Source organism: Bombina bombina, chromosome 5 (genome assembly GCF_027579735.1).
Source record: "Bombina bombina isolate aBomBom1 chromosome 5, aBomBom1.pri, whole genome shotgun sequence".
Classification (NCBI taxonomy): Eukaryota; Metazoa; Chordata; class Amphibia; order Anura; family Bombinatoridae; genus Bombina; species Bombina bombina.
In genome coordinates, this window is record NC_069503.1 from 194215275 (window position 1) to 194359453 (window position 144179).

General features: G+C 39.1%; 1 protein-coding gene across 1 annotated transcript; it reads left to right on the forward strand.

Annotated features, from left to right (window-relative positions):
• The first annotated feature begins 18470 nt into the window (after positions 1 to 18470).
• NOM1 (nucleolar protein with MIF4G domain 1) lies at positions 18471 to 114544 on the forward strand. Its single transcript, XM_053713823.1, has 11 exons — positions 18471 to 19423; positions 32757 to 32881; positions 41890 to 42085; positions 42653 to 42976; positions 45274 to 45384; positions 47761 to 47925; positions 49490 to 49611; positions 73197 to 73329; positions 77741 to 77872; positions 98709 to 98818; positions 112102 to 114544. The coding sequence occupies exons 1-11, from the start codon at positions 18569 to 18571 to the stop codon at positions 112277 to 112279; spliced, it is 2451 nt and encodes an 816-aa protein (XP_053569798.1). The 5' UTR covers positions 18471 to 18568; the 3' UTR covers positions 112280 to 114544.
• Positions 114545 to 144179: the final 29635 nt, after the last annotated feature.

Consider the following 144179-nt stretch of genomic DNA (forward strand, 5'->3'; position numbering starts at 1 on the left):
TGCCGTAAGTCACTGGCGACTCCAGAAATTTGTACTTACACAGATTTCTGGACATTGCTAGTTTGTCCGACTTACGGCACTTTAGCATCTGACGGCGCCGTATATGTGATAGCTCGAGTTGCGAGCTGAAAGTACAGGCGGCGCAGGTTTCCACGCTTGCGCCGAAACCTGTGCCGTATATCGGATCGCGCCCCAGATCTCCGCAGCTCACCTTTGGAGAGGGTGAGGCGCACCTGTGCACCCGTATTTATCATAAAAAAGTTGTTTTTTTTCTTTGCGTCTCTCCTTAGGAGAGCTGAGGAGAACTAAAGATAAATTTCTCTAGTAGGATTAGTATCTCCTCCTTATTTATCACTGAAAAATAAGCACCTATTCTCCATGTAAGTCATACATAAACCAATAGAAATATTTATACAGCGGGGCGCGGAGCCGGCTGCTGCCATGAGAGCAGCGTAATTCCGGAGCTCCGTGTTGGTAACCTTAAAAATACTTTAAATCCCACTAAAATTTGTCTCAACTTACACCAATTATGATCACACTCAGTACTGACAAGCTAAGGATATCTGCTGTAGATATATAACTTACAACACCATGCGGCAAAGAGAGAAAGAAGCCATCTGAGATTGTAATGTGCTGCTCTTAGTCGGAGAAGGTGAATCTCCAGCGCTAATCACCCGGCACCTACCAGCTATTCCAAAGCGATCAAAACGGAGCCAGAAGCCGTCAGCCCACACCAAGTAGCCCCAGCAACAACAGGTCTCTCTACACAGCACGGCGGTAATAAGCAGTAAACACTGGACGGCCCGTTCAGGAGACACCACGCCCACTATCACCGCTATCACGGCTATCACGGCCATGGCACCCGAACTAAACAAAGGTACGATCAGTAAAATCCCCCTGCTTCCACAGAGACAGTTCCGGTTACTTACATAGAAAAATTCAAAGTGGAGAGGGGTTGCTTTTCGCCGAAGCCTTCAGACCTTAGACCGTGGCTGGAGCATAGTGTCTTCCCGGAAGTGCGCTGGCCACCATTGTGACACATACAATCTGCCATGCCACATCTGTTAAAGCTCATCAGCAATATGACACCGCACATAGAGCTAATTAGGCAACCTTAGGCATCATAAGCTAGAACGGCTATCAGAGTTATGCAAATACAGGAAGTGATACCCTAATAATAGATAAAAAGCAGAGTAAATAACTGGTTTATAACCCCACCGCATAAAAGGAAGCCGTGGCCAAACAAATAAAAAACTTTGAGCGCCACCATTGAAAGCACTACAAATCCATAATCTGAACATAGTGAAAGCTACAAGGGAGAAGGTGTCAAGGCATAGATGCAAACATAGTACTTTCTACCATATCCCACCTATAAAGCACTGGGCACTAGAACAGAGACCCACTAATAAACCCTGCATCAGTGTAGGAATTTCCATCAGGCACCAAATACCAATGATAGCGCGCTACGGATATCATCCAGTGTGAGTTTACAGTAACAATTCTGCAGAGAACTAGCGCAGCCTATAACGAAGAAAATAGGAAGGTGCATGTTGAAACCTAAATTGGCACAGCTTTCCTTGGCAGATCCCCACAATAAAAATCCACGTACTGCCATTGTGAAAGCCTAATTGATTAACTACCTACATAAGAAGCATTACAGGACATCAGTGACTGAGGACTTTAGGGATACATCCAAAAAAGACTTCTCCCAATATATTTCTTCTTTGAATTGAAAGACATGGCGTCCAGAAGGCTAAAACAAGATAAACCTCTAAAAATGTCTGCTGTTAAAACGGCTTACATATCCTCCTACATGCAAACAACAGATACAACGGAGGCGAGAGACAAGAGACTTTCTGTAGACCGCCAAGTCTCAAATCTACCTAATTCACAAGAGGAGGACACTAATCTTACTGCAACTATTCTTCAAGGTCTTCCATCCAAGCAGGACATTGCGGACATCGTGCGCACATGCATTAGAGAAGAATTGGCAAACATGAAGCAAGACATTCATACAATAGGACTCCAAGTGGATTCCATGGAGACTAATCAAGATGAGATAAAAGAGGACATCCAATCCCTTACAGACCAGGTTGCCTCTCATCAAGAAATCATCTCCTCACTCCAGGAAAAATTAGAAGACCTGGAAAACAGGAGCCGCCGTAAAAATATGCGGATCAGAGGGGTACCAGAGAGTGTTCTACCTCGAGACTACCCAGTTTATCTCCAATCATTATTCCAACAAATAAAAGAATCAGCCTGCACCTCTGACATTCAATGGGTGCGAGCCCACAGATCTCTTAGGCCAAAGCCTCTAGACACGGCACCTCCAAGAGACATCATAATTCGTTTTAAGAATTTTCTTGAAAAGGAAATGCTCCTAAACCAATCAAGGAAGCTGCAGCCAATTAGATTCCGTGGCAATGTTCTCCAATTCTACCAGGACTTGGCCTCGCAAACATTGCAGCGAAGAAAAGAGTTCAACCCATTAACAACACTTCTCCGCAATAAAAAAATCCCGTACAGATGGGGCTTTCCCACCCAGGTCTGGGTGCTTAGAAACAACACCCGACTAACATGCAAATCGCCTGAAGATACTGACTCTTTTTGCAGATTGTTGGGGATAGATCCCCCATCAGATTCCACCATCCTGAACCAACCCAGGCCTCCGACGTCAAGCAATGCCAGAGACTCACTCACACCTGAAAAGTCAACTGCCGGCAGACAAGGCAGATATCTCACTCAGTCCCAATCTCCTCGCACCAACCCGATATCACCTCTTGCCTCACAGCAAAGCCAAGACACGTATAAGGACTCAACCCACTGAACTGGCGAGAGAGACTTCATTTCATACTGGGACTCTGTTAAGTATATAAGAAAAAAAAAAAAGGGGGGGGGGGGGGAAAGAAGAAAAAAAAAAAAAAAAAAGGGAAGGAAAAAGAAGTCATTGTATCTTACTTGTCATGCAAAGTTTTGTGATGTTAGTAAAATCTGTTAATCCCAAAAAGTATAACTGTGTATCCTATTAACAACCATACATGTATATACTTGGAGACGATATCTTTCCCCCCCATAATAATAAGCGAATTGACTGGCATTCTAAAGCATAAGATTTATGTTATGGATGGAGCACACTTTGGTACGCTCACTTGAGCATAGATTAGAGCTCATACGCTCCGCTAAGCGAAATACCCACTTTATATTTAAGTTACAAATAACTTCACCATCTTTAACCCATGGGATTAATAATTATATATATACTGTAAGGGTTAACCAACTGTATTCCCCTCCACTTGTGCTCTCAGAAATGACCTACATTAGGCAGAGAGCCATTTGTAAGTTCTATTTGGTTAATGTGTTTAGTTTGTTTAATATGTTTTTCTTCCAGAAAAAATGGTTATATTGTTACACACTGTTTGTTTATCTTGTTACAATTTCAAAACCTGTCACATTGACTACAACCATCCACATTACTCTCGAGCCTTATACCAACACACGCCATAGCATTCAATCACATCTCGAACATTTACAGCTCTATAATGCCGTCACTGACCCGTGACCCACCTCCACAACTGACTCTCCTGACTCAAAACGTAAAGGGATTTAATTCACCACAAAAAAGATCCAAAGCCCTGTCAGATCTAACAAAACACCACATAGATATACTCTTCCTCCAAGAAACACACTTTAAATCACGCAACATTCCCAAATACTTCGGAAAACACTTCACCACTCATTTCCATAGCACCGGTCCGAACAAAAAGAATGGAGTGAGCATCTTAATACACAAGTCCACCCCATTTACCATTATCAAAAGAGTAGCAGACAGAGAAGGCCGATTTCTAGGTTTGATGGGCCTGCTGTATGGCAGACCCATAACACTCATAAACATATATGCTCCTAACACTCACCAACTCCCCTTTTTCCGCACTATGTTCACGAGAATATTAGACCTAGCCAAAGGCCCAATCTTCCTATCTGGTGACTTCAATGTGTGACGTTACAGCCCACCATTGACAGTACTAATGCAAACATACAAATCCCTAAAAAACTTTCCAGAGCCATCTGGCAAGGAATGAGAGATATGAATCTTTATGATGCCTGGAGATTCATGCACCGAGAGAGAAGAGATTACACCTTTTTTTCCCACCCTAACAAATCCTATAGTAGGTTAGATTACATCATTACAGATCAGAGCGGCCTCACCCACATAAAAAGGTGCGACATAATACCCACTTTCTGGTCAGATCATTCATCTGTCCAACTTAAATTCACTTGGCCCAATACCCCCCTTAATCCATACCAATGGAAAATGGATGATGGTCTTCTCGACCATCCAGACCAAATCCCTAAATTAACCAGATCTATCGAAGAGTATTTTGCCATAAATTTAAGCTCGATTGACAATAATTTCACTATTTGGGAAGCACATAAGTGTGTACTTCGTGGGGAGCTAATCAAAATGAAAGCCCACTACACTCAGACCAATCGTAAAAAATACCAAGACTTAACAACAAAATATGCTCAGCTTGAGTATAGACACAAGCAATCCCCAACAGACACTAGTATTCTAACGGAAATCCAAACAACACGAGAAGAACTAGACAACTTCTTAGACATAGAGTACCACTCCCAACGTAAAAGAACCAACAGCATGTTTTACTTCGAAAATAATAGGGCTGGTAAACTTTTAGCTAGAGCGTTAAAGAAAAAACGATTCAAATCACATATTTATGAGTTACAAAACCCCAAGGGGAAACCACTTCAAACCACTCCAGACATCTTGAAGTCCTTTCACGAATACTACACCTCACTATATAACAATAGATCATTCAGCAAAACTTATAGAGTATATAACAAAATATCCAATGCCAGTGCTGATAGAAGATCAAAAAGACCAACTTAATAAATCAATATCCCCCCAAGAAGTTCAAACAGCCATTAAGACCCTAAAAATTGGGAAAAGCCCAGGGCCAGAAGGCTTTACAGCCAAATACTATAAAACTTTTTTGGCTGCACTAACGCCTCACCTCACCGCGATGTTCAATGAAGTAACAGGTGACAATCCCTTCCCATCTTCAATGCTAGAAGCCCAAGTGGTTGTGCTCCCGAAGCCAGGCAAACCCCCAGACACACCTGCAAACTTCCGCCCCATTTCTCTTTTAAACTTTGATGTAAAACTTTTTGCAAAAATTATAGCCACCAGAATTAATCTAATCTTACCCTCTATCATACACATCAACCAAGCAGGCTTCACTCCCTCGAGAGAAGCTAGGGATAACACTACTAAAATAATAGACCTTATGGAATTCGCAACAACCCAAAAAATCCCATCGATATTCTTGTCAATGGACGCTGAAAAGGCCTTTGACAGGCTAAATTGGTCTTTCCTGAAACAAACTATGCACGTATTTGGTTTCCCCCAAGAGATCATAGGAAAAATATTTACCCTTTATAATAATCCACAAGCCAAAATCAAATTGAATGACTCTATTTCTTCCCCTTTCAAAATAAATAACGGAACAAGACAGGGCTGCCCACTCTCACCCCTCCTATTCATAATGGCAATGGAGGTGCTTGCTTCCCAGGTGAGAAACAACACTAATATCCAAGGGTTTCAGATTGGTTCCGTTATATATAAGATAACTCTATATGCAGATGATATTTTCTTAACATTAACAGACCCCGAGAATCATTACCCCCCCTGATGCAAACTCTACAACTTTATGGTACATATTCCAATTTTAAAATTAACATCACGAAATCTGAACTGCTGGCCACACACTTACATTCAGATATAATAGACAGAATCCAACAACGCCACCATTTCCGCATACAGCCCAAGGCCATCAAATACCTAGGAGTATACATCTCACCATCTGCGGACACTATAATCTCCTCAAACTATAAAACTCTCACCGCGACAATCCATAATACCCTTAACGCCTGGAACCTTAAGCCTCTTTCCTGGTTAGGGAAAATTAACGCAATCAAAATGATCATCCTACCTAAAATTCTATATATTCTGCAAACCCTCCCAATCCCGCTCCCAGAACATCTAATATTCTCCTTACAAAAGCAAATCAATTGTTTCATATGGTCACGCAAACGACCTCGCATTGCCACCTCCACTTTATATCGCCCAAAGGAGTTGGGTGGGGCGGGAGCCCCCAATATATCACGTTACAGACAGGCAGTATTCCTCACACGAATTGTCGACTGGTGTAAACATAACATGAACAAAGAGTGGATCCAATTAGAGCAAACACTCTCTGATAAGCACTATCTATGCGGGAATTGCTGGATTCCCAGCGCCCACCGTAAACTATTACATACAACTCCAAGCCTGGTGAATGAAACATTTAGACAAGGGGATAAAATACTCAAGAAATACCCCAAGATCTCCACAACATACTCCCCTTTAACACCAGTTAGCAAAAATACACCGCTCTCCTTCTTAATAAAAACACCTAACACAGCCCACTCTACCTCCTTTTTGCAAAGCTCAATCCCACATCACCTTTTATATAAAGATAAAGGCATCCAACCACAACAGGCAGTCTGTGACACTCTTGGGATACACTTTCAAAATTGGTACACCTATACACAGCTGAAACATTACCTATCCACACACCCTTTTAAACGCCAATTGAATAGACGCCTCTACCAATTCGAAACAGTATGCTCCCAACCCCACCCACAGAGGGGAATCCTATCCTTAGCATATAAAATGTTATCGCAGGTGTCCCATGCGGCACCTCCTACATATATAGCTAAATGGGAAGCAGATCATGAAAACAGCCTAGACCCGCAAGACTGGACCATTATTTTCCAACAAATGACAAAAGCCTCATCATCCATTTCGATGCTGGAGATGAATATAAAATTATTGAGCAGATGGTACTATACACCTGTTCGACTACATCATTTATTTCCCAACACGGCTACCATGTGCTGGAGAGAGTGTGGAGAACCGGCAACTTTTGCACACATCTGGTGGACCTGCCCAGTAGTAATATCCTATTGGCACGCCCTTAAACCAGAAATTGAAAAGATATTGGGAGCACCACTCCCGTTTACACCTTGGGTTTTTCTATTTAACAAATTTCCTAAAATCGCAAGCAAATTAAAACGAACACTTCTCACCATCACGATTAATACAGCAAAGAGGTTAATACCACTTAACTGGAAAAAAACAGCCTTACCATCCCTTGCAGTGTGGAAAACAAGAGTTACACATTATCTCCAACTAGAAAAATACCATTATACTCACACCAAGCGAATAGATGAATTTCATAACATAATATTCCTATGGGAGGAATACATAAATAATTAGCAACAATCCATTCCCTTACAGCCCCTCAATTACTGACCAAACAAAAAATACTCTCAGCTCCGATCTCCTAAAATCTAAGGCCTAGATTTAGAGTTCGGCGGTAGCCGTCAAAACCAGCGTTAGAGGCTCCTAACGCTGGTTTTGGCCGCCCGCTGGTATTTGGAGTCAGTGATTAAAGGGTCTAACGCTCACTTTACAGCCGCGACTTTTCCATACCGCAGATCCCCCTACGCCATTTGCGTAGCCTATCTTTTCAATGGGATCTTCCTAACGCCGGTATTTAGAGTCGTTTCTGCAGTGAGCGTTAGAGCTCTAACGACAAGATTCCAGCCGCCTGAAAATAGCAGGAGTTAAGAGCTTTCTGGCTAACGCCGGTTTATAAAGCTCTTAACTACTGTACCCTAAAGTACACTAACACCCATAAACTACCTATGTACCCCTAAACCGAGGTCCCCCCACATCGCCGCCACTCGATTAAAATTTTTAACCCCTAATCTGCCGACCGCCACCTACATTATAGCTATGTACCCCTAATCTGCTGCCCCTAACACCGCCGACCCCTGTATTATATCTATTAACCCCTAACTTGCCCCCCACAACGTCGCCGCAAGCTACTTAAAATAATTAACCCCTAATCTTCCGACCGCAAATCGCCGCCACCTACGTTATCCCTATGTACCCCTAATCTGCTACCCCTAACATCGCCGACCCCTATGTTATATTTATTAACCCCTAATCTGCCCCCCTCAACGTCGCCGACACCTACCTACACTTATTAACCCCTAATCTGCCGAGCGGACCTGAGCGCTACTATAATAAAGTTATTAACCCCTAATCCGCCTCACTAACCCTATCATAAATAGTATTAACCCCTAATCTGCCCTCCCTAACATCGCCGACACCTACCTTCAATTATTAACCCCTAATCTGCCGACCGGAGCTCACCGCTATTCTAATAAATGTATTAACCCCTAAAGCTAAGTCTAACCCTAACACTAACACCCCCCTAAGTTAAATATAATTTTTATCTAACGAAATAAATTAACTCTTATTAAATAAATAATTCCTATTTAAAGCTAAATACTTACCTGTAAAATAAATCCTAATATAGCTACAATATAAATTATAATTATATTATAGCTATTTTAGGATTAATATTTATTTTACAGGCAACTTTGTAATTATTTTAACCAGGTACAATAGCTATTAAATAGTTAAGAACTATTTAATAGTTACCTAGTTAAAATAATAACAAATTTACCTGTAAAATAAATCCTAACCTAAGATATAATTAAACCTAACACTACCCTATCAATAAAATAATTAAATAAACTACCTACAATTACCTACAATTAACCTAACACTACACTATCAATAAATTAATTAAACACAATTGCTACAAATAAATACAATTAAATAAACTATCTAAAGTACAAAAAATAAAAAAGAACTAAGTTACAGAAAATAATAAAATATTTACAAACATAAGAAAAATATTACAACAATTTTAAACTAATTACACCTACTCTAAGCCCCCTAATAAAATAACAAAGCCCCCCAAAATAAAAAATTCCCTACCCTATTCTAAAATACAAATATTACAAGCTCTTTTACCTTACCAGCCCTGAACAGGGCCCTTTGCGGGGCATGCCCCAAGAATTTCAGCTCTTTTGCCTGTAAAAAAAAACATACAATACCCCCCCCCAACATTACAACCCACCACCCACATACCCCTAATCTAACCCAAACCCCCCTTAAATAAACCTAACACTACCCCCCTGATGATCTTCCTACCTTGTCTTCACCATGCCAGGTTCACCGATCCGTCCTGGCTCCAAGATCTTCATCCAACCCAAGCGGGGGCTAGACATCCACTGAAGAAGTCCAGAAGAGGGTCCAAAGTCTTCCTCCTATCCGGCAAGAAGAGGACATCCGGACCGGCAAACATCTTCTCCAAGCGGCATCTTCTATCTTCTTCCATCCGATGACGACCGGCTCCATCTTGAAGACCTCCAGCGCGGATCCATCCTCTTCTTCCGACGACTAGACGACGAATGACGGTTCCTTTAAGGGACGTCATCCAAGATGGCGTCCCTCGAATTCCGATTGGCTGATAGGATTCTATCAGCCAATCGGAATTAAGGTAGGAATTTTCTGATTGGCTGATGGAATCAGCCAATCAGAATATAGTTCAATCCGATTGGCTGATCCAATCAGCCAATCAGATTGAGCTCGCATTCTATTGGCTGATCGGAACAGCCAATAGAATGCGAGCTCAATCTGATTGGCTGATTGGATCAGCCAATCGGATTGAACTATATTCTGATTGGCTGATTCCATCAGCCAATCAGAAAATTCCTACCTTAATTCCGATTGGCTGATAGAATCCTATCAGCCAATCGGAATTCGAGGGACGCCATCTTGGATGACGTCCCTTAAAGGAACCGTCATTCGTCGTCTAGTCGTCGGAAGAAGAGGATGGATCCGCGCTGGAGGTCTTCAAGATGGAGCCGGTCGTCATCGGATGGAAGAAGATAGAAGATGCCGCTTGGAGAAGATGTTTGCCGGTCCGGATGTCCTCTTCTTGCCGGATAGGAGGAAGACTTTGGACCCTCTTCTGGACTTCTTCAGTGGATGTCTAGCCCCCGCTTGGGTTGGATGAAGATCTTGGAGCCAGGACGGATCGGTGAACCTGGCATGGTGAAGACAAGGTAGGAAGATCATCAGGGGGGTAGTGTTAGGTTTATTTAAGGGGGGTTTGGGTTAGATTAGGGGTATGTGGGTGGTGGGTTGTAATGTTGGGGGGGGGGGTATTGTATGTTTTTTTTTACAGGCAAAAGAGCTGAAATTCTTGGGGCATGCCCCGCAAAGGGCCCTGTTCAGGGCTGGTAAGGTAAAAGAGCTTGTAATATTTGTATTTTAGAATAGGGTAGGGAATTTTTTTATTTTGGGGGGCTTTGTTATTTTATTAGGGGGCTTAGAGTAGGTGTAATTAGTTTAAAATTGTTGTAATATTTTTCTTATGTTTGTAAATATTTTATTATTTTCTGTAACTTAGTTCTTTTTTATTTTTTGTACTTTAGATAGTTTATTTAATTGTATTTATTTGTAGCAATTGTGTTTAATTAATTTATTGATAGTGTAGTGTTAGGTTAATTGTAGGTAATTGTAGGTAGTTTATTTAATTATTTTATTGATAGGGTAGTGTTAGGTTTAATTATATCTTAGGTTAGGATTTATTTTACAGGTAAATTTGTTATTATTTTAACTAGGTAACTATTAAATAGTTCTTAACTATTTAATAGCTATTGTACCTGGTTAAAATAATTACAAAGTTGCCTGTAAAATAAATATTAATCCTAAAATAGCTATAATATAATTATAATTTATATTGTAGCTATATTAGGATTTATTTTACAGGTAAGTATTTAGCTTTAAATAGGAATTATTTATTTAATAAGAGTTAATTTATTTCGTTAGATAAAAATTATATTTAACTTAGGGGGGTGTTAGTGTTAGGGTTAGACTTAGCTTTAGGGGTTAATACATTTATTAGAATAGCGGTGAGCTCCGGTCGGCAGATTAGGGGTTAATAATGAAGGTAGGTGTCGGCGATGTTAGGGAGGGCAGATTAGGGGTTAATACTATTTATGATAGGGTTAGTGAGGCGGATTAGGGGTTAATAACTTTATTATAGTAGCGCTCAGGTCCGCTCGGCAGATTAGGGGTTAATAAGTGTAGGCAGGTGTCGGCGACGTTGTGGGGGGCAGATTAGGGGTTAATAAATATAACATAGGGGTCGGCGATGTTAGGGCAGCAGATTAGGGGTACATAGGGATAACGTAGGTGGCGGCGGTTTACGGAGCGGCAGATTAGGGGTTAAAAGTGTAATGCAGGGGTCAGCGATAGCGGGGGCGGCAGATTAGGGGTTAATAAGTGTAAGGTTAGGGGTGTTTAGACTCGGGGTACATGTTAGAGTGTTAGGTGCAGACGTAGGAAGTGTTTCCCCATAGGAAACAATGGGGCTGCGTTAAGAGCTGAACGCTGCTTTTTTGCAGGTGTTAGGTTTTTTTTCAGCTCAGACTGCCCCATTGTTTCCTATGGGAGAATCGTGCACGAGCACGTTTTTGATGCCGGCCGCGTCCGTAAGCAACTCTGGTATCGAGAGTTGCATTTGCGGTAAATATGCTCTACGCTCCTTTTTTGGAGCCTAACGCAACATTTGTTTGAACTCTCGATACCAGAGTTAAATTTATGGTGCGGCCAGAAAAAAACCCGCGGAGCGTTAACAGCCCTTTTACCGCCGAACTCCAAATCTAGGCCTAAATTTCCTGAGCAGCTACGAAAGGTAGTTAATCCATAATAATCAGGAGTCAGTCACTCTTACTAATTCATCACTTATAGACGATTCATATATATAGACGGCAACTGTTTTGGTATTTATCATCCAAACCAATAGCAATAGCTAACCTCGAGTCTTCCTGATATAAGAATAGTGACATATTTGTAACAATGTTCTATCTACTGTAATAACTATTGTTGATTTGAAATTTTTCTTTTTATGTTAACCTATGTATACCTTGGAAAAATCTCAATAAAAGCATTAAAATTTAAAAAAAAAAAAAAAAAAAAAAAAAAAAGAAATATTTATACAGCCCCCTAGTAGCTTTGTTAACGCCCCTCTTCAACAAACTGTCATGTAAAAAAATAGATCTACATTTTCATTGTTTTGTGCTTCTATTTTAGCGCTTCTTATATATCTTATTTTTATGCCCCAATAGATATCATATTTGTGCTTTGTTATATATTATTTAGGCACTCCATTATATATTTTCTTTATCACCCCAAAATAAATTATTATTGCGCTCCAATAAACATTATTATTGCGCTTTGTTATGGATAATTTTTGCACCTTGTAGAGCCCCTTTTATTTGTAACATTGCTTCTATAACTGGTAGAGAATAGATTTCTAATGCTGTTCTCCTCTGTAGCTATGGAGAACTTTAATGCAGGAACTTGCGCCGAAACCTGTGCCGTATATCGGATCGCGCCCCAGATCTCCGCAGCTCACCTTTGGAGAGGGTGAGGCGCACCTGTGCACCCGTATTTATCATAAAAAAGTTGTTTTTTTTCTTTGCGTCTCTCCTTAGGAGAGCTGAGGAGAACTAAAGATAAATTTCTCTAGTAGGATTAGTATCTCCTCCTTATTTATCACTGAAAATAAGCACCTATTCTCCATGTAAGTCATACATAAACCAATAGAAATATTTATACAGCCCCCTAGTAGCTTTGTTAACGCCCCTCTTCAACAAACTGTCATGTAAAAAAATAGATCTACATTTTCATTGTTTTGTGCTTCTATTTTAGCGCTTCTTATATATCTTATTTTTATGCCCCAATAGATATCATATTTTTGCTTTGTTATATATTATTTAGGCACTCCATTATATATTTTCTTTATCACCCCAAAATAAATTATTATTGCGCTCCAATAAACATTATTATTGCGCTTTGTTATGGATCATTTTTGCCCCTTGTAGAGCCCCTTTTATTTGTAACATTGCTTCTATAACTGGTAGAGAATAGATTTCTAATGCTGTTCTCCTCTGTAGCTATGGAGAACTTTAATGCAGGAACTTGCAGGAGAACTTTCAGTCCTCTACAGTAGAATATCAATGATACATTTGTAACTAGGAGAATTAATGAGGAGAACTATATAAAATACGACCAAGGGCTCGATTTATGAAGCCCTTCGCCTGCCTATGACTGCAGGTTCTCACAAGAGAACCTGTAGCCAGTATTTATCAAGCAGCGGTCATCAGACCACTGCTTCCCTAACCTCTTCGCCACCTCTTAGGTGGAGAAATTCAATCTCCCTGAACGGGGAAGATTGACAGCTCCTGTCTATGTGTGATTGGCTGTGTGCAGGCAGGGGGGCAGGATTGCATGCGAGCACAAAATACTGCTTACGTGCTGTCATGAGATGGAGGACACAGCATAGAAGGTACAACGCTATTTTATTGCAGAGCATAGAAGTATATAGCTTGTACAACACATCTAACTTGGTAACTGCGACATAGACAATAACTGCCCTAAACCACGCCCCCATCCGGTGACATCACTTCCCACTCTCATCACATCTTCCCCCTTTTCAAAGGACAAAGCATACATTTTTTTTCTTTTTGAATACATCAAATAACAAGGTATGCAAGAAGCATACAGAAATAGTTTTGTTTAGTATACAACAAATAACAAGTTAAAGAGAATATATATATAAACAACATGAAATACAATCCTGACTTGAACATCGGGGTAGACTACCATAGTCCACAGTGACCATGGGATTATTCTGCCCATACTTCCGGTCACTGCTCTAACTAGTGCTAATCCCGATATTGGGCTGGAAGTTTCACCACCCTTCCACTTGATGTCATTTTACATGAACTGTCCTCTGATACAGAAGAAGGTGATTGAGAGTCTGCTGGAAGCAAAGAAGTATCCCCACTGTGATCTTGCTGAGGGGAAGGCAACCCTCTTAAAACAGGGGATCCCACCGGCAGTGGTACTGAGGCATCCAGTCCCAAACTCTCAGGTACTGACTGAAGATATTTTCGATTTTGACGTGTTTCTGTCCCTCCATCAGTAAGGACTACATAAGACCTTGGTCCTGGAGAATGTCCAATTACCGTAGCAGGCGTCTTCCATTTCTTCTCATCATCCAGTTTAACTCTGACACTTTGCCCCACATTCAGCTCCTGCAAGGGCCTCACAGAGTGTTTCCTGTTGTAGAAGAATCAATAGCCCCTTTTCGCCTCTTCATCCCTCCTAAGGACCTCGTCCCGAGGAACAGAGCCAGTTGGCTGGAAAACACCCACAGAGGGTAAAGTGGTGTGAATCTGACGTCCTAGCATCAGCTGTGCCGGGCTAAAACCCGTGGCTTGAATGGGAGTCGCCCTATAGGGCAAGAGGGCTAGGTAGGCTCAGATTGCTTCAAAATGAACTTTGTTGTTTGAACTGCCCTTTCAGCCATTCCATTGGCCTGCGGGTAATGTGGACTCGACGTAGAATGGACAAAATCATATTCACTGCTGAAAGAACTGAACTCCGTGGAAGCAAACTGCATTCCGTTATCACTCACTAAGTCCATTGGTGTGCCCCACCGGGCGAACAAGCTCTTGAGACGAGTGATAACGGCTTGACTCATTCAAGGGTGCAATCTCCAAATACCTGGAATAGTAGTCAATCACGACTAGGTACTTTTTCCAGTGCAGTTCGCACAAATCAGCAGCTATCTTCTGCCACGGGCCTGCAGGCAGCGGAGTAGAAATCAAGGGCTCCCTTCTCTGAATAGGCCGGCGTTCCCGGCAAAAGGCACATTTTGACACATGGATTGCGATGTCGGAACTGATCCCAGGCCACCATACTGCCGTAGCTGCCCTTTCTCTGCACTTTGTAATGCTCAAGTGGCCATCATGAATCCTGTTTAACATCTCCTGCCGCATGCTAACAGGAATAACAATGCAGTCCTGGAACAGCCCCAACCCATCCAGCTCCGTGAGCTGCGACCTTTCTGACTGGTAAGAACTTAAAGACATCCAGGCTGCCCGGCTCTCGGGCCAACCTTTTTTTATGTACTTAATAACTTCTTGAAGGTCAGTATCTAAATATGTCTCCTTTCTTATTTGCTCTAGCTTCCCTGACAAAATGGATTTGGATGCCAAATCTACATACACTTTCACATCTGATTCTGTTGAAGATTCTTCAGCAGCATCCAGCGGGAGCCTGGAAAGTGTATCTGCCACTACCAGTTGTTTCCCTGGCACATGCACTGCCTGAACATTGAACCTAAGCAGTCTTATCAGAAGTCTCTGGCATCTTAGGGGTGTTTTGTCAATATCATAGGAGTTGATTAGAGGAACTAGCGGTTTATGATCAGTCTCCAGACCAAATTTCTCTAAACCCACTAGGTAACGCTGGAAGCTCTCACAGGCCCAAACTGCAGCCAGGCACTCTTTCTCAATTTGGGCGTATTTCGACTCAGCAGCCATCAGTGTACGGGAACAGTAGGCGATGGGCTGAAGTTTGTTCTCATTCAACTGCAGGAGGGCGGCCCCTAACCCATAACTGCTCGCATCACCACAACCACAGTCTTTTTAGACCTGCACAAAAGATTCTTCCTGTGAAGGTCCCCAGACCCAGGCAACATCTTTCTTTAACAACTCTGTGATAGGGTGTAGTATTGTGGATAAATCTGTAAGGAACCTGCCCACATAATTAATAAGGCCCAATATTTGTCTCAGCTCATGTACATCAGAAGGACTTTTCATCTGTTCAATAGCAAGGATTTTATCAGGGTCCGCCTTGATGCCATCCCCATTAATAATATGCCCAAAATAACATAACATTTAGCATTCCTAAAATTGCATTTCTCCTTATTTAATTTCAGCCAGGACTCTCTAAAGGTCTGCAGCACACAGCTCAATCGCTGATCATGTTCTTCCAATGTAGACCCATACATCAAAATGTCGTCCATGACGACTGCCGTGCCCTTGTGGTCCCTTAGGAGAGAACTCATCTCTCTTTGAAAGATTTCAGGAGCAGAGGATATCCCGAAGGGGAGTCAGCAGAAGCAAAACTGACCTACCGGTCTAATGAAGGTAGTCAGTTTGTGGCACTTTGGATCTAGAGGTATCTGCCAGAAGCCGCTGGAAGCATCCAGTATAGAGAAGAACTTCGCCCTAGCCAATTTCGGAGCTATGTCTTCAAGTGTCGGCAGCACATATCTCTCTCTCTTTACCACCTCATTCAGCCTTTTCAAGTCTACGCAGATGCGTACCTTCCCGTTTTTCTTCGCAACAGGCACAATGGGGGCACACCAGTCAGTTGCTTCAACAACCTCTTCAATAACTCCCATATTCTTCATACGCAGAAGCTCCTTCTACACTTGAGGCATGAGCGGGAACGGAATTCTATGAGGAGTGGTAATGCACAGATTCTCCCACACGCTAAGCACGTTTGTGAAAACAGGCCCTCTCATGAATCACATTTCTTTTGGGCACAAAGTGAGCAGTGAGTTTGTTCATAACTATTTCAAAGTCAAATTCTTCCCCTTCTTGGAAAGTAAAGGCATTGAACACTGGCTCCACATATTTCCCCATAGAGTATAAAAGAGAATTAACTTGTACTTCACCACTCTCCTTGTCCAGCTTGGAAGCATTCCTGAAGCGTTGAAACCGCTGACGCCGTGTGGGCCAAGCTGCAGGCTGAGAGAAATCAAAAGGCTCAGGTGGGGTAAACTTCGACATTGTCATTAATCAGGAAACAGAAGCGCAGGCAAGTACTTCTGACACCATGTCATGAGATGCAGGACACAGCATAGAAGGTACAACGCTATTTTATTGCAGAGCATAGAAGTATACAGCTTGTACAACACATCTAACTTGGTAACTGCGACATAGACAATAACGGCCCTAAACCACGCCCCCATCCGGTGACGTCACTTCCCACTCTCATCACACGTGCAATCTTACATTCTGGCAGTGGATTGCTGGCCGGCAGAGGCGAGCTGGGGCAGACAGAGGCGGATATGTACACCCCTGTCCACCCCAGATTGATAAATCGAGCCCTAAAAGGATCTAATTTAAACCTTTTTTTTGGAGAACATGTCATAGCATACACTTACACATGAAGATACACACACACTACATAGTATACACTTATACATGCAGATACATACACTTCATAGCTTACATTTATACATGCAGACACACACACTACATAGCATACACTTATACATGCAGATACACACACACTTATACATACATATACACACACACACTACACAGCTTACACTTATACATACATATACACACACACTACACAGCTTACACTTATACACGCAGATACACACACATACACACTTATAGATACAGATAGACACACACACTACATCATATATGACTATCTGTAACTCATGATATGGGGTCCTGGGGTTGGCAAGCACATTAGCCGGCAGTCTGAGGCTGCCACTGTTCGTTACCCTGGTGTTAGCACTGCTCATCGTATAAAATTGAAGGCATGCTAGTATTATGACCAGGGGTTAGATGTCATCACAACCAGAGGTAGGTTAGATAGGTCACCATTACCTGAGATCAGAGGGTATACAGCCTTCCTACTCTTGCTTAACCCACACCATTAATTTTCCACAAAGAATCTAACAGGTAAGGTATATAACCCTGGGAGAGAAAATCCAGCTGCTGAGTATGTGCCCAATACATTTTTTTTTTTTTTTTTTAATTTTAATGCATCGGGCATTTTAGCAACCCGGGACAGCGGGACAGACCCCTAAAATCTGGACTGTCCCGCGAAAATCGGAACAGTTTGGGGGTGTGCATGTTCTCCAAGGAGAATGGGAACAGAGTAGGAGAATTTTACAGTCAAACTTCCCCAATTTTAGGTGCATTTTTAATGATTAATAATAGGGGCATTATTATTTCTCATGAGAACTTTTTTTTTCAAAATATTTTTATTGAAAAATGTACAGGCTGTATGTGGTCTACATTGTAGCACAAAGACATTCTAATGTACACTTCTATCATAAATACATTATCTTTAACAAACAAAAAGAAGTGGTCAACAATTTTTTTGCACCTCTCATGAGAACTTTTATGAGAAAATATAGGAGAATATGAATGATAAATTGAGCCCAGTAGCATCCTACTTGCAATACCTACATGTCTGAAGTGAGTCAATGCTTTACTTATAGTTTACTTTTTGCATTGGAAAATCTGTTCGCCTCCAGTAGTGCATTGCTGCTCCGAGCCAACTGAACCTACCTAGGTATGTATTTTTGTGAACACATGATAACAAGAAAATAAGGTAAATTTAATAATAGCAGTAAGTTGAAACGTCTCATAAGTGCGTGCTCTCTCTATCAGAAAAATGAAAGTTTATTATTGATTTTTTATGTTATTTCACACTAGTATATTTACAATCTCGCATATCGACTTATCCTGTGTAGTAGATAAAGAAACCCAGTAGATGGCGCTATGTTCTAACCGCTTTACATAGTCAATCCTTGACTCTCCACGCACAGGAAATGTCTTTATTTATTTTTTATCCAACATGGCGGCGCCCTGTGACAGCGTGGGTTTTGTTGTTGCAGATTACTTAATCTAATGCTTTATTTTATGTGCTGATACAGTTAACGTATTTATTCATTAGAATATAGATATGAAGCGCAAAGGACAGGGTCGGGGGGATCCCAAGCGGATGAAGAAGCTGAAGCTGTCAGTGCAGGAGTTTGTAGAGAAAGCAGAAAGCAGCGGGGTCCAAGATACCAGAGGAGAAGGAATCCCAGGGGGAAGAGTTAAGAACCGTAGGGAATTGAGGAAGGAGAAGCGCAAAGCCAAGAAAATTCGTAGGAAGCAGTACTATGAACGGCGCCATCTGGGCACTCCTGGTGTACAGGCTGAGGCTATGCAGAGCAGCGAGGAGCACAGTGAAAAGAAACAGGAGAAAAATGAAGGGAAGAAGCAGGAGAAAAAAGAACAGAAGAAACCATCTGCACCACGAGTAGAGCCAAGCAAGAAAAAGGCAATCAAGGAGGAGGCGAGAAAGAAAGCTCTTATAGAAGCAAATGAAAAAGAAGAGAAGGAGATAAAGCGGCTAGAAAAGAGTCTGAGGATGAATAAAAGGAAGAATAAGAGCTCATTGCCACAGTCTTTTGCACAAGATGGGCTGGATTATATCTTGGGGGTACTTGAACCAGGGGGCTCAGCATCTGGGTTGTATGAGGAGGATGAAGAAGAGGATGCTGCACAGAGGCTTCACAAGCTGTCAGAGAAGGTGTCAAAGGCACTGGAGGATGAACAAAGTGACACGGAGGACGAAGAAATGTCTGAGGGTGATGGGTCAGTAGATCAGGGGTTAGAAGAGGATGAGAAGGACTGTGACATACACGAGGAGTCAGCAGATGAATCTGATGCGGAAGCTGCAATGGGAGAGGAAGTAGAAGATTCTGCAGAGGACCAGGTTGATTCTGATGGATCAGAGAGTATTAATAAAGAGTCTTCAACCAATAACACAGTAAGTTGACTTAATTGAATTCTTCCCGTGTCTGGCCATAGTAGACTATAATGTAGTGGAATGTAAACATTTGTATACATGCAAGCACATAGTATTTCAAGTTTTCATCGTTGCCAAATGCTGAAACAAAGTCACACTGTCACAAGTAAAGGCAAACAGTATTAGGTAAAATATCTTATATGGACAGTCCACTCCAGAATTTCTATTGTTTAAAAAGATTGAGCAAAAATGGTATCTATAAGGCACACATGAACTAGCACTGTCTAGCTGTAAAAAACTGTCAAAATGTACTGATATAAAAGGGGACCTTCAAGGGCTTAGAAATTAGCATATGAGCCTACACAGGCTTAGCTTTCAACAAAGATTTAGAGTTCGGCGGTAAAAGGGCTGTTAACGCTCCGCGGGCTTTTTTCTGGCCGCACCATAAATTTAACTCTGGTATCGAGAGTTAAAACAAATGCTGCGTTAGGCTCCAAAAAAGGAGCGTAGGGCATTTTTACCGCAAATGCAACTCTCGATACCAGAGTTGCTTACGGACGCGGCCGGCATCAAAAACGTGCTCGTGCACGATTCCCCCATAGGAAACAATGGGACTGTTTGAGCTGAAAAAAAACCTAACACCTGCAAAAAAGCAGCGTTCAGCTTCTAACGCAGCCCCATTGTTTCCTATGGGGAAACACTTCCTACGTCTGCACCTAACACTCTAACATGTACCCCGAGTCTAAGCACCCCTAACCTTACACTTATTAACCCCTAATCTGCCACTCCCGCTATCGCTGACCCCTGCATATTATTATTAACCCCTAATCTTCCGCTCCGTAAACCGCCGCAACCTACGTTATCCCTATGTACCCCTAATCTGCTGCCCTAACATCGCCGACCCCTATGTTATATTTATTAACCCCTAATCTGCCCCCCACAACGTCGCCGACACCTACCTACACTTATTAACCCCTAATCTGCCGAGCGGACCTGAGCGCTACTATAATAAAGTTATTAACCCCGAATCCGCCTCACTAACCCTATCATAAATAGTATTAACCCCTAATCTGCCCTCCCTAACATCGCCGACACCTACCTTCAATTATTAACCCCTAATCTGACGACCGGAGCTCACCGCTATTCTAATAAATGTATTAACCCCTAAAGCTAAGTCTAACCCTAACACTAACACCCCCCTAACTTAAATATAATTTTAATCTAACGAAATAAATTAACTCTTATTAAATAAATTAATCCTATTTAAAGCTAAATACTTACCTGTAAAATAAACCCTAATATAGCTACAATATAAATTATAATTATATTATAGCTATTTTAGGATTAATATTTATTTTACAGGTAACTTTGTATTTATTTTAACTAGGTACAATAGCTATTAAATAGTTAAGAACTATTTAATAGTTACCTAGTTAAAATAATAACAAATTTACCTGTAAAATAAATCCTAACCTAGGATATAATTAAACCTAACACTACCCTATCAATAAAATAATTAAATAAACTACCTACAATTACCTACAATTAACCTAACACTACACTATCAATAAATTAAATAAACACAATTGCTACAAATAAATACAATTAAATAAACTAGCTAAAGTACAAAAAATAAAAAAGAACTAAGTTACAGAAAATAAAAAAATATTTACAAACATAAGAAAAATATTACAACAATTTTAAACTAATTACACCTACTCTAAGCCCCCTAATAAAATAACAAAGCCCCCCAAAATAATACATTCCCTACCCTATTCTAAATTAAAAAAGTTACAAGCTCTTTTACCTTACCAGCCCTGAACAGGGCCCTTTGCGGGGCATGCCCCAAGAAGTTCAGCTCTTTTGCCTGTAAAAAAAAACATACAATACCCCCCCCCCCAACATTACAACCCACCACCCACATACCCCTAATCTAACCCAAACCCCCCTTAAATAAACCTAACACTAATCCCCTGAAGATCTTCCTACCTTGTCTTCACCATCCAGGTATCACCGATCCGTCCTGGTTCCAAGATCTTCATCCAACCCAAGCGGGGGTTGGCGATCCATAATCCGGTGCTGAAGAGGTCCAGAAGAGGCTCCAAAGTCTTCATCCTATCCGGGAAGAAGAGGCGATCCGGACCGGCAACCATCTTGATCCAAGCGGCATCTTCTATCTTCATCCGATGACGACCGGCTCCATCCTGAAGACCTCCACCGCGGACCCATCTTCTTCCGGCGACGTCCAACTGCAGAATGACGGTTCCTTTAAGGGACGTCATCCAAGATGGCGTCCCTCGAATTCCGATTGGCTGATAGGATTCTATCAGCCAATCGGAATTAAGGTAGGAATATTCTGATTGGCTGATGGAATCAGCCAATCAGAATCAAGTTCAATCCGATTGGCTGATCCAATCAGCCAATCAGATTGAGCTCGCATTCTATTGGCTGTTCCGATCAGCCAATAGAATGCGAGCTCAATCTGATTGGCTGATTGGATCAGCCAATCGGATTGAACTTGATTCTGATTGGCTGATTCCATCAGCCAATCAGAATATTCCTACCTTAATTCCGATTGGCTGATAGAATCCTATCAGCCAATCGGAATTCGAGGGACGCCATCTTGGATGACGTCCCTTAAAGGAACCGTCATTCTGCAGTTGGACGTCGCCGGAAGAAGATGGGTCCGCGGTGGAGGTCTTCAGGATGGAGCCGGTCGTCATCGGATGAAGATAGAAGATGCCGCTTGGATCAAGATGGTTGCCGGTCCGGATCGCCTCTTCTTCCCGGATAGGATGAAGACTTTGGAGCCTCTTCTGGACCTCTTCAGCACCGGATTATGGATCGCCAACCCCCGCTTGGGTTGGATGAAGATCTTGGAACCAGGACGGATCGGTGATACCTGGATGGTGAAGACAAGGTAGGAAGATCTTCAGGGGATTAGTGTTAGGTTTATTTAAGGGGGGTTTGGGTTAGATTAGGGGTATGTGGGTGGTGGGTTGTAATGTTGGGGGGGGGGGGTATTGTATGTTTTTTTTTACAGGCAAAAGAGCTGAACTTCTTGGGGCATGCCCCGCAAAGGGCCCTGTTCAGGGCTGGTAAGGTAAAAGAGCTTGTAACTTTTTTAATTTAGAATAGGGTAGGGAATTTATTATTTTGGGGGGCTTTGTTATTTTATTAGGGGGCTTAGAGTAGGTGTAATTAGTTTAAAATTGTTGTAATATTTTTCTTATGTTTGTAAATATTTTTTTATTTTCTGTAACTTAGTTCTTTTTTATTTTTTGTACTTTAGCTAGTTTATTTAATTGTATTTATTTGTAGCAATTGTGTTTATTTAATTTATTGATAGTGTAGTGTTAGGTTAATTGTAGGTAATTGTAGGTAGTTTATTTAATTATTTTATTGATAGGGTAGTGTTAGGTTTAATTATATCCTAGGTTAGGATTTATTTTACAGGTAAATTTGTTATTATTTTAACTAGGTAACTATTAAATAGTTCTTAACTATTTAATAGCTATTGTACCTAGTTAAAATAAATACAAAGTTACCTGTAAAATAAATATTAATCCTAAAATAGCTATAATATAATTATAATTTATATTGTAGCTATATTAGGGTTTATTTTACAGGTAAGTATTTAGCTTTAAATAGGATTAATTTATTTAATAAGAGTTAATTTATTTCGTTAGATTAAAATTATATTTAAGTTAGGGGGGTGTTAGTGTTAGGGTTAGACTTAGCTTTAGGGGTTAATACATTTATTAGAATAGCGGTGAGCTCCGGTCGTCAGATTAGGGGTTAATAATTGAAGGTAGGTGTCGGCGATGTTAGGGAGGGCAGATTAGGGGTTAATACTATTTATGATAGGGTTAGTGAGGCGGATTCGGGGTTAATAACTTTATTATAGTAGCGCTCAGGTCCGCTCGGCAGATTAGGGGTTAATAAGTGTAGGTAGGTGTCAGCGACGTTGAGGGGGGCAGATTAGGGGTTAATAAATATAATATAGGGGTCGGCGGTGTTAGGGGCAGCAGATTAGGGGTACATAGGGATAACGTAGGTGGCGGCGCTTTGCGGTCGGAAGATTAGGGGTTAATTATTGTAAGTAGCTGGCGGCGATGTTGTGGGGGGCAGATTAGGGGTTAATAAATGTAATATAGGGGTCGGCGGGGTTAGGGGCAGCAGATTAGGGGTACATAAGTATAACGTAGGTGGCGGTCGGAAGATTAGGGGTTAAAATTTTTAATCGAGTGGCGGCGATGTGGGGGGAGCTCGGTTTAGGGGTACATAGGTAGTTTATGGGTGTTAGTGTACTTTAGGGTACAGTAGTTAAGAGCTTTATAAACCGGCGTTAGCCAGAAAGCTCTTAACTCCTGCTTTTTTCAGGCGGCTGGAATCTTGTCGTTAGAGCTCTAACGCTCACTGCAGAAACGACTCTAAATACCGGCGTTAGAAAGATCCCATTGAAAAGATAGGATACGCAAATGGCGTAGGGGGATCTGCGGTATGGAAAAGTCGCGGCTGCAAAGTGAGCGTTAGACCCTTTAATCACTGACTCCAAATACCAGCGGGCGGCCAAAACCAGCGTTAGGAGCCTCTAACGCTGGTTTTGACGGCTACCGCCGAACTCTAAATCTAGGCCCAAGAGAGCAAAGCAAATGTGATGATAAAGTAAAATGGAAAGTTTAACTGCATGCCCTATCTGAATCTTGAAAGTTTAATTTTGACTAGACATGAAAGGGACATGAAACACTTTTTTCTTTCATATATCAGATAGAGCATATCATTTTAACAACTTTACAATTTCCTTCTATTATCTAATTTTTGTTATCTTGGTATCCTTTTTTGAAAAGGATACTTAGGTAGGTTTAGGAGCTGCTGATTGTTGCACATGTATGACTCATGTTATTGGCCCACCCAATACATTCAGCTAGCTCTGTGTAGTGCACTGGTGCTTCTTCAGCAAAAGATACCAAGATAATTGAGCAAATTAGATGATAAAAGTAAATTGGAAAAGTTTAAAATTGTATTCTGTCTATATCATGATTTTTTTGTTTTCATGTCTCTGTAATACAAAACACATTTGTAAAAGCATTTAAATATTGCATAGCTCTGCAATGTGCTAACTTAGGCCGCGTTCGGCAAGCACCTCAAGCGGACCCAGCGCTCGCTTGGTGCGTTCGGGGAACGCTTCCAAGTGAGGTGCTGGGTGTTCGCTGAATGCTCAGATGACGTCACTCCCAGCTTTTTCAACGTGCAGGTAACGCTGGGAGTGAGACGAGCAAGTATCTGAGCGTTTTCTTATTGGGTTGATATCTGTCTAACTGGTTAAAAAGACAATAAACAAACCGCAAATAAAAGTTCCTGCCCTAAATGAGGGGTTGACAGCTTTGTCTTCTTCTTTCTGTGGACAGTTTCACAGTCTTTTATGTGCACTGCTCCACTAAAGAAGTGCAGTCCCGTGGTGCCAGTGGCGTTTCGAATGCACAGAGGCAGAAAAATGCATATACATCTGCATTTTTCATTTGGCAACCTCACCCATGTGACATAGAAGGACGGGGAAAGCTTGAAAAAAATGAAAAACGATAGTTTTTAGTGATTTAAAAGATGCAACTTACACAGGTACAGCTCTACATACTTAATTTTATATTGTGAATGAATTTATGATGCTATCCTGTATTGTTGACTGGTCCTTTAAAGGGACATTTCTATTTTGTAATTATAGAATAACATAGCCAATTCTTAATGTTTTTAAAACAAATTAAAGGGACAGTCAAGTCCCAAAAAAACTTTCATGATTCAAATAGGGGATGTAATTTTAAACAACTTTCCAATTTACTTTTATCACCAATTTTGCTTTGTTCTATTGATATTCTTATTTGAAAGCTAAACCTAGGAGGTTCATATGCTAATTCCTTGAAGGCCACCTCTAATCTAAATGCATTTTAATAGTTTTTCACCACTAGAGGGCGTTAGTTCATGCATTTCATATAGATAACATTGAGCTCATGCACGTGAATTTACCGAGGAGTGAGCACTGATTGGCTAAAATGCAAGTCTGTCAAAAAAACTGAAATATGGGGGCAGTCTGCAGAGGCTTAGATACAAGGTAATTACAGAGGTAAAACATGTATTATTATTATAACTGTGTTGGTTATGCAAAACTAGGGAATGGGTAATTAAGTGATTATCTATCTTTTAAAACAACACAAATTCTGGTGTTGACTGTCCCTTTAAAATCCTTTTTACTGCAATTATTTTTCAATAGCCAAACTCCAACCACCATTTGCCTTATTTTGAGGAGCCAATCTGTGCTTTAGTCAGCAGACAACAAGGCTAGTCACTCGCTGTCTTAAAGTGCATTGTTTTTCAGTTGTTACCTGATAAATCCAGTTATGGATGTATTTCAGTTTTGGCTAGAAGCATTTTTGTACTATACATGTATAAGCAAAAATACTTCTAGTAAAAGAGAGAGCTGTTTTAAAAGTGTATTTAATATTGGCTACAATTTTAGCCGGTTGGTCAATAAAATATATAAACATGATTCTAAACATGATTTTCAGGTGCATATGGATACTGCTTTGTGGGGCCATTTTTTTTAGTTTAATTTTTCTGAAATTCAGATTCTTGGTAATATCTCTAGCACTAGTCACACAACATGAGAAGTTAACATTTTTGAGGTCCCCATAACATGTCTAATTATGCATGGTAGAAAAGAAAAGTTTGTCAACAGAAATATTCTAAGGTGCGCCTCTACAACCCAATATGAGGGATAAACGGTTGTAAAGTCAGGAAAGGACTTTTTATATACTTATATTGCAATACTCATATATAGTATACGTTTATTACAAAGTATCACTGAGGGGCTTATGATCCTATTAGGTACTATCAGAAACAACTGATAATAAAGCAACCTTTTGTATCTTATAGATAAAGAACACCTTGTGGATATGGATAATCATAGAATCACTACAAACAATTTAATTTAAGACGTTTCTTATAAATAAAAAAAATGTGGATAACCATATAATCACTAAAAAGGAATTTATTTTATGATGCTAAATAAATAGCAGATAATTAATAACATAAAAACTAATGCAATATTAAAATTCGGTATTTGAGTACTACTAAACCGAGCACATATATTTGATTAATAAAACATAAATTGGACACATCCGATAACCACTTTGGTTAAACACATAAATAAAATGTCTCTGGCCAGAGATGAACACCAACTTAAAAAGTGATGTCCAAATATAAATGTGCCTAGGGCTTAGATGTTGAAACGACACTAAACACTGTCAATGCAAAGTTATAATCTGAAGTACTTCAGGCAGTTACCGGTAAAAAATCACTTCCTTGTTTCTGTCTCAGCTAACACTGCTTATGGCAACTTGTTTGGGCTTGGATCCTACAGCATTAACTTTGGCGTCTTTATGCCGTGCTGGTTATTGGCGTGGTTCTGCTTGAAAAAGGCTTCAGTGTTCAGCCGAAACGCGTAGCAGCATTGGAGTTACAAAACAAGAGAAAATACGTCTGACAGCTAGGAGCTATATGTTCAACCGCTGAGAGCACTGGAGCAAGAAAGAATCCGTAGTGAGCAAGTTACTCTGAAATACTAGCGAGCCACGTCAATAACGGATGCTTAAGATGCTTCTTTTTGCAAAAGAAATAGCTGGATTTGCACTTTGAAACCACAACCCATCAAAATAGGCTAAGCTTGCTGACAGATCAGATCTCGTTATCTTATCACTCAAATGCTTCCCTTTCTTAACGCTGTCTCTATACAGGGAGTGCAGTATTATTAGGCAAGTTGTATTTTTGAGGATTAATTTTATTATTGAACAACAACCATGTTCTCAATGAACCCAAAAAACTCATTAATATCAAAGCTGAATAGTTTTGGAAGTAGTTTTTAGTTTGTTTTTAGTTATAGCTATTTTAGGGGGATATCTATGTGTGCAGGTGACTATTACTGTGCATAATTATTAGGCAACTTAACAAAAAACAAATATATACCCATTTCAATTATTTATTTTTACCAGTGAAACCAATATAACATCTCAACATTCACAAATATACATTTCTGACATTCAAAAACAAAACAAAAACAAATCAGTGACCAATATAGCCACCTTTCTTTGCAAGGACACTCAAAAGCCTGCCATCCATGGATTCTGTCAGTGTTTTGATCTGTTCGCCATCAACATTGCGTGCAGCAGCAACCATAGCCTCCCAGACAATGTTCAGAGAGGTGTACTGTTTTCCCTCCTTGTAAATCTCACATTTGATGATGGACCACAGGTTCTCAATGGGGTTCAGATCAGGTGAACAAGGAGGCCATGTCATTAGAATTTCTTCTTTTATACCCTTTCTTGCCAGCCACGATGTGGAGTACTTGGACGCGTGTGAGGGAGCATTGTCCTGCATGAAAATCATGTTTTTCTTGAAGGAGGCAGACTTCTTCCTGTACCACTGCTTGAAGAAGGTGTCTTCCAGAAACTGGCAGTAGGACTGGGAGTTGAGCTTGACTCCATCCTCAACCCGAAAAGGCCCCACAAGCTCATCTTTGATGATACCAGCCCAAACCAGTACTCCACCTCCACCTTGCTGGCGTCTGAGTCGGACTGGAGCTCTCTGCCCTTTACCAATCCAGCCACGGGCCCATCCATCTGGCCCATCAAGACTCACTCTCATTTCATCAGTCCATAAAACCTTAGAAAAATCAGTCTTGAGATATTTCTTGGCCCAGTCTTGACGTTTCAGCTTGTGTGTCTTGTTCAGTGGTGGTCGTCTTTCAGCCTTTCTTACCTTGGCCATGTCTCTGAGTATTGCACACCAGTGATGTTGCAGCTCTGAAATATGGCCAAACTGGTGGCAAGTGGCATCTTGGCAGCTGCACGCTTGACTTTTCTCAGTTCATGGGCAGTTATTTTGCGCCTTGGTTTTTCCACACGCTTCTTGCGACCCTGTTGACTATTTTGAATGAAATGCTTGATTGTTCGATGATCACGCTTCAGAAGCTTTGCAATTTTAAGAGTGCTGCATCCCTCTGCAAGATATCTCACTATTTTTGACTTTTCTGAGCCTGTCAAGACCTTCTTTTGACCCATTTTGCCAAAGGAAAGGAAGTTGCCTAATAATTATGCACACCTGATATAGGGTGTTGATGTCATTAGACCACACCCCTTCTCATAACAGAGATGCACATCACCTAATATGCTTAATTGGTAGTAGGCTTTCGAGCCTATACAGCTTGGAGTAAGACAACATGCATGAAGAGGATGATGTGGTTAAAATACTCATTTGCCTAATAATTCTGCACTCCCTGTACAATACTTAGAAAGAACAGTTGAAAATTAACATTTTAGAGCTTTATCTCTTCCACCTCCCACTGTGAGTGCGATTACTTCTGCTGACTGTGTTAAAATAGTTTCTCAATAGCCTATACCTAGGTATAGAAACTTTCAGTATAGGTAGGGATACTGCAGGAAAAATTAGCTATTTCAAATGCCAATATAAAGGCTAAGAAACTATTGTAAACAATTTAATACACTCTAGCAGGTAAAATGGATCATTGGGAATAAATTAAAGGAGAGAAAGTTTTTTGGTAAACTGTCCCTTTAACCCTTGTATATTGTACACAGTGATTGTGTAGCTCATTTATATCTGCGCTTATTGGTCTCTGCAGAGGGGATAGGAGGCTGTTAAAAGGGTTGTATCCCTGGACTGCAAGACAATGCAAATTTTGCTAACAAACTGAATGTTTAGTTACTTTTAAAACGTGTGTTTGGTAACCATTTTACATTGTAGTGTTTTAACTGCTGATAAATATCATGCAATTACCTGTACATATTAAAGAAATTGCTTATCACTTTACGTGCCGGTGCTATACAAATAGATTATATTATTAATAGTGCCAGAGTGGGGATCTTAATAGTTTTTACAAATCCAGAATTAAAACGCTAAATACCTTACCCGACAGCATTTATACCAAATACGTTCCTTAGTCATAAAATTAGTTGTTTTTTTTTAATTTAAAGTGAATGTCAATTTTGATGCTAAAGTGCCCGGTTTTTAAAAATTCGATTAAAAACAGGGGCACTTTAATTCATCAAAATTTACATTTCACTCCTGTTGAGAAAAAAACTTACATTTTAAACTTCACAGCAGCTCCAGCTTCCTCCGGTTGTTGCAAGCCATTTCTGATGTCAGAAATGATGGATAGGTCATCCTCCAATCACGGCTTCCCCCCCGAGGGAATCAGTGTCTGATTCAACGCTGTGATTGGAGGAAGCCGGATTCCTCATTTTAGACCCAGGAAGAGGCTTTGCGACGGGTGGAGGAAGCTGGAGCAGCTGTGAAGTTTAAAAGGTAAGTATTTTTTTCTCAACAGGAGTGAAATGTAAATTTTGATGAATTAAAGTGCCCCTGTTTTTAATCGAATTTTTAAAAACCGGGCACTTTAGCATCAAAATTGACATTCACTTTAAAGGGACACTAAATCCAATTTTTTTTCTTTAATGATTCAGATAGAGCATGCCATTTTAAGCAACTTTCTAATTTACTCCTTTTATCAATTTTTCTTCGTTCTCGTACCATCTTTATTTAAAAAGCGGGAATGTAAAGCTGAAAGGGACATGAAATTTAAATTTTTTTTTCTTCCATTATTCATACAGAACATTGATTTTAAACAACTTTCCAATTTACTTCTGTTATCTAAATTGCTTCTTTCTTGTGGTATCCTTAGTTGAAAAGCATATCTAGGTAGGCTCACGAGTAGCCATGCATTACTGGGAGCTAGCTGCTGATTGGTGGCTGCACAAAAATGCCTGTTTTCATTGGTTCACCAGATGTCTTCAGATAGCTTGCAGTAGTGCATAGCTGCTCCATCAAAAAAAGATACCAAGAGAATGAAGCAATTCGGATAAAAGTAGTACATTGGAAAGTTGTTTAAAATCACATGCTCTATTTGAATCATGTAAAATAAGAAAAATGTTGGGTTTCATGTCCCTTTAAGAGCCGGCCCATTTTTGGTTGAGAACCTGGGTTATGATTGCTTATTGGTTTGCCTAATGTAGCCACCAATAAGCAAGCGCCATCCAGGGTGCTGAACCTAAAATGGGCTGGCTCCTAAGCTTCAAATTCCTGCTTTTAAAATAAAGATAGCAAGAGAACGAAGAAAATTTGATGGCAAGAGTAAATTAGAAAGTTTCTTAAAATTGCATGTTCTATCTGAATCATTAACCCTTTAAATGTGCTAACGACGGCTGTGAGCCGTCACTAGCACTCACCCACCTTGAGGGCAATATGGGGGCTCCCACCCCGGCAATCTGGCCTGAATAGTGAGAGGCATCCCGTGTTTTATATATACATATGTGTGTGTATGTAGAAAAGTGTGATTTATAAAGGGACATATATAAACAGTCCCAACAGAGCGCACTCTCGCCTATGTGTCGACTACCAGGGTGCAAGCACGCTCATCAACAAATCCATAATTAGCATGCACTATGAAAAAAGTGTTTTATTGGCACAAAAAAGAACCGTGACATTTCGGGGATCTCAACCCTTCATAAGACTGTTTTACTTATTTTATTATTTTTATATATATAACACACACACATATTCATTACAAACACATACATTTATATGGTAACCCAATAAAAGTTGGATTTATGTTTCACAGTTGTGATGTGTCTTTGGGACTCTAAACAAGTGCTCCCGGGTCCTGGGTTTGTCAAGCCCTGCAATAATACATTCCACAGAACTTTCGAATGAGCTTTGTTGCTTGTTTTTCCTGATTTCTTTTTCCACTGCCTTAGGGCGGATGAGGATTCTAACCCTGACCCTACAAAATGCTGCACAGTGTTTAAACAATGCACACGCACATTTTATATCTGTTTTTACTTGGTCACAACAGAGGAGAGAACATGCTGTGTCCCTGAAATGCAAAATAATGGAATATCCCTTTTAATATAATGCCCTTTGATTAACAACATTACACATCTTATACTGCAGTCTCAAGATGTTTACTTTGTGTTTATAAAAAATCAGAACAAAACTTTGCCATATAATTTCTTTAATTATTTAGTCCCATTTTCCTGTGTTCTGAAAATTGTGGATTTTCCAATTCCTGTTAAAAGTGGAAGTGCAGAACCAAACCTAACACTGCTATAATCCTCACTGTCATTGGTTGTACACTCTAGTGACCCGTTTATAACTGTCCCTGATTGGCCTCAGCAAAGAAGGAAACATAGGTTACAACATGGTGGTGCCCATTTCCTTATGGAAACTAAAATTTTACTTTTTCAATAGACAACTAATATAATTTTAAAAAGCACATCCGGAAATTATTCCCAGGCTAACCTTTACTTTTTATATTCCATAGTAGTAGCTAGCATGTACTGCCATTTTACATGTTTTTAAAACATTTATTTTGTATGTATATATATATATGTGTGTGTGTGCTGTGGGTAAAGCCCGATGTACTGTATTTCCCCCACCTACACTATTTCTTTTGCCTCCGACTGGAGGGTTCAAGGAAGGCGCCCTGCCGATCCTCTGGCATCCACCCCAAGTGAACCTTGGGGAAAGAGCCCCCCTTGGACCCCCCAGGCAGAGGCAAAAAAGATAGTGAAGATCGGGGGAATTACAGTGCATACTATATATGTTTGATGCGGTGTCTCCGCACTCTGAGGAGATTTATGATCATACATCAGGCATTACCCACAGCCGATTGGGTAATCATAGGATTACCCAATTTCTGACTTTACCCAATATATATATATATATATATACGTGTCCTTTTTCTACGCTCCCTAGAGAGGCCAAAAAGCTATTTCTGTAACCTAGGTTTTCAAAATGCTGCAAATCAAATAGCTGGTTTAGGCAATTTGGTTACAGAATTTGCTTTTTGGCCATTCTAGGGAGCACAACTTTTTACACAAAAGAAAGAGGTGTTTAACATCCCTCTTAAACCCTATGTTGTTCACAGTGAAATAAAATGTAGCACATTCCATTATTTATGACTAATTTCTCTGTAATTTACATCTCAACAAAAAAATAATTGTGTAATTTACAATATACTGCACAGTGATTGCAGTGGCAAATCTAAATGAGCTCTTGCACAACAAAGGAGATACGCTAAACATCACTTGAGACTTTTCAAGAGGTGTGTTCCTGAAATACAAAAAATGCAGTCTGTGAACAAAATTTGTTTTAAATTTGTTTAAAATATTTATTTTATATGCAGTTATTTTGCAATGAAGTGATTAATTACTGATGCATATATAAAAAAAGGCAAAATTTATTTTTTAATTATTAAGGCATTCATGTGCATGCTTGTTATTCCTCTCAGAAAGATCAGGATTCAGGCAGCAAGTATATCCCACCTCAGCTGAGGCAAACTAATGAAGTTCTGGATGCTAAAAAGAGGGAAGAACTGGAAAGAGTGAAAAAGAACGTGAAAGGTTTAATAAACAGGTACAGTATCAGTAGCCAGGTGGGGACAGTGTAATACTCTGCAATATTATAGCATGTTCTGTTATTCATAAATGTTGCTTCAAGTGATGGTAAATTTAAACGATTTGTTAAAGCTAAACCAAATGAATGTTTTAAATTAATTAGACCTTTATTAAATTAGTTTATTAGTTTACAGTATTTGATTAGTTTATTTGTTTGCTTACATTACCCTTTTCTGTCCACCCACCACAATTGTAACTTTTTTTTAAGAGGCAACGTTTTCTACCAAATACCCAATAGCTGTGCTAGCCATACGACACTCAGAAAAAAAAAAGAAAAAAAGAAAAAAGCTTTGGAATTTGTGAGTTCTGTATGGCTAGCATTTCTATTGGATATTTGGTAGAAAACGTCGCCTCTTGAAAAAAAAATTACGTTTGCATTAGGTGGACAGAAAAGGATAATGTAAGCAAACAATTAAACTAATCAAATTAGGTAACAGCATATATTACATTACAATCATGAATGAAGGCCCATAAAATACATTCTTTCGGTATAGCTTTAGCAAATCGTTTACATTTGCCATCACATTAAGCTATCCAAAGCACAAAATAATTTAACATAAAGTGATTGTAAAGTTTAACAAATTAAAGCCCAGTATAAAAATACTCTTAAAAACAGGGACACTTTAATTCATTAAACTTTGCAATGACGCTTTAAAAAAAATAAATAAAAAAATCATTACCTTTTTGTTACTGAAAACAGACCATGCGTACCCCATGAGCTGTACCCCAATGGGGGCACGCAACGATTGGAGGAAGCCGGATTTGTCATTAAATACAGAAGAGGATGTGGGTGGAGTATCGCCCAGTCTGTTTACAGTAAATAAAAGGTAAGTATTAAAAAAAAGCGTAATTGTAAAGTTTAATGAATTAAAGTGCCCCTGTTTTTAAGAGTATTTCTCTTGTAAGGTGTATCCAGTCCACGGATCATCCATTACTTGTGGGATATTCTCCTTCCCAACAGGAAGTTGCAAGAGGACACCCACCGCAGAGCTGTCCATATTGCTCCTCCCCTAACTGCCATATCCATTCATTCTCTTGCAACTCTCGACAAGCATGGAAGTAGTAAGAGAGAAGTGGTGTAACGTAAATATCTTTTTTGGTGTGAATCCAAGGGTTACTCATGGAGTAGAGTCAGGATTCCCAGGATATTATCTTTTCTCCAAGAAGGATTGGAAAATGGATTGTCAGCTAGTTCCTTAAAGGGACAGATTTCTGCTCTGTCTATTCTTTTGCACAAGCGTGTGGCGGATAGTCCAGACGTTCAGGCATTTTGTCAGGCTTTAGTTAGAATCAAGCCTGTGTTTAAACCTGTTGCTCCGCCATGGAGTTTAAATTTGGTTCTTAAAGTTCTTCAGGGGGTTCCGTTTGAACCTCTTCATTCCATAGATATCAAACTTTTATCTTGGAAAGTTCTGTTTTTGGTAGCTATTTCCTCGGCTCATAGAGTTTCCGAGTTATCTGCCTTACAATGTGATTCCCCTTATCTGATTTTCCATGCAGATAAGGTAGTTGCAGATAAGGTAGTTTTGCGTACCAAACCTGGGTTTTTACCTAAGGTGGTATCTAATAAGAATATCAATCAGGAGATTGTTGTTCCGTCATTGTGTCCTAATCCTTCTTCGAAGAAGGAACGTCTATTACACAATCTTGACGTGGTTCGTGCTTTAAAGTATTATTTACAAGCTACTAAAGATTTTCGTCAAACAATCTGCTTTGTTTGTTGTCTACTCTGGACAGAGGAGAGGCCAAAAGGCTTCGGCAACTTCTCTTTCTTTTTGGCTAAGGAGTATAATACGCTTAGCTTATGAGACTGCTGGCCAGCAGCCTCCTGAAAGGATTACAGCTCATTCTACTAGAGCTGTGGCTTCCACATGGGCCTTTAAAAATGAGGCTTCTGTTGAACAGATTTGCAAGGCGGCGACTTGGTCTTCGCTTCATACCTTTTCAAAATTCTATAAATTTGATACGTTTGCTTCTTCGGAGGCTATTTTTGGGAGAAAGGTTTTACAGGCAGTGGTACCTTCCGTTTAAGTACCTGCCTTGTCCCTCCCTTCATCCGTGTACTTTAGCTTTGGTATTGGTATCCCACAAGTAATGGATGATCCGTGGACTGGATACACCTTACAAGAGAAAACATAATTTTTGCTTACCTGATAAATTTATTTCTCTTGTGGTGTATCCAGTCCACAGCCCGCCCTGTCAATTTATGGCAGGTATTTTTTAACTTTAAACTACAGTCACCACTGCACCCTATGGTTTCTCCTTTCTCTTGCTTGTCCTCGGTCGAATGACTGGATATGGCAGTTAGGGGAGGAGCTATATGGACAGCTCTGCTGTGGGTGTCCTCTTGCAACTTCCTGTTGGGAAGGAGAATATCCCACAAGTAATGGATGATCCGTGGACTGGATACACCACAAGAGAAATAAATTTATCAGGTAAGCATAAATTATGTTTTTTAGATACTGGGCTTTAACTCGTTAAACTTTACAATCACTTTAATAGTAATTTGTGCAATAAAAAAGGGATCATTTTATCTTAATATTGGCTTCAATGTTAGCTGGGTTGTCCATAAAATGAGCCGTGCGGTGTGCTCATTAAAGGTCTATAATAGTCAAAAAATGACGTTTTAATTCCTTATTTCCTCCCTGCACTACTGTGCTCATTAAAGGGCTATAATCGTCAAAAAATGACATGTTTTAATTCCTTATTTCCTCCCTGCACTACTGTGTGTTTAGCCCCTGGATGACTCAGATGTGTAACTAGTGCTGTTGATTAGATCCGAAGCAGTCTCTGCTTGGGACCAGCAGTGCTCTGCGGGTCTGAGTGGCACTTCTGTATGTGTAACACTTTTGTGGAGGTTAAACACTCAGTAATGCAGCGCCAGTAGTCTTAAAATGACTTGCTTTAATGAATTAGTGTCATTTTTTGACGATTATGGCCCTTTAAATAGGTCCTGTGAAGAACACTGTGTATAACTGTGTGCACCTGAGTGATGGGCAAGTGCACGCTCTATGCAAGTGCGTCCTGTTCTGCCGGTTCTGCACTCTCTTCTTGGCTCCGGTCCTAGAGTGTATCAAGTACTTTATAGTTCATATTTTTAATTGACAGGATGAAACTCTGTGAAATCTAAATCACTCAACCTCAAGTGCTGCTTCTAATTAATTTACACATTTGTTTTGTCCTGCAGGAACTGGTCATTCAGTGATATATAGAGTTTACCCTTTGTCAGGGAAAATATCTATTCATTTTTATGACTGCTGCTGGGTAATAAAATTACTGATGCTTTGATCAAAGCTATATCCTTGTGGCGTATGACGGGCTTATGTTTTTAATATTTTTAGACTTGTCTGATATGCTATTATATAGCAAGATAACCTAAATGTTTTCTAATAACAAGGTGTTTACAGTCCCTTTAAGGTTATACCTTTATTTGGTTTTAATGTTATTTTCTAAAACAGGACTTAAAGGGACACTGAACCCAAATATTTTCTTTTGTGATTCAGATAGAGCATGCAACTTTCTAATTTACTCCTATTACCATTTTTTCTTTATTCTCTTGGCATCTTTATTTGAAAAGCAAGAATGTAAGTTTATATACTGGCCCATTTTTTGTGAACAACCTGGGTTTTTCTTGCTGATTGATGGATACATTCATCCACCAATAAGCAAGTGCTATCCAGTGTCTGAACCAAAAATTGTCTGGCTCCTTAGCTTAGATGCCTTCTTTTTCAAATAAAAATAGCAAGAGAATGAAGAAAAATTAATAATAGGAGTAAATTAGAAAGTTGCTTAAAATTGCATGCTCTATCTTAATCACGAAAGAAAACAATTGGGTTCAGTGTCCCTTTAAAAATAGAAACATTGTACATCCCTCTGGAATCAGGTAAAAACCCTTTGTGCTAACCTTGGGCTTTCTACCCCACTCACTCCTACCATTGCCCTCCTACATATCTTCCCGAAGAGTGTCCCAACTCACGTATCTAAACTGGCCATCTTTGTCCTAGCGGCCACGAAACTGGCGATTGCAAGGGCCTGGAAACAAACCCAACCCCCAGATATTACAGCAGTCATATCTATAATGCAGATATACGCCAAAATGGAACAAAGTTTCTACTCTAACATGGACAAGGAGGAGCTTTATTGGCGGATTTGGGAGCCTTGGTTTACCTATCAAGGAGATCACAGTTAAATTCTTAGCTGCATTAAAGTTTATGACCCATTCCATTATTATAATTAAACTCCCACACCAAATTAGGGATATGCTAATTGGCTGATGATACTTGCTTTCCTATGTCCCCTACTAATCAACTGATTGCCCACCCTTCTCCTCTCCTATCATATTTCTTAATTTCTATTTCCCCTCTTTTCCCTCCCTCCTTTCCATAGAGGGCCGCCCCCGCCTGGAGATGCGCACTGTGAATGCTAGTTGAAGTGTACAGGACTTTATGAAGTTCCTAGAAAACTGAGTTAATGGATAATACTGCAGTATTAGTTTGCCCCTGTGTTTACAGTCTGTTCACACTATTTAAAAATGAGGTTTATAATTTTATTCATGATAATTAAAAATGAGGTTCATGCGGTTGATATTGTATTTCATGCTTGATATGCTTGATTTATGTGATTTGTATTTCCATCAATAGCTATATTTACTTTATCATCACAACAATGTAATGTTTACATATATGTGCATTTTTTAGTCACCTGCGTTGTGACACTGGTTGTATTTCTTAATCCTCAATAAAAACATTTAAATAAAAAAAAATAAAAAAAAAAAAAAAAATAGAAACATTGATTTTGACAACAGGTAGGGACCAGAAGGTCCATCGAGTCTGCCCATATTTGTGCCTGCAGTGTAAAGTGAATTCATAGGATAACCTTTATGTGTATCCAATCATTCTAGAATTTTCTTACAGTAATTTGACTGCGCCATCTCAACTGGAAGTCCATTCCATGAATCCACCACCCTTTCTGTAAAGAAATGCTCATGCTTATTTTTCTTGTTTGACAAGCACATATCAAATTAAAAGGGGACAGTGAACATTTGATTTTGAAAGGCAGCATTGCATTTACTTACTCTGTATAGCCTTTCAATCATCCTCTCACATTTCATATACTTACTATTGTAATTTACCCCTGACGTTGCCATGTAATCCTCTGTACCAGTCACCCCATAGCATTACCTAAAACCAATCAGAAGCCGTATCTCCTGTACTATTTACTTAAACCAGGGCACCCTCCTGATCCTTCCTTTATAATGTGATGATTGGTCGCACAAGCAACCTATCCTCACACTCTCAGGAAAGCTCTAGTAAAAAGGGACAGTATGCACCAATTTTTATATAACTGCATGTAATAGACACTACTATAAAGAATAATATGCACAGATACTGATCTAAAAATCCAGTATCAAACCTTTTAAAAATGTACTTAGCAGCTCCCAGTTTAGCACTGCTGATAAGGTTAGGCTGGGACACGCAGTGAAAGGGGCTGGGGAAACATGAATAGCAGACACTACCCCCTTTACTGCATATGAAAAGACAGGTTATGCAAACAGGAGCCACAGGAATATGTAGACATCGGTATACATCTACAACTTTGGGGCTTGGTTAGGAGTCTGAAAATCAGCACAATGTTATTAAAAATACAAGCAATACTATACATTTTTACAAAAACACTCCCAGATGGGCTATATAAATGGATCATCTACAAAACATTCATGCAAAAAAAAATCTAGTGTCCCTTTGAAGTTGGTACAGTTTCATGACAACTTTATGGCAAATTATACATTAATAAGTAGTGAGATACTGATTGATACTGCCTTTAAGAGATTAGAGTTTTCTATCCCTTTATGAACCACTATACATTTTTTTTATGAGCCATACAAGGATTTTTTATATTTTTAGACAACAATAAATCAAGAATAGTGGTTAAGGGGGGTTTGTTCCCAACACAAAAGTAGTTCTTCCTTATTATCTATAGACTAGTCCTAAAGCCCGTGTACACGGGCCATTTTTTGCAGTACAGCGGTCCCACTCCTTGCTCTCTCCCCCTCTCTTTTGCTCTCTCTCCCCTCTCTTTTGCTCTCTCTCTCCCCCCCTCTCTTTTACTCTCTCTCTCTCCCCCTCTCTTTTGCTCTCTCTCTCCCCCCTCTCTTTTGCTCTCTCTCTCCCCCCTCTCTTTTGCTCTCTCTCCCCCCTCTCTTTTGCTCTCTCTCCCTCCCCCTCTCTTTTGCTCTCTCTCTCTCCCCCTCTCTTTTGCTCTCTCTCTCTCCCCCTCTCTTTTGCTCTCTCTCTCTCTCTCTCTCTCTCTCTCCTCCTCTCTTTTGCTCTCTCTCTCTCTCCCCCTCTCTTTTGCTCTCTCTCTCCCCCTCTCTTTTGCTCTCTCTCTCCCCCTCTCTTTTGCTCTCTCATCCCCCTCTCTTTTGCTCTCTCATCCCCCTCTCTTTTGCTCTCTCATCCCCCTCTCTTTTGCTCTCTCATCCCCCTCTCTTTTGCTCTCTCATCCCCCTCTCTTTTGCTCTCTCTCATCCCCCTCTCTTTTGCTCTCTCTCATCCCCCTCTCTTTTGCTCTCTCTCATCCCCCTCTCTTTTGCTCTCTCTCATCCCCCTCTCTTTTGCTCTCTCTCATCCCCCTCTCTTTTGCTCTCGCTCATCCCCCTCTCTTTTGCTCTCTCTCTTCCCCCTCTCTTTTGCTCTCTCTCTTCCCCCTCTCTTTTGCTCTCTCTCTTCCCCCTCTCTTTTGCTCTCTCTCTTCCCCCTCTCTTTTGCTCTCTCTCTTCCCCCTCTCTTTTGCTCTCTCTCTTCCCCCTCTCTTTTGCTCTCTCTCTTCCCCCTCTCTTTTGCTCTCTCTCCCCCCCTCTCTCCCCCCCTCTCTTTTGCTCTCTCTCCCCCCCTCTCTTTTGCTCTCTCTCCCCCCCTCTCTCCCCCCCCCTCTCTTTTGCTCTCTCTCCCCCCCCTCTCTTTTGCTCGCTCTCCCCCCCTTTCTTTCGCTCTCTCTTCCCCCTCTCTCCCTCTCTTTTGCTGTCTCTCTCCCTCTCTTTTGCGCTCACTCCCCCCTCTCTTTTGCGCTCTCTCCCCCTCTCTTTTGCGCTCTCTCCCCCTCTCTTTTGCGCTCTCTCCCCCCTCTCTTTTGCGCTCTCTCCCCCCTCTCTTTTGCTCTCTCTCATCCCCCTCTCTTTTGCTCTCTCTCATCCCCCTCTCTTTTGCTCTCTCTCATCCCCCTCTCTTTTGCTCTCTCTCATCCCCCTCTCTTTTGCTCTCTCTCATCCCCCTCTCTTTTGCTCTCGCTCATCCCCCTCTCTTTTGCTCTCTCTCTTCCCCCTCTCTTTTGCTCTCTCTCTTCCCCCTCTCTTTTGCTCTCTCTCTTCCCCCTCTCTTTTGCTCTCTCTCTTCCCCCTCTCTTTTGCTCTCTCTCTTCCCCCTCTCTTTTGCTCTCTCTCTTCCCCCTCTCTTTTGCTCTCTCTCTTCCCCCTCTCTTTTGCTCTCTCTCTTCCCCCTCTCTTTTGCTCTCTCTCTTCCCCCTCTCTCCCCCCCCTCTCTTTTGCTCTCTCTCCCCCCCTCTCTTTTGCTCTCTCTCCCCCCCTCTCTCCCCCCCTCTCTTTTGCTCTCTCTCCCCCCCCTCTCTTTTGCTCGCTCTCCCCCCCCTCTCTTTTGCTCGCTCTCCCCCCCTTTCTTTCGCTCTCTCTTCCCCCTCTCTCCCTCTCTTTTGCTGTCTCTCTCCCTCTCTTTTGCGGTCTCTCTCCCTCTCTTTTGCGCTCACTCCCCCTCTCTTTTGCGCTCTCTCCCCCCTCTCTTTTGCGCTCTCTCCCCCCTCTCTTTTGCGCTCTCTCCCCCCTCTCTTTTGCGCTCTCTCCCCCTTCTCTTTTGCTGTCTCTCTCCCCCCTCTCTTTTGCTGTCTCTCTCCCCCCTCTCTTTTGCTGTCTCTCTCCCCCCTCCCTTTTGCTGTCTCTCTCCCCCCTCCCTTTTGCTGTCTCTCTCCCCCCTCCCTTTTGCTGTCTCTCTCCCCCCTCCCTTTTGCTGTCTCTCTCCCCCCTCCCTTTTGCTGTCTCTCTCCCCCCTCCCTTTTGCTGTCTCTCTCCCCCCTCCCTTTTGCTGTCTCTCTCCCCCCTCCCTTTTGCTGTCTTTCTCCCCCCTCCCTTTTGCTGTCTCTCTCCCCCCTCTCTTTTGCTGTCTCTCTCCCCCTCTCTCTTTTGCTGTCTCTCTCCCTCTCTCTATCCCCCCTCTTTAGAGCTCTCTGTCTCTCTGCAGCCGCCCCGTCGTCTGTCCCCGCCCGTGTCACGTCCGGCCCCGCCCACGCCGCACCCACCCGGCCACGCACACATCACACCCGCCCGGTCACGCCCACTCCACCACACGACACCAGGTCAGTTGGAAGGCCAGGTGTGTTTGTCCTCGCGCGCAGTCTCTACTGCGCGTGACAGCTTCGGACAAACACACTTGGCCTTTTATTATATAGGATTACCCAGTGCTATCTTGTACCACAGGAAAAGGTGAAAATATAAAACAGGAAAAGATAAAGTACAACAATGACAATTACATGGTGTCTGGTACTTCTTAAGGGAACAAGTCATCACGAAATATGATTTTTTACATTTACAAAACATTGTGGAAAATCTGCAATTAAACCTGTGTTAATCTGCTTTTTATTGAGACTAGCATGAAAACTGTTTTGTTTTTTTGTGTGTGTGCAACTCCTACTTCAGTATTAATGCGAAATGGTGAACTGGCAAAAGTTAAAATTAAAATAGCTCACTTAACATATGTTTGTATCATTATAAAATACAGATTATCTTTGGGACGCCACAGCAAAATTACAGTTTTTTTGCATCACTTAAGTTATGTTGTTTGTTTTTTTTACCATCGGAAGTAAATCACTGTGCAGATATATTGATGGACAGTTTCTTTTTTCTGCTTTTTATTTTGCTATAAGCAGTGGGTACAAATATGTGGGGTTTTTTTTCTCTCTTAGATTAAGTGAACCAAATTTGCCGTCTATTAGCGGACAGCTAGAAGAGCTGTATATGGCCAACAGCAGAAATACCATGAATGACACACTGATCAGCGTGCTGCTGGACGCCTGCATCACTCCTGCCAGGATGCCTGACCGCCTCATGATGGAGCACGTGCTTCTGGTCAGCGTACTGCACCACTCAGTCGGAATAGAGGTAATGCTTACCAGATACAACCAATTAATACAGTAGCATTGCACATTTGGCAAATGCAGAATAAAAATACAATGCAATAACACTTTCTGGTGCATATCAAAATTGCCTTTAATTTTTCTATCCTCTATATCATATGACAGCCACCAGCCAATCAGACTCATACATGTCAAAAATTCTGGTCATATTGAAAGTGCACTGCCTTTTATGTCGCTTTATCTAAACTTTACTTGTTTTCAATTTATGATATACGACTAAACTAGAGCCTCTCTGCTGTCATTTGGGGAGTTGAAATGGTTATCCTTTCTAATTGCTTATTGGTTTAGGAAACTTGTGGGCTCCCTCATTGTTGTGTTATTCATTTGATATATTTATTTGTTTTTCTTTTTCAGCCCGCTTTACATCGCTGGCCTCAAAAAATTGTATTTATTACACAGAAAATTTCTGATTCAAGTTTTATTCATTTTATATTTTAATGTAGGAGGAAACGGGAAAAATGTTGTCCTTCCAGTAATTGCTAGATTATTATTTTTTTTTCCAAGGATCCCTGATCATTTTCTATTTTCCTAGGTGGGGGCGCATGTTTTGGAAACGGTGGTGAAGAAATTTTATGAACTATATGAGAAGGACACTGACAGTAAAGAATGTGACAACTTGATCATATTTATTGGACATCTATATAACTTTCATGTGATTGAATCCTGCCTGGTATTTGACATCTTGAAGAAGCTGGTTGTTACGTTCACTGAAAAGGATATTGAGCTGGTCTTGTTGCTGCTGAAAAACATTGGTTTCTCCTTGAGGAAGGATGATCCACTGGCTCTCAAAGAGTTAATATGTGATGCACAAAGCAAAGCCAACGATGCTGGCAAGAAATTTCAGGATCAGACTCGGGTAAATATCATAGGTTTAGTTAGGTTTATTAGCGATCTGGTTAAAATCTTCATGTTTAGAAACAGGAAACCTTTAAAATATATTTATATATTAATTATAGTCATCTAGAACAGGATCCTTCAATCCTTTTTCCCAAGACCCAGTGCCATGATACCACATACCTTCAAGACCCTATTTTAGGTTTGGTCTGAAAATTTCTGAAATATACAACGAGATAGCTGCAAATTTTGGCAAAGTGATTAAAATGGGTGCGTACTTTATTTCCGATTGTAAACTTGAAAGTGTTGTAAAAGGTAATAAGGCGCACACACCACACACTCTTGTGCAGCACACGCGTGCGTGCGCACACACACCACACACTCTCGTACAGCGCGTGCGCACACCCACCACAAGGTACACATACAAGTTATGACCCAGTAAACATGGTGTTGCGACCCAGTAAATGGGTCCCGACCTTTGACATATTTAGAAGCCAGCCATGCATTTATTAAATTAACATAGAAATAAAAAATAAACGTTCAAGATTCAGGTAAAGTGTTAAGTTTTTGAAAATATTCCAATTTCCTTTTCTCATCAAATTTGTTTCCTTGGTATCTTTTGTTGAAGAGTTTGGCCCAGAAGCATGCACATGTCAAGTATTATATTGCAAGTGCGTCTGCAACATTATTTGTTACGATGTAATATTTTATATACACTGCTGCCTTGTAGTGTTTAAAAATGTGTAACCTTGTCAAACACATTGTTACAAACACAACAAATTTAGTAACAGAAGTATATTGGAAAGTTATCTAAACCATGTTTAATTATGTCTCTTTACGCTCTAGATAATGGTGGAGCCAAGCATACTTTTAGGAGCAAGATAGAATAACCCAAAAAGTTAGGAGCCAGGGGTATAATTATAGGATCCTTTGGCTCCCTGGCTCCTGGGTTTGTCGAACCTTGTTTAGAATACATTTTTGCTTCATGAAATTTTTTTTGTCACATTCTGCAGTACTTGTTTATATAGTAACTGTTTTACTGGGTTGGTTATAAAAGCGGTTAACGTATGTGTGTGTATGTTTGTGTGTATGTGTATATGTATATGTATGTGTGTATGTATGTATATGTGTGTGTGTGTGTATGTATATGTGTGTGTGTGTATGTTTATATGTGTGTGTGTGTGTGTGTATATGTGTGTAGTTATGCAGAGCCTGTTCTTATGTAATATGTACGGTTGCTCTGTAACATGGAAAAGAGTGTTTCAACTGGAAAACTAATTAGGTCTGTATTCCAAAATTGGTTGTTTGTAAAATATCTAAAAAAGACAATTTTACCATGGTTAAAAGGACCTTTAAAGTGAAGGTAAACTTTAATGAATGAAAGTTTTAAAAAATACTATTAAAAACAGGGGCACTTTCATTCATCAAAGTTTAGAAAGCAGCCGTTTTGATTAAAAAACGTACCTTTGTTTTTTGACAGCCAGAGCAGCTTCCCTCACACGGAGATCCACTCTTCACACGTCATCAATGACTATTCCAGCTTTCCCTCCAGGGTAGTCATTGCCTGAGGCCATGCCGTGATTGGAGGAAGCTGGATTAGTCATTGATGACGTGTGAAGAGAGGATCTCCAGGTGGGGGAAGCTGCTCTGGCTGTGTAAAAAACTAAGGTAAGTTTTTTCTTTTGATTAAAAAAAAAAACAAAAAAAAATAAATGGCTGCTTTCTAAACTTTGATGAATGAAAGTGCCGCTGTTTTTAATAGTATTTTAAAAAACAGGCTTTTATTCATCAAAGTTTACCTTCACTTTAAAACCGATTTTATTCTTTTATGACTCAGTTAACAATTAAAAAAAAAACAAAAAAACTTTTCAATTTACTTCTATTCTCAGATTTATTTTGTTCTTTTTGTATACTTTATTTAAAAAAACAATACCTAGGTAGACTCAGGAGCGAGCACTATATGACAGCAATTTTGCAATAATGCTCTTAACAATGTTATAAACTCTCCGAAAGTTAAAAATATTGATGCCAAACTCCCATGTAGTTCCCCTGAGTCTACCTAGGTATTCTTTCCAACAAATGAAATTATGTTTGTTTTTTGTTTTGTTTTTAAATTGCACCCTCTGTCTGAATCATCAAATAAAAAAAGTCAGTTTAATTTCCTTTTAATGTTATTTTTATGGTACATTAACTTTGTATTTGAAATATTTCTAGTTATAGTGCAACATCTGACTGTTGTTCATTCTCTGATTTTTTTTATTATATTATTTTTACTACATTATTAATCATAACTTTCCCCCCCCCCATATCTGATCAAAGGTTCGGTTTATGCTTGATACAATGTTGGCATTGAAAAATAATGATATGCGCAAGATCCCTGGCTATGACCCAGAACCGGTGGAAAAATTAAGAAAACTTCTACGTTCCTTGGTAACTATTCTTTATTATTTTTAACTGTTTATTTACTCCTCTTTTCTGTCTGTTAAAAATTAATTCACTGAATAGATTTGACAGGAAGTATTTAGCTTAAAGGGACATTGTTCACTAGATTGTTTTTTGCATAAATGTTTTGTAGATGATCCATTTAGTAAGCCTATCCGGGAGTGTTTTTGTAACAATGTATAGTTTTGCTTATTTTTTTATAACATTGTGCTGATTTTCAGACTCCTAACCAAGCCCCACAGCATCAGATTTATACAATGGTTTACAGACTCCTGCTGTGTTCTGTTTATGTTATCTGTCTTTTCATATGCAGGGGTGTGTATCTTCTCTTATTATTTCCCCTGCCCCTTTCACTGGGTGTTCCAGCCAAACCTTAACGGTGCTAAACTGGGAGTACGTTTTTAAAAGGTTTTATACTGGATTTTTAGATCAGCATCTGTGCATATTCTTCTTTATAGTAGTGTCTATTACATGCAATTATATGAAAATCGGTGTGTACTGTCCCTTTAAAAGGACACTAAACCCATATTTTTTCTTTCGTGATTCAGATAGAACATGGAATTTTAAGCAACTTTCTAATTTACTCCTATTATCAATTTTTCTTCGTTCTCTTGGTATCTTTATTTAAAAAAGCAGGAATGTAAGCTTACGAGCCGGCCCATCTTTGGTTCAGCACCTAGGTTGTTCTTGCTGAATTGTGGTTAAATGATATTCACCAATCAGAAGGCGCTATCCATGGTCTGAACCAAAACTGGGCCGGCTCGTAAGCTTACATTTCTGATTTTTCAAATAAAGATAACAAGAAAAATTGATAATAGGAGTAAATTACAAAGTTGCTTAAAATTCCATGCTCTATCTGAATCATGAAAGAAAAAATTGGGTTCAGTATCCCTTTAAGGCTCGCCGCTTTGAGTCTGTGTGGGGAAGAAAAGTTTAGTTTTCCATTTTGCAAGTTTTAGAGAAACCTTTTTTAATAGTTCTCAAATCTGATTGTTTTCCATAAATTTAAATGATTTCTGCTTCTGAATTTCATAGGTCAGTGGGAATTTTGTTTTTTCCTTTTAATACAAAAAGGTTTTACTCTTATTTAGTTTTGGCAAGGTGGTCAAAGTATTGAATTAAATAATTTGCTCTTTAGAAGAAAAAAGTCATGTTATTAAAGGGACTTTTTGTAATTAATAATTAAAAAGGTCTCTTTCATTTAAAATGTTAATGAATTAAAGTGACCCTGTTTTGCAGATTTCTTTTATATACTCGGCAGTAATTTATTAAAGTTTACAATCACTTTAAAGGGACAGTAAAGTCAAAACGAAACTTAAATTGACTGGATAGAGTATAACATTTTAAACAATTTTCTAATTTACTTCTATTACCAATTGTATTTAGTTTTTTTGGAATCCTTTATTGAAGAGGTGAACTCAGGAGCATGCACATAACTTTAGCCATCTAGCTGCTGTGTTTGAACATTGTTTATTGTGGTGGTGTGCAATGTTGCAAATACTGCTGCCATAGACTGCTTAACCTTTTAAAGCCGTTATGCCGTTCCATTCCGTCATAATTAGACTGGGCTTTAAAGCCGTTATGACGGAATGGAACGTCATAACTAACGGCTGTCCTGAAGCCTTCTGTGCTTCAGGGATTTAATCGCGGTCTGGAGGGCGTTCCTAGGATTGTAGGGACGCCCCCCAGATGCGATCCAATAATTGAAATCTCGCGATCGTATGCACAATCGCGTAGTTTCAATTTGTCTACATCGGAACAGTTGTTCCGATGTAGGCACTTTAAAACCCTGTCACGAAAGGGTTAAGACACATGCATGCTCCTAAGCTCCTATCAGCCTGCCTAGGTTTGTTTCGCAAAGGATAACAAGAGAACAAGCAAATGTGCTAATAAAAGTAAATTGGAAAGTTGTTTAAAATTGTGTGCTAAATGTGCTCTATCTGAATCATGAATGTTTAATTTGTCTTTGAACGCTCCTTTGTACGTTTGTGTAATCCCTACAAATGAGTTAAATAAATAGCGAACATTGTGCACCAGACATTAAGCACTGTATATACATATGCACAAACAGTCTTATGAATGGAACATTCAAGCTTTGTTTTTATACATTTTGTTCTAAAATAACAATTATTCTAATTAAGAAAAATCATGGAAATCTGGTTATGATGGATCCGCTAAATAACCTGACCAAATCCAGCACAATTTTCAACCTTTAAACGGTTAATATTAAAAACAGCTATTATATATCAGTTGCTAATTATTAGTTGAATATGAGGATTGTGCATTGAGTCCCTTTAGGGGTTGAAGTATTCTAAAGGACTTTGTTAATCATCTTCTGGAATTACCCACATTTTTTGTTACAAGGTACATAACAGTGCTTCTGGCAGTGATACCCGACTTCGAGTCTCCTTGGAAAATCTCTTGGATGCAGACCAGGTTGGTCGCTGGTGGATTGTTGGATCATCGTGGAGTGGAGCACCTATGATTGACTCTTCCACTACCAATCCACAACCTCAATCTGTTGGGAAGGTAATCTCCACTACATACAAAAAAGAAAGAAAAGGTTTTTCTTTGTATTCCTCAAACCATTACCACCACCAAAAATTATACTATGTATAGTGAACACTGGGGGGGGGGGGTGTATGCTGTTTTTAGATATGTTCCTTTGGGTGTTCTACCTCATCACATACAGTTAATAGGTTTGGTAGGTGATCTCTATAAAAGTTATTACTTACAAATAACAGATGTACAAAAGCCCTTTGTGGGAAGAGGGTTCTCATGCCATTCCATTTTATGATAGGCAATAGAAACGCTTCTAACAAACATTTCTCTAGTGTTTAATGGGCACATGATCACCTTTATCATCTGTCAGATGTTTGGTTTTATCTGGGGAAAATGGACTCCATAAAAAGTGGGGCAGGTGGCAACACTGCAGTGTTTGCAACAATGTTTGTAGCAATTGTTATGCATTGTTGCAAAGATGGCTGCCATAAGACATGCAACAATGTTCTCCCCAGGTCCTTTTTAATGGGTGCACCACCCGGCTAAAATTTTAGCCAATATTAAGCTAAAATCACTAAATAATAAAAATATTCAACATTTGTTGTACAAATTGTCATTAAAGGGACATAATACTCATATGCTAAATCACTTGAAACTGATGCAGTATAACTGTAAAAAGCTGACAGGAAAATATCACCTGAGCATCTCTATGTAAAAAAGGAAGATATTTTACCTCACAATTTCCTCAGCTCAGCAGAGTAAGTTCTGTGTAAAAAGTTAAACTCAGCTGCTGCCCAGATGCAGGTAAAAAAAAATGAAGAAATGAACTGCAGCCAATCAGCATTAACAGTGCTGAGGTCATGAACTCTTTTACTGTGATCTCATGAGATTTCCCTTAACTCTCATGAGATTTCATAGTAAACTTCTTTACACTGAATAGGGAAATAAGATGAGTGTGCACGTAAGCTCACTCCCTTAGCTGTCCCGGGACAGACATACTGGTTTGCTGCTTAGAAGTCCTTTACAATGGGATGTGGCTACTGAGAAACTTTTGGGGTAAAATATCTTTCTTTTTTACATAGAGATGTTCAGGTGATATTTTCTAGTCAGCTTTTTACAGCTATACTGCATCACTTTCAAGTGTTTAAACATTTGGTATTATGACCCTTTAAATAAATGTATGTTAAACTATGCAATTAATTTGGATAGCAATTTTTTCTAAAAATAATATTAGAAAGGATTATACTGCCCCCACCTGGCTACTTTATAATGCTCCTGGCTGGAAATGTTTCTGTGGAGAACACAGTGCAAGCTGCTGAGCTCATATGAGCTCCTGGGTTTACTCTTAAACAAAGAATACCAAAAAAAAACAAAGCAAATGGATAACAAAAGTATATTGGAAAGTTTTTTGTTTTTTATATTTCATTCTGTATATAATCTGTGAAAGTTTAATCCTACTTTACTGTCTCTTTACGATTTCCATTTTTTTCTTTTCTTCTAAGTTTAAAACTCTACAATACTCTAATCATATTAAACAATATATGGGACTTGTGTACTATATATTTTTTTAATTTATTTTAATTATTTCAAGGTAAGTGCAAAGATCATGGAACTGGCACGTAAGCAAAGGATGAACACTGACATCAGAAGAAACATCTTTTGTGTACTTATGACCAGTGAAGACTTTTTAGATGCCTTTGAAAAATTACTAAAGTAAGTAGTATTCAAATTATTTTGTGCAGAGATAACTAACATTGACCATAGTAAAGCTATGTGCTCATCAGAAGTAATGTGCATGTGTAAAATATGTATATAGTAAATAAAAAAAGATTTCTCTTTGTAAAATAAATAAAAAAAAAATAAAGTTAAAGGGGCGTACTTGAATGTTCTTGAAAGTAGTTTATTATCCTTAAAGGGACACTAAAGTCAAAATTCAGTTTTCATTATCAAAATGTGCATAATCTTTGTACACATTCTGTGGCACCCACTCCTACTGAGAATGTGCAAGACTTTACAGTATATATGCATGTGTTTTGTGATTGGCCGGTGGCTGTCACATGATACAGGCGGAGGGGAAATGGAACTTAATAAAAAGAATCTTCTGCTCATTTGAAATTCAAACTAAATGCTATTGCATTGTCTCTTTAGTATATATTTCTCAGTTATACATTTATGTAGTACTTAATAGTCCTTTAAGAGCAGCATTTAAAGGGACATAAAAGTACAAGAAGAAAATAATACTGCTCCTGAGCCTACCTAGGTATGCTTTTCAACAAATCATATCAAGAGAAAAAAAAAGTGTATTTGTTAATAGAAGTACATTGACAAGTTTTTGTAAAATTGCATGCTCTATCTAAACCCGTAAAGTTTAATTTGCACTTTCATGTCGCTTTAGACAAGTTTTTTTTTTTTTTCATTTTGGAAATGCCCATCAGCCAATGAGGATTAGCTGGAAGTACCTATAAGCCAATAAGCATAAGTAGAAAGCATATAACTGATATTGATGTATTTGTTTCAATTTAAATGAGAAGAGTAGCTTTTACTTCACATTATTTTTTTCAGGTAAAAAATGAACATGTTTACATTTTCTCTTTTATAAGTATACTAGTTGATAAGCCTGCCCAGAGGGCAGTCTATGTGTTGTTAATACAACCCCCCGAGCTACAAAAAATAAAAAATAGAAATACAGAAAAAAATTAACACATTATCCAAAATAAAAAAATTAAACCTATGGTGTTCCTCAACATGGAGGTATGTGCAGTCTGTTGTTTTCTGTGACACTGGTTAACTCAGAAAGGACTATCTCTCTCTCTCTCTCTCTCTCTCTCTCTCTCTCTCTCTCTCTCTCTCACTAAGCTGACCTATACCTGTGCTCTATGGATTTAACTAGAGGGGTATGTAGATATGCTGGCATTATGGGAATAATGATTGCTATGGGGTGCGGTTGAAGGGTATGTTTCACCTTTATTACACCTGTAAATGTGTGGGCTGACGCTGGGGTTGCGGAGTGAATTCTCACATAGAGACTGCATATGTTCGTGGTATGGCTACAGGGGAACTGGCTTCAGGGGGGACATTGTTTTTTTTTTAAATAATACAATTCTCCGATGGCTTCATGTTTTTTTTTGCATAGTTCTGGGCCGCGCGGCAGTTCCGCTTTGATACGCCCACGATGGGCTGGGCATGTTTGGCTAGCGACGCCATGTTCTTCAAATGCGTCCACTTCATTTACACTGCAGGATATGGCTGCAGTTATGTCATCCACCCTTACAGAAGTCTTATCCAAGTTGCCAGTATTGCAGGGCAAACGCAGCAGGGCAGACACCACTTTGGTTCCTGCGGCTTCTGACACTTTGATGGCTATCTCAGATGTGCCCTCCTAGGCATCTGATTTTGGGGGTAGGGAGCTTTTATCTGAGGGGGAGCCTTCCGACTCAGGGAGTGCGTTGCCTCAGATAGACTCGGACGTCATGTCCTTCAGATTTAAGCTTGAACACCTCCGCCTGTTACTGCGGGAGGTTTTAGCGACTCTGGATGACTGTGACTCTATTGTGGTACCACCAGAGAAATTATCTAAGATGGACAAATACTTATAGGTCCCTGCTTATTCTGATGTGTTTCCGGTTCCTAAGAGAATTTCGGAAATTATTACGCGGGAATGGGAAAGACCGGGCATCCCGTTCTCACCTTCTCCCAATTTTAAATGTTAAATATATCCTATAGCTGACACTGTTCGGGATGCTTGGCAAACAGTCCCTAAGGTGGAGGGAGCTATATCTACCCTGGCTAAGCGTACAACTATTCCTATTGAGGACAGTTGTGCTTTCAAAGATCCTATGGATAAAAAGTTGGAGGGTCTTCTAAAAAAGCTATTTATTCATCAGGGTTTTCTATTACAACCGATGGCTTGTATTGTACCAGTTACAACTGCGGCTGCCTTTTGTTTTGACGCCTTAGAAGAGTCTCTTAAGACTGAGACTCCTTTAGAGGAAATACTACATAGAATTAAGGCCCTTAAGCTGGCTAATTCTTTTATTACAGATGCTGCCTTTCAGATCGCCAAGTTGGTGGCTAAGAATGCAGGATTTGCCATTTGAGCGCGTAGAGCTTTATGGTTAAAATCTTGGTCTGCTGATGTGTCCTCTAAATCAAAGATTTTGGCTATCCCTTTCAAAGGAAAGACCCTATTAGGGCCTGACTTGAAAGAAATCATTTCTGACATTAGGGGAGGTAAGGGTCATCTCCTACTTCAGGATAAAGCAGCTAAACAAAGGAGTAAACAGAATAATTTTCGTTCCTTTTGGAATTTCAAGGGACTTCCCTCTGTTCCTTCTTCCGCTAAACAGGAAGGGAATTTTGCACAAGCCAAGTCCATCTGGAGACCCAACCAGGCTTGAAACAAGGGTAAACAACCCAAGAAGCCCGCTGCTGCTCCCAAAACAGCATGAAGGGGCGGCCCCCGATCGGTGACCAGATCTAGTAGGGGGCAGACTTTCTCTCTTTGTCCAGGCTTGGATAAGAGACGTTCAGGATCCATAGACACTGGAAATCGTGTCCCAAGGGTATCAACTGAATTTAAAAAATTCTCTCCCAAGGGGGAGGTTTCTGCTTTCACGATTGTCTGTAGACCAGATAAAAAGAGAGGCGTTCTTACATTGTGTAAAAGACCTCTCTACTATGGGAGTAATTTGTCCCGTTCCAATACAGGAACAGGGACAGGGGTTTTACTCAAATCTTTTCATGGTTCCCAAAAAAGAGGGAATGTATCATCTCATTTTAGACCTCAAGAGTCTAAACAAGTTTCTCATAGTTCCATCTTTGAAGATGGAGACTATTCGGACAATTCTTCCATTGATCCAAGAGGGTCAATATATGACTACTTTGGACTTAAAGGATGCATATCTTCATATTCCTATCCACAAAGATCATCATCAGTTTCTAAGGTTTGCCTTCCTGGACAAACATTTTCAGTTTGTAGCTCTTCCTTTCGGGCTGGCCACAGCACCCAGGATCTTCACGAAGGTTCTAGGGTCTCTTTTGGCGGTTCTCAAACCGTGGGGCATTACAGTGGCGCCTTATCTAGACGATATCTTGATTCAGGCGTTGTCTTATCAACTGGCAAAATCTCATACAGACATGGTTCTGTCCTTTCTGAGGACTCACGGGTGGAAGGTGAATCTAGAAAAGAGTACACTAATTCCACAGACAAGGGTTCCTTTCCTGGGAACTCGAATAGATTCTGTATCCATGAAAATTTTCTTGACGGAAGTCAGAAAATTAAAGATTCTAAATACATGCCGAGCCCTTCAGTCCTATCTTCGGCCATCAGTGGTTCAGTGCATGGAGGTAATTGGATTGATGGTGGCAGCAATTGACATCATTCCGTTTGCTCGTTTTCATCTCAGACCGCTACAACTGAGCAGGCAGTGGAATGGGGATTATGCAGATTTGTCTCCTCAGATAGATTTGGATCAAGAGACAAGAGACTCTCTTCTATGTTGGTTGTCGCCGGATCATCTGTCCCAAGGGACGTGCTTCCGCAGACCCTCATGGGTGATAGTGACAACAGACACCAGTCTACTAGGATGGGGTGCAGTCTGGAATTCCCTGAAGACTCGGGGTGTGTGGACTCAATCGGAGTCTCTCTACTTCCAATCAATATTCTGGAGTTGAGAGCAATATTCAATGCGCTTCAGGCTTGGCCTCAGTTGGTTTCTGCCAAATTCATCCGATTTCAGTCGGACAACATCACGACTGTGGCTTACATCAATCATCAGGGAGGAACAAGGAGTTCCTTAGCGATGACAGAAGTAGCCAAGATAATTTGGTGGGCGGAGGCTCACTCTTGTTATCTGTCAGCAATCTACATCCCAGGAGTGGACAACTGGGAAGCGGATTTTTTGAGCAGACAGACGTTTCATCCGGGGGAATGGGAACTCCATCCCGGAGGTCTTTGCCACCCTGATTCTCAAATGGGGCAGACCGGAGTTGGATCTTATGGCATCCTGTCAGAATGCCAAGCTCCCGAGATACGGATCCAGGTCCAGGGATCCTCAGGCCGAACTGATAGATGCCTTGGCAGTGCCTTGGTCGTTCAACCTAGCTAATGTGTTTCCACCGTTTGCTCTCCTTCCCCGAGTGATCGCTCGGATCAAACAGGAGAGGGCTTCAGTGATCCTCATCGTCCTGCGTGGCCTCGCAGGACTTGGTATGCCGATCTGGTGGACATGTCCTCTCTGCCTCTGTGGAAGCTTCCATTGAGGCAGGACCTTCTCATTCAGGGACCCTTTCATCATGAGAATCTAATTTCTCTGCAGCTGACTGCTTGGAGATTGAACGCTTAATTTTATCTAAGCGAGGGTTTTCTGATGTGGTCATTGATACCTTAATTCAGGCACGTAAGCCTGTCAATAGAAATATTTACCATACGATATAGCGTAAATATCTTTATTGGTGCGAATCCAAGGGCTACTCATGGAGTAGGGTTAGGATTCTCAGGATTTTATCTTTTCTCCAAGAAGGATTGGAGAAAGGGTTGTCAGCAAGTTCCTTAAAGGGACAGATTTCTGCTTTGTCTATTCTGTTGAACAAACGTCTGTTCAGATGTTTCAGACGTTCAATCTTTTTGTCAGGCTCTGACTAGAATCAGACCTGTGTTTAGACCAATTGCTCCTCCTTGTAGTTTGAATTTAGTTCTTAATGTTCCTAAAGGGGTTCCGTTTGAACCTATGCATTCCATAGATATTAAGTTGTTATCTTGGAAAGTTTTATTTTTGGTTGCTATTTCTTCTGCTCGCAGAGTTTCTGAGCTTTTCAGCTTTACAATGTGATTCCCCTTATCTTATTTTCCATTCTGATAAGGTGGTCTTACGTACCAAACCTGGTTTCCTTCCCAAGGTTGTTTCTAATAAGAATATTAATCAGGAAATTGTTGTTCCTTCCTTGTGTCCGAATCCTTCTTCTAAGAAGGAGCGTCTTTTACATAATTTGGCCGTGGTCCGTGCCCTGAAGTTTTACTTGCAGGCGATTAAAGAATTTCGTCAATCATCTTCGTTATTTGTTGTTTTTTCTGGAAAACGTAGGGGCCAGAAAGCTACGGCTACCTCTTTCTTTTTGGCTGAGGAGTATCATCCGTTTTGCATATGAGACTGCTGGACAGCAGCCTCCTGAAAGAATTACAGCTCATTCTACTAGGGCTGTGGCTTCCTCATGGGCATTTAAAAATGATGCTTCTGTTGAACAGATTTGCAAGGCTGCAACTTGGTCGTCTCTTCACACTTTTTCCAAATTTTACAAATTTGATACCTTTGCCTCATCTGAGGCTGTTTTTGGGAGAAAGGTTCTTCAAGCAGTGGTGCCTTCCGTTTAGGTTCCTGTTTTGTCCCTCCCTTTCATCCGTGTCCTATAGCTTTGGAATTGTATCCCATAAGTAAAGATGAAATCCGTGGACTCGTCATATCTCGTAAAAGAAAAGGAAATTTATGCTTACCTGATAAATTTATTTATTTTACGATATGACGAGTGCACGGCCCACCCTGTCATTTTTAAGACAGGTATTTATTTTTTGTCAAACTTCAGTCACCTCTGCACCTTTGGCTTTTCCTTTCTCTTCCTAACTTTGGTTGAATGACTGGAGTGGGAGGGAAGGGAGGAGCTATATATACAGCTCTGCTGTGGTGCTCTTTGCCTCCTCCTGCTGACCAGGAGGCGTAATCCCATAAGTAAGGATGAAATCCGTGGACTCGTCATATCTTAAAAGAAATAAATTTATCAGGTAAGCATAAATTTCCTTTTTTTATTGTAATGTAGTTTATTTTTATTGTAATTAATGGGTTAATTTAGGGGGTGTTAGGTTAGGGGGGCTTAGTCATTAAATGTAGTTTCTCCAACATTGGTGTGTCCGGTCCACGGCGTCATCCATTACTTGTGGGAATATTCTCTTCCCCAACAGGAAATGGCAAAGAGCACAGCAAAAGCTGCCCATATAGCCCCTCCTCAGGCTCCACCCTCCAGTCATTCTCTTTGCCGCTCTGAACAAGTAGCATCTCCACGGAGATGGTGAAGAGTATGTGGTGTTTAGTTGTAGTTTTTATTCTGCTATCAAGAGTTTGTTATTTTAAAATAGTGCCGGTTTGTACTATTTACTCTAAAACAGAAAGGGATGAAGAGTTCTGTTTAAAAGAGGAGTATGATTTTAGCAGCAGTAACTAAAATCAATTGCTGTTCCCACGCAGGACTGTTGAGCCCAGAGAACTTCAGTTGGGGGGAACAGTTTGCAGACTTTTCTGCTTAAGGTATGACTAGTCCATTTTCTAACAAGACTGTGTAATGCTAGAAGACTGTCATTTCCCCTCTTGGGGATCGATAAGCCATTTTCTTAGACTCTTATCAGAATGAAGGCTTATTATGGTCTATACACTGGTTGACACTCTTGTGGGCTAAATCGATTGCTTTATTTAAGTTTTTTTATGAAGTTTGAAGGGATTTCTAAAACTTTTATTGTTGGGGAACGTTTTTAGGCGCCAGGCAGTCATTTAGACACCTTTCCAGTCAGGAAGGGCCTTTCACTATAGTAGGCAGAGCCTCATTTTCGCGCCATAATTGCGCAGTTTCTTTTGGATGCAGTGCATGCAGCTGCATGTGAGAGGGTCTGGTGATCATTGAAAACGTTCCTGGAAGGCTTAATTTTGGATCGTATAACCCCTAAGGACAGGTGAAGTCGTAGCAAACGCTGTGGCTGGGACTGTAGTGGGGTTAAAAATTGTTAATTGATTAAACGGCTCCGGTTTCCTCATTTAAGGGGTTAAAAGCTTGAAAATTGGGGTGCAATACTTTAAAGGCATTAAGACACTGTGGTAAAGATTGGATATTTCCTTCATAGTTTTTCATACATTCAGAAATAAAGTGTGCTCTGTTTAACATTTAAAGAGACAGTAACGGTTTTGTTTAAAAACTTTTTTTTTTTGCATTATTAGCCTGTTTAAGCCTGTCTAACATGTCTGTACCTTCAGATAGAACATGTTCTGTATGTATGGGGGCCAAGGTTGTCCCCCCTTCAAATGTATGCGATAATTGTGCCATGGCGTCCAGCCAAAGTAAGGACAGTACTGTCACATTTAATAAGGTTGCCCAAGATGATTCCTCAAATGAAGGTAGTGGGGATAGTTCTTCAACCTCTCCTTCTCTGTCAACACCAGTTATGCCCGCGCAGGCGACCCCTAGTACATCTAGCGCGCCAATGCTTGTTACTATGCAACAATTAACGGCAGTAATGGATAATTCCATAGCTAATATTTTATCCAAAATGCCAGCATTTCAAAGAAAGCGTGATTGCTCAGTTTTAAATACAGTGGAGCAAGAAGGCGCTGACGATAATTTATTTGTCATACCCTCACACCAGTCAGAAGTGGCAGTGAGGGAGGGTTTGTCGGAGGGAGAACTTTCAGATTCAGGAAGAATTTCTCAACAGGCAGAACCTGATGATGTGACGTTTAAATTTAAGTTAGAGCATCTCCGCGCATTACTTAAGGAGGTGCTAACTACACTGGATGATTGTGACTCTCTGGTCATTCCAGAAAAATTGTGCAAGATGGACAAATTCTTAGAGGTCCCGGTGCACCCTGATGCCTTTCCGATCCCTAAAAGGGTGGCGGACATAGTGAATAAGGAGTGGGAGAAACCAGGCATACCTTTTGTCCCACCTCCTATATTTAAGAAATTGTTCCCCATGGTCGACCCAAGGAAGGACACATGGCAAACAGTCCCTAAGGTTGAATGGGCAGTTTCTACGCTAGCCAAACGCACAACTATTCCCATTGAGGACAATTGTGCTTTCAAAGATCCTATGGATAAAAAATTGGAGGGTTTGCTTAAAAAGATTTTTGTTTAGCAAGGTTACATCCTCCAACCAATTTCGTGCATTATTCGTGTCACTACGGCGGCGTGTTTCTGGTTCGATGAACTAGAAAAGTCGCTTAATATGGAGACTCCATATGAGGAAGTCATGGACAGAATTCACGCACTTAAGTTAGCTAATTCCTTTATTTTAGATGCCACTTTGCAATTAGCGAGATTAGCGGCGAAAAATTCAGGGTTTGCAATTGTGGCGCGCAGAGCGCTCTGGCTGAAGTCTTGGTCGGCGGATGTATCTTCCAAGACAAAATTGCTTAATATCCCTTTCAAAGGTAAGACCCTTTTTGGGCCAGAATTGAAAGAAATTATTTCAGACATCACTGGGGGGAAGGGCCATGCCCTCCCACAGGATATGCCTTTCAAGGCTAAGAATAAGTCCAATTTTCGTTCCTTTCGTAATTTCAGGAACGGACCGGCTTCTAACTCGGCAGCCTGTAGACAAGAGGGTAGCGCTTCCCAGACTAAACCAGCTTGGAAACCAATGCAAGGCTGGAATAAGGGTAAACAGGCCAAGAAGCCTGCTGCTGCTACCAAGACAGCATGAAGGGGTAGCCCCCGATCCGGGACCGGATCTAGTAGGGGGCAGACTCTCTCTCTTTGCTCAGGCTTGGGCAAGAGATGTTCCGGATCCCTGGGCACTAGAAATAGTCTCTCAGGGTTATCTTCTAGAATTCAAGGAACTTCCTCCAAGGGGAAGGTTCCACATGTCTCGCTTATCTTCAGACCAAATAAAAAGACAGGCATTCTTACATTGTGTAGAAGACCTGTTAAAGATGGGAGTGATACACCCAGTTCCAACTGTGGAACAAGGTCAGGGGTTTTACTCAAACCTGTTTGTAGTTCCCAAAAAAGAGGGAACTTTCAGACCAATTCTGGATTTATAAATTCTAAACAAATTTCTCAGCGTTCCATCGTTCAAAATGGAAACCATTCGAACAATTTTACCTACAATCCAGGAGGGTCAATATATGACTACCGTGGATTTAAAGGATGCGTACCTACATATTCCTATCCACAAAGATCATCATCAGTTCCTAAGGTTCGCCTTTCTGGACAAACATTACCAGTTCGTGGCTCTTCCGTTCGGTTTAGCCACTGCTCCCAGAATTTTCACAAAGGTGCTAGGGTCCCTTCTGGCGGTTCTAAGACCGAGGGGCATTGCAGTGGCACCTTATCTAGACGACATTCTAATTCAAGCGTCGTCTCTTTCCAAGGCAAAGGCTCATACAGACATTGTTCTAGCCTTTCTCAGATCTCACGGGTGGAAGGTGAACGTAGAAAAGAGTTCCCTGTCTCCGTCAACAAGAGTTCCCTTTTTGGGAACAATAATAGATTCTTTAGAAATGAAGATCTTCTTGACAGAGGTCAGAAAGTCAAAGCTTCTAAACGCTTGTCAAGTTCTTCACTCTATTCTGCAGCCTTCCATAGCTCAGTGCATGGAAGTAGTAGGATTGATGGTTGCAGCAATGGACATAGTTCCTTTTGCTCAAATTCATCTAAGACCATTACAACTGTGCATGCTCAATCAGTGGAATGGGGACTATGCAGACTTGTCTCCACAGATTCAAGTAGGCCAGGTGACCAGAGACTCACTCCGTTGGTGGTTGACTCAGGATCACCTGTCTCAGGGAATGAGTTTCCGCAGACCAGAGTGGGTCATTGTCATGACCGACGCCAGTCTATTAGGCTGGGGCGCGGTCTGGGATTCCCTGAAAGCTCAGGGTCTATGGTCTCGGGAAGAGTCTCTTCTTCCGATTAAACATCCTGGAACTGAGAGCGATATTCAATGCTCTCCGGGCTTGGCCTCAACTAGCGAAGGCCGGATTCATAAAATTCCAGTCAGACAACATGACAACTGTAGCTTACATCAACCATCAGGGAGGAACAAAGAGTTCCTTGGTGATGAGAGAGGTATCCAAGATTATCAAATGGGCGGAGGATCACTCCTGCCATCTATCTGCAATTCACATCCCAGGAGTAGACAACTGGGAGGCGGATTATCTGAGTCGTCAGACTTTCCATCCGGGGGAGTGGGAACTCCACCCGGAGGTCTTTGCCCAGTTGACTCAATTATGGGGCATTCCAGACATGGATCTGATGGCGTCTCGTCAGAACTTCAAGGTTCCTTGCTACGGGTCCAGATCCAGGGATCCCAAGGCGACTCTAGTGGATGCATTAGTTGCGCCTTGGTCGTTCAACCTAGCTTATGTGTTTCCACCGTTCCCTCTCCTTCCCAGGCTTGTAGCCAGGATCAAACAGGAGAAGGCCTCGGTGATTCTGATAGCTTCTGCGTGGCCACGCAGGACTTGGTATGCAGACCTGGTGAATATGTCATCGGCTCCACCATGGAAGCTACCTTTGAGACAGGATCTTCTAGTACAAGGTCCATTCGAACATCCAAATCTAGTTTCTCTGCAGCTGACTGCTTGGAAATTGAACGCTTGATTTTATCCAAGCTTGGGTTTTCAAATTCAGTGATAGATACTCTGGTTCAAGCCAGAAAACCTGTGACTAGAAAGATTTACCATAAAATATGGAAAAAATATATCTGTTGGTGTGAGTCCAAGGGATTCTCCTGGAGTAAGATTAAAATTCTTAAGATTCTCTCCTTTCTCCAAGAGGGTTTGGATAAAGGGTTGTCAGCGAGTTCTCTAAAAGGACAGATTTCTGCTTTATCTGTGTTGTTACACAAACGACTGGCAGCTGTACCAGATGTACAAGCTTTTGTACAGGCTTTGGTCAGAATCAAGCCTGTTTACAGACCCATGACTCCTCCTTGGAGTCTAAATTTAGTTCTTTCAGTTCTTCAAGGGGTTCCGTTTGAACCTTTACATTCCATAGATATCAAGTTACTATCTTGGAAAGTTCTGTTTTTGGTTGCTATTTCTTCTGCTAGAAGAGTTTCTGAATTATCAGCTTTGCAGTGTGATCCACCTTATCTAGTGTTCCATTCAGATAAGGTTGTTTTGCGTACTAAACCTGGTTTTCTTCCAAAAGTAGTTTCCAACAAGAATATTAACCAGGAAATAGTTGTTCCTTCTCTGTGTCCAAATCCAGTTTCAAAGAAGGAACGTTTGTTACACAATTTAGATGTGGTTCGTGCTTTAAAGTTCTATTTAGACGCAACAAAGGATTTCAGACAAACTTCTTCTTTGTTTGTTGTTTATTCTGGTAAGAGGAGAGGACAAAAAGCTACTGCTACCTCTCTTTCTTTCTGGCTGAAAAGCATCATCCGATTGGCTTATGAGACTGCCGGACGGCAGCCTCCTGAACGAATCACAGCTCACTCTACTAGGGCTGTGGCTTCCACATGGGGCCTTCAAGAACGAGGCTTCTGTTGATCAGATATGTAAGGCAGCGACTTGGTCTTCTCTGCACACTTTTGCCAAATTCTACAAATTTGATACTTATGCTTCTTCGGAGGCTATTTTTGGGAGAAAGGTTTTGCAAGCCGTGGTGCCTTCCGTTTAGGTAACCTGATTTGCTCCCTCCCTTCATCCGTGTCCTAAAGCTTTGGTATTGGTTCCCACAAGTAATGGATGACGCCGTGGACCGGACACACCAATGTTGGAGAAAACAGAATTTATGCTTACCTGATAAATTACTTTCTCCAACGGTGTGTCCGGTCCACGGCCCGCCCTGGTTTTTTTTTTTATCAGGTTTGAAAAATTTCTTTCTCTATACACTACAGTCACCACGGCACCCTATAGTTTCTCCTTTTTTTCTCCTAACCGTCGGTCGAATGACTGGGGGGCGGAGCCTGGGAGGGGCTATATGGGCAGCTTTTGCTGTGCTCTTTGCCATTTCCTGTTGGGGAAGAGAATATTCCCACAAGTAATGGATGGCGCCGTGGACCGGACACACCGTTGGAGAAAGTAATTTATCAGGTAAGCATAAATTCAGTTTTTTTGCGTTGTGGGGGTTGGCGGTGTAGGAGTTAATAGGTAAATTAGGTTTAATGCGTTGTAGGGGGTTGGAGGTTTAGGGGTTAATAGATGTATTAGGTACAGGGTGGATTTGATTTAAATCAAACTGATTTAATTCACGATTTAAATCACAATTTAAATCACTAGTCAGTAAGGCTTGATTTAAATCATGGTTTTCTACATAAAGACTAATTCTTGCTGGTATAACTTTAATATGCAAGTAGATGAAGATTTTTAGAATAACAACTTTTCATATTAGTTTTTTTATCCCCAGTTTAATAAGTTAATCAATATACAGGTGGCCCTCGTTTTACAATGGTTTAATTTACACCGTTTCAGAATAGCAACCTTTTTTTCCAGTCATGTGACTGCTATTGAAAAGCATTGAGAAGCAGTGCATTTATTAAAATAGCCAGTAGGTGGAGCTGTCCGCTTGTGTTGCAGCAAAGCCAAGCAAGCTGGAATTAATCAGTTTAACCAGACCTGAGCTATCGAGCAGATTTCAAAGGAACAAGATCTTCCGGTCTATAAATGAGTCCAGATTGGAATGCATAGAAAGAACTGTTTGCAGAAGAATGCAAGTGAAGTCTGTGTTGTGTGATAATTTCATTAGGTTTATAATGCTGTTTAGCAAATGTTTTTATTCATTTAACTTAGTTTAATTATATATTCTATGTTGTGTGATTATTTTATTAGGTTTATAATGCTGTTTAGCATTTAAAGTCTTCATTTCAAAGCTTTAAAAATAATCTATTAGGTGTTACTTATGACAATTTTGAGAGGGGCCTGGAACCTAACTCCCTCACTTCCCATTGACTTACATTATAAACTGGGTTTCAATTTACAACAGTTTTGATTTACAACCATTCCTTATGGAACCTAACCCCGGCGTAAACTGAGGGCTACCTGTAATTCATATTTGGACAACTTTTCTGTTGTACTTAGGAAGGAGAAAAATAATCATTACCTTAATAATAACAATTTAAATAGATTTATTTAACTGAAACAATAACATTACAGCATGTTACTTGCTTAAACAAACATCCATGTTTAACTAATTTGGCTAAGCAAAATATATATATTTTAAGAAACTTAGACTGTCAGCCCAGCCTACACATGAAAAACTTAAATACTGTGCTCTGTAGCTCACTCGTCCTCTTCAGCTTCTTCTTTGTTCATAGTCTGGAAAAGAAAAACAAGCTTTCCAGCTTTATCGGGTCCTAAACGATTTCTCAATTTAGAATGAATGAGTCCAAAGGAAGAGAATATTCTTTCAACGCCTGCAGAAGAAGCTACTGCTGTTAAAAGTGAAATCATTACTTGAACAGTCTCTAAATCCAAGTGCTTAAAGGGACAATAAAGTCACAAAAAATCTTTCATGATTTAAATAGGGCATGTAATTTTAAACAACTTTCCAATTTTCTTTTATTACCAATTTTGCTTTGTTCTCTTGGTATTCTTAGTTGAAAGCTAAATCTAGGAGGTTCATGTGCTAATTTCTTAGACCTTGAAGACTGCCTCTAATTGGAAAGCATTTTGACAGTTTTTCACCACTAGAGGGCGTTAGTTCATGTGTTTCATATAGATAACATTGAGCTCTGGCACGTGAAGCTCCTAAGAGCAAGAACTGATCGGCTAGACTGCATGTCTGTCAAAAGAACTGAAATAAGGGGGCATTTTGCAGAGGCTTAGATGCAAGGTAATCACAGAGGTAAAAAGTGTATTATTATAAATGTGTTGGTTATGCAAAATTGGGGAATGGGTAATATAGGGATTATCTATCTTTTTAAACAACAAAAATTCTGGTGTTTACTTTCCCTTTAAGTGACTTCCACCAGTTCACTGGTGTGACTTTCTATAAAATATCTTCAGCAAACATATATTTCTTGAATAGTTCCCCCTTAGCTTTGAAGTTTATTATAGTTGGCATTACAGATGGATGATTGCTGGATACCAATGTCATAGCTAACTCCTCTTCCTCAGCACTTAAGTTTTGACCCTGATACTGGATATTGACAATATTTGCCAAAAAATGAGCTGGAGACAGTGCTTGTCCCATTCGTTTTTTTAATGCTTTTAATTTAATTCTGTCCATGTGTAGTTGAACTTGAAATTCTGTTTTTAAGTGTTCACTCAGTTCCTTCCAAATTTCAACAGCATCTGCAATAAAACAGCTATTTTTCTGTATTTTGTTTAAAGCTTCAGAGATGGGTTTCAGGATGCTCAGCATATGTTCAACATTTCTCTTAAGCCCAATGTTGAGGATTTTGTCTGTGACAGTGCCATCTATTTTATCTCGATTTTCTTCACAAACTGTCATCAGAATAGGCCAGTTCTTGATATACTGCTCAAAACAGTCCACTACAGAGTTCCATCTAACATCTTGTGGGAGCGTTAGCTTGGTTCCAACCCATTCTTTTCAGAGCTGCTGCAGCAAAATGATTGTTACGGAAGTATTTAGCAATTTCAACAACATTAGTCTTCATTTCTGGAACACTTAAGTCTTTGGCTAAGAGGTGCAGCAAATGAGCACTGCAACCATATGTTATTAGCTTTGTATTCCCTTCCTGCTCTTATAAATTTCTTCTCATTTTGGATACATTTGCAGCATTGTCTGTGACCAAACTGCGTACTAGACATTTGAATTTTTGTTCACATGTTATTATAGCTTTTACTGCCACTTCTTGTAAGTATTCTGCTGTGTGTGCATTTCCTGACGTATCAATTGTTTGTGCAAGGAAGACTTTCCCTTCTTCTGTTGTTAAAAATCCGATTTAAATAAAAAAAATCAGATTTAAATAAAAAAATTCATTTTTTTCATTCATTTTTTCATTGATTTTTTATCCACCCTGATTACCGTAGGTAGTTTGCGATGTTGGGGTTTGCGGATTTAGGGGTTAATAATTTTATTAGGTAGTTGTTTTTTTTCTTAATACTTTGTGCGGACAGTTAGTTTTTTTTTTTATATTTATTGTGGGCCGTCATATATATTTTTTTTATACTTATTGCGTGCAGCTAGGTGTTTTATTCACACTTATTGTGGGCATTGTTTAATATTTTTTTTAATGCTCCGTTTACCTTAGCTGCATCACGGTGGATTGCGAAAATGTTTCGGAATCCACCTTTTAGCTGTACGCGCTGCCAACATTCCTTTGAGGATGCGTGTGCAACTGCCGATGGCGACAGACGTTACAAACGCAATTATAGTATAGATATAAAATATACAATTATGGGCTATGTTTCTTTAAAGCTGTTTAAATTTAAACTCAAAACAGTATTTGTAATTTTGTTTGCAGCCGATACATAGATGTCAGTTGTTCATTGTTGGGTCAGAACAATGTTCACAGCTGTATTGGTGCAGAGGGTAAAACATGCCATGTCCATTGTTTATCACATTACCATCCATAAAAAAACAGCCTGGTAAGAGTTTGAAATAATCTAATATAGAAATATCTAATCGTGTATCCAAAGTAAGGATTATCCTGAGAATAATATGTAGATGTGCTTAAAAGTTATACTTGCTGTTTAACTAGTTAAGAAACAAAGTGTAAGGTTTTGCTATAAATAAAGTAACAATCTTAAAGGGACATTCCGGTCAAAATTTAAATGCACATAGATGAATTACATCTTTAAACAGAAACTTATTTGCAGTGTACATGTACTGGTAAAAATTATCACTGTTTTAGTGTTAACATTTTTCTCTGCACGTGCATGTGAAGCACAGCTAGATATTCTCAGTGCGCCAGCATTTTATATTCTGCAGCTGTTCAGAGTACCAGTGGGGCTTGTATCATGTAAGCAATTAACAAATTGAGTCATTTCCAGATGGTACAAGCACCTTAGGTTCTCTGAGCAAGTGCTGTGTTTAAAATACTGGTGCACGGTGCAAACTCAAATACACTTTTGATACAGCTATAGCTTTTATTAGAAGCATGTTTGCTAATAAATGTATATTACAAAAATGTTTCTATTCAAAACTAAAATGCATCCAATCCATGTGAATTCCAATTTGAGCTGGAATATCCCTTTTAAAGTTCCCTTTTTAAAGAACCAAAACTGTCTCTACCTTCCATTTTTAATTAAGAGGTGTTGTACTGTATTGTAATGACTATACCCATCTTCAATGGGCAGTTAAACATGTTAATATGTTATTGCAGTAAAAAGGTTGTCAAGCCTGTTTACATTGATATTAAAGGGACATTGAACACTTTGAGATGGTAATATAAAATGATAAATTGTATATAATAAAACAACTCTGCAATATACTTACATTATTTATTTTGTCCTCTTTGCCTGTAATTCCATTCTAAAATTGTGATCTTTTCAGTTCCTGTTAGAAATGGAAGTGCAGAACACTGTTAAATCCAGAACAGCTATTGGCTGCACACTCTAGTGACCTATTTATAACTGACCCTAATTGGCCACAGCAGAGAAGGTAACACAAGTTACAACATGGCAGCTCCCAGTGTTTTATAGACACTAAAACTTATTTTGTCACTTTTTAAACAACTAATGAAACTTTAAAAAATACATCTACATATTAGTCATGGACTAATCTTTTTCTTTGAATGCACCATTCTATCTATCATGTATTTAGTGTTTAATGTCCCTTTAAAGGGAACTGCTTGTTTCTACAAAGGATACAGCTGTGTTACTGCTCAGTAGCTGATCGGGGTAGATCCCACTAGTCTGTTAGTAGATCGGGATACTCCTTCAGCAACGATTGATTTGTTTAGTATAGAAACACTTGTTTCTCCAACATTGGTGTGTCCGGTCCACGGCGTCATCCATTACTTGTGGGAAATATTCTCCCCCACAGGGAAAGGCAAGGAGAGCACACAGCAAGAGCTGTCCATATAGCTCCCCCTCTGGCTCCGCCCCCCAGTCATTCTCCTTGCCGCTCTGAACAAGTAGCATCTACCACGGGGATGGCGAGGAGTTTGTGGTGTTAGTTGTAGTTTTTTATTCTTCTATCAAGAGTTTGTTATTTTAAAATAGTGCTGGCTTGTACTATTTACTCTATAACAGAAAAGTGATGAAGATTTCTGTTTAAGAGGGCTATGATTTTAGCAGACAGTAACTAAAATCCATTACTGTTATCACGCAGGACTGTTGAAACAAGAGAACTTCAGTTGGGGGTAACAGTTTGCAGACTCATCTGCTTCAGGTATGACTGGTCTCCTTCTAACAACACAGGCTAATGCTAGATGACAGTCATATTTCCCCTCAGGGGAAAAGGTAAGCCATTTTTTCTTTCACCTCAGCAAAAAAGATAACAGGCTTCCCCTTTTTGTTTTTTATGCTGGTAGACACTGTTAGGGGCAAAATCGATTGGTTTTTATTACAATATGATACCATTTGAAATATTTTATAAGCTCACATACACTGGGGAACGTTTTTTATTGATCTGGCTTGTTTTAGACACCTAAATCTAGTCAGAAAGGCCCCTTCACTCTAGTGTGCTGAGGGAGGAAGCCTCATTTTGGTGCTTCAGCTGCACAGTTGATTTACAAGGCAGTGCATGCAGATAGGGTCCTGTGGCTCAGAAAGTGACTCCAAAAGGCTTTTTTCTGTGAATGGTGACCCCTAAGGAAGGTAAAAAGCTGCAACAAGGCTGTAGCAGGGATTGTAGTGTATAAAAACGGTTAAATCCAACAATTAGCTCCGGTTTGCTTGTTTTAAGAGCTAGAGTCTCCATATTTGCTGTGGAATACTTTCTAAGCATTAAGACACTGGGGTCCAAAATTCAGAAAAATCGGATATTGCCTTCATAGTTTTTTGAACATTCAGAAATAAATGTGTCATTTTATTATTTAAAGAGACAGTAACGTTTTTGTTTAAAATCGTTTTTATTGCATTGTTTGCCTGCCTAAATCTGTTTAACATGTCTGTTCCATCAGATAACCTATGTTCTGTGTGTATAGAGACAAATGTGGTTCCCCCTTCGAGTGTTTGTGATAATTGCGCCATAGCGTCCAAACAAAATCAGGACAGCTCTGTTATTTTTCATAATGTTGCCCAAGATGATTTATCTAATGAAGGTAGTGGGGATAGCTCTACATCCTCTCCTTCTGTGTCTACACCAGCTTTGCCCGCGCAGGCGACACCTAGCGCGCCAGTGCTTATTTCTATGCAACAATTATCAGTAGTAGTGGATAATTCTATAGCAAATCTTTTATCCAAACTGCCAGCTTTTCAGAGAAAGCGTGATTGTTCAGTTTTAAATACAGATAAAAAGGATGAACAATCAGATGCTGACGATGCCTTATCTATTTTACCCTCGCATCAATCGGAATTGGCTGTAAGGGAAGGGCTGTCTGAGGGTGAAATTTCAGATTCAGGAAAAATTTCTCAACAGGCAGAACCTGATCTAGTGGCATTTAAGTTTAAACTAGAACATCTCCGCGCTTTGCTTAAGGAGGTATTAGCTACTCTGGATGACTGTGATTCCATGGTAGTACCAGAGAAGTTGTGCAAATTGGACAAATTTTTAGAGGTCCCAGTGCACGACGACGCTTTTCCAATACCTAAGAGGGTAGCGAACATAGTGGAAAAGGAGTGGGAGAAGCCAGGTGTACCCTTTGCCCCACCTCCTATATTTAAGAAAATGTTTCCCATAGTAGACCCTAGAAGGGACGCATGGCAAACGGTCCCGAAGGTTGAGGGAGCTGTTTCAACACTAGCGAAGCGCACAACTATTCCTATAGAGGACAGCTGCGCTTTCAAAGATCCTATGGATAAAAAATTGGAAGGATTGCTTAAAAAGATTTTTGTTCAGCAAGGGTTCATCCTTCAACCAGCTACGTGTGTTATTACTGTCACTTCAGCGGCGTCCTTTTTGTTCGAAGAACTAGAAAGGTCGCTCCAGAAAGAGACTTCCTATGAAGAAGTCATGGACAGAATTCACACATTAAAGTTAGCTAATTCCTTTATATTGGATGCCGCCTTTCAAATAACGAAATTGGCGGTGAAAAACTCAGGTTTTGCTATAGTAGCGCGGAGGGCGCTTTGGCTAAAATCCTGGTCGGCAGATGTGTCGTCCAAGACTAAGTTACTGAATATTCCTTTCAAGGGTAAGACCCTTTTTGGGCCGGAATTGAAGGAAATTATTTCAGACATCACTGGGGGTAAGGGCCATGCCCTCCCACAGGATAGGCCTTTTAAGGCTAAGAACAAGTCTAATTTTCGTTCCTTTCGCAATTTCAGGAACGGACCGGCTAATAACTCCACTGCCGCTAGACAAGAAGGTAACGCGGCACAGCCCAAACCCGCTTGGAAGCCCATGCAAGGCTGGAACAAGGGTAAACAAACCAAGAAACCTGTTGCTGCTACCAAGACAGCATGAAGGGGTAGCCCCCGATCCGGGACCGGATCTGATAGGGGGCAGACTATCTCTCTTCGCTCAGGCTTGGGCAAGAGATGTTCTGGATCCCTGGGCACTAGAGATAGTTTCCAAGGGATACCTGTTAGAATTCAAGGGACTTCCTCCAAAGGGAAGGTTCCACCTGTCTCGCTTATCTTCAGACCAGATAAAGAAACAGGCATTCTTACATTGTGTAAGAGACCTATCAAAGATGGGAGTGATCAACCCAGTCCCCTCCGGGGAACAAGGTCTAGGTTTTTACTCAAACCTGTTTGTGGTTCCCAAAAAAGAGGGAACTTTCAGGCCAATTCTGGATTTAAAGATATTAAACAAGTTCCTCAGAGTTCCATCCTTCAAGATGGAAACCATTCGGACAATCTTACCGACAATCCAGCAGGGTCAATTTTTGACTACCGTGGATCTAAAGGATGCGTATCTGCATATCCCAATCCACAAATCTCATCATCAGTTCCTGAGGTTCGCCTTTCTGGACAAACATTACCAGTTTGTGGCTCTTCCATTCGGTTTAGCCACCGCTCCCAGAATTTTCACAAAGGTGCTAGGGTCCCTTCTAGCGGTCCTAAGGCCGAGGGGCATCGCTGTAGCACCTTATCTAGACGACATCCTAATCCAAGCGTCGTCCCTTTCCAAAGCGAGGGCTCATACAGACATTGTGTTGGCCTTTCTCAGATCTCACGGGTGGAAGGTGAACATAGAAAAAAGTTCACTGTCACCGTCCACAAGGGTTCCTTTTCTGGGAACAATAATAGATTCTGTGGAAATGAAGATCTTTCTCACAGAAGTCAGAAAGGCAAAGCTTCTAAAAGCTTGTCGAGTTCTTCATTCTATTCCTCAACCCTCCATAGCTCAATGCATGGAAGTAATAGGACTAATGGTCGCAGCAATGGATGTGGTTCCTTTTGCTCGAATTCATCTAAGACCATTACAGCTATGCATGCTCAATCAGTGGAATGGGGACTATACAGACTTGTCTCCCCAAATTCAAGTAGATCAGGTAACCAGGGACTCACTTCTCTGGTGCTTGACCCAGGATCACCTGTCTCAGGGAATGAGTTTCCGCAGACCGGAGTGGGTCATCGTCACGACCGACGCCAGCCTCTTGGGGTGGGGCGCGGTCTGGGACTCCCTGAAAGCTCAGGGCCTTTGGTCACGGGAAGAGTCGCTTCTCCCGATAAACATTTTGGAACTAAGAGCTATATTCAATGCGCTCCTGGCTTGGCCTCAGCTAGCGGAAGCCAGGTTCATAAGATTTCAGTCGGACAACATAACGACTGTTGCGTACATCAATCATCAGGGGGGAACAAAGAGTTCCCTAGCGATGAAGGAAGTAACCAAGATAATCCAATGGGCAGAGAATCACTCCTGCCATCTATCTGCTATTCACATCCCAGGAGTAGACAACTGGGAGGCGGACTATTTGAGTCGTCAGACTTTCCACCCGGGGGAGTGGGAACTCCATCCGGAGGTCTTTGCTCAGTTAACCCAATTATGGGGCATTCCAGACATGGATCTAATGGCGTCCCGTCAGAACTTCAAGATACCTTGCTACGTGTCCAGATCCAGGGATCCCAAGGCGACTCTAGTGGATGCATTAGTGGCGCCTTGGTCGTTCAACCTAGCATATGTGTTTCCACCGTTTCCTCTCCTTCCCAGGCTCATAGCCAGGATCAAACAGGAGAAGGCCTCGGTGATTCTGATAGCTCCTGCGTGGCCACACAGGACTTGGTATGCAGACCTGGTGAATATGTCATCGGCTCCACCATGGAAGCTACCTTTGAGACAGGATCTTCTAGTACAAGGTCCATTCGAACATCCAAATCTAGTTTCTCTGCAGCTGACTGCTTGGAAATTGAACGCTTGATTTTATCCAAGCGTGGGTTTTCAAATTCTGTGATAGATACTCTGGTCCAAGCCAGAAAACCTGTGACTAGAAAGATTTACCATAAAATATGGAAAAGATATATCTGTTGGTGTGAATCCAAAGGATTCTCCTGGAGTAAGATTAAAATTCCAAAGATTCTCTCCTTTCTCCAAGAAGGTTTGGATAAAGGGTTGTCAGCTAGTTCTCTAAAAGGACAGATTTCTGCATTATCTATCTTGTTGCACAAACGACTGGCAGCTTTGCCAGATGTACAAGCTTTTGTTCAGGCTTTGGTTAGAATCAAGCCTGTTTACAGACCCATGACTCCTCCTTGGAGTCTAAATTTAGTTCTTTCAGTTCTTCAAGGGGTTCCGTTTGAACCTTTACATTCCATAGATATTAAGTTATTATCTTGGAAAGTTCTGTTTTTGGTTGCTATTTCTTCTGCTAGAAGAGTTTCTGAATTATCTGCTTTGCAGTGTAATCCACCATATCTCGTTTTTCATTCAGATAAGGTTGTTTTGCGTACTAAGCCTGGTTTTCTTCCAAAAGTTGTTTCCAACAAGAACATCAACCAGGAAATAGTTGTTCCTTCTTTGTGTCCGAATCCAGTTTCAAAGAAGGAACGTTTATTACACAATTTAGATGTTGTTCGTGCTTTAAAGTTCTATTTAGAAGCAACAAAAGATTTTAGACAAACCTCATCTTTGTTTGTCGTTTACTCTGGTAAGAGGAGAGGTCAAAAAGCTACTGCTACCTCTCTCTCTTTCTGGCTGAAAAGCATTATCCGCTTGGCTTATGAAACTGCCGGACGGCAGCCTCCTGACCGTATCACAGCTCACTCTACTAGGACTGTGGCTTCCACATGGGCCTACAAGAACGAGGCTTCTGTTGACCAGATATGTAAGGCAGCAACTTGGTCTTCTCTGCACACTTTTGCCAAATTCTACAAATTTGATACTTTTGCTTCTTCGGAGGCTATTTTTGGGAGAAAGGTTTTGCAAGCCGTTGTGCCTTCCGTTTAGGTAACCTGATTTGCTCCCTCCCTTCATCCGTGTCCTAAAGCTTTGGTATTGGTTCCCACAAGTAATGGATGATGCCGTGGACCGGACACACCAATGTTGGAGAAAACAGAATTTATGCTTACCTGATAAATTACTTTCTCCAACGGTGTGTCCGGTCCACGGCCCGCCCTGGTTTTTTAATCAGGTTGAAAAAATTTTCTTTATACACTACAGTCACCACGGCACCCTGTAGTTTCTCCTTTTTCTCCTAACCGTCGGTCGAATGACTGGGGGGCGGAGCCAGAGGGGGAGCTATATGGACAGCTCTTGCTGTGTGCTCTCCTTGCCTTTCCCTGTGGGGGAGAATATTTCCCACAAGTAATGGATGACGCCGTGGACCGGACACACCGTTGGAGAAAGTAATTTATCAGGTAAGCATAAATTCTGTTTTTCCCCCCCCAAAAAAATACTATGAAAAATTGGAGTAAAATGTAATTTAATTGCTAGTTATTGACTAACTTTGTACATTGTGTTAACTATCATGAAAGTTAAGAGGAGCTCAACATACATAATTACCCTGGTGTGAGAAATACTATTTCTGTGATCAGCGGCATTTTTGCCCTAAAACTTTGGTGTGCTTCACTGTGGATTTTGAACTTAGCAGAGAGGTGCATATAATTACATCTTTAGGAGTAGGAGCAAAGCTGGTGTAAAATATTTCATATAGACTTAAAAGTAAATGTAAGTTTTCATGAATGAGTGGCCGGTTTATAAAAATACTTTTAATAGCAGGGGCACTTTCATTCATGAAAGTTTACATTGCAGCGGTTTTGTTAAAATACTTACCTTTTCTGCAGCTAGTGATTCCCCCTGCCTGCAGCTCCTCTGGACTTACGTCAGAGATGACGTATCCGGCTTTCTCCAATCATGGCTTCCTCCCCAGAGCAAACATTTCCTGAAGCCACGCCGTGATTGGAGGAAGCCAGTTTCGTCATTATTGTACTAAGTACATCATGAGAAGTGGGCGGGGGATCGCTGGTCCGACTTGGAAGAAGAAAAAGTATTTTAACAGAGCTGCTGCAATGTAAACTTTCATAAATGAAAGTGCCCCTGTTTTTAATAGTATTTTAAAAATACAGGCACTCATTCATCATGAAAATTTACCTTCACTTTAATATAATGTGATTTCAATGAATGTTTTGACATTTCAGGCTTGGGCTTAAAGATCATCAGGAGAGGGAGATTGTCCATGTCCTACTTGACTGCTGTCTACAGGAAAAGTTATATAATCCCTTCTATGCCGTTCTGTCTAGTAAATTCTGTGAATATGACCGACGCTTTCAGGTACTATGACTAATTCTGTTTTCTGAAAATAACCTATTGTCTACTAACATGTTCCTATAAATCCTTGTGAGTGAGTTTAATTACTAAAGGGCTGGATACTCAGTTTCTAGACATTTACTATTTGCTAATAATGTTTAGTTTATTCTACGTATATAGGAAAACGTATTGCTGGATTCTCTGTTTTATGGCTGGCTTCTAAGTTTGACACACATTTTTCACACCTTGACATACAAACAAGATCATAAAATTCAAACAAAATAAAATTGTTTTTAGCTAAACAAGCTATAACTAAATATAAAGCTATAACTAAATATAAAGCTATAACTAAATATAGAGCTATAACTAAACAATCTATAACTATATATAAAGCTATAGCTAAACAAGCTATAACTGTATAAAGAGCTATAACTATATATAAAGCTATAACTAAACAAGCTATAACTATATATAAAGCTATAACTATATTTAAAGCTATAACTAAACAAGCTATAACTATATATAGAGCAATAACTAAACAAGCTATAACTATATATAGAGCAATAACTAAACAAGCTATAATTATATATAAAGCTATAACTAAACAAGCTATAACTATATATAAAGCTATAGCTAAACAAGCTATAACTGTATAAAGAGCTATAACTATATATAAAGCTATAACTAAATATAAAGCTATAACTATATATATATAAAGCTATAACTAACAATATATAACTATATATAGAGCTATAACTAAACAAGCTATAACTATATATAAAGCTATAACTAAACAAGATATAACTATATATAAAGCTATAACTAAACAAGCTATAACTATATATAGAGCTATAACTAAACAAGCTATAACTATATATAAAGCTATAACTATATATAGAGCTATAACTATATATAAAGCTATAACTAAACAAGCTATAACTATATATAAAGCTATAACTAAACAAGCTATAACTATATATAAAGCTATAACTAAACAAGCTATAACTATATATAGAGCTATAACTAAACAAGCTATAACTATATATAGAGCAATAACTAAACAAGCTATAACTATATATAAAGCTATAACTAAACAAGCTATAACTATATATAAAGCTATAACTAAACAAGCTATAATTATATATAAAGCTATAACTAAACAAGCTATAACTATATATAGAGCAATAACTAAACAAGCTATAAATATATATAGAGCAATAACTAAACAAGCTATAACTATATATAAAGCTATAACTAAACAAGCTATAACTATATATAGAGCTATAACTAAACAAGCTATAATTATATATAGAGCAATAACTAAACAAGCTATAATTATATATAAAGCTATAACTAAACAAGCTATAACTATATATAAAGCTATAACTAAACAAGCTATAACTATATATAAAGCTATAACTAAACAAGCTATAACTATATATAAAGCTATAACTAAACAAGCTATAATTATATATAAAGCTATAACTATATATAAAGCTATAACTAAACAAGCTATAACTATATATAAAGCTATAACTAAACAAGCTATAATTATATATAAAGCTATAACTATATATAAAGCTATAACTAAACAAGCTATAACTATATATAAAGCTATAACTAAACAAGCTATAATTATATATAAAGCTATAACTATATATAAAGCTATAACTAAACAAGCTATAATTATATATAAAGCTATAACTATATATAAAGCTATAACTAAACAAGCTATAACTATATATAAAGCTATAACTAAACAAGCTATAACTATATATAAAGCTATAACTAAACAAGCTATAACTATATATAAAGCTATAACTAAACAAGCTATAACTATATATAAAGCTATAACTAAACAAGCTATAACTATATATAAAGCTATAACTAAACAAGCTATAACTATATATAAAGTAGAGCTGCAACAACTAATCATCATAATCGATAATAATCGATTATGAAAATAGTTGTCAACGAATCTCATAATCGATTAATCGATTAGTTGGTTTGCAATTAGTTGTTCTGTGCACAACACCAGCTGCTTCACTCCAATGAACTCCTGCACATGGTATTGTGTTTTATGGTTATGTCCTTAGCCTAAAGCAGTGATTTTTAACCTTTTTTTGCCGTGGCACACTTTTTTTACATTAAAAAATCCTGTGGCACACCACCATCCCAAAATTTAAAAAAAATCACACATTGTAGCCTAATACAGCATATATATATACACATACACACAAACACACACATACTGTATGTATTGTGCTGTTATGCCATGCCTCCTACAAACTACCCCTGCACTGGGAGTAAAAAACAAGCAAAGTTTAAAAAATATGTCACACTGTTGTCAGTCTGCCGTGGCACACCTGAGGATCTCTCACGGCACACTAGTGTGCCACGGCACACTGGTTGAAAAACACTGGCCTAAAGGACGTCTACTTTTCACTTTTTCAGGACAATATAAGTTTACAACTACCCCTGGCTTATGTGCAACCCAGATATAATAGTCATCATTTGGATTGTTTATATTAAATCTGGTGATTTGGAACTATACTTTTCATGATATAGTGCCAAGCTTGTTGTTTACACCTTGCCCCTAGATTGATGGGAGTTATTTAAATTGATGTGCACTATTATCTGTTTGCACAATTGTTAGCGTATTGCTTGCTATTGCTGATTATATGTACTGTATAAATAAATGTGTAAGGCTTTGTCCTGTTATTGATATACAGTCCTTAGCGCTTTTGATTTTGTTTTTTATATTTTTAATAAATTGTGATAATATGTACCAGATTCAACCTTTATAAGTATATATTCGTTATTTTTAGAGCGGACTAGATATTTTCCCTAACCTTATAGCTGGTTATTTACCATTGCATATAGATATTCAAGATATTTTTATGTTAGAATGAAGTCAAGGGTTATTTTATTGAGAGGCCCCTTGCCAAGGTAGAAAATATTTAGCATTGGTGAAGAGCTAATAAAGATAAATATCCCACTTTGGTGAAATTGGCAAAACCCTACTTATACACCTCAACAGCCTTTTCTCTGCTGCAGGAAATATAGCTGCAAACAGAGAACCAGCCTTAGCCAGAAGCATGTGGACATGTTTGCATTTCAATGCAAAGTTTCTGAAAGCGTGAATAACAGAATGTTATTAACAGTGATAGTCTAACTCTTTCTAGTTCTACCTCTTTTCAAACAGTTTGTGGTTTTGTTTTGTTTAATTATAAAACTGTGCTCTGCTGCTTAAAAATTGAAGAAACAGTTGTGTTAATGTAAAGTTTTAGTCTGAAGTTTATATTTGTAACACTCATTATGTGGATTTTATTTAAAACATAGAAAACTATTATTGATTCTCTTTTTATCCGATTAGTCGATTAATCGAAAAAATAATCGGCCGATTAATCGATTATGAAAATAATCTTTAGTTGCAGCCCTAATATAAAGCAATAAATAAACAAGCTATAACTATATATAGATCTATAACTGTATATAAAGCTGTAAATATAAACATATATATATATATATATATATATATATATATATATATATATATATATACAGTATCTCACAAAAGTAAGTACACCCCTCACATTTTTGTAAATATTTTATTATATCTTTTCATGTGACAACACTGAAGAAATGACACTTTGCTACAATGTAAAGTAGTGAGTGTACAGCCTGTAAAACAGTGTATTTGCTGTCCCCTCAAAATAACTCAACACACTGCCATTAATGTCTAAACCGTTGGCAACAAAACTGAGTACACCCCTAAGTGGAAATGTCCAAATTGGGCCGAATTTGCCATTTTCCCTCCCCGGTGTCATGTGACTCGTTAGTGTTACAAGGTCTCAGGTGTGAATGGGGAGCAAGTGTGTTAATTTGGTGTTATCGCTCTCACACTCTCTCATACTGGTCACAGGAAATTCAACATGGCACCTCACGGCAAAGAACTCTCTAAAGATCTGAAAAAAAAGAATTGTTGCTCTACATAAAGATGGCCTAGGCTATAACATAAAGCTCTACATAAAGATGGCCTATATATATATATATATATATATATATATATATATATATATATATATACTGTATATATGTGTATGCTATAACCAAACAAGCTATAACTAACTATGCGGTTTACTAATGTTAGATCAATGGCAATTGCTAATCTTCTGATGAGATTATATTTTGTGAGATTAATATAAAATATTCATGTTAATATTGGTGGAGATCCCAGGTGACTATGGAGATGACACTGATCCTAAGATACAACAGGACAGATAATATGTCTCAGGGAGTCACTACTTTGTGCTTATTTGTCTTTATTGAAGTATTATCATTCAGGAGAACACGTCAACAAAAAGTTATTTTCTTTGTGCTTCTATAAGTCCCATTAATGAAAGGAAAAACATTTCTAATATTTGTATTTCAGATGACGTTTCAGTTCAGCATGTGGGACAAGTTCCGGGATTTAGGAAACCTTTCTACAACTGTTTTCAGCAACCTCATTAATCTACTGAGCCATATGCTTAAAAGGAAATCTTTGCCGTTATCTATTTTTAAGGTAACATTTATTAAATGTGCGCTACTGCTAAGCTAGTCACTACAAACCTTAACATATATAAAAGACTACAAATCCCAAAGCTAATATTTAAAAAAAAAAAAAAAAAATTACAGAAAAAAATAAACAAAGCTATCCAAAATAAAAAAAGTAAACCTAAACTAATACCCCAATAAAAATAAAAAATCCCCCAAAAATAAAAACACCCCTAATCTATCAATAAACTACCAATAGCCCTTAAAATTGCCTTTTGTAGGGCATTGCCCTAAAGAAATCAGCTCTTTTACATACAAAAATTACAAAGTACCCCCTAACAGTAAAACCCCCCACCCAACCAACCCCCCCAAAATAAAAAAAAAAACTAATTCTAAAAAAAACCTAAACTACCCATTGCTCCTAAAGGGACATTTGTATTGGCAATCGGCTCTTTTACAGCCCAAAAAACCCTAATCTAAAAAAAAAAAAAGACTAAGACGTTGGGTACTCATCGTTCCTGAAGTCTGAAGGTGAAGGTATTCCAGGCGGCTCCATCATCTTCTATCTTCATCCAGAGCTAAGGTGGGGCGGTGCAGAGTGGTCTTCCCTGATGCGCAGATCCGGAGCGGCGGTCTTCAACGGCGGCGATCCTCAGCCTCGTGGAGGCTCCTCTTCAGCTGATCTCCGCCGTACACTAAAAATTGAATGGAAGGTAATGCATTCAATTTGGGGTACCTGCATTCCTATTGGCTGAAATTTTGAAAACAGCCAATAGGATTAGAGCTACTGAAATCCTATTGGCTGTTCAAATCAGCCAATAAGATTTCAGTAGCTCTCATCCTATTGGCTCACTTCAAAATTTCAGCCAATAACGGGTACCTTGCATTCAATCGTACAAAGAGGATCTCCACGCTGGATGGCTCTGCGGTTGCCGGTTTTGTTTCCTTGGTCACCTCTGCTCCGTGTCCTCTTGTTCCTGGATGAAGAAGATGATGTCGCCGCCACCAAGAAGACTTTACCACCTGGGGGGGACCCTAACTGCCTCGGTGGGGAACGACAGCAGAGGAAAGCAATAAGTTTGCTGAGGTGGGTTGCTGGGCCCCAACCACAGATTTTACTACTGCTGGCCTGACACTACCTCAGAGTGGATGAGTAGGGGCCCTGAGTACTGGTAATTATTTTAGAATTTCTATTATATATATATATATACATACATACACACACAATATTTTTATTGTATTATTTATGTTTTTACAGTCGCACACTACTCAAAAGTAGTGAAATGCTTCCAAAGTTCCAATTTATTTTTCAAAAGGTCGTCTTTGAAAAAAGAGCAACGCATTTTTGTTAGAAGTGTGGAACCTTTTCATAGGTGATCCTCTAAAAAATAAATTGGAAGCATATTTCAGTACTTTGGTGTCTTGGTAAATTAATATAATGAAATGCTTCTAATTTTTTAAAGTTTTTTGTTAGTGTTGAAAAACTACATATAGCTTGCAGACATGTGGAAAACTACATATAGAGGTCCTTTTATCATTGTGCGTTCGGACATGATCCGCTATAGCGAACCATGTCCGCCGCACATCAATAAATGCTGACAGCATACGCTGTCGGCATTTATCATTGCACCAGCAGTTCTTGTGAACTACTGGTGCAACGGTGACCCCTGCAGATTCGTGACCACTCGGCCGCCAGCATGGGGTGTCAATCAACCCGATCGTATTGGACCGGGTTGATTTTCAGCGATGTCTGTCCGCCGCCTCAGAGCAGGCGAACAGGTTATGGAGCAGCGGTCTTTAGACACGGGGCATCAAGCTCCATACGGAGATTGATAAATAGACCCCATAGATTGCAGTACTTTGGTGTTTGGTTTGTGTACAAAGTAATAATAAGCATCTCATTCGTTTGTACACAAAGCAAACACCAGGTAGGTGTTGATCTAAATATCTAGATAAATTGGTGTGCAAAGTAATGATCTTCAGAAAATATATGGAAGCATATTATCTTTTAAAAGCATTTTGTGTCGGTGTTAATTCAGATAAGCTGTGCCCATTTTAAACAACTTTTCACTTTACTTTTGTTATCTAATATGCTTAGTTCTCTTGGTAACCTTTGCTGAAAAAGATACCTAGGAAAGCTTAGGATCTGGTAGCTAGCTGCTTATTGGTGGCTGCATATATTCATCTATTGTCATTGGCTTAACAATGCGTTCAGCTAGCTCCCGGTAGTGCATTGCTGCTCCTTCAATAAAGGATACCAAGAAAATGAAGCAAAATTTATAATAGAAGTACATCATTAATTTGTTAAAAATGTATTCTCTATTTGAATCTTAAAAGAGAAAATGTGGGTTTAATTTCTCTTTAAGTCATGGAGCATGCGCATACAGTGTGGAGCTGTCGATTGCATTTGCATTCTTGCACTATTTTTCATCTGCAACTTAAAGGGACATGAAACCCAGTGTTTTTTTTTTTTCATGATTCAGATAGAGCAAACCGTTTTAAAAAAACATTCCAGTTGACTCTTATTATCAAATTTGCTTCAAAAGAAGCATATATATGCAGCCACCAATCAGTCGCTATCTCCCAGTAGTGCATTGCTGTGCCTGAACAAGCTCGTAAGCATACGAGCCCAGCTGATTTATAGATCACCTTCATGAGAGCTGAATTGCAACAGTGCAACTCTTGGTAGGGCCCCCTACCTATTTGTCTCTTAAAAATGCATATTATAGCTATGTTTATAGGGCTGCAGAATATGCTGACGCTTTACAAATAAATAATAATAATAATAATAAAGGATACCAAGAGAACAAAGCAAATTTAACAATATAAGTAAATTGCAAAGTTGTTTAAAATTGTAAACTTAAATGTTGGGGGGCGGAGCCAAATGTGGATGGGAGCAGTCGCACATTGAAGGAGCTCCTCTGCTAAATAATTTAATTATGTCCTGATTTACTCAAAATTATTTTAAATAGCTCACAAAAAGGAGTACAGGTCCACACTAAACGTAACCTAAGATGAATCTGGCACCTAAATTGGGGTAGACATTGCAAGCACCTTTTGCACCCCGGACTGCAACACCAAGGAAGCACCTACCAGGCCCAAAAGCTATTCATGTGAGTATCCACGACCCTACCACCACTATATGCGCATAGGGTTGTGGCGATCTTGTCCACCTCAAAAAGACTTAACGCAGCTACACAGAAGACAGATAAGTGGCTCATTAACATTACTACAAGACTGCATCTGAGTGGCGCGAGTCGACATCTTTGCTAGAGGCTGCTCTGTATTTTACTTCCAGTACCCACATCAAATTATACTATGGAGTGCATAACTTTACTTCTGGATGAGCTTTCTGAGCGTCTGGACCGACATCACGCATCTTGCATGACCGCCCTGAAGACAACAGTTAGCTTGCCGTGGGATGGAGTGCCTGCTGAAAATACATATGCTACTAGCAACCTCTGGTATGATGCTGTGGAGCCCCAACCTCGATCGCAGAATATGGCAGGTACACTCTACACTCACGGCACGCCGAACAGCGACTTAGCTCATGATGAGGCTCTTCAGCAGAGAAAGAAATGGATGGGAATATCTGCCTGCGGAGTTGGAGAGTTGGTTGCACTTTCGTCTCTTGTTGATGGATCATGGTCTGACCGGGCCTCAGGGAGCACACATCATGACCCACCACCCAACACTCGGGGCGTTCCACTAGAAGAGAACTGGCAGGAATGTATCCCCTATTGGGACATAAAATCTTTAGTACGCTGTTTTTGATGGGAACTTCAATTTGAACTGCAGCTCCAGATTCTTCGACATCTAATTTATGGAGCAGACCAGATGTTAGTCACAGAGTTAAATCACCTCTCTAACCACAGACTACATTTGGGTTGTGAGACCGCTGGTGCCCATAATCCGCTTCAGAGAATACTTTTCCTTTTCAGAGACACGGGTTAAATTTTATACCTGCATTGATGTCAGTTGCTGATCTAGTTACCTGTTATGTTTAGCCCACTTCTTGTTATAATGCCTTCTCCCTTAACTAAGTAATCTGAGGTGCTTATATTATATTTGTTTGACCTTATAACCAATGCAATGGCCTTAGTAATCATATTTCAAATATATATTCTGAGTTGCTAAATGATCTATAGCGGTTCTCCATTGGCATTTGCCTGTTCAACACAAAAATTGTTTCTTGGGGTTAAATTATGCATAGCCTGTTATATCTATGATGGCTGGAACCCTTGTGTCCTCTGGTATTGCTGGGTTAAGCTCCCTAATTTAATTTAATAACACAGGCGTGTAGTGTAAAACATAGTAAATGGATGTCCTGATGAAATAGGGATCTCTGAGTATACCTGTGGGGAATAATTTAGAACACTGCTACACTTATACTTAGATGGTCCTAACTCATATAGTAGAAAAGTTTATGATTACACACATCTCCGGTTCCTAATTGTTAATAGATGCCTCATGGGTCTAGTCTCATGTATCTAAGGACTGTTTTACACGTGGGTATAGCATAATATTTTAGGAGATACCTACTGATGACATAGGCCTAACACCAAACACAGGAGAACTCATGACCAAATTTATATCTCAAAGACTGTATTATCCCCTACTTATTGCAATACGCTTCGTATAAGTTAACCATTGGGGGTTCAGGAGAATTCCATGCTATCTGCGGCCAGGACGGCGTGGATGAATCTCTTGCATATCAATTATGAGGGGAAATATGTTTACCTCTTTACTTCACCATTAGTTCCCTATAAGCTCATATCTATAAAGTAAGCTTAGCCCACATTATCTTCTCACCTCCCCCCCCCCCCCCCACTTGACTAAGATTTGTCTCCATTCACCCATTTTGGTGAATATTTCTGCGGTATTAATCCGCTATAAATACTTTATATCTAGCCCATTATAATATATATTATATACTCTATCTTGTTTTTTTTTAGAAGTGTACCTCTCTTATTTTTGGTCATTACTCTAAGCATGCCAGTTTAAAGTATCACCCTACCAGGCAGTATATCTTAAAAAAGAGGTACTACATATATTGCAATAAGTTAAAATAAAATTCTAAGGTATCAAATTAGATTAACATACCTGCACTAAGAATGGCTGTTATAATATTTTTCATCCGTTATGCTTTTTTGTATAAGTTCAACTAACCAATTATTGGATAATTCACTGTGATGTTGTCTTTATATTTCGTTGTGCGATCTCAGAAGTTGCTTATGTATCTCTTATATCTCATTCTGTATAGATAGTTGTTTTTGTGGTGCAGAAATGGTTTCTTTGATGACATAGCAAGAATGTTGTATTACTAAATACCTTAAATAAAAAACTTTGATTTATAAAAAATTGTAAACTTTATTTGAATTGTGAAAGAAAAAAATGGTGTTTCATGTACCTTTCAGTGTATTAATATTAAACTAAAAAGACTCTTGTTTACTATATGTAAAGAAAAAATATTAGAAAGTCTTTTATTTTCCTCTTGCTAGAGTCTACCAGGACATGGTGGTAGGCTTGATATCTTTTTGGCCAAAGTATGAATATCGGGGGGCGGGGGAGACGGGTCCTGAAGACAGCTTCAGTAAGGGGCCCCAAAATTTCTAGTGGCGGCCCTGGTGCTTGCACACATATGCCTTTTTGTTATTGGCTCACCCGATGTGTTCAGCTAGCTCCTAGTACTGCACTGCTGCTTTTTCAACAAAAGAGACCAAGATAACTAAACACATTTAATAACAGAAGTAAATTGGTAAGTTGTTTAAAAATGTATGCTCTGTCTGAATCATGAAAGAACATTTTTTTTATATCCCTTTAAGTTATGTTCTCATACAATAAAAGTACTGTTATGAGGTTTGCTCCATTGATAGAATATAGCTGCTGCAATCTTGCAAAAAGTTCTCACAGTACAGAATAAGGTTATGTCTTTGCCAAATAATCATATAAGAATTCACACACTGAAAATCATGAAATCATCGAGTTACTATTACCTAAATTCCAAGTTTTGCAGTATGTTGCGGTACGGCTATACTGCTGAAAAATTTACCTTTGCGCGCAGAATATGCAGGTCTCCCGTATTACAAGTCGCTGCGGTACAGCTATACAGCAAGCATTTTAGCCTTTACGCAACTCTCCATTCCGCACTCAAAAAATGGCTTTTGAGTTCAGGATTTTCATAGCGCCTGTTACAGATTGTGTGGTCTGGCTAAAATACTTGAGTTATGGCCTATATCACCATGATCCATTCCGCTATCTGATACCAGTAATAATGGATTTTGTGAAACAAAAATGTTTCACCCAAGTCATCACTAAAATGTTACAAAGTACACAAACACCCATAAACTACCTATTAAACCCTAAACTGTCATGCCCCCGCATCGCAAGTACTTTATTAAGGAATTAAGGTAGAAAAAATCCTATTGGCTGATGCAATCAGCCAATAGAATTGAGCTTGCATTCTATTGGCTGATTGGAACAGCCAATAGAATGCAAGCTCAATCCTATTGGCTGATTAAATCAGCCAATAGGATTGAGGTTCAATCCTATTGGCTGATCCAATCAGCCAATAGGGTTTTTTCTACCTTAATTCCGATTCGCTGATAGAATCCTATCAGCCAATCGGGAATTCAAGGGACGCCATCTTGGATGACGTCATTTAAAGGAACCTTCATTCGTCTTGAGTCGTCGGAAGAAGAGGATGCTCCACGTCGGCTGGCTTCAAGATGGACCCGCACCGGATGGATGAAGATAGAAGATGCCGCCTGGATGAAGACTTCTGCTCGTCTGGAGGTCCTCTTCTGCCCGGATCGGATGAAGACTTCTGTCCCTCTGGAGGACCACTTGTGCCCGGCTGGGTTAAGACAGCTCAAGGTAGGGTGATCTTCAAGGGGGTTAGTGTTAGGTTTTATTAAGGGGGGATTGGGTGGGTTTTAGAGTAGGGTTGGGTGTGTGGGTGGTGGGTTGTAATGTTGGGGGGGGGTATTGTCTTTTTTTTTTTTTTTACAGGTAAAAGAGCTGATTACTTTGGGGCAATGCCCCGCAAAAGGCCCTTTTAAGGGCTATTTGTAATATAGTATAGGGTAGGGAATTTTATTATTTTGGGGGGCTTTTCTCCAACATAGGTGTGTCCGGTCCACGGCGTCATCCTTACTTGTGGGATATTCTCTTCCCCAACAGGAAATGGCAAAGAGCCCAGCAAAGCTGGTCACATGATCCCTCCTAGGCTCCGCCTACCCCAGTCATTCTCTTTGCCGTTGCACAGGCAACATCTCCACAGAGATGGCTAAGAGTTTTTGGTGTTTAAATGTAGTTTTATTCTTCAATCAAGAGTTTGTTATTTTAAAATAGTGCTGGTATGTACTATTTACTCTGAAACAGAAAAGAGATGAAGATTTCTGTTTGTAAGAGGAAAATGATTTTAGCAACCGTTACTAAAATCGATGGCTGTTTCCACACAGGACTGTTGAGATGAATTAACTTCAGTTGGGGGAAACAGTGGGCAGACTTTTGCTGCTTGAGGTATGACACATTTCTAACAAGACTTGGTAATGCTGGAAGCTGTCATTTTCTGTCATATTTAATGTGTCTGCCTACTTCTCTTATTTAAGCAATTTAACTACCGCCCTCTTCACTTTTGACTCTGACACCTCCTTTGGTAATTCTATAAAAGACCTCTACATCAAGCAATCACTGCTTGGAAATTGCTACTCACGCTGTATCTTTGACAGCCACTCTACACAGCTGCGCTCCAATTGCAGCTCCTTGCTCTCCCGGAGGTAGCGGTGACGTCACACGCCAACATACGCGGCCGCGCCGACACAGTCTCTTCACTGCTCACTAACAAGAAGCAGCACCTCTCGCCTAAACTTAACTTTGGAAGTAAATCCACCGGAATTTAATACCGGACCGACACCTTACAAATTAACGTAAGTTAACTTACCCTTACATTCAATAGCGAATACATGTTCTTGTTCAATCGTCTCTAACTACAACCACGATGATTACTATTCACTCTCTCATTGCAATGCAGGCTGAACAATAGTTATTCCTCTTAATACCACTACTAATTAATCAGACAGACCTAAACTTGTAAATAGTTTACTCACTTACATTAACAAAGCCTATCCTGTACTATAGCTATTTAAGTACAGTGACTGTACTCCAAACTTGTATACAGATTGGAATTGATATCATACCTAACCAGGTGAACAGGACAAATACTGAGCTGGGCAGAATGTTCAGTTATCTCAGCAATTTGTACTGTAGAACCTAATATCAAAACTTAAGTGCATTGGCTCACTGCAACCTTGTTGCGCCCATCACAATTTGCAGTTTGCCACATACACTTAAAACAAAACCACTAGGCTGCAGTTGTGGTCCTCATACTAACTATACCCATTTTGACTTACAGGGAAATACAGAGTTAAATAAAAAAACCCTGACAGTAATTTCCAAGCCTGTGTAAAGATGGACCCAGCAGCCCTAGTATCACATGTAGAGGCTCTGACACTAACAGTTGAAAACCTCTCTAAGGGGTTAACTGCACTACAGGCAGAGAACACCTCATTAAGATTATATATTAATGAGCGACTAGATACTATGAAAACAACCCAAACTCCACATGAACCACAACCAAACCCTCCACAACCATTCAGTGGTATTAGAAGTGAGTTTAGAGAGTTTAAGAATTCCTGCCTTCTTTACTTTCAATTGAAGCCTAAGACCTATACTACTGACCACTTAAAGGTTTTGACTACCATATCCTACCTACGTGGCGAACCCCGTATATGGGCGAATTTATTCTTCGAATCCAACGACCCCATGATACCTCTCACTGAAGCACCTCTAATACCAGCAGATAGGATTTTAGGCCTGACCACAGAACAGACTGCTCAGTTCAAGTCCGAACAACTCTCCGACATTCAAAAACCTCTTCACAATCTCACCTTGCATGATGATGGACTCTACTATCACCAAGAACGAGTCTACGTACCCCCTTCACTCAGAACAACTGTACTTAAGACCTTACATGATTCACATCTGGCGGGACATCTGGGTATAAACAAGACCCAGGAACTGGTACAGAGGTTTTTCTGGTGGCCAAGTCTCCTCCCGGACACAGCTGAGTATGTCCAAACCTGTAAAACTTGTACTACAACTAAGACTGGGAAATCTTCCCCGTTCGGACAATTGATTCCATTACCAACTCCACACCGGCCATGGACTGATATAGCTATAGATTTCATTGTTGACCTCCCTGAATCACAGAAATGTAATACCATACTTGTTGTAGTGGATCTATTCAGCAAGATGGCTCATTTCCTTCCTTACCATAAATTACCTACCACTGCAGACACCGTAACCCTTATGTTCAACCATATCTTCAAACTACATGGACTTCCAAATACTATAACATCTGATAGGGGTACACAGTTCACCAGTAAATTCTGGAAACAGCTTTGCCAGTCACTCAATATTACCAGACGTCTCAGCACCTCATTCCATCCTCAAACTAATGGACAAACAGAGAGGACAAATCAATGGTTGGAACAATACTTGAGATGTTTTGTCTCTGCGAGACAGGATAATTGGGTTACACTCCTGCCCTATGCCGAATTCGCTTTCAATAACTCTGTTCATGCCTCCACAAGGTCAACCCCATTCTTCATCAACTACGGTTTTCATCCTACCTTCGAATGGGATTCCTCATCCACTACTATGTCCCCCGTAGTGAACGATCTACTTAATACCATATCTGACACATTTTCTTTGGTGAAACAGAACATCAACATAGCAAAATCTCGATATAAACTTCAATATGATAAAAGGAGGATGCCATCTCCAACCTATGCTATCGGGGATTATGTCTGGTTATCAACCCGTAACCTGCGTCTACCAGTACCCTCCAGGAAATTGACTTCCACATTTGTTGGTCCATTCCCTGTTGTTAAGGTCGTTAACGCCAATGCAGTCACTCTTGGATTGCCTCCATCCATGAAATCTCACCCCACATTCCATGTCTCCCTCTTGAAGCCCTATAGGCAACTACGGCAGCATTCTCCTTTGAACCCGATCATCCCCCTGCTGCCGGATCCTTCCTTGGAATATGAGGTTCAAGATGTGCTCGATTCACGCCGAGTACTTGGTCGGCTGCAGTATCTGGTTCACTGGAAGGGATACCCATCCTCTGAGGACTCTTGGGAACCGGCTGCCAACCTCTCTGCCCAGAGATTGGTGACCCGTTTCCACAGTAGGCATCCTGATCGTCCCTCACCTGATCCTCGGTGTTGATCCTTGGGGGGGGGGGATCCTGTCATATTTAATGTGTCTGCCTACTTCTCTTATTTAAGCAATTTAACTACCGCCCTCTTCACTTTTGACTTTGACACCTCCTTTGGTAATTCTATAAAAGACCTCTACATCAAGCAATCACTGCTTGGAAATTGCTACTCACGCTGTATCTTTGACAGCCACTCTACGCTACAAGCTTACTACACAGCTGCGCTCCAATTGCAGCTCCTTGCTCTCCCGGAGGTAGCGGTGACGTCACACGCCAACATACGCGGCCGCGCCGACACAGTCTCTTCACTGCTCACTAACAAGAAGCAGCACCTCTCGCCTAAACTTAACTTTGGAAGTAAATCCACCGGAATTTAATACCGGACCGACACCTTACAAATTAACGTAAGTTAACTTACCCTTACATTCAATAGCGAATACATGTTCTTGTTCAATCGTCTCTAACTACAACCACGATGATTACATAGAAACATAGAAACATAGATATTGACGGCAGATAAGAGCCATAGGCCCAGCAAGTCTGCCCGACCTTACCTAACAGTATAAACTTATCTAGTTCGTAGGATAGCCCTATGCTTGTCCCATGCATTTTTAAAGTCCCCCACAGTGTTTGTTGCTACTACCTCTTGAGGAAGTTTATTCCATAAATCAATCACTCTTTCTGTAAAGAAGTGCTTCCTCAAATTACTTCTGAATCTACTACCCTTTAGCTTGAGCTCATGACCCCTTGTTCTTGAATTTTCCATTTTATGTAAAATACCCACAGCCTCAGTTTTACTAAACCCTTTAATGTACTTGAAAGTTGCTATCATATCACCTCTTTCCCTTCTCTCCTCTAAGCTATACATATTTAGGTCATTGAGCCTATCCTGGTAAGTTTTATTTTTTAGACCATGTACCATTTTGGTAGCCCTCCTTTGCACAGATTCAAGTTTGTTAATATCCTTCTGAAGATATGGTCTCCAGAACTGCACACAATACTCAAGATGAGGCCTAACTAATGATCTATAAAGTGGCATAAGAACCTTACTATTTCTGCTGCAAATACCTCTACCAATACATCCAAGCATTCTGCTAGCCTTACTCGCTGCATTACTACATTGTTTACTAAGTTTTAAATCATCTGAAATAATAATTCCCAAGTCCTGTTCCTCGTCTGTAACAGTCAGTAAAGTGTCATTGAGTCTGTAATTAACATTTGGATTTTTCTTCCCTAAATGCATTATTTTACACTTTGCTGTGTTAAACTTTAGACCCCAGTCTATTCACTCTCTCATTGCAATGCAGTCTGAACAATAGTTATTCCTCTTAATACCACTACTAATTAATCAGACAGACCTAAACTTGTAAATAGTTTACTCACTTACATTAACAAAGCCTATCCTGTACTATAGCTATTTAAGTACAGTGACTGTACTCCAAACTTGTATACAGATTGGAATTGATATCATACCTAACCAGGTGAACAGGACAAATACTGAGCTGGGCAGAATGTTCAGTTATCTCAGCAATTTGTACTGTAGAACCTAATATCAAAACTTAAGTGCATTGGCTCACTGCAACCTTGTTGCGCCCATCACAATTTGCAGTTTGCCACATACACTTAAAACAAAACCACTAGGCTGCAGTTGTGGTCCTCATACTAACTATACCCATTTTGACTTACAGGGAAATACAGAGTTAAATAAAAAAAAACTGACATTTTCCCTATGGGAACCGGTAAGCCATTTTCTTAGTTTAGTATAAGAATAAAGGGCTTCACAAGGGCTTTAAAGACTGGTAGACATTTTTCTGGGCTAAAACGATTACTTTATAAGTATATTTAGTGGATTATAACTATAAATAGTTCTTTTAATCTTGGGGATGTATTAAAAAAACGGCAGGCACTGTATTGGACACCTTTTTCACTGGGGGCCTTTTCTAGTCATAGGCAGAGCCTCATTTTCGCGCCACTAATGCGCAGTTGTTTTTGGAAAGCAAGGCATGCAGATGCATGTGTGAGGAGCTAAGAACCACTGAAAAAGCTTATTGAAGGCGTCATTTGGTATCGTATTCCCCTCTGGGCTTGGTTGGGTCTCAGCAAAGCAGATACCAGGGACTGTATAGGGGTTAAATGTAAAAACGGCTCCGGTTCCGTTATTTTAAGAGTTAAAGCTTTCAAATTTGGTGTGCAATACTTTTAAGGCTTTAAGACACTGTGGTGAAATTTTGGTGAATTTTGAACAATTCCTTCATACTTTTTCACATATTCAGTAATAAAGTGTGTTCAGTTTAAAATTTAAAGTGACAGTAACGGTTTTATTTTAAAACGTTTTTTGTGCTTTGTTATCAAGTTTAGGCCTGTTAACATGTCTGAACCATCAGATAGACGATGTTCTGTATGTTTGGAAGCCAAGGTTCCTCCCCATTTAAATATATGTGATGAATGTGACATAGTGTCCAAACAAAGTAGGGACAATGATGCCACTGATAATGATGTTGCCCAAAATGATTCCTCAAGCGAGGGGAGTAAGCATGGTACTGCATCATCCCCTTCTGTGTCTACACCAGTCTTGCCCACACAAGAGGCCCCTAGTACATCTAGTGCGCCAATCCTTCTTACTATGCAACTATTAACGGCTGTAATGGATAATTCTATTAAAAACATTTTGTCCAAAATGCCCACTTATCAGAGAAAGCGCGATTGCTCTGTTTTAGATACTGAAGAGCATGAGGACGCTGATGATAATGGTTCTGACATACCCTCACACCAATCTGAAGGGGCCAGGAGGGAGGTTTTGTCTGAGGGAGAAATTTCAGATTCAGGAAAAATTTCTCAACAAGCTGAACCTGATGTTATTACTTTTAAATTTAAATTAGAACATCTCCGCGCTCTGCTTAAGGAGGTGTTATCTACTCTGGATGATTGTGACAATTTGGTCATTCCAGAGAAGTTATGTAAGATGGACAAGTTCCTAGAGGTCCCGGTGCCCCCCGATGCTTTTCCTATACCCAAGCGGGTGGCGGACATTGTAAATAAGGAATGGGAAAGGCCCGGCATACCTTTTGTTCCTCCCCCTATATTTAAAAAATATTTCCTATGGTCGACCCCAGAAAGGACTTATGGCAGACAGTCCCCAAGGTCGAGGGGGCGGTTTCTACTCTAAACAAACGCACTACTATCCCTATAGAAGATAGTTGTGCTTTCAAAGATCCTATGGATAAAAAATTAGAGGGTTTGCTTAAAAAGATGTTTGTTCAGCAAGGTTACCTTCTACAACCAATTTCATGCATTGTTCCTGTCACTACAGCAGCGTGTTTCTGGTTCGAAGAACTAGAAAAGTCGCTCAATAAAGACTCTTCGTATGAGGAGGTTATGGACAGAGTTCAAGCACTTAAATTGGCTAACTCTTTTATCTTAGACGCCACTTTGCAATTAGCTAGATTAGCGGCGAAAAATTCAGGTTTTGCTATTGTGGCGCGCAGAGCGCTTTGGCTAAAGTCTTGGTCAGCGGATGTGTCCTCCAAGAACAAATTGCTTAACATCCCTTTCAAAGGTAAAACGCTGTTTGGCCCTGACTTGAAAGAGATTATTTCAGACATCACTGGGGGAAAGGGCCACGCCCTTCCTCAGGATAGGTCTTTTAAGGCTAAAAATAAGCAAAATTTTCGTCCCTTTCGCAGAAACAGACCAGCCTCAAATTCTACACCCTCTAAGCAAGAGGGTAATAGTTCTCAAACCAAACCAGCCTGGAGACCGATGCAAGGCTGGAACAAGGGTAAGCAGGCCAAGAAACCTGCCACTGCTACTAAAACAGCATGAAGTGTTGGCCCCGATCCGGGACCGGATCTGGTGGGGGGCAGACTCTCTCTCTTTGCTCAGGCTTGGGCAAGAGATGTTCAGGATCCTTGGGCGCTAGAAATAGTTTCTCAAGGTTATCTCCTGGAATTCAAGGAACTACCCCCAAGGGGGAGGTTCCACAGGTCTCAAAAAGACAGGCATTCTTACATTGTGTAGAAGACCTGTTAAGAATGGGAGTGATTCATCCTGTTCCATTAGGAGAACAGGGGATGGGGTTTTACTCCAATCTGTTCATAGTTCCCAAAAAAGAAGGAACATTCAGACCAATTTTAGATCTCAAGATTCTAAACAAATTTCTCAGGGTTCCATCGTTCAAGATGGAAACCATTCGAACAATTCTTCCTACCATCCAGGGAGGTCAATTCATGACCACGGTGGATTTAAAGGATGCGTATCTACATATTCCTATCCACAAGGAACATCATCGGTTCCTAAGGTTCGCCTTTCTGGACAAGCATTACCAGTTTGTGGCACTTCCATTTGGATTAGCCACTGCTCCAAGGATTTTCACAAAGGTACTAGGGTCCCTTCTAGCGGTGCTAAGACCAAGGGGCATTGCAGTAGTACCTTACTTGGACGACATACTGATTCAAGCGTCGTCTCTGTCAAAAGCAAAGGCTCATACGGACATCGTCCTAGCCTTTCTCAGATCTCACGGGTGGAAAGTGAACATAGAAAAAAGTTCTCTGTCCCCGTCAACAAGAGTTCCCTTCTTGGGAACAATAATAGACTCCTTAGAAATGAAGATTTTTCTGACAGAGGCCAGAAAATCAAAACTTCTAAGCTCTTGTCAAGTACTTCATTCTGTTCTTCTTCCTTCCATAGCGCAGTGCATGGAAGTAATAGGTTTTATGGTTGCGGCAATGGACATAGTTCCTTTTGCACGAATTCATCTAAGACCATTACAACTGTGCATGCTCAGACAGTGGAATGGGGATTATACAGACTTGTCTCCGACGATCCAAGTAGATCAAAGAACCAGAGATTCGCTCCGTTGGTGGCTGAACCTGGACAACCTGTCACAGGGAATGAGCTTCCGCAGACCAGAGTGGGTCATTGTCACGACCGACGCCAGTCTGGTGGGCTGGGGCGCGGTCTGGGAACCCCTGAAAGCTCAGGGTCTATGGTCTCGGGAAGAATCTCTTCTCCCGATAAACATTCTGGAACTGAGAGCGATATTCAATGCTCTCAAAGCTTGGCCTCAACTAGCAAAGGCCAAATTCATAAGGTTTCAATCAGACAACATGACGACTGTTGCATATATCAACCATCAGGGGGGAACAAGGAGTTCCCTGGCGATGGAGGAAGTCACCAAAATAATTCAATGGGCGGAGAATCACTCCTGCCACTTGTCTGCAATCCACATCCCAGGAGTGGAAAATTGGGAAGCGGATTTTCTGAGTCGTCAGACTTTCCATCCGGGGGAGTGGGAACTCCATCCGGAAATCTTTGCCCAAATAACTCAATTATGGGGCATTCCAGACATGGACCTGATGGCGTCTCGTCAGAACTTCAAGGTTCCTTGCTACGGGTCCAGATCCAGGGATCCCAAGGCGACTCTAGTAGATGCACTGATAGCGCCTTGGACCTTCAACCTAGCTTATGTATTCCCACCGTTTCCTCTCATTCCCAGGCTGGTAGCCAGGATCAATCAGGAGAGGGCTTCGGTGATCTTGATAGCTCCTGCGTGGCCACGCAGAACTTGGTATGCAGACCTGGTGAATATGTCATCGGCTCCACCATGGAAGCTACCTTTGAGACAGGACCTTCTTGTTCAAGGTCCATTCGAACATCCGAATCTGGCTTCACTCCAACTGACTGCTTGGAGATTGAACGCTTGATTTTATCAAAGCGTGGGTTTTCAGATTCTGTCATTGATACTCTTGTTCAGGCTAGAAAGCCTGTAACTAGGAAAATGTACCATAAAATATGGAAAAAATATATTTGTTGGTGTGAATCTAAAGGATTCCCATGGAACAAGATAAAAATTCCTAAGATTCTATCCTTTCTATAAGAGGGTTTGGAGAAAGGATTATCTGCAAGTTCTTTGAAGGGACAGATTTCTGCTTTATCTGTTTTACTTCACAAAAAACTGGCGGCTGTGCCAGATGTTCAAGCTTTTGTTCAGGCTCTGGTTAGAATCAAGCCTGTTTACAAACCTTTGACTCCTCCTTGGAGTCTCAATTTAGTTCTTTCAGTTCTTCAAGGGGTTCCGTTTGAACCCTTACATTCCGTAGATATTAAGTTACTATCTTGGAAAGTTTTGTTTTTGGTTGCAATTTCTTCTGCTAGAAGAGTTTCAGAGTTATCTGCTCTGCAGTGTTCTCCTCCTTATCTGGTGTTCCATGCAGATAAGGTGGTTTTGCGTACTAAACCTGGTTTTCTTCCGAAAGTTGTTTCTAACAAAAACATTAACCAGGAGATAGTTGTGCCTTCTTTGTGTCCGAATCCAGTTTCAAAGAAGGAACGTTTGTTACACAATTTGGATGTAGTTCGTGCTCTAAAATTCTATTTAGAGGCTACAAAGGATTTCAGACAAACATCTTCTTTGTTTGTTGTTTATTCTGGTAAAAGGAGAGGTCAAAAAGCAACTTCTACCTCTCTCTCTTTTTGGCTTAAAAGCATCATCCGATTGGCTTATGAGACTGCCGGACGGCAGCCTCCTGAAAGAATCACAGCTCACTCCACTAGGGCTGTGGCTTCCACATGGGCCTTCAAGAACGAGGCTTCTGTTGATCAGATATGTAAGGCAGCGACTTGGTCTTCACTGCACACTTTTACCAAATTTTACAAATTTGATACTTTTGCTTCTTCTGAGGCTATTTTTGGGAGAAAGGTTTTGCAAGCCGTGGTGCCTTCCATCTAGGTGACCTGATTTGCTCCCTCCCATCATCCGTGTCCTAAAGCTTTGGTATTGGTTCCCACAAGTAAGGATGACGCCGTGGACCGGACACACCTATGTTGGAGAAAACAGAATTTATGCTTACCTGATAAATTACTTTCTCCAACGGTGTGTCCGGTCCACGGCCCGCCCTGGTTTTTTTAATCAGGTCTGATTAATTATTTTCTCTAACTACAGTCACCACGGTATCATATGATTTCTCCTATGCATATTCCTCCTTTACGTCGGTCGAATGACTGGGGTAGGCGGAGCCTAGGAGGGATCATGTGACCAGCTTTGCTGGGCTCTTTGCCATTTCCTGTTGGGGAAGAGAATATCCCACAAGTAAGGATGACGCCGTGGACCGGACACACCGTTGGAGAAAGTAATTTATCAGGTAAGCATAAATTCTGTTTTTTATTTTATTAGGGGGATTAGATTAGGTGTAATTAGTTTAAAATTCTTGTAATTATTTTTTTATTTTCTGTAATTTAGTGTTTGTTTTTTTTGTACTTTAGTTTATTTAATTTAATTGTAGTTAGTTTAGGTAATTTATTTAATGATAGTGTAGTGTTAGGTGTAATTGTAACTTAGGTTAGGCTTTATTTTACAGGTACTTTTGTCTTTATTTTAACTAGGAAGTTATTAAATAGTTAATAACTATTTAATAACTATTGTACCTAGTTAAAATAAATACAAAGTTGCCTGTAAAATAAAAATAAACCCTAAGCTAGCTACAATGTAACTATTAGTTATATTGTAGCTATCTTAGGGTTTGTTTTATAGGTAAGTATTTAGTTTTAAATAGGAATAATTTAGTTAATTGTAGTAATTTTATTTCGGTTTATTTAAATTATATTTAAGTTAGTGGGGTGTTAGGGTTAGGTTTAGACTTAGGTTTAGGGGTTATTAAATTTAATATAGTAGCGGCGACGTTGGGGTTGGCAGATTAGGTCTTAAGAAATGTAGGTAGGTGTCGGCGATGTTAGGGACGGCAGATTAGGGGTTAAAAACTTTAAGTGTTTGCGATGTGGTGGGGGGCCTCGGTTTAGGGGTTAATAGGTAGTTTATGGGTGTTAGTGTACTTTTTAGCACTTTAGTTAAGAGTTTTATGTTACGGCGTTAGCCCATAAAACTCTTAACTACTGACTTTTAAATGCGGTAGGAGTCTTGACAGGAGAGGGTCTACCTCTCACTTCTTCCAAGACTCGTAATACCGGTGTTAGGCAAATCCCATTAAAAAGATAGGATATGCAATTTACGTAAAGGGGATTTGCGTTAAGCTCGAGTTGCGGAAGAAAAGTGAGCGGTACACCTGTACCTGTCAAACTCGTAATACCAGTGGGCGTTAAAAAGCAGCGTTGGAACCTCTCAGCGCTGCTTTTTGAGGCTAACGCAAGACTCGTAATCGAGCCGTTAGTGTTTTATTATTTTTCTTAATTTTATTGTTTGTTATTTTTGTTAATGTTAGTTTTTTTTGTTATTTTTAGTTTTCATAATTTTAGTGTATTTGTTTTGTAATGGTATTTTTTTTTAACATTTTTTCTAGTGTTAGGTTTTTTATTTTTTTTAATTTTTAAAAAAAATATAGTAATGTTAGGTTCATTTATAGTTTAATCTTTGTTTTTTTTTTTATTTCACAGGTAAGTTTTTTTTTTTATTTTAAGATATACTGTAAATTTAATTTAAAGTATAGGGGATAGTTAGGTTCAGGGGTTAATAGTTTAATTTAGTGTGTTGCGATGTGGGGGACTGGCGGTTTAGGGGTTAATAGATTTAGTGTCACCGATGTCGGGGGTCGACGGATTTGGGGTATTTAGACTAGGGGTTTATGTTGGGGTGTTAGGTTTTAACGTAACTTTCTTTTCCCCATAGACATCAATGGGGATTGCGATACGGCAATTGCAGGTGTTAGTTATTTTTATAACACTTTCTCTCCGTTGATGTCTATGGGGGAAAACGTGAACGAGCAAGTCAATTCAGGTCTTGGGTTTTGTTGGGGTATGGAGCTTAACGCACCATACCGCACAACAAAAGAAGGTTTTTCAGTAACTTGTAATGGCAGTGCTACCGCTATTTTTTTTGTGTTATTTACTCACCCGGTTTAGCTCACAACTTGTAAACTTGCCGAATGTTTGTTTCGTCCAATGAATATAGGTGCTACAATCTTGCCAAACGTTTATAATTCATACTGTGCAGAACGGGATTACTCGTTGACGAATAACATTAAAAAATATATATATCTTTTATTTATTTATTTTTAACTAAATCAATTGCCTTTAACTGTCAAATTCGATAAATGAAAAATTACAAACAAAACTATAGAAAATTATCAAAAAAATTGGATAGTGATCACTTTGAACATGTTATGTATAGGGCCTTTTTTTTAGCAACCCAATAATGTGTTTTCAGATTTGTAAAAGCATTGATTATGATCAGCTCAAATTCTAAAATGTTTTATTGGAGATGAAAACATGTAAAAGTAACATTTACCCCTTAATTTAAATCTGGAGCAGCACTCGGTGCACTACTGAGACCTAGCGGAATACATTTTGTGAGCCAATAACAATAGGCATATGTGCTTAGCCACCAATCACCTGCTCCAGAGCAGCACTCAGTAGTGTACTTCTGAGACATAGCAGAATACATCTTGTGATCCAATAATAATAGGCATATGTGCTTAGCCACCAATCACCTGCTCCAGAGCAGCACTCGGTAGTGTACTACTGAGACTTAGCAGAATACATCTTGTGAGCCAATAAGAATAGGCATATGTGCTTAGCCACCAATCACCTGCTCCAGGGCAGCACTTGGTAGTGTACTACTAAGGCGTAGCAAAATACATCTTGTGAGCCAATAACAATAGGCATATGTGCTTAGCCACCAATCACCTGCTCCAGGGCAGCACTCGGTAGTGCACTACTGAGCCCTAGCGGAATACATCTTGTGAGCCAATAACAATAGGCATATGTGCTTAGCCACCAATCACCTGCTCCAGAACAGCACTCAGTAGTGTACTACTGAGACCTAGCGGAATACATCTTGTGAGCCAATAACAATAGGCATATGTGCTTAGCCACCAATCACCTGCTCCAGAGCAGCACTCTGTAGTGTTCTTCTGAGACCTAGCAGAATACATCTTGTGAGCCAATAACAATAGGCATATGTGCTTAGCCACCAATCACCTGCTCCAGGGCAGCACTCGGTAGTGTACTACTGAGACCTAGCAGAATACATCTTGTGAGCCAATAACAATAGGCATATGTGCTTAGCCACCAATCACCTGCTCCAGAGCAGCACTCGGTAGTGTTCTTCTGAGACCTAGCAGAATACATCTTGTGAGCCAATGACAATAGGCATATGTGCTTAGCCACCAATCACCTGCTTCAGAGCAGCACTCTGTAGTGTACTACTGAGACCTAGCAGAATACATCTTGTGAGCCAATAACAATAGGCATATGTGCTTAGCCACCAATCACCTGCTCCAGGGCAGCACTTGGTAGTGTACTACTGAGACCTAGCAGAATACATCTTGTGAGCCAATAACAATAGGCATATGGGCTTAGCCACCAATCACCTGCTAGCTTCTAGTAGTATATTGCTCTTCCTGAGCCTGCATATGGCTTACAACAAAGGATTCCAAGAAAACAGAATAATTTGCATGATCAACCATAAATTTAAATTTTTAGTTTCTATGCCCTTTTAATCAGGTTTTTTCCTCGTGGCTTTTTTTTGCAGGAGTAATTATTAAGGCTTCTATAACAAATACAGGTTGTGTTTATTGCATCATAAAATGTGCTGAAATTAGTGTATTTTGTGTCTTTTTTTTTTTCTTAGGTTATAGAATTCAGTGAGTTGGATAAAACTAAAGTCTCCTTCCTACGTCAAGTCCTTTACAAACTCTTGATGGAGACAGATGTAGAAGATTTACTGCCCGTCTTTGTGAAGTAAGTTATTAAGGAGTAATTAGATGACACATTAACACTTTATATTAAAGGGACAGTCTAGTCAAAATTAAACTTTCATGATTCCAATAGGGCATGCAGTTATAAACAACTTTCCAATTCTCTTGGTATTCTTAGTTGAAAGCTAAACCTAGGAAGTTCATATGCTAATTTCTAAGCCCTTGAAGGCTGCATCTTATCTGTATGCATTTGACAGTTTTTCACAGCTAGAGGGTGTTAGCTCATGTATGCCATATAGATAACATTGTGCTCACGCCCATGTAGTTACTTATGAGAGGGCACTAATTGGCTAAAATGCAAGTCTGTCACAGAACTGAAATAAGGAGGCAGTCTGCAGAGGCTTAGATACAAGGTAATCACAGAGGTAAAAAGTATATGAATACAACCATGCTGGTTATGCAAAACTGGGGAATAGGTAATAAAGGGATTATCTTTTTAAACAATAAAAATTCTGGAGTAGACTGTCCCTTTAATGACTTATGAGTTGTGTGACATTGGAATAATATTTTTAAGCAAGTGCAGGTTATTTCCCCTTTTTTTTAACTGCAAATTATTTCTACAGGACTTTTGAAAGAGTAAAAAAAACATTTGAAATGTTTTTGCATTAAAATGTTTGAAGAAAAGGTGCTTAATGTTATGGGGAAACTAGTTAAGTCAAAATTAAAGGGAAAGTGTACAGCGATTCCCCCACCCACCCCCTCTTTTAATGTGTTCCCAAGGATCCATTTCTCCAACATAGGTGTGTCCGGTCCACGGCGTCATCCTTACTTGTGGGATATTCTCTTCCCCAACAGGAAATGGCAAAGAGCCCAGCAAAGCTGGTCACATGATCCCTCCTAGGCTCCGCCTACCCCAGTCATTCTCTTTGCCGTTGTACAGGCAACATCTCCACGGAGATGGCTTAGAGTTTTTTAGTGTTTAACTGTAGTTTTTCATTATTCAATCAAGAGTTTGTTATTTTCAAATAGTGCTGGTACGTACTATTTACTCAGAAACAGAAAAGAGATGAAGAATTCTGTTTGTATGAGGAAAATGATTTTAGCAACCGTAACTAAAATCCATGGCTGTTCCACACAGGACTGTTGAGAGCATTAACTTCAGTTGGGGGAACAGTTTGCAGTCCTTGCTGCTTGAGGTATGACACATTCTAACAAGACGATGTAATGCTGGAAGCTGTCATTTTCCCTATGGGATCCGGTAAGCCATGTTTATTACGATTGTAAATAAGGGCTTCACAAGGGCTTATTTAGACTGTAGACATTTTTTGGGCTAAATCGATTGATATTAACACTTATTTAGCCTTGAGGAATCATTTATTCTGGGTATTTTGATATAATAATATCGGCAGGCACTGTTTTAGACACCTTATTCTTTAGGGGCTTTCCCAAAGCATAGGCAGAGTCTCATTTTCGCGCCGGTGTTGCGCACTTGTTTTTGAGAGGCATGGCATGCAGTCGCATGTGAGAGGAGCTCTGATACTTATAAAAGACTTCTGAAGGCATCATTTGGTATCGTATTCCCCTTGGGTTTGGTTGGGTCTCAGCAAAGCAGATACCAGGGACTGTAAAGGGGTTAAAGCTTAAAACGGCTCCGGTTCCGTTATTTTAAGGGTTAAAGCTTCCAAAATTGGTGTGCAATATTTTCAAGGCTTTAAGACACTGTGGTGAAAGTTTGGTGAATTTTGAACAATTCCTTCATGTTTTTTCGCAATTGCAGTAATAAAGTGTGCTCAGTTTAAAATTTAAAGTGACAGTAACGGTTTTATTTCAAAACGTTTTTTGTACTTTCTTATCAAGTTTATGCCTGTTTAACATGTCTGAACTACCAGATAGACTGTGTTCTGAATGTGGGGAAGCCAGAATTCCTATTCATTTAAATAAATGTGATTTATGTGATAATGACAATGATGCCCAAGATGATTCCTCAAGTGAGGGGAGTAAGCATGGTACTGCATCATTCCCTCCTTCGTCTACACGAGTCTTGCCCACTCAGGAGGCCCCTAGTACATCTAGCGCGCCAATACTCCTTACTATGCAACAATTAACGGCTGTAATGGATAATTCTGTCAAAAACATTTTAGCCAAAATGAACCCTTGTCAGCGTAAGCGTGGATGCTCTGTTTTAGTTACTGAAGAGCATGACGACGCTGATATTAATATCTCTGAAGGGCCCCTAACCCAATCTGAGGGGGCCAGGGAGGTTTTGTCTGAGGGAGAAATTACTGATTTAGGGAACATTTCTCAGCAGGCTGAATCTGATGTGATTACTTTTAAATTTAAATTGGAACATCTCCGCATTTTGCTTAAGGAGGTATTATCCACTCTGGATGATTGTGAAAATTTGGTCATCCCAGAGAAACTATGTAAAATGGACAAGTTCCTAGAGGTGCCGGGGCTCCCAGAAGCTTTTCCTATACCCAAGCGGGTGGCGGACATTGTTAATAAAGAATGGGAAAGGCCCGGTATTCCTTTCGTCCCTCCCCCCATATTTAAAAAATTGTTTCCTATGGTCGACCCCAGAAAGGACTTATGGCAGTCAGTCCCCAAGGTCGAGGGAGCGGTTTCTACTTTAAACAAACGCACCACTATTCCCATAGAGGATAGTTGTGCTTTCAAAGATCCTATGGATAAAAAATTAGAAGGTTTGCTTAAAAAGATGTTTGTTCAGCAGGGTTACCTTCTACAACCCATTTCATGCATTGTCCCTGTCACTACAGCCGCATATTTCTGGTTTGATGAACTGATTAAGGTGCTCGATAGTGACTCTCCTCCTTATGAGGAGATTATGGACAGAGTCAATGCTCTCAAATTGGCTAATTCTTTCACTCTAGACGCCTCTTTGCAATTGGCTAAGTTAGCGGCTAAGAATTCTGGGTTTGCTATTGTGGCGCGCAGAGCGCTTTGGTTGAAATCTTGGTCGGCTGATGCGTCTTCCAAGAACAAGCTACTAAACATTCCTTTCAAGGGGAAAACGCTGTTTGGTCCTGACTTGAAAGAGATTATCTCTGATATCACTGGGGGTAAGGGCCATGCCCTTCCTCAGGATCGGCCTTTCAAGGCAAAAAATAGACCTAATTTTCGTCCCTTTCGTAAAAACGGACCAGCCCAAGGTGCTACGTCCTCTAAGCAAGAGGGTAATACTTCTCAGGCCAAGCCAGCTTGGAGACCAATGCAAGGCTGGAACAAGGGAAAGCAGGCCAAGAAACCTGCCACTGCTAACAAGACAGCATGAAATATTGGCCCCCGATCCGGGACCGGATCTGGTGGGGGGCAGACTCTCTCTCTTCGCTCAGGCTTGGGCAAGAGATGTTCTGGATCCTTGGGCGCTAGAAATAGTCTCCCAGGGTTATCTTCTGGAATTCAAGAGACTTCCCCCAAGGGGGAGGTTCCACAGGTCTCAGTTGTCTTCAGACCACATAAAAAGACAGGCGTTCTTACATTGTGTAGAAGACCTGTTAAAAATGGGAGTGATTCATCCTGTTCCATTGAGAGAACAAGGGATGGGGTTCTACTCCAATCTGTTCATAGTTCCCAAAAAAGAGGGAACGTTCAGACCAATCCTAGATCTCAAGATCTTAAACAAATTTCTCAAGGTCCCATCGTTCAAGATGGAAACCATTCGAACTATCCTTCCTTCCATCCAGGAAGGTCAATTCATGACCACGGTGGATTTAAAGGATGCGTATCTACATATTCCTATCCACAAGGAACATCATCGGTTCCTAAGGTTTGCATTCCTGGACAAACATTACCAGTTCGTGGCGCTTCCTTTCGGATTAGCCACTGCTCCAAGGATTTTCACGAAGGTACTAGGGTCCCTTCTAGCGGTGCTAAGACCAAGGGGCATTGCAGTAGTACCTTACCTGGACGACATTCTGATTCAAGCGTCGTCCCTCCCTCGAGCAAAGGCTCACACGGACATCGTCCTGGCCTTTCTCAGATCTCACGGCTGGAAAGTGAACGTGGAAAAGAGTTCTCTATCCCCGTCAACAAGGGTTCCCTTCTTGGGAACAATTATAGACTCCTCAGAAATGAGGATTTTTCTAACAGAGGCCAGAAAGACAAAACTTCTGGACTCTTGTCGAATTCTTCATTCCGTTCCTCTTCCTTCCGTAGCTCAGTGCATGGAAGTGATCGGGTTGATGGTAGCGGCAATGGACATAGTTCCTTTTGCGCGCATTCATCTAAGACCATTACAACTGTGCATGCTCAGTCAGTGGAATGGGGACTATACAGACTTGTCTCCAAAGATACAAGTAAATCAGAGGACCAGAGACTCACTCCGTTGGTGGCTGTCCCTGGACAACCTGTCACGAGGGATGACATTCCGCAGACCAGAGTGGGTCATTGTCACGACCGACGCCAGTCTGATGGGCTGGGGCGCGGTCTGGGGATCCCTGAAAGCTCAGGGTCTTTGGTCTCGGGAAGAATCTCTTCTACCGATAAATATTCTGGAACTGAGAGCGATATTCAATGCTCTCAAGGCTTGGCCTCAGCTAGCGAGGACCAAGTTCATACGGTTTCAATCAGACAACATGACGACTGTTGCGTACATCAACCATCAGGGGGGAACAAGGAGTTCCCTAGCGATGGAAGAAGTGACCAAGATTATTCTATGGGCGGAGTCTCACTCCTGCCACCTGTCTGCTATCCACATCCCGGGAGTGGAAAATTGGGAAGCGGATTTTCTGAGTCGTCAGACATTGCATCCGGGGGAGTGGGAACTCCATCCGGAAATCTTTGCCCAAGTCACTCAACTATGGGGCATTCCAGACATGGATCTGATGGCCTCTCGTCAGAACTTCAAAGTTCCTTGCTACGGGTCCAGATCCAGGGATCCCAAGGCGGCTCTAGTGGATGCACTAGTAGCACCTTGGACCTTCAAACTAGCTTATGTGTTCCCGCCGTTTCCTCTCATCCCCAGGCTGGTAGCCAGGATCAATCAGGAGAGGGCGTCGGTGATCTTGATAGCTCCTGCGTGGCCACGCAGGACTTGGTATGCAGATCTGGTGAATATGTCATCGGCTCCACCTTGGAAGCTACCTTTGAGACGAGACCTTCTTGTTCAGGGTCCGTTCGAACATCCGAATCTGGTTTCACTCCAGCTGACTGCTTGGAGATTGAACGCTTGATTTTATCGAAGCGAGGTTTCTCAGATTCTGTTATCGATACTCTTGTTCAGGCCAGAAAGCCTGTAACTAGAAAGATTTACCACAAAATTTGGAAAAAATATATCTGTTGGTGTGAATCTAAAGGATTCCCTTGGGACAAGGTTAAGATTCCTAGGATTCTATCCTTCCTTCAAGAAGGATTGGAAAAAGGATTATCGGCAAGTTCCCTGAAGGGACAGATTTCTGCCTTGTCGGTGTTACTTCACAAAAAACTGGCAGCTGTGCCAGATGTTCAAGCCTTTGTTCAGGCTCTGGTTAGAATCAAGCCTGTTTACAAACCTTTGACTCCTCCTTGGAGTCTCAATTTAGTTCTTTCAGTTCTTCAGGGGGTTCCGTTTGAACCCTTACATTCCGTTGATATTAAGTTATTATCTTGGAAAGTTTTGTTTTTAGTTGCAATTTCTTCTGCTAGAAGAGTTTCAGAATTATCTGCTCTGCAGTGTTCTCCTCCTTATCTGGTGTTCCATGCAGATAAGGTGGTTTTACGTACTAAACCTGGTTTTCTTCCAAAAGTTGTTTCTAACAAAAACATTAACCAGGAGATTATCGTACCTTCTCTGTGTCCGAAACCAGTTTCAAAGAAGGAACGCTTGTTGCACAATTTGGATGTTGTTCGCGCTCTAAAATTCTATTTAGATGCTACAAAGGATTTTAGACAAACATCTTCCTTGTTTGTTGTTTATTCAGGTAAAAGGAGAGGTCAAAAAGCAACTTCTACCTCTCTCTCCTTTTGGATTAAAAGCATCATCAGATTGGCTTACGAGACTGCCGGACGGCAGCCTCCCGAAAGAATCACAGCTCATTCCACTAGGGCTGTGGCTTCCACATGGGCCTTCAAGAACGAGGCTTCTGTTGATCAGATATGTAGGGCAGCGACTTGGTCTTCACTGCACACTTTTACCAAATTTTACAAGTTTGATACTTTTGCTTCTTCTGAGGCTATTTTTGGGAGAAAGGTTTTGCAAGCCGTGGTGCCTTCCATTTAGGTGACCTGATTTGCTCCCTCCCTTCATCCGTGTCCTAAAGCTTTGGTATTGGTTCCCACAAGTAAGGATGACGCCGTGGACCGGACACACCTATGTTGGAGAAAACAGAATTTATGTTTACCTGATAAATTTCTTTCTCCAACGGTGTGTCCGGTCCACGGCCCGCCCTGGTTTTTTAATCAGGTCTGATAATTTATTTTCTTTAACTACAGTCACCACGGTACCATATGGTTTCTCCTATGCTATTATTCCTCCTTAACGTCGGTCGAATGACTGGGGTAGGCGGAGCCTAGGAGGGATCATGTGACCAGCTTTGCTGGGCTCTTTGCCATTTCCTGTTGGGGAAGAGAATATCCCACAAGTAAGGATGACGCCGTGGACCGGACACACCGTTGGAGAAAGAAATTTATCAGGTAAACATAAATTCTGTTTTTATCTGCTGGAGTGTATTAAATTAACTAACTCCTTTGTCATGTGAAATCACAGGTTTTTTTCTATTGTATCCCCACCTATACTGAATAGTTACATACTTGAGTACTGGTTATAGAAAGTTATGCAAACATGAATGAAAAAAAGAATGCTCCCACTAAAGGGCAGACAGGTACTAAAATGTTAATTTTTCAATTGTTCTAAATATTGGTTTCATAGAGACTTAGGGCGCCATGTACTAAGCTCCGAAGTGACCGTCCGTCTGTATTTCCGCGTCAAAATTCGCTCACGATCTGCTTCTCGTATGTATCAATCTGCGATCTGCTCGAAAAACCACTATTTTTCATCAGCGATCGTAATTTTACTCAACTCATCGTTCCGAAGCCTTTTTCCACTTACTACATGTTCGATCGCACGTAAATTCGATGTAATCGGAAATTATGAATGTTACAACTAATCCGCCCGCTCCAACTTTCACTGTAACTTCGCGTGATTTCCTTCGCGACCATTTAGGTAGCGAATACAATAGAAAACTATAGGGGTTATCAACCTGACGCCAGGTAGAAGTACTTAAGTGAAAGGACTAGACTACTATTGTAGCATTATTGGTTTTTGGATCAGTGAATGAAGATGGAGACAGTTTTACGCATGTTTCTTTTCCGATTAATTCAATTACGAGGAAGAAGGGCTATACAGGCACCGGTTAACAACTTGCAGAGAAGGAGAGGTAGAAGAATTAGAGTCCCTAGAGTTTTCCTTCCACGTATGGGTTTGGAAAGCATTTCTGATCGAGAGATTATCCAGAGATTCCGTTTGGATAGAGAAGCTATTATGCAACTTTACAATGAAATAGCAGAATACAACTAGTACAACATTCTGTTGATGCGAGAAGTTAGGGTTGCGAGTCTTCTTAGAAGTAGCAGAATCTCCGGAGCAAGCCATCTTGTCAAAGTGAATACCGAAAAGTAAATAAACAATATTCTAAGATTTCTGGGAAAATGCACATTCTTATACATGTCAGCAGCCAGACGTTGCCGCTTGTCTGGCGATTATGACACCTAGATCGTCACGTGGGTAAAGAACTAAACCAATCAGGTCGCAGACTGCTTCTTAACTTTGCTCTTTCGCGCCGAACGAAGCTTCAAAGTTATCAATAATCCGATTGTCTTCGACACACAATAGACGCGAAATTTTACGGCTTGGTTTTTAGTACATTCATGTAACGAAGTGCCATCCGCATGGTGCGAATGCCGGCAGGTTATTTCGATACGGTCTGTGCGAAAAAATTGACGCCTTAGTACATGGCGCCCATAAGGAGGATTTTGTGTAAATGTAGAGATAAGCTAATGCGGTCTACTCTCCTTGCCCATTTCATTAGGTTGTGGTTTCAAATAGCAGATAAATCTTTTCATATACAAAAATAAACCCAAAGAAGCAATTCTCATTCTTTTTTGTGTCAAAAATATAATGTATAAATAACATACAGGTGCAAATACAATGTGAAAAGAACTGTATATGTGACAGTAGACCTGTGATATCGAGTTAGACATTTAATATATAAGCAGTCCTCATATTTCTCCCTTCTTGCTATATTTATAGAGCGGTGCTCTTGGACCTCTAAATCAAGATGTTCCTAATAAACATAGGGGTAAAGAAAAGGCCACATTCAAACCTCTTACTGTTAATGATTCTAGAATGAGTTATGTACACCCTGGATAGCACTTGCTTATTGGTGGCTATATTTAGTCAACAATCAGCAAGCGTTACCCAGGTTCTGAACCAAAACTGAGCCGGATCCTAAGCTTTACATTCCTGCTTTTTAAATAACGATAACAAGATAACGAAGAAAAAACATAATTTATGTAAGAACTTACCTGATAAATTCATTTATTTAATGGTGGTGAGAGTCCATGAGCTAGTGACGTATGGGATATACTTTCAAACCTTTATCCAAACCATCCTGAAGAAACTGTACAATCCTAGGAATTCTAAAATAATGCCAAGAATAATCATGAGTGGAACACTGTGAAATATAGGTTTTCCAAACCTTGTGTTATATTTTCCTTTAAACAGGCTTACAAGCCTGTATCATAGTGTTAATAACCGAGTCAGAGAAACCTCTATGACTAAGGACTAAGCGTTCAATTTCCATGCCTTCAAATTTTGAGATTTGAGATCCAGATGGAAAAACAGGCCTTGAGACAGAAGGTCTGGTCTTAGTGGAAGTGACCAAGGTTGGCAACTGGACATTCATACAAGGTCCGCATACCAAAACCTGTGAGGCCATGCTGGTGCTATAAGAAACACATAAGATTGTTCCCTTATGATCTTTGAGATCACTCTTGGAAGAAGAGCCAGAGGTGGAAAAATGTAAGCAGGTTGGTAAAACCATGGAACTGCTAGAGCATCCATCAATTACGCCTGAGGATCCCTGGACCTGGAGAGGTATCTGGGAAGTTTCTTGTTTAGATAAGAGGCCTTCAGATCTATGTCTGGAAGACCCCACATCTGCACAATCTGATAGAACACATCTGGATGTAGAGACCACTCCCCCGGCTGTAAAGTCTGACGGCTGAGATAATCCGCTTCCCAATTGTCTATACCTGGTATATGAATCACAGTGATTAGATAAGAGTTGAATTCCGCCAAGAAAGTATTAGAGATACTTCTTTCATTGCTGGGGACTGCGAGTCCCCCCCATTGATGATTGACATATGCCACTGTTGGGACATTGTCTGTTTGAAACCGAATATATGATTCTCTCTTTAATAGAGGCCAGGCCTGAAGAGCTCTGAAAATAGCACGTTCTAAGACATAGATTGGTAACTTCGCCTCTCAAGGATTCCAAACTCCTTGTGCTGTCAGAGACCCCCAAATAGCTCCCCAACTTGTGAGACGTGCATCTGTTGTGATCACAGTCCAGGTAGGACGAACAAAGGAGACCCCTTGAACAATAAAGGGATGGTTTAACCACCAAGTCAGAGAGAGTTGATTGTTGGGATTTAAGTATATCAGTTGTGATATCTGAGTGTAATCCCTGCACCATTGGTGCCACATGAAAAGTTATATAGGTCTTATATGAAAACAAAACAAGCAAAAAAGATTGCTTCCGATGCTGCAGTCATGAGACCTAAAACTTCCATGCACATAGCCACTGAAGGGAATGATAAGAGCCTGAAGGTTTCGACAAGCTGAAACCAATCTCAAACGTCTCTTTCCTGTTATATTCAGTGTCCATGACTCTATCCCTATTTTGAAATATATTGAGCTAGTACCAAGATATCGTCCAAATAAGCAAACACTGCAATACCCTGCTCTCTGATTACAGATAGGGCACCCAAAATTATTAAGAATATTCTTGGTGCTGTTGCAAGGCCAAACAGAAGAGCGACAAATTGGTAATACTTGTTTAGAAAAGAGAATCTCAGAAAACAATAGTGATCTGGATGAATCAGATTGTGAAGGTAAGTTTCCTGTAAGTCTATTGAGGACATGAAGTGACCTTGCTGAACAAAAGGCAGAATAGTCCTTATAGCCACTGTCTTGAAAGTTGGGACTATTACAAAAAGATTTAAAGTTTTCAGATCCAAAATTGGTCTGCAGGAATCTTCCTTCTTTGGTACAATGAATAGATTTGAATAAAAACCCCAATTCATGTTCCTGCTGTTGAACGGGAATAATTACCCCTTAAAGTTCTAGATCTGAAACACATTTCAGAAAAAGCTTGAGATTTTACTGGGTTTTTTAGTACATGAGTAAGAAAGAATCTTCCCAAAGGAGGTCTTATTCTGAATCCTATTTGATATCCCTGAGAAATTATATTCTGAATCGACTGATTTTGGACAGTCTGTCCAAACTCTTTGAAATAGCTTAGTCTGCCCCTTACCAGAAGAACTGGCTTGAGGGCCACACCTTCATATAGGTTTAGGGGCAGGATTTGGTTTCTTATAAGACTTGGATTTATTCCATTTCGGAGATGGTCTCCAATTAGAGCCAGAAGCCTTAGGGGAAGGAGTGGTTTTCCGTTCTCTATTCTGACAAAAGAAACAAAAATTATGGGAGCTTAAAAATTACCCTTAGATTTCATGTCTTGGGGCAGAAAGACTACCTTAGCCCCCAATAACAGTGGAGATAATAATGTAGACACCATGTCAGCATTCCAGGATTAAGCCATAAAGCTCTTCTACAAGCTAAAGATATGGATTTTACATTGATCTTCATAACATCAAATATAGCATCATAAATAAAATGATTTGTATGTTGAAGTAAAACAATAATGTAAGAATGTTCAGAATCTGAAGACAACTGCTGTGCTAAACTGTCCAATCAAAAAGTAGAAGCAGCATCAACATCAACACTAGATATAACAGGTCTAAGAAAATAGCCAGTAGGAAAATATTCCCTTCTTAGATAAGTTACAAACTTCCTATCTGGAGGATCCTTAAAAGAAATACTGTCTTCCATTGGAATAGTAGTATATCTGGCAAGAGTGAAAATTGCCCCATCAACTTTAGGAACTGTTTTCCAAAGTTCTAAAATGGCTACAGTGAAAGGGTGCAATTTCTTAAACCTAGAAGAAGGGTTAAAAGAGGTACCAAGCTTAGACCATTCTTTAGCAATTACATTAGAGATAGTGTCAGGAATAGTAAATACTTGAGGAGTAATAACAGTAGTCTTAAATACAGAATTTAGACAATTACTAGCTTATCATCAGGATGTTTAGACTCCTCAATGCCCAAAGTAAACAAAACTTCCTTTAAAGTGAAGGTTAAGTTTCAGCATATGAAATACAGGAATGCATTCTTTAATATTACCCTAATCTAATCGCTAACTTTTTTTTCTTCTTTTTTTTCACAATTTTCTTATTTTTACATTGTTATCTCCCTACCTATGCGATCTCTAACTCCTCCCACACACCAGTTCCGGCTTTTCTTGTGTTTGACATAGAGAGCGGTCCCACCCGCTTTCTACGTCTTCCTAAAGCGCGTTCACGAGGCTCAGTGAAACAGCGCATGCGCCGATTGCCGATTTTACAGTGTTCTGCGCAAGCGAGAATGGGCAAGTTCTATGATGGATTCCTGAATATTTGGAATACGCATGCGCGAATCGTGAACGCTCACGGAAGCCAACAATAGTGCATGCGCACATGGTCAAATATGCGGATGACGTGCACTGACGGGCACCTAACGGCCAGAAATTCAATTGGCTGCTACAGAAATGTGATCGGCAGCAAAAAAAAAATACAAATTAAGGGTTGCATTTGTGTACAATCGCAAATGGAACGATAATGATGATAACTCGGTTTGTAATTAGATTTAGAAAGAATCATGAATGAAAGTGATATTGATTTTGTGAAACCAATGAAATCCTGGATAGGCATAAATGTAAGTTTACCTTCACTTTAAGAGAGAACGAATATATTCTAACTTAAATAAAAAAGATTTGTCTATATCTGTCTCTGACGTGGCATCCTCTGAATCAGAGGAAACACAAAAAAAACGGCGCAATATGATGACAAGTCACACTATGACATAAATAGCATCATCACATGCGCGACATGCAAAGCTTAGGATTTATAATACACCTATCACTCTAAAAAGCAGGTAAGAAGTTTGATTGTATATACAAAAAAACAAAAATGATCCTAAATAAAGCCTAATAGATACTTTTATTATAGCTGCATAAAATGTGATTATCAACATTCCATGAGGCTAACATAATACTTAGCATCTAAATTTATAAACAAATTACTAGCTCCAAAAAAAAAGCTGTATGTTTCACAAACTCTACCAACCTTGACAAATATTTAGCCACAAATAAAGTCGCTGTAAAAGAGCACTGAATTACTGACTCAAGGCATGTATACAAACAGTATATAACAACTTTACTTAAAAAGTGCCCAATCCATAGCTGAGAGTGCCTTATATAATAAAAGTATATACTTACCGTGTACGACACCCATCCACATTTAGTAGACAGCCAAACCAGTACTGAAACATATCAGCAGAGGTAATAGTACAAATGTATATTGTCGATCTATAAAGGGGGCAGCAGATGAACCCTGCAACCGATTTACAGAGAGCCTTATAAAAAGCTTTTCCATAGTCGAAAACATGGTATCATCAGACAATACTCCCTTCACATCCCTCAGACAAACACTGCACTTAGAGCGGAACTGGGCTTCAATATGCTTAGAAGCGCCTTTCACTGAAGAAATCAGCACATCATGTTTCACCACCTCCTAAGGAGGCAAAGTTTGTAAAACTGAGGTATGAGGGAGGTGTATTTATAGGCATTTGAGGTTTGGGAAACGTTGCCCCCTCCTGGTAGGAATGTATAGCCCATATGTCACTAGCTCATGGACTCTCGCCACCTATATGAAAGAAAATGATAATAGGAGTAAATTAGAAAGTTGCATAAAATGGCTGCTCTGTCTGAATCATAAAAGTTTAAATATTGACTTTACTTTCCCTTTAACCTCTTGCAGTATATGTCATATAGTGCACCTATTATTAAATGTAGTTTTCTTTCTTTATTCTTTCTTTCTGTAGTTCACGTGCCTGATAATTTGCAAGCAGGGAATTAAAAAAGCTTGACATTTTTAATAATAAACTCAATAGTGTGTGTCAGTGTGTGCTCATTTACAATTACTTTTAATACACAGTGCTCTTCATTTTCAGAGTTTCTGAGAATCCCAAGCTGGGTATGTTACGTGAAGGCTTAAAGCTTTTTATTACACATTTCTTGGTGAAGAACATCAGAGCGCAGAAGAGCACAGAAGAGGCTGAACTGCTGAGCCAGAGAGCAGATTTAGCAGTCAAAGCTTTACAAGCGAAGGAGAACAGATTACAACTCTAGAGCACACAGCGCCTCAATACCGTCATTTAAAAAGTAATGCAAAAAGCAGCCTCTTGCGTTGTATTGTTATACAGCAGATTTAATAAGCTGATATTTAATAGGATGTGTGGTTACAAATGCTATCCAGCACACAGAAGAAGGAAAATCTGCTGCAATATAACTGTTCTGAGATGCCAGCTCTTTCTCAGCTCGGCGCAGTGCCTTACTGGATATAAGATACCTAACCTGTAATATTTAGTTACAGAGATACGTGTGTGCTGTTGGAATTGTGAAATTCTGTTTTCAGTTCAGGACAATCTTAATAAAGTGTCCAACCGTTTCCAGCGGAATAGCCACATTGATTATTTTTTTTATTTCCATTTAGGAGCCAGATTTTTTTTTTTTTTTACTTCTACTGATCAAAGATGTTTTTTTAAACAAACTTTAAGTGTTAAGTAGCCAGTTATATGGCATTAGTTGTTTTATTACAAACCCACGTATACACATACAGCAGGAAATATATACAGCGAATCCTACCAGAAAGAGAAGAATAAAAAAGTTATAATAAATAGGGCGCAATCTACTGGTTGTGGTAAAGAGTTCTGTCACATCAAAGACATTATATTTTCTGCCTCCTCTCCATTTAACTGGTGCAAGACCAATGTCAAACTTGACCTACTTTCATTTATAAAAATCCACATTAAAACAGCCATGGTGACAGGTTTATCTATGCTATAAATGTATTTGTTTTGCACATAATTAAATTTAGTTTATGATGGTAGCTCTGAATTAGAAACCTGCCTTGCATTACTATTTGCAGAGTTTTCTATTCAAAGCTTTTCCAATCCATGCCAAAAAACCTTTTACCCATTTATAACTTGATTTCCAAGCTCTTTTGTGGAGCACTAACACCCCGAAATGTCAGATAAACCGTCAGAAAGTGCTTTTCAAGCAGTTTTTCAAAAGTTTTTAAACTTTTCTAATTCAACAGTGTTGGCCTCTTAAAGACTTACGTTGGCATCTTTTACATAGACTTTGACAGAAGGCTAGCAGTATAATACAATATAAGTGAATAACAAAAAAAAACTCTTTAAAATTAAAATGCTGGTATAGATTAAAACTACCTCTTAGCAAAGCAAAAACAAGTTATTAGAATGTATTGCAAGATTGCAGTTTGTGACAATTTAAAAAACACTTTTCTGTTATGTTGTGGAAGTAGTTATGAGCAGTGAAAATCATATACAATATATAATTTAAGTTATCAAGTCATTAGAAGCTGTGGTAGGTTGGAAGATAGATGGATAACTATTAGGGATTTGGCTCATATCGGACCTGGATATATTCACACAAAAATAAAACCCATATATCTGTGCATATACAGGTAGTTATGTATTTACACTATTTTATGAATATATACGGTGCCGAAAAAGAGCTGAATGTATTGCACATCCCTAATGACTAATATCAGATCATGTGAAATCGTTTTGAAGTATTGTTCACAGTTCCACAGAAACCCCCCTTCTCCGTCATTCCACTTCATTTAAGCTAATAAAATAGAACAAAATATTCGCTCCTTGAGACTAAAAAAATTGTGATATTTTTTTTTATATACTAAAAGTATAATGAACTAGTTAAAAGAATGTGACCCCTTCATTTCACATGTTAATAAATAAATACATTTTTTTAAATAAATTGTTTTATTGCTAAGTTAAAAATATTTCTCAAATGAACCCTTTTAAACCATACAGTTTATAGACAACTTAGATAATTTATTTATGGTAACAGTGTTTGGAAGGTTAAACAGGCTAATTATAAATTGCTAAATATGTATTAATTTGTACATGTCATGATTTGGTATTATTTGTTTTATGCGATTAAACACATGGTTATATGTAAGAATACATAGAGCATTTTATTTCTGGACTTTTATGGCCATTATAAATGTCTTTTTTTTATAATTGTATGTTCAACTTTTTCTAGATCAGTTTTGTTAATTCAAATGGTTGATATTCTAATGGTTTGTATTGGTTTGGAAAAAAAGCCAAAAATAACCCAAGTTTGCCCTTGTTTTCACATTGCAATGCTGATTCGTTGGAAACATTATGTTTAGAACCTTTACCATAAAAGTGTACTGTGGTGCAATTGTACTTAATATATGTTTTTCTGTTTGGTAGCTTTTTTGAACTTTTTAATATAAAAAATCGGTTATCATATGTTTTCATTGGGGTTTCACTAACCACCCCCCCACAAAAAAAATAATAAATAAATAAAATTAATTTAGACCTACATGATCTGAATAACTGTTTTTTTCTATATTCACAGTGTTCGTTCATAAATGAATAGCACTAATAACTAATTAAAAAATGAGTGATTCAATAAATGTTGGTCTATTTAATATTCAACAATATACATCATTTTATTTTAACAAATAAATCAACTATTTTGTTATAAATTTTTTAAATAGTTAGGCATAAGTTATTTATTTGCAAACAAAAACTCTGAATAACTAGAAAAATGTAGGTTGTTGGGGTACCGCAAGGCTCTGTCCTTGGTCCCCTGCTCTTCTCAATCTACAAGTCATTCAGTTCCCTAATAAAGTCCCACGGGTTCCAATATCATTTGTATGCCGACAACACCCAAATCTACTTCTCTGCACTAGATCTATCTCCTTTCTTGCTAACCCGTGTCACTAACTGTCTTTCTCACATCTCTTCCTGGATGTCCTCTCACTACCTTTAAGCTAAATCTCTCCAAAACTGATCTCCTTATTTTCCCTACTTCTTCCAAAATCTCCACCCCCAATCTCTCTATAACTGTCGACAACTCCATCATTACCCCTTCCCCGCATGCCCGATGTCTTGGGGTCACACTTGACTCAGATCTTTCTTTCACTCCTCACATTCAGTCCTTGGCTAAATCCTGCCGCTTCCACCTTAAAAACATCTCAAAATTAGACACTTCCTTACACAAGACACAACTAAGATTTTAATCCACTCTCTCATCCTTTCCCGCCTCGATTAGTGCAACTCTGTACTCTCCGGTCTCCCCAGCTGCCGCCTAGCTCCTTTACAATCCATAATGAATGCCTCTGCCAGGCTCATCTTCCTTACACGTCGCTCTTCATCTGCTGCACCTCTCTGCCAATCCCTTCACTGGCTTCCTCTTGCCTCTAGGATTAAACAAAAAATTCTCATTCTGACATACAAAGCCCTCAACTGCACTGCTCTATATCTCAGACCTTGTCTCCAGATACTCTCCCTCCTGTCCCCTTCGCTCTGCTCATAACCTCCTATTATCCTCCTCTCTTGTTACCTCCTCACACAACCGTTTACAGGACTTCTCCATACTGGCTCCCATCATGTGGAACTCTCTGCCTCACTCCACAAGACTCTCACCTAGTTTTGAAAACTTCAAGTGCTCCCTAAAGACTCTACTGTTCAGGAACGCATACAACCTACACTAACCCTTCTTTATACCAGTTTCTCTCCTCCATTGCTATCCCCTGGAACCCCCTTAGCATGTAAGCCTAAGAGTCCTGCTGTTTGTAGATCACCTTCTTAAGAGCTGACTACAACAGTGCAACTCCTGGCAGGGCCCTCTAACTGTTTGATCCCTATAAATGTTTCCTTGTATTCCGACTGTTTATAGCGCTGCAGAATCTGTTGGCGCTCTACAAATAACTGATAATAATAATATTGATACAAAAATAAATGTGCATGTCTACTTGCAATGTCACAAGTAAATAGAAGTTAGGTATTTCAGAAAATAAAATAATTTGTAAATCTGTAATCTTCCAACTAGGATATATATATTTCCTTGTGAAATTATAGTTCAAAGTGGAAAATAGGAGCACCGGCACTATGTAGAGTTAAAAATTCCAATTTTATTTATAACACCTTAGTGTCTTTAAAATCTTGTTACAAGATGGGCACAAACAAATAAATGACATAGGACTGTCTGATGACAACAGCCTTACATGTTTCGGCTTGGAAAGCCGTCCTCATAAGCTGCTGTCCAGTATGCTAAAACTGACACTTTTAAAAGCAACAGACTAATCCAATAGGTTGCAACCTAATTACCAATTATATAACACCTGTTGGTTTTTCCACATTGCAGGTATTTTAACCCTTTATTTCCCCTGTCATTTGAACAATTTAGAAGTGCAGAGTTATATACCTATTTTTTGGGATTTTAGCAACAATAGTAATATATTTAGAAACAACTTATTCTATTTCTAATCACTTCAGATGTGCTATATCTACTTGTTTCTCTTATCTAATGTCTAATGTCAGAAAAATTCTTTTGGTCTAATTTTATTAGACATATACTTAGCGGTTTACCTAGTTTAAGTTAAGAGATATTTCCCTGCTATTCAAGAATTGCATAAGGTAAATTTCTGTATAGATTTCAATTTTTAAAAAAACAGAACCCTATAGGTACACATAATTTTCCCAATCTATAATAATTCTTTATAAAAACTTTTCAATGTTATCCTAAGTGTATAAAGAAGAATTATTTTAGACATTATTGTTGGTAATGTATCTATTCCTATTTAAAGAAAGCCTTACTTACATACCTAATCTATCATTGCCAAAAATTCATGAGGTCATAATCTGAGTTGAAACCATTTGGCACCCTGGTTTTTAACTTAAAAATCCAAAATACTTCCTGTCTACCTAGAATTGTTTCTCTATCCCCACCATTCTTTTGTGGAGGGATTCTTTCTATGGCGGTCCATGTGAAGCTACTAGTATCCTGATTGTGAACTGTAACAAAATGTTGTACTAATGGTGTACTAGCTAACCCAGTTTTTATTGAAGAGAGATGTTCCCTTATCCTTGTTTTAACCTCTCTAATTGTGAGCCCTACGTACTGTTTTTGACAATCTCTACAGGTTATAAGGTAAATAATAAACGTGGACCTGCAGTTCATACACATATATTTCTGATACTCTTGTCCTGTGTGTGTGGAGATGAAGCTTACCCCTGTGTCTACTTTTGCACAGGCCACACAATTAGTATAGTGGCATCTGTACATGCCTCTAGATGTCAACCAGGATGAGTCCTGTGTCAATTTCTTACTGGGTAGTTTTGTTGGTGCAACCATATTTCCTATGCTCATGTTTCTTTTATATGCAAACCTACAATCTTTAATATTGATATCTGCTAAGCCATCATCCGCTCTTAAAAGAGGGAGATGTTTCCTTATTATGTTGCAAATTTTAGAGTATTGACTACTATATGTTGTTACAAACAATAAGTCGTTAGATTGGGTTTTCATTTCTTTACCCCTTCTCTCTTTTTCTAATAAATCATTTCTGTTCAATTTTATTACAGATTTTTTCGCTGAATCTATGAGATTTCTCTGATACCCTCTCTGTTTTAACCTCTCTGTTAATAGAGTGGATTGTTCACGGTAACTGTTATCATCAGAACAATTCCGTTTGAGTCGTGTATACTGTCCTTTTGCTATCCCTCTGAACGTGCTTACTGGATGACAGCTTGATGCATGTAACAGAGTGTTGCCAGCTATGGGCTTTCTATATACTGTTGATTTAACAAGTTTCCCTTTTGTTCCACTGAGTGTGACATCCAGATAGTTAATCTGTTTAGAGTCATGTTCTGAAGTAAATCTTAGACCTACATTATTTATGTTCAAGCCTTCTACAAACATTTTCATTTTTTCATAGTCTCCTTGCCAAATGAAAAGCAGGTCATCTATGAAGCGTTTATATATCACTATATTCTCCCTGTAAGGGTTTCCATCTCCAAATATGCTGCACCGCTCCCACCAACCCAAAAATAGGTTGGCATATGAGGGCGCAAACTTTGCCCCCATGGCGGTGCCGCATATTTGAAGATAGAAAACCCCCTCAAAAGAGAAATAGTTGTGTTTCAAAAGGAAATCTGTGACCCTTACAACAAATTCACAGTAGTCTGAGTTGTTACCATAATACTTTCTCATAAAAAAGGCTATTGCTTGTAATCCACACTCATGTGGTATTGAGGAATAGAGGGATTGGACGTCCACTGTAAGCCAAGTGAACTTGTCATCCCACTCTATATCTGAAATTATCTGTAATATATGTTTTGTATCTTTTACATGGCTCCAAAGATCTAAGACCATTGGTTGTAGAATATTATCTAGCCATTCTGACAGATGTTCTGAAAATGACCCTATTCCACTTACTATAGGTCTTCCTACCACATTCTCTGTACTCTTATGTACTTTTGGCAGGTGATTAAATGTAGGTATTTTTGGATTGGTAACCAGTAAGTACGCACTTGTGTCTGAGTCAATGAAGCCCATTTCAACACCATCATCAACTAAATCCCTCAGCTTTCTATTAAAGATTTTAGTAGGATCGTTAGTTAGTGTCCTATAATTTAATGGGTTATTCAATTGTCTTAGTGCTTCTTTAACAAAATCATCCCTATTTTGAACCACTACTGTGCCTCCTTTATCTGCGGCACGTATCACCAAATCTTTGTTCTGTGCCAATTTTTTTAGTACTTCTTTTTCATTATATGTTAAGTTATATTTGGTGTTGGTCTGAGTGTAATATAACTTCGTCAGATCTTGTTCCACCCTATTCTGGAACTTTTCTATTATATTCCCTCTGCTCTGTATCGGGTAAAAGGTGGACTTTTTCTTAAATTTAGGAGTGCACAGTCGTGTTTCACAATTAGGCATAAAATTAGAGAAAGAGTTGGAAAGGGAATTAGGGCATATGAGAGGATCAGAGTCAATATCTAAAGTAGGAATGGAAATAGGGTATTGACTAGGGACAAACCTATCTTCTACACTTTCTTCTGCTAGAGTTTCCAATGTATTCAAGTCACATAAGTGCTGAAAATCTGAATCACTTTGATCCCTTCCAATTATAGAGCTAGGCTGAACAACCATGCTCTCATGTGGCTGGGATTCATTGGATTGCTATCCCCTGGAACCCCCTTAGCATGTAAGCCTAAGAGTCCTGCTGTTTGTAGATCACCTTCTTAAGAGCTGACTACAACAGTGCAACTCCTGGCAGGGCCCTCTAACTGTTTGATCCCTATAAATGTTTCCTTGTATTCCGACTGTTTATAGCGCTGCAGAATCTGTTGGCGCTCTACAAATAACTGATAATAATAATATTGATACAAAAATAAATGTGCATGTCTACTTGCAATGTCACAAGTAAATAGAAGTTAGGTATTTCAGAAAATAAAATAATTTGTAAATCTGTAATCTTCCAACTAGGATATATATATTTCCTTGTGAAATTATAGATTATGTAATGTTATACAGTGTTTTTTTTTGTGTGTTTTTTTTTAATCTTGTAGTATGAATAAAAAGCAGTTGCAATATAGTAATGAGTAGTGGAAAGCAAAGTATTATGATATGCTTAACTTAATACTTAAAGGGACAGTATACACCCATTTTCATATAACTGCATGTAATAGACACTACTATAAAGAGGACTATGCACCGATGCTGATTTAAAAATCCAGTATACATTTTTTAAAAAAAACTTAGAAGCTCCCAGTTTAGCACTGTTAATAAGGTTTGGCTGGGACACCTACTGAAAGGGGCTGGGGAAACAAATAGAGCAGACACTCCCCACCTCACCCCTTTCCTGCATATTAAAAGACGGATAACATAAACTAGAGCCTGCAGGACTCTGCAAAACGCGCGTATACATCTGACACTGTGGGGCTTGGTTAGGAGTCTAAAAATCAGCACAATGTTATTAAAAAAAATAAGCAAAACTATACATTTTTACAAAAAACACTCCCAGATGGGCTATATAAATAGATTATCTACAAAACATTTATGCAAAGATAAATCTAGTATACAATGTCCCTTTAACTGTTAATAAAGGTGGTAAAGATGCAAGTAAGAACTGCTGCAGCTGAATTAGATGGGTGCAGAGCACCACATCTAAAACAAAAGGTAGATGAAATCAATGTTGCATTCCAGAAAAGAGAGTTGGCAGAAGTGCACCCTCTGGTGGCCCTAAAGGCAGCATTGTGTCTGTACTGCAAATGATCTGTTCTTATAAGTTCAGCTCACAGTTGTGTTACAGGAGTTTCCTCAACCTAGAGTTAGGGAGCGGGCAGGAAACTGTCCAGTTCTTATACGACGTCACAACATAGGAAGGGCATGTGGAAGAACTTGGCAGCACCCTAATGGGACATGAAACCCAAAGTTCATGATTCAGATAGCACATGTGATTTTAAACAACTTTACGATTCATTATTATCAAATTTGCTTAATTCTCTTGTTATCCTTTGCTTAATTAGCAGCTATTCAATGCTGGCATCTAGCTGCACACAAATGGTCCCGTTTCAATTGATCTCCATTATTGTCAAACTTTTGGAGGCTTGTCTCTCTCCACCAATAGAGCTGTAGTAATTTGCCATTGAGCAGGGAAAAACAAGGTGTGCAACACATTAATTGTCAGCTTTTTACCTCATGATAGCTTTTGAATACAATAAGACCTTAAAGGTAAGTAGTAGATAAGGTTAACTCAAGGGTTGGAAAATATGTTCTAATGCTTTAATATTTACCCTTAAAGATAGATGGATAAACTCTCTAAGTAGTGTGGATTACATCAGAATGCATTCCCAAATCCAGATTAATATATATATTTTTTTGCTCCTTATTGGGCTATTATGGAACCATAAATTACCTTTTGGAACCGCAATCAGGATTGTTAGTAAGATTAAGTGATTAAGAGAGAAGATCAAGCTACTGATTTACCCAAGTAGGAATAACCTACAGATTGCACTGCTTGGGGGTGAGCACTGATGTTAAAGGTAAGTGGAAGACAAAATTTAAACTTTGATTCATTGATTTTTATCAACCCTGCTTGAAGCTTGAAGTGCACTGGAACGTTATGGAAGCAGTAATGCATTTAGCATTACCAAACTTGTCATAGAGGAACTAATATCTTTATAGGAACTTCCTATAATTAAAAAAATAAGATCAGCTAAAGTTATGGTATGTTTGTGACCCCCAAAAAATATATATAGCTATATATCCCTGCTGAATATTGTAAGAAAAAGATGAAAATGAAATAAACCTTCAAATACAGTAAAAATGTAAATAGAAAATCAAATCTGAAGACACAATAGACAAACCTACTGTCAAAAACTATAATTCTGAAGGGAGCTGAGAAAATAAATGGAAAAGTAAAGCCGATCGTGATTCAAAGAGAACAGAATACACTGGGAGGGAAAAATGAAGAGAGACTTTGAGCAAATGATATTGGAGAAACATTTGGATGTCTCATTTGATTTCTGCCAAATGTACCACCCAAGACGAGGGCTTTTCTGGAAATTTAAAAAAAAAAAATCTGTCAGGTCATTTTAAAGATAAGAATAATGGAGCCTCATTTTAAGTGCTAGCTGTTGACCAATCTCAAGGTAAAATGATGTTCACTTAATACAGCTCTATACCTCTATAACTATCTCAGCACCTTATAGCTTATGTCTGTTTGAGGACCCTGTTAAAGGAATAGGGTTGCATTATGTGTGTTGAGTTACAATAAACCATCTACCTTTGATCACTGCAGATTTTCTTTTAAATATTTGGTAGATTTAACCACTTGCTGCTTCCAAACACCCCAGATAAAAAAAATAAGCTTATGCTATAGCCATGAATTTCTGTAGTATTATACCAGGGATGCGTAAATGATGACATTTATGACAATACATATTATTGCCTATTCATCTTTTATAGAGTGAGATAACATTTTACACTCATGCAACAGTTTCATATATTCTCTGTTTGTACAAAAATATGGTATATATAATAACGTTATTGGTGATCTCAAGTATCTATTTTTAAATATAATATTCTTTTCATACAATTGTAAATTTAAATATATCAGATTTATTTCAGCTAAGAACCTTTCACTGCACAATATGAGATTAGGTATCTTACAGCTGTCATATGGTAAAATGCTGCCCCAGATTTCAAATTTATTTTCTCCCCTGAGAGATAAATCAAGATAGAAAGTCCCCCAAAAATGTCATTCACTGGTTTAATTTTCTCCTTGGAGGTGCTGCACCCTGTACTCTTAGCTGAAGGTCTCAGTCTAGTTTTCTGTATGGCTGAGATTTCCCTTCCTCTAAAAACTATCCATAAAGATTTCTAATCATTCCACCACATGTCCCTTGTCATGATTTAATCCTCTTATTTCTCCCAATAAAGGTAACTTTACTTCCTCATGGTAATCACAGCTGTACCTTATAAAAAAGACACCATATAAACAAAAACATTTCTGCTGGGAATTGTCTTACGAGATAGATATGTTTCAGTAGCTTATTGGCTATTGTGAGATTTGAAGTGAGCATATCCTCTGCATGTTTTGTTTGCTGATCTTGTAATAATCATATGTACATTTGTCTTTTTTTAATGGCTCTAATTAAACACTGTATTTTGAAATAAAGCTAATTATTTGTAGTTACTGTTTAATTTGACTAGAGTGATTTAAAGGGACAATATAACACAAAAATGACATGCTCTCGTTTGTTAGTGCATGTTATTTGTGAACTAGTCACTTTGGAACTCAATGTGTTTAACTATATCTTGCTCTTTGCCACCAATGGGGGAAAAAACTGTTTACAGGGAAGCATGGACATTATACAAAACTATCATTTGCACAATAGTGTTTTAAATTTCCAGGTCACATGTAATGTCTATATTGTTCAATGTTTACGGACACTAAGGGCTTGATTTATCAAAGCCCCTATGGCCGCAAGTTCTCACAAGACTGCTGCTTTCCTAACCTCTTCGCCACCTCTAAGGTGGCGAAATTCAATCTCTGCGGTCTAGTCCGAACGAGGAGATTGACAGCTCCTGCCTGCGCATGATTGGCTGTGCGCGGGCAGGGAGCAAAATAGCATTTGTGTGCAATGGTAATTTCTTCTGGGGAAATTCACCCCGCCAGAGGCGAGCTGAGGCGTACAGGGGCACGTATATGTGCCCCTGTCCGCCTCAGCTTTGCTAAATCAAGCCCTAAAGACATTTCATATGCTTCCATCTAATAAAGGGAACTGCCATTTTGGAACTTAGGTTAAACAGCAGGTATCTGAAGGAGAGTCGCTGCACATGTGCAAACAGGTCAGCACTGGAAGGTAGTGAAAGCTAGATTTAAATATGACAGCACCCGTGACTAGAGGAAGATGGGGAAAAACCTCAATGTTACTCTTACAAAATGAATTTAGTGTTTAAAGGGACAGTAAACCCAATTTTTTTCTTTCGTGATTCAGAAAGAGCAAAATTCTAATATACTCCTATTATCAAATTTTCTTCATTCTTTTGGTAACTTTATTTGAAATGCAAGAATGTAAGTTTAGATGCCAGACCATTTATGGTGAACAACCTGGGTTGTTCTTGCTGATTGGTGGATAAATTCATCCACCAATAAAAAAGTGCTGTCTAGAGTTCTGAACAAAGAAAAATTGATAATAGGAGTAAAATAGAAAGTTGCTTAAAATTGCATGCTCTATCTGAATCACGAAAGAAAAAAAATTGGGTTCAGTGTTTCTTTAATGATTCAGATAGAGCAGGCAATTTTAAGCAACCTTCTAATTTATTATCTTATTATCAATCTTTCTTCGTTCTCTTGCTATCTTTATTTTAAAAGCAGGAATGTAAAGCTAACAGCCAGCCCATTTTAGGTTCAGCACCCTGGATAGTGCTTGCTTATTGGTGGCTACCTTTAGCCACCAATTTTAAATAAAGATAGCAAGAGAACGAAGAAAAATTGCTAATAGGAGTAAATTAGTAAATTGCTTAAAATTGCATGCTCTAACTGAATCATTAAAGAAAAAAAAATGGGTTTAGTATCCCTTTAATGTCCCTTTTAACAAGTTTAACATCAGATGTATTTAGAGTTATGAAGTATATATATATATATATATATTGTGCTATTGTATAATTTGCTCTATTGTATAATTAGTATTAATTCATTACTTTTTAATTATTTTACTGTTCTTCTACAGCATTTATATGTTAGTTTTCTTCTACAAGAAGAATTGGTGTCTGCTAAGTCTCTTAGTACAACAGGCAAATTTATGACGCTCTGTAATGACACTGACAAAGAAAAGGAAAAAACAGAATAAAATTGACATATCGAGACCAGGTTTGCAGACGGGAAAATTATTTCTCCATATTATATTGCACTCTATGGTTTATATGCTGGGATAAAATATTTAAAAGACAAATCTGGCTGAAACTTCCCTCTGTGACTTCATATTATAATAAAGAATCAGCAAGTCTCTAAATCACTAATGCTCTGGAATACTATAAAAAGGCAGAAACTGTTCTTTTAAGGAAATACTGCACAAATCAAGACATTACAGTGACAGTATTAATAGTATCTTGTATAGTTGTTTGTAAGGAATGTATATTAAACATTAAATATATAGTAAAAATAATTATATATTCAGAAGAAATATTAACCTAAGGAAAAATAATGTGTATGTGTGTATTTTTAAAAAAAATATTCTAGCTTTTTAAATATTGAAAACAAAGAAGGGTTTTAGTTTTTTTTGTGTTCACAAAGCAATGGGTTCCACCATGTTTAAACCCTCTGTTTTCACACTTTCTATGCTTTGAAAGTAGCAGAAAACAGAACTTCCACTCCTGGCTAGGTAACAATCTTCCTTACATTAGGTTAAACAGCAGTGTCAATACCTTTTGACCAGAAATATTCTGGCCAGTATTCTGAAAACAGAGAAGAAACAGATCAATAAAATAAAAATGAATATTAGCACAATAAAGCTGTAGAGAAAAGTCCTTGCTTCACCTCCCTGCTCTATCAGACTTTACAGAAAGATATACAGGCACAAATCCCAGAATCCAGGATTCAAAAATCCAGGATTATTAAGAAATCCAGACTTTTTCATTAAAGGGCCATAATACCCAAATGTTTAAACACTTGAAAGTGATGCAACATAGCTGTAAAAAGCTGACTAGAAAATATCTCCTGAACATCTCTATGTAAAAAAGAAAGATATTTTACCTCAAAAGTCCCTCAGTAGCCACCTCCCATTGTAAAGGATTTCTAAGCAGCATTTTAGTGTGTCTGTCCTGGGACAGCTGAAAGGATGAGCCTCGTGAACTCTCATATTATTTCACCAATCAGGTAAAGGAAGCTTACTATGAAATCTCATGAGAGTTAAGTCAAATCTCATGAGATCACAGTAAGAGTTCATGACCTCAGCACTGCTGATGCTGATTGGCTGCTGTTCATTTCTTCATTTTTTATTTTTTTTTACCTACAGCTGGGAGCAGGTGAAGTATAACTTTTTACACAGAACTAACTCTGTTGAGCTGAGGAGATTGTGAGGTAAAATATCTTCCTTTTTTACATAGAGATGCTCAGGTGATATTTTCCTGACAGCTTTTTACAGTTATACTTCATCAGTTTCAAGGGATTTAGCATATGAGTATTATGTCCCTTTAATATTTAAAAAAAGAAATATTACAAATTACCATTTTTTCCCACCAAGAAGTCACAATTTTCTCTGGCAGCGTCTTTGCTTTAGTTTTTGCGTTCTGAAAGGCAAATGATAGTCTATATTTATTTAAAACAACTATTAGTTTTCTCATTACAGTACTGTACTATCTTTCTAATGGTACTATGTATTCAAAAGTAATAAAGATTATATAAAACTACTTTTAAGTCTCTTGTATAAGCTGTATTTGAATATGTAAATATTGCTTGAATGACATAAAATGTTTTTTGTTTTCACTTGATCCCATCAATTCTCCATGTTGTCCCATTTCACAGATGCAAATATTCCAAAATCCAAACTGTTATGATATTTAACCCCTTAATGATCAGCAACATACCCTGTACGGCACTGGTCTTTCTATGGGGGGTGACGTTTTCAATTGTGTGCCTTCAGGAGGGAGGGATGGTCTAATAGCACACTATTATACCCACACAATCCCTTAACGATCAACAATGTACAGGGTAAAACCTTTTGTGGTCACAAGCAGTTTGGATCAAGGGTTTAGTACCAGTATATCGTTGTTAACGGCTCTCCCAAACTTTAAATAAATACAGTTGATGTACAAAAGAGAGAAAGGAACCTGAAATATGATACTGAGACAAAATATGATACTGGTCTTAAAATGGCAATTAATGCAATTAAGAAGATAAGGAAGGAAGAAAATATTTTTGAAGATAAGCTGTCAATAAGAAAAACAGACAAAGATTTAGATTTCTTTCATGTAATTGGCAAGAGTCCATGAGCTAGTGACGTATGGGATATACAATCCTACCAGGAGGGGCAAAGTTTCCCAAACCTCAAAATGCCTATAAATACACCCCTCACCACACCCACAATTCAGTTTTACAAACTTTGCCTCCTATGGAGGTGGTGAAGTAAGTTTGTGCTAAGATTTCTACGTTGATATGCGCTTCTCAGCATTGTTGAAGCCCGATTCCTCTCAGAGTACAGCGAATGTCAGAGGGACGTGAAGGGAGTATCACTTATTGAATACGATGATTTCCCTAACGGGGGTTTATTTCATAGGTTCTCTGTTATCGGTCGTAGAGATTCATCTCCTACCTCCCTTTTCAGATCGACGATATACTCTCAATTTACCATTACCTCTACTGATAACTGTTTCAGTACTGGTTTGGCTATCTGCTATATGTGGATAGGTGTCTTTTGGTAAGTATGTTTTTTATTACTTAAGACATCTCAGCTATGGTTTGGCACTGTATGCATTTATATAAAGTTCTAAATATATGTATTGTACTTATATTTGCTATGAGTCAGGCTTATGTATTTCCTTCTGCAGACTGTCAGTTTCATATTTGGGGAATATAAACATTTTTTTAAGAAATGTATTTCTTACCTGGGGTTTAGTCTTTTTTTCAATTGACTATTTCTTGCAAATAGCGGGCGGTATTAGGTCCGCGGGTGCGTGAAATGCTAAACTTTATTGTATCATTCTTGGCGCGAGAATATTTTTGGCGCGGAAAGATACGTCTATGACGCAACTTCGTCACTTCCGGCGTCATACTTGATGCCGAGACCTTTCATACGGTTGCGTCATAAGTGATGCGAGTGTGTCATTTCCGGTTATTTTTGGCGCCAAAAAAGTTTTAGTTACGTTGTGTGTCACACTTGGCGCCAAACTTTTTCATTATTTCAATACCCCATTGATGTTTGCCTCTTGCCTTTTTCTCTATCAGAGGGCTATGCTATTTGCATTTTTTCCCATTCCTGATACTGTCATATAAGGAAATAGATAATTTTGCTTTATATGTTGTTTTTTCTCTTACATTTTGCAAGATGTCTCAATCTGATCCTGCCTCAAAAGTTTCTGCTGGAACATTGCTGCCTGACATCGGTTCTACCAAAGCTAAGTGCATTTGTTGTAAAATTGTAGAAATTATTTCGCTGAATGTCATTTGTAATAGTTGTCATGATAAACTTTTACATGCAGATAGTGTATCCATCAGTAATAGTACATTGCCAGTTGCAGTTCCTTCAACTTCTAATGTGCATGATATACCTCTAAATTTTAAAGAATTTGTTTCTGATTCTATCCTGAAGGCTTTGTCTGCATTTCCACCTTCTAATAAACGTAAAAGGTCTTTTAAAACTTCTCATTTAGTTGATGACATTTCAAATGACCAACAACATAATAATTTATCCTCTTCTGATGAGGATCTATCTGATACAGAAGATCCTTCCTCAGACATTGACATTGACAAATCTACTTATTTATTTAAAATAGAGTATATTCGTTCTTTATTAAAAGAAGTGTTAATTACTTTGGATATTGAGGTAACCAGTCCTCTTGACGTTCAGTCTAATAAACGTTTAAATGCTGTTTTTAAACCTCCTGTGGTTTCTCCAGGGGTTTTTCCTATTCCTAAGGCTATTTCTGATATGATTTCTAAGGAATGGAATGAGCCAGGTACTTATTTTATTCCTTCTTCAAGGTTTAAAAAATTGTATCCTTTATCAGCAAAATCTATAGAGTTTTGGGAAAAAATCCACAAAGTTGATGGGGCTATTTCTACTCTTGCTAAACGTACCACTATTCCTATGGAAGATAGTACTTCCTTTAAGGATCCTTTAGATAGGAAGCTTGAATCTTATCTAAGGAAGGCCTATTTATATTCAGATCATCTTCTCACACCTGCAATTTCTTTGGCTGATGTTGCAGCTGCATCAACTTTCTGGTTGGAGAATTTAGCGCAACAGGAATTGGATTCTGACTTATCTAGCATTATTCGCTTACTGCAATATGCTAATCATTTTATTTGTGATGCCATTTTTGATATTATCAAAATTGATGTTAGATCCATGTCTTTAGCTATATTAGCTAGAAGAGCTTTGTGGCTTAAATATTGGAATGCTGATATGACATCTAAATCTAGATTACTATCTCTTTCTTTCCAAGGTAATAATATATTTGGTTCTCAGTTGGATTCTATTATTTCAACTGTCACTGGGGCAAAGGGAGTTTTTCTGCCGCAGGTTAAAAAACCTAAGGGCAAATCTAAGGCTTCTAACCGTTTTTGTTCCTTTCTTCAGAATAAGGAACAAAAACTCAATCCTCCCCCCAAGGAATTTGCTTCCAATTGGAAGCCTTCCTCCAATTGGAATAAATCCAAGCCATTTAGGAAACCAAAGTCAGCCCCTAAGTCCGCATGAAGGTGCGGCCCTCATTCCAGCTCAGCTGGTAGGGGGGCAGATTAAGGTTTTTCAAGGATATTTGGATAAAATCTGTCCAAAATCAATGGATTCAGAGCATTGTCTCTCAAGGGTATCGAATAGGATTCAGAGTAAGACCTCCTGTGAGAAGATTTTTTCTCCCACGTATCCCAGCAAATCCAGTAAAAGCTCAGGCTTTCCTGAAGTGTGTTTCAGACCTGGAGTCTTCAGGGGCCATCATGCCAGTTCCTTTTCAGGAACAAGGTTTGGGGTTTTATTCAAATCTATTCATTGTCCTAAAAAAGGAAAATTTATTTAGACCAGTTCTGGATCTGAAAATTTTGAATCGTTATGTAAGAGTACCAACTTTCAAGATGGTGACTATGAGGGGTAGTTATCAACGTGTCTACCTCAAATACGCTGGAATTCCGCAGTGTATTTGAGGCGAGGCTGATTCGCCTTAGTTATCAAGCCCTAGATACTGGCAAAAGTAGAATTTTGTGACGTAAGCTTCGATCCGCCGGACTCAGTCCAACACAGATCGATTCTTACGTCACTCCAGATGTTCCGCACACAAGTGCGGCACAATCTGACTACTTTTGCTAGTTATCAAAAAACTAGCAGGTACGCTCAGCACTTTTCTTGCCCAGCGTACCTGGTTTTCAAACCGCCGCCCTGGAGGCGGCGGATCCCATAGGAATCAATGGGAGTCTGACCATAGCGAAAGTTCATGTTCGCTGCTGCCCGACATCCCATTGATTCCTATGGGAGCTGTCTGCACCTAACACCCTAACATGTACCCCGAGTCTAAACACCCCTAATCTGCCCCCCCTACACCGCCGCAACTAAATAAAGTTATTACCCCCTAAACCGCCGCTCCCGGAGCCCACCACCACTATAATAAATATGTTAACCCCTAAACCGCCGCTCCCAGACGCCGCTGCAACTCTAAGAAATCTGTTAAACCCTAAACCGCCGCTCCCGGAGCCCACCGCAACTATAATAAAGTTATTAACCCCTAAACCGCCACTCCCGGAGCCCACCACCACCTACATTATACCTAGTAACCCCTAAACCACCGCTCCCGGACCCCGCCGCAACTATAATAAACTTATTAACCCCTAAACCGACGCTCCCAGACCCCGCCGCCACTATAATAAACTTATTAACCCCTAAACCGCCGCTCCCGGACCCGCCACAACCTATATTAAACTTATTAACCCCTAATCTGCCCCCCCCTACACCGTCGCCACCTATAATACATTTATTAACCCCTATCCTGCCCCCCCTACACCGCCGCCACTGTAATAAAATTATTAACCCCTAAACCTAAGTCTAACCCTAAGACCCCCTAACTTAAATATGAATTAAATACATTAAATAATATTTATCTTATTAACTAAGTTAATCCTATTTAAAACTAAATACTTACCTTTAAAATAAACCCTAATATAGCTACAATATAAATAATAATTATATTGTAGCTATCTTAGTATTTATTTTTATTTTACATGCAACTTTCAATTTATTTTAACTAGGTACAATAGCTATTAAATAGTTATTAACTATTTAATAGCTACCTAGCTAAAATAAAGAGAAATTTACCTGTAAAATAAAAACTAACCTAAGTTACAATTACACCTAACCCTACACTATACTTTAATAAATTATTCCTATTTAAAACTAAATACTTACCTGTAAAATAAACCCTAAGATAGCTACAATGTAATTAATAATTACATTGTAGCTATTTTAGGATTTATATTTATTTTACAGGTAACTTTGTATTTATTTTAGCTAGTTAGAATAGTTATTAAATAGTTATTAACTATTTCATAACTACCTAGCTAAAAGAAATACAAAATTACCTGTAAAATAAATCCTAACCTAAGTTACAATTAAACACTACACTATCATTAAATTAATTACATACAAATAACTACAATTAAATACAATTAAATAAACTAACTAAAGTACAAAAAATAAAAAAAGCTAAGTTACAAAAAATAAAAAAAATAAGTTACAAACATTTAAAAAATATTACAACAATTTTAAACTACTTACACCTAATCTAAGCCCCCTAATAAAATAACAAAGCCCCCCAAAATAAAAAAATTCCCTACCCTATTCTACATTAAAAAGTAAACAGCTCTTTTGCCTTACCAGCCCTTAAAAGGGCCTTTTGCGGGGCATGCCCCAAATAAAACAGCTCTTTTGCATGTAAAAGAAAAATACAACCCCCCAACATTAAAACCCACCACCCACATACCCCTAATCTAACCCAAACCCCCCTTAAATAAACCTAACACTGCCCCCCTGAAGATCATCCTACCTTGAGTCGTGTTCAGCCAGCCGACCACCGATGGAACCGAAGAGGAGATCCGAAGCGGCAGAAGTCATCATCCAAGGGGCGCTGAAGAAATCTTCCATCCGATGAAGTCATCATCCAGGCAGCGCTGAAGAGGTCTTCGATCCGATAGAAGTCTTCATCCAGGCGGCATCTTCAATCTTCATCCATCCGGAGCTGTCAGTATATTTATGAAAATCTAAGTAGTGCTCTCCAAATAATATATCAACTTATGGCAGGGTTACAACACAATATACTTAATAATTATCCTTAAAACTAGAAACCCTTAATCAACATGCATCTACTAGAAACCATACAATTAATATAAATATCTGAATTTTTTAATTTAGTTAATATCCATGAACATTTTTGAAATATATTTGTAATATATATGAAACACTATTATACGCTTCAAAAACAACTATTAAGATATGCTATCCTTCTTACAAAACCCAGAAAAATGTATCTTTAAAACCAACCTTATTTACGAATAGCTTTTCATTTAGTTAACACAATGGGACTAAAACCTTTAATATCCAAGCAATACAATTCTAAACAGTGCTTATAAACAATAGGATAATATATATATTATGCTATTTAACTGCAATTTATCCTAATACAATATTGATTTAAAACACCAGAACTTTCATAGATAAATCACTTAGCCCACAAAAACAAACTTAACACCATATAGGACTATGAGACATTAATTAAAATACAAACTGCTCTCTTAATCTATCAACTGTAATTTAAACTGCAGTGACTTTAAAATATCATATGTAATTAGCAGCCCTTTTCTTATACTTTACCAAAATGATCGAAATCGATAATTCAGTTACCAGAAATTTCTTGTTTCATCTCAGAAGACAGATAAGTAACTTTTGCAATCAATGAGAAAGAGGTAGTCAGCTTGTTCAGAATGGTTTCAAAATGCCCAGCAGCAGATATCATCCAAAGTTAAACAGCCTTTTTTCTATCTCTCTCTTGCTTACTTATATATGTTTTCACTCATTTATGAAATCATGTGGGTGGCACTACGGGAGCTGACCTTCCCATTGGTCACCTGGGAAGTCTAATCGGATTGGCCCTTGGAAATTTCATTTTTAACAGCCAAAAAACCTTCTGGCTGTAGTTCTCGCAACATAACACTGGGTGGCAGTATTACAAACAGACAGCACAAAACAATGCAGCATGACAATACATACAAATTCATTTAACCAACATTTTTAGACAGTGAAATATTTATTTAAACTATGTAATAACTGCCATAATTTCTTGTATTAATCTCTCCCAATATTAATTATAGATGAAGCAGCATCAGATCAATTTCCTGATCATTTTGATATGAAACATCATGTTTTATATTATTAACATTTTATTATATTAAGGCAATTTAATACTGCTAATTATTAGCTTAAAATGCATTATAATTTTATCAGTATCCTGGCATTTCTATAGAAATAACAGCATATTTTTATATTTCCAATAGTTCTGCCTGCATTGTGTTCTAATATGAATATACCATATTTTATGTTTCTAATAAGCCCAGGATGTATGAACCTTCTTCATGCAGATCTGAAATTATATGTCTGAAAAATACAAACAATACAGAGGTTATTAAACATTTTTGACTGACTAAAATAGTTACCTCCTAAGCTTAGCAAATACCCATGTAATAATAGAGAATTAGACAATTTCCCAAATTTCTATATTTAATACATTATGGGGCATGCATTCAGGGATTTGCTGTATGTTCAGTAAGTTTCAGTCACACCATAGCATTTGTTTGTTGGCTAAGGCCTTCACTGCCCCATCCACATAGCAGGGGGTTAATCCATGAGTAGTTGTAAAAGTCACAATACAACATATTTTCTGTTTAGCTAGCAATGCAGATGTGTATTCTACTTGCCTATCACATAGTTGTTTTAAAATTTCATTTTGGGCCATTTGCTTTCTCTGTGTTATCCTCCCAGGCTCTTTGTCTCTTACTCACCACATGGGGTACCCTGCACCTAAGTGCAAATGCTGAAACTCTCACAAGATTTGTCACCTGAGCTAGATTCTTAGGTACATTGGGAGGGGTAAATAGATTTTATCTCACATTCCCAAGCAATCACACATATGGTTTCTAAAACTGTGGCTACATTTTAATTAAACCAAATGCCTTAGTGTCAAGCCTTTGGAGACATCCTGGAGATGTGTATTCAGAATTTTACCTGTGTTCATTTTCAGTTCCTTGTGTTTATACAATTGCATAATTTAGCATATTGAGTGTGGAGATCTCTAAATGAATTATTTGGTGTGCACATCCACAGACTTATTAAATAAAGACAAATATACTTGTCAAATACCTTGACATAAATCCCCCTTTCCAATTCAAAAACATGTAGGACACATGTATTTGAATTGGATCAAAGTTAGTGGTATTTGGTGAGGATGTTGACCGTACACATCATAGACAGTCTTCTATGTAGAAAGTCTATCATTTTGGGCCTTCATGTTTATCAGTTAGGTATCTTTAAACTACTGTAGGTCTTTAGTGCATTTGGGGGTATGACATTTCATTCTCCCTCTATGACTTGTAGTTGGGATCTGGGATGACATGCCCGCAATTGATTGATATGGACCCATTTATCTATAAAACTTTCATTTTTGGGGATCCTTATTTTATAGGCCACTGGAGATATTTTGTCAGTAATGACAAAAGGACCTTTCCATGGGGGAAGAAATTTTTTCTCCCTTACCTGATCTCTTCCAAAGTTATAAAGATAAACTTTATCATTTATTTCATATTCCTTTTTGGATATTTTGAGATCATAATAGGTTTTAGTGGCAGTTGCGACTCTCTCTAAATTCCTTTGAGCAAATGCAAATGCGTATTGCAGGTGCTTTCTTAGGTTCTCCACATATTGATGTGTATTGGTAGCGTTTATCAAGTTTTGGTCTGATGTACGGTACAGCAGATGCTGAGGTAGAATCATTCTTCTACCAGTCATCGGTTCAAAAGGTGACATCTTGGTAGCACTTGGTTGCTCTTAATGCCATTAAAACTAGAGGTAGTTTTACATCCCAGTCTTTACCCGTTTCACTCACAAACTTTTTGAGAATTTTAACAATGGACTGGTTGTAACGCTCTACACCACCACTTGAGGCAGCTCTATAAGCAATATGGAGCTTTCTTTTAACCCCTAGTATTTTCCACATTTTGGTCATCACTTCGCTAGTGAAGTGGGTCCCCCGATCTGATTAGATTCTTTGGGGCAAACCAAATCTGGAAAACACATGGTTGATGAGCAATGCTGCGCATGTTTCCGCACTATTGTTAGGTGCACTAATGCACTCTACCCATTTAGTGAACAGGCATGTCACGGTTAACATATATTTGTTACCTCTTGATGATCTTGTTACTGGACCAATAAAATCAATTTGTATATCTGACCATGGCATTACCATCCCCCTTTTCTGCAATGGTGCTCTATGCGTTGGTGCAGTGGGTTGGAACTGTGGGCAGATTAAACACCCTTGACAGTAGGTTTGAACATCTTTCAACATGTGTGGCCAAAAAGCGTAATAGAAACATAGATTACGTAATCACGTAACATTTCATACGTGAGTTTGGCACCACGATGACCAGATGTGGGAGCATCATGGGCATGTTGAAGCATTAGACCTCTGAACTTGGTGGGTACTACCCATTGCTGGATGCCAGTTTTGGAGGTTCTAATTAACAATCCATCCTGTAACTTGAATTGTGATCTAGATTTTGCTAAGATTCTAAGATCTTCTTTGCCAATACAATCATCTTTTGAGATGGGGTTGCCTTCAGGATCTTCTATGTGTTTATAGAAGATGCCTACAATGGGGTCTTCTTTTTGACTAGTGATCAGGTCCTCACTAGGAGAATCCTAACTCCATTGTACCAGGTTAGGCTCACTCTGTTTTGCCTGGTTTCTGGTAATGGCTTCTACCTGAATTGCACCCATTAAGTCGTCAATATTAAGGAGTTCTCCAGTTATGGCTCCTTGTTTGGCTAATGAATCCGCAAGGTCATTGCCTTCCTTATCCGGACCTAGAACTCTGGAATGACCCTTGGTCTTTTTCCAGTGTATGGTTAAATCATTGGATACCACCAGATTATCAATCTCGCAGAACAACTTGCCATGCTTGACTGGTTTGTTATTGGTTTTCTGCATGCCATTTCTTTTCCAAGTTGGCAGGTATTCAACAAAACTATCACGCACATAATTTGAGTCAGTTATGATCACAAATTCATGAATACCATGTTCAATAGCCATTTCAATGGTTTTGAAAATAGCAGTTAGTTCTGCAACTTGACTGGATCTTGGTCCAATGTTGAAACCTATAGATATATTTGGGAATCCATTTGCCCCAGTTATACCAATGCCAGCAACTAATCTGCGCTCACTATCAATAGTGGCATGGTAAGAACAACCATCAACATACACCCAAGGTAATGTTTGACAATGGTCCTCATTGTATATTTTATATGGGGAAAGCAATTGTTCCTCCAGAAAATCATCTTCTGATAATTCTTCCCCAGGATCTCTAGCAGTACAGTCGTGGAGCTCAGCAAACCCTTGTGCGACTGGATTCTTTTTATTCTGCTTGTAGCGAATTTCTAAGGGCCAGCCTTGTAAGGAAAGAGTCCACGCTGTTATGCGGCTATTAGACAAATTCCCATCTCATATTCTCTCACTTTGCAAATATAGCAAAGGCTGGTGGGCCGTTTCTACAATAATTTTCTCGCCCTGTATATAGCTGCGGAAATTTTGTAGAGCCCATACAGTAGATAAGAGGGCTTTTTCGCAATCGTTAAACTTTATTTCTACTGGGGATAGATTTTTGCTCGCATAAGCAATGGCTTTGTTCAAATTATCATGCTTTTGGTATAAAACAGATGCCTTCCTCTGAGGTGAAGGGATAAATAGACTGAATATTAAATAGACCCTCTGGTATAGATGCAAAGGATTGTTCTATTAATTGTTCTTCAGTTAAGTATCCTTCAGGTATTAGCTCAATTACATTATTCTGGAATAACTTGATTCCAGTGCATATCCTATGGTAGTTCCCTTGGATAATGTTATATCCTGTGGGGTCATGTTATGCACAACAATATGTATTGGAACAGTTCCAATATTCACCATAGGAATGTAGGTCACTGTGACACCCAGATTTTGTATTCTATTGGAGAGGCAAATCAGTGTTTCAGAAGTTTTTAATTCCTGACCTCTCTTTACCTGTAAGCGTAAAAGAAATTTATCAGCCCCAGCAGGAATTATAACATCACTAGATACCTGCATATTCACAGCATATGGCAATTGCTGGTTTGACTTCAGGGCTGTATTTTCATCCTGAAATACTTCAGGGTCCCCCTTTAACCTGCTCCAGAGGCAAGAATTAATCAAATCTATTTGTATGGCATATCTATGTAAGATATCATTGCCAATGTATATTTGATTATGGGGAGTATTTAAAACTAAAAACAGGTGCTTCACTGACTTATTACCAATAGAGATAGATAATAAGCACTTGATGTTATAGCTTTCAGACCTGGTATCCAGGTTGTGGACACAGTGGTCTTGGGGAGAAAGATATTTAATCACTTTAGGTTCAGCTATCTGCGCTAATAAACCTTCGCTTATATAGCTAGCTTCCTGTTTTAAGTTTATTTTAGCATATTTGGTTTTACCAAGGTCATGTACTTGTATAGGTATAAATATATCCTCTTTAACTCTCTCAATCCCTGTGAGGTATTGTGCGTGGCCTCCCCCCTTAGGGATTTTATGATCCCCCTTGTGGAGTGATATGGTTAATACATCGCCATCTAGGGAAATATTCGCTATCTTTCCAGGCAAAATTTTAAAAGTATTATCATCAGAGCCACTAAAAGGAGTCTGATCATCTATTTGTAGAATAGTGATTTCAGGTACAGAGTTATTCCTGAAATGAATCTCCACAGCATCTGGTTTCTCTTCCACCACGTGACAGCTATGTCGGGTGCGAGATATACCAGATTTTTCATAATTGATAGGCCGTTTAACTTGTGACCAAATTACATTATTTATGCAATCAATTATGGTGCTTAATCGCTTCAGGAGATCACTACCAATAATTAAACGATCAGTTGGCAGATCCACTATAATGACAGGGTGTCTTATGACCCTGTCCCCAATTTAAATTTTAACCAGGCAGTACCGTAAACTTTTAGGGAGTCACCCCCAACACCTATTAGAGAACCGTCAAATTCTCTTATTTTAGGTTTGTGGGGTGTTATCCCATAGGTACTACACACAGCTAAATGAGCTAAGATAGTTGCCTGACATCCGGTGTCAATTAATCCCATGATAGGGTTGGAGACTGAATCTTACAATTCAACTAATACATAATACCTTCCTGCATTTTCTACCATTTCACACATAAAGTTGGCGTTATCATACATCTGTGGGCTTCGCCACATGTTACCTGAGTTCGCCATGCTTTCCGATGCAGAAGAAGTTTCATACCTACCGGTCTCCTCTATGATAGGGTCGGTTGGATTCTTGTGTACTGCATCTGTGGAAATAAGGTTAAGAGAGTGCTGCAAAGGAAGGGATTTGTTAATTTTTCCCTGATGAGGTTGCTTGTCATCACGGCTAAATCGTCCGTTTTCGGTCTGTGGGGAGAGAACATGATTAGTATCATTGATATTTATTATTACATTTTGTATATCTCTCCCCTCCCCTTCAGGTGATACTGCAGTATTTATGACTGTGCCTGTGGTCCACTGCTGACCACTGGCTGTACCCCTAAAAAAGTATTGTTCGGTTGCTGAGCCGTAGAAGGTTGACTCATATTAGCGAATTGTTCGCTCAACCGATTTAACTGGGTAAACAGCATATCCAAAGGCAGCATCTTACCTTTTTACTGCTCTTGAGAAAGACGAGACATCGTTGAAACGCGTAGAGCTCTTGATGATAAGCTTTTATCTATTTGTCCATAGTGACATTTTAAATAAATTTGTATTTTTTATGAAATTTTTGCTTGCTGCCTTGTTGGATTTTTGGATTTCTTTTAAAACACATCAGCGGGAGTGCTGCAAAAGGAGCCGGATTCCGATTTTATCGGAGTAAGTATACTGCACATTTTGCACCAGTTGTATACTGCATTTAAAGTACTTTATCCTGTATTCACAGCTACAGTGGATTGGGAGAATACCTAATACCTAATTGTAAAATATCATTCAGATCTCTGAGAGGAAGCTGGACTCTGAACTTTTTCAGATCCTCTCATTCCCAGGCAATTTTGGAGCACAGAATAAGAAAACACCTGCGCCTCTATACCACACACCACTAAACAGCATATCTACCTGATTGTACAAGTTACCTCTACACCTGGGCCTATCTCTTGGTGCCCCATAATAATGATTCCTGGACTATTGGGTTCCCTCAGAATCAGGGCCGCTATTTCTATTCTGGCGTGGTTGCCCTTGGGGTTCAGCTTGTTCAGCATTAGTACTTTGGGGAGCATTATATACCTGGGGTGTCTGGTTACCCTGAGAATATCTTCGCCATCTATTGTATCTACCCTTGCGCGGATACCAATTATTTGGTGAGTATTCTCTTTGTGAGTAATTATTCACCTGATTATGTCCCCCACTTTGGTTATAGTCTCCCTGCACCTCAACCTGTGTAGGGGAGGGGGCAGAGTTAAACCTCTGTGGAGATGGCCTGTTTTGACTGGCCACCTCCGCATAGGTTCTCTTTTTAGACTCCAAATTCAGGGGGCTAGGTGACACCCTAGTTTCTGCTACAATTTTGGGTTTTGACTCCTTTTTCACCCCCTGTTCACTGGACTGCTGAATAGAGTATAATTTTGTACTCTCTTTGATCAGCCATTCCAATGAGCAGTCCTCATCAAAATCTCTAGCTAAGTTAATTTTGTTGGGTGTAGGCAGTGCTTCAAAAAATAAATTTACAAATTCTGAGCCATCAAATCTGGGATTATCTTCAGCCATATTGTACGCATTTTTCAATACAGAAAGGAATTCGATTGGACTCTGATTCGCAAGACACTTTAAACCATATACCGCTATTTTCGCGGCAGTTTTAGTGCGATATTGCCCGAATTCTTTTCTGCATTGTCGTTTTAACCCATTCCAGGAATGAATATTCATATCCTTTAGTGAAGCTAAGAATTTGTGATGTTTACTGTCAAATACCCAAGGCAGAAATTCAATTTTCAATTTCTCACTTGTAACATTCATTATAGCTAACGCATTTTCAAAAGCCTCTAAATGATCAATTACAGATGTTGTTCCCTTATTGGAGAATATAGGTACTGCACGTTGTACGAAGGTGATTATTTTATGGGAATCATATACTTTATCAAACTTACTTTGGGATTCTCTGTTAGAGTTTCCCTCCCCCGCACCAGCTGCGTTACAGCAGTCCTCTGGATTTATATCATGAGGTGACTGCCTATTTGGGAAATCTATTTCTGTTCCATATATTTCTGTACCTCGTCCCTGACGCAGTTCGCTAAAGGAGTTAGCATTATCTGCATTATTCTCACTGTTAATATAAGGGTTTTCATTATGGCGATATGACCTTTTTAAATCGCTTAATTCTCTCTGGCTTTGCGCAAGCTGTTTATTTAAATCTTGTATCTGTGCGAGTAAGTCTATATTATGCTTATCTAAGGCGGTTAGGTTTTGGACAAATTCATCCATTTTATTTTTGGCTATTTTTAAATCCTCTTTGCGTCTGCGTGAGGAACGAATACTACCTTCTAGCTCCTGTATTTGCAATCGTTTGTCTATGACACAAAACGACATTTCATCAATAATGCATATTAAAAGAGGCCAAGATTTTAGTATTAGTTCGTCTCGCTTTTTGGGAGTCTTGCATTAATTAATCATTAATAATTCCTGGAAGAATTCATTCTCTTCATTCCACATATTATTATTAACGGTAATATTTTTAGCTCTAGTTTCAAGCATATCCACAAAATCATTTAATTCACCCGCAATATTTAACTTCCCTTTAATGTAACTTAAGATATCTTTCTTAAGGACCTGACCTTTAGTAATGGGTATTGTAATGGGACCATTTTCATCGCTATGTATAGAATTAAATGAGTCACTTCTGGCTACAGACATTATTATATTGGTTTAGTATTCAGTTAAATTAAAACGCTAATACAATTTTTGCCAATAAAAAGAGAGAAAAAAAATTTATATTTTAAAAAAAAAAAAAAAAATAGTATTAATTTTGAAATATGAAAAATTAATATTTCGAAATATGAAAAATTAATATTTTGATTAACTTTGAAAATATGAAAAACTAATATTTTTGATTAATTTTTAAATATGAAAAGTCAATATTTTTATTAATTTTTCAAAAATTAATCTTTAATACTATTTCAAGATATTAATATCAATCTTGAAATATGAAAATCAATATTTCAACTTTTCAAAAATTATATCTTCAAAATATTAATATCGAAAAAAAATTTCTTTTATAATAAATTCTATTAACTACAAATATATTATATCAAAAATGATGGATCTTAATAAATCTTAAACAGTGCCTCCATAAATTATGTCAGTATATTTATGAAAATCTAAGTAGTGCTCTCCAAATAATATATCAGCTTATGGCAGGGTTACAACACATTATACTTAATAATTATCCTTAAAACTAGAAACCCTTAATCAACATGCATCTACTAGAAACCATACAATTAATATAAATATCTGAAATCTTTTATTTAGTTAATATCCATGAACATTTTTGAAATATATTTGTAATATATATGAAACACTATTATACGCGTCAAAAACAACTATTAAGATATGCTATCCTTCTTATAAAACCCAGAAAAATGTATCTTTAAAACCAACCTTAATTACGAATAGCTTTTCATTTAGTTAACACAATGGGCCTAAAACCTTTAATATCCAAGCAATACAATTCTAAACAGTGCTTATAAACAATAGGATAATATATATATTATGCTATTTAACTGCAATTTATCCTAATACAATATTAATACAATATACAGAACTTTCATAGATAAATCACTTAGCCCACAAAAACAAACTTAACACCATATAGGACTATGAGACATTAATTAAAATACAAACTGCTCTCTTAATCTATCAACTGTAATTTAAACTGCAGTGACTTTAAAATATCATATGTAATTAGCAGCCCTTTTCTTATACTTTACCAAAATGATCGAAATTGATAATTCAGTTACCAGAAATTTCTTGTTTCATCTCAGAAGACAGATAAGTAACTTTTGCAATCAATGAGAAAGAGGTAGTCAGCTTGTTCAGAATGGTTTCAAAATGCCCAGCAGCAGATATCATCCAAAGTTAAACAGCCTTTTTTCTATCTCTCTCTTGCTTACTTATATATGTTTTCACTCATTTATGAAATCATGTGGGTGGCACTACGGGAGCTGACCTTCCCATTGGTCACCTGGGAAGTCTAATCGGATTGGCCCTTGGAAATTTAATTTTTAACAGTCAAAAAACCTTCTGGCTGTAGTTCTCGCAACATAACACTGGGTGGCAGCATTACAAACAGACAGCACAAAACAATGCAGCATGACAATACATACAAATTCATTTAACCAACATTTTTAGACAGTGAAATATTTATTTAAACTATGTAATAACTGCCATAATTTCTTGTATTAATCTCTCCCAATATTAATTATAGATGAAGCAGCATCAGATCAATTTCCTGATCGTTTTGATATGAAACATCATGTTTTATATTATTAACATTTTATTATATTAAGGCAATTTAATACTGCTAATTATTAGCTTAAAATGCATTATAATTTTATCAGTATCCTGGCATTTCTATAGAAATAACAGCCTATTTTTATATTTCCAATAGTTCTGCCTGCATTGTGTTCTAATATGAATATACAATATTTTATGTTTCTAATAAGCCCAGGATGTATGAACCTTCTTCATGCAGATCTGAAATTATATGTCTGAAAAATACAAACAATACAGAGGTTATTAAACATTTTTGACTGACTAAAATAGTTACCTCCCAAGCTTAGCAAATACCCATGTAATAATAGAGAATTAGACAATTTCCCAAATTTCTATATTTAATACATTCTGGGGCATGCATTCAGGGATTTGCTGTATGTTCAGTAAGTTTCAGAGTCACACCATAGCATTTGTTTGTTGGCTAAGGCCTTCACTGCCCCACCCACATAGCAGGGGGTTAATCCATGAGTAGTTGTAAAAGTCACAATACAACATATTTTCTGTTTAGCTAGCAATGCAGACTTGTATTCTACTTGCCTATAACATAGTTGTTTTAAAATTTCATTTTGGGCCATTTGCTTTCTCTGTGTTATCCTCCCAGGCTCTTTGTCTCTTACTCACCACATGGGGTACCCTGCACCTAAGTGCAAATGCTGAAACTCTCACAAGATTTGTCACCTGAGCTAGATTCTTAGGTACATTGGGAGGGGTAAATAGATTTTATCTCACATTCCCAAGCAATCACACATATGGTTTCTAAAACTGTGGCTACATTTTAATTAAACCAAATGCCTTAGTGTCAAGCCTTTGGAGACATCCTGGAGATGTGTATTTAGAATTTTACCTGTGTTAATTTTCAGTTCCTTGTGTTTATACAATTGCATAATTTAGCATATTGAGTGTGGGAGATCTCTAAATGAATTATTTGATGTGCACATCCACAGACTTATTAAATAAAGACAAATATACTTGTATATATTATTTAATAATATTTGAAATACCTTGACAGAGCGGAGCGGAGCCATCTTCCGACGAGCCTACGTGGATCCATCCTCTTCTTCCCGACGACTAACGACGAATGACGGTACCTTTAAGTGATGTCATCCAAGATGGCGTCACTCAAATTCCGATTGGCTGATAGGATTCTATCAGCCAATCGGAATTAAGGTAGAAAAATCTGATTGGCTGATTCAATCAGCCAATCAGATTCAAGTTCAATCCGATTGGCTGATTGGTTCAGCCAATCGGATTGAACTTGAATCTGATTGGCTGATTCTATCAGCCAATCAGATTTTTCTACCTTAATTCCGATTGGCTGATAGAATCCTATCAGCCAATCGGAATTCGAGTGACGCCATCTTGGATGACGTCACTTAAAGGTACCCTCATTCATCGTTAGTCATCGGGAAATAAGAGGATGGATCCGCGTAGGCTCGTCGGAAGATGGCTCCGCTCCGCTCCGGATGGATAAAGATTGAAGACGCCGCCTGGATGAAGACTTCTATTGGATCAAAGACCTCTTCAGCGCCGCCTGGATGATGACTTCATCGGATGGAAGATTTCTTCAGCGCCCCTTCGATGATGACTTCTGCCGCTCCGGATCTCCTCTTCGGTTCCATCGGTGGTCGGCTGGCTGAACACGACTCAAGGTAGGATGATCTTCAGGGGGGTAGTGTTAGGTTTATTTAAGGGGGGTTTGGGTTAGATTAGGGGTATGTGGGTGGTGGGTTTTAATGTTGGGGGGGTTGTATTTTTCTTTTACAGGCAAAAGAGCTGTTTTATTTGGGGCATGCCCCGCAAAAGGCCCTTTTAAGGGCTGGTAAGGCAAAAGAGCTGTTTACTTTTTAATGTAGAATAGGGTAGGGAATTTTTTTTATTTTGGGGGGCTTTGTTATTTTATTAGGGGGCTTAGATTAGGTGTAAGTAGCTTAAAATTGTTGTAATATTTTTGAAATGTTTGTAACTTATTTTTTTTATTTTTTGTAACTTAGCTTTTTTTATTTTTTGTACTTTAGTTAGTTTATTTAATTGTATTTAATTGTAGTTATTTGTATGTAATTAATTTAATTAATTTAATGATAGTGTAGTGTTAGGTTT

Coding starts and splice junctions, on each gene's coding strand:
- NOM1 (XM_053713823.1), top strand. CDS start 18,569: ATGAAGCGCAAAGGACAGGGTCGGGGGGATCCCAAGCGGATGAAGAAG. Junction 19,424..32,756: donor AGTCTTCAACCAATAACACA/GTAAGTTGACTT, acceptor TATTCCTCTCAG/AAAGATCAGGATTCAGGCAG. Junction 47,926..49,489: donor AACCTCAATCTGTTGGGAAG/GTAATCTCCACT, acceptor AATTATTTCAAG/GTAAGTGCAAAGATCATGGA.